Source organism: Nelumbo nucifera, chromosome 3, assembly GCF_055504915.1.
Source record: "Nelumbo nucifera cultivar China Antique chromosome 3, China Antique-T2T, whole genome shotgun sequence".
NCBI classification, from domain to species: Eukaryota; Viridiplantae; Streptophyta; class Magnoliopsida; order Proteales; family Nelumbonaceae; genus Nelumbo; species Nelumbo nucifera.
In genome coordinates, this window is record NC_142651.1 from 18,254,902 (window position 1) to 18,395,826 (window position 140,925).

Consider the following 140,925-nt stretch of genomic DNA (forward strand, 5'->3'; position numbering starts at 1 on the left):
ACCAGTGCTGAAAACGTTTATTGGAGCATTGGTACCAAACAGAAAACGTTGATGTTGCTCTAAGAAACGTCCTACCTGGCAGCAACGTTTCCAAACAAAAAAAAGGCACCATTTTTTGAGAAAATGGTGCTTCCAACCCACACATCAGCACCATTGCTGCATCTGTAGCATCGATGCCAAACATATACTATTCTACTAACACCCCACCAAACAGCTAAAAATGAAAAAAAAAAAAACAAACGTTTATTGTGCTTAGGTGGCAAATGCCTTTTATAGGGTGTTACTAGAAACACCCTAACAAATAGTCAAAACCAATAAACGGTTAGTGGAGTTTTTCAGATAAAGTATTTTTTTGAAAAACGATTATCCATAAATATCAATAAAACCAAACACATAATAAATCCATATTTTTGGTAAAAAGCATTGACTTTGGTTAAAGACCAACTGAACCGGGGGTTGAACCATTGATTTGTCTGACCCATGGGTCAACTCTCACCTAAATATTTAGGGTTAGGGTAGAGTCTTTGCGATCCAACCCGAAACTTGACTCGACATGAAATGAACCGAGTTATCTTGTCCTGACGCAAGCCCCGGACCGACCCGATTGCCCGATCCAGCTGCTATTGAGCTTTGAGCGCGCACTTTTGTTGCGTGCATCACGAAAGACTGAATGAAGAATTGAACAATTGCAATTGCAAGGGAAGGTTGAATTAAGGAAGAAAAATCAAAGGAGAACTCTCTGGTCTCTCTCTCTCTCTCTCTGGTATTTGAATGCAATTTTCGTTTTTCTTTCTAAATTCGTTCGCATAAAATCCCGAGAGACCCATTTGACTCCGAGGGTACACCAATTGCAGTTTTATTATGTTTTCCATGGGAAAAATGTGTTTCGAATCAGTTTGGCCTTAAAGCTGCGGTGGAGATAGCTTCTCTTTCTTTAATTCCTCTCCTACCAATTGATTTTCATGGATTCTTCTTCTCGGTATGGAGCTCAATCGTTCGGACGAACGGAGATTAACTGGGACAAGTACTTATTTTCTTTCGACTTGAGCTCCATGTTCTTTTTTATTCAATTTGATTTCTTTTCTTTAATTTATTTTTCTGAACTTGCCTTTTTCCTCATGCTATTTTTTACATCTCATAAACATTTGTTGCCTCAGACAGAAATTATTTGAAGTTGTTTGCAATGATTAGCTAAGCATTTAATATCTCGTAAATTGTTGTTATCATGGATTTGCATCTTTATGAAAGAGAAGTTGTTCGCTCAAATAAATGTTACCTGTGAGGGCTTCTCTTCTTTTCCTATGCTTTACCCATTTCCTCAAGGGGACAAAAATAACATTATATAGTTTATAGATCTGTTGGGTATATATGAACTTGGTGGGTCCTTTTTCTTTGTACTGGAAATGTGTTGTACTGGCAGAGGTAGATAGGGAGGCAACTGGGTAGTCATGTCTGGTCTTGGATCTCCATTTTCATGGTTGTTGGACGAGAATATTTCTCAACAGGAATTCAACTCCTTATATTGATGTATTTATTTTTATTTATTTCTTAAGTAAGTTTTGGTTTATCCAGGTTGAAAGAGCTGTTCAATAATATCATAAGGACAAAGAAGTATTAGAGAAATGGAGAAAAGCAATAAGGTCTAGTTGAGCAACTTATCATGGATCAGGGTAACAGGACACAGTCTGCAGAAAACTATAATAATATCATAATATCAAAATGATCCTTATATTTTTGGAACCCTAATATTATATACCTATAGAAAAGTTCTAGAATGTTGTCTTTGCTTAATGTTTTATAGGAAAAATGGCATTAATTGTGTACTTTAGCTGTCCATTTGTGTCAAATATGGTAGTAAAAAAGGGGGAAATTTTATGTCCAAGTGTCATTGAAGAATCTGTGGAATGTCTTGTTTCACTAGGATACTCTGGACAAGTTTCTTCTTGAAAATAAGGAAAAAAAATACATCAATAAAACTGTCACTTATAGAGCATGGAGATTGATCCCATCCTTCATAGCCATTTTAAAACCTCACATTCTTTGGCTGTTCTTCTGCACCCTAGGGCCTGTTCTTTTTTTGGATTTTGAGAGGGGGGAAAGTTGGTCAATGGGATTTTGGTTCCCATTGACCAAGATACCCATGTTCTTTTTTCATATTTATGTGAAGTCTAGGAAAATTTATTTTCCCTGGGTATCACTTACCTGATACCCATTTCCTAGGTGGGTAAATAACTTTCCCACCCAGGGGGAAAGTTGCCAACACTTGGATGGGACAAAATTGCCCCTTTTGATAATGATTTTTTATGACTAAGACGGTCATTTTCTTATTTTCATGGGAAATAAAAAGAACATGGATAAATACACTTACCTGGGTAAGTATTTCCCAGGAAACACTTACCCAGGTAAGTGCATTTACCCGAGTAAGTAACTTCCCGAAAAGCGAACAAGGCCTTAGTGTTTCCATCTGCTTCAGAGTTAAGTGTAGTCAGAGTTGTTAGTCTAATAGGTTAAACCCTGTTGACCTGATATTGTCAGAAAAATAAATGTATAGTTTTTTTGGGTTTTGTTTTTGTTCCTCTTCTTCATGATTGTATTAATATTTAACTGGATGTTTGCATGTAACAGCTACAATATGCTTCTCTCAAACGTTGAACTATTTAATATGCTTATTCTGCTTATTTACTGCACAATTATCGTGCAATGTTATATTTGATTAAGGACATGTTTGGATAAGCAAATAATAATCAAATAGGAGAAAACAAAATTAGCAAAGTGTATCCCCTTCCCCCTTCCCTTCCTGAAAGTTGGTTCCAGCTCGGGCCTTGGGGTGCAAGTCAGGGTTGCCCGAATTGAAGAACTTCAACTATATCAAGCTCAGGTTAGAGTTCCATCCCCATTTAAAATTTAATAAATTCTCAACTCAAACCGACCAGGTTTCACCCCTAGTAGTAACAATTGGGTTTATATTGGAGCATGGTACAAATTATAAAGTTCAACTGGATCAACAGTGACTGATGCTTTGGCAAGAGGAGTAACCAGTAATCAGTTGTATTGGGGGAGTTTCCTAAGCAAAAAATGTTGAAATCAGATGGGAGGTTGGAAGGGGCTAGCCCAAAAACAAAGGTGCAACTAAACTCTAGTCAATTTCATGGGTAACCAGAATATAATCAACTAAACCCTAGCCAATTTCATTGGTAACTCAAATTGAAAAAACCAACTCTGCTATATGGTAAATTAAATGGGTATCTTGTAGATCTATAAACATGTGTTTGCAAGCATTTAGTTGTGTGTGCATAAATCTGGGGCTTTCTAAATAGCAGTGTCTTCCAATTTTGATTTTAACTAGTTATGATGGAATCACTTGTTGATGAGCACATGTAAAAGATCTCATCAAGTTGCAAACAGCTGTTTATCCTTACCATTCTGGATAATGGAAAGTTATTATAACCTAACTCTTATTTATTTTATAAATTTATAACCTAACTTTTGTTCTCATGTCTTTCACCCAATCCTGCAGGCTTGATAAAACTAAGTTTTATGTCGTAGGAGCTGGCCTCTTTACTGGAGTTACTGTAGCCTTGTACCCAGTTTCTGTTGTAAAGACAAGAATGCAGGTTGCTTCGAAAGATACTATTGAGAAAAGTGCATATTCCATTGTCAAAGGCATATTGAGAGCAGATGGAATTCCTGGCTTGTATAGAGGGTTTGGCACAGTCATAACTGGTGCAATTCCTGCAAGGATCATTTTCCTTACTGCTTTGGAGACCACAAAAGTTGCATCTTTCAATATTGTTGAACCGTTTAAGCTCTCTGAACCAACACAGGCAGCCATAGCAAATGGAGTTGCCGGGATGACGGCATCACTTTTTTCACAGGCAGTTTTTGTTCCAATTGATGTGGTACGAGTCTTGCTTTCTTCTATGAATATTTTCATCCCCATTCACATTGTACTGTCCTGTCTATATCAACTTGAGGTTGAGGAATTAGCTCCATCCAGGCTAATAAGAGACAAAACCATCCCAAGCCTGGAGTGCAATTTTTGTGCCTTTACCCTTTTCAGGTTATTTATTCTATGTATTTCCAAATTTTGGTGTATGAGAAAACTTGAAAATCATTTAATTTTATTTGTTTAGGGTTTCTGGATTAATCTTTGGATGCTTATTTCTATCAAAATGTATCCTCTTAGGTCAGCCAAAAGTTGATGGTGCAAGGATACTCAGGCTATGCCAGATATAATGGGGGCCTAGATGTTGCTCGGAAGATTCTGAAGGCTGATGGTATTCGTGGGTTATACAGAGGATTTGGCCTATCAGTTATGACCTATTCCCCATCTAGTGCTGTATGGTGGGCAAGTTATGGTTCAAGCCAACGATTCATATGGAGGTGATAGATACTAACTTATCTTCTATAAATGCCAAATATGTTCAGAAAGACCTTGCATTTTCTATGATAGCAGGGTTTTATTTATTTAGTGTATCTACTTATCATCTATTTTTGACATTGTTTATGGGTTGCCTATTAAATAGAGGACTGCTAGTGGGACATCTTTTATCGCATACCAGTGCATCATACACCATATATCTGGAAAGTTGTCAGTATATCAGATTAGGGATCTATGGAACTTGCACAATGTATGAGATATGTATGATGTACTTGTATCCATCATACACCATATATTTGGAAAGTTGTCAGTATATCAGATTAGGGATCTATGGAACTTGAACAATGTATGAGATGTGTATGATGTACTTGTATCCATCACCCAAAAAATGGGAACTATTAGCATTCCTCTTTTGATATTATGGAGATTCTACTTATTACGAGCATCTAATTTAGATGGGTGGTTTATTCTTGAAGGCAGAAAGTTATTCTATATTAGAAGTTCAAGTTGGTTTTAAGAGGGTTTATTTTGTGTATGTATGAAAGATGGGGGCAAAACCATTCCAGGTACATCATACAAGGCTAGGAGCTCATTTAGTACACAGGTAGACCTGTTCTCCATCCATGCATAAGGCTCCAATAACTTCAATGGAGACATGTTCATGGTTTAAAAATTTTAACAGTAACATTTCAATTTAAAGCTGAAACAGGAAGGGGAGGGGGAATGGTTAAGATCAGGAAAGATGTTTGGCGTCTTTCTCTCATTGGTGTTCTTTTAAAGTTGGCAATGGTGATAAGATCTGTTTCTGGAAAGATGTTTGGTGTGAACCCTCACCCTTGGCTTCTGTCTTCCCACACATTTTTTCAGCTGGCTGATGACAAAGATGTTACAGTTCGGAGCTGTTATGAGATTTTGGGAGGTCAGGTAGTTTGGAGTCCAAGCCTTAGAAGGAAATTCAGGAATGTTAGGTAGTTTGAACTCACTGTTTCAGGAATGTCCAGGACTGGGAGTTTGACAGAAGATGGTGGCATTGACATAGTGATGGGGATCTTCACATAATCTTTCTCACTAGTCACTTCTTACTTTGGCTCATCAAGTTCCTGAAGCACCTTGGAAGTGGATTTGGGAGGCGGGTGTCCCATCCAAGGTGTGTTTTTTGCTCGGACTGCTATTTTGAATAAATTACAAACCATTGACAATTTTATGGTAAGAGGATGCTGATAAAAAGAAAAATGATGGTAAGAGGATTGCCCTTGGTTAATTTTTGTTGCTGATGCGAGGCTGGGTGGGAGTCAGTCAACCATCACTCCACTACCCCTTTTTCTCTTGCTGTGTGGTCCTATTTTCTGCAGATTTTTAGTAAGGCTTGGGCCATTCCCAATAATATTCAAACCTTGTTTCCGCTTGGCCGGAAATTGGTTTTAGGAGTTGAAGGGTACTCTGGTCCCCCTTAGCCATCTTCTGGATACTGTGGGGGAGAGGAACAATCAGATTTTCAGGGGGAATGCCTACAGGTGGAAGCAGTGATGGGCAAATCAAAAAGGATTTTGTTCAAGTGGTTGTCCATTAAGAAGGAATTCCAAGGCCTCTCTTATTCTCATTGATTTCGATTAGAAAAGAACAGTGAAGGAGAAGAGGAAGGGAGAAGAGAAGATTGGAGTCAGAAGAAAATCTGGGCTGGCGGTGCCAGACCTTCTATTTATATGTTACGGCGACCATACAATAACAAAGAAAGATGAAAAGACAAAAGTGCCCTTGTGACACATAACCAAGATTACATCACTCCCCCTCAAGTTGGGGCATAGATATCAATCATCCCCAACTTGTTACAAAGATTATAGTGTCACGAGGAGTTTAATCCTTTGGTAAGGATGTCTACAAGTTGTTCCTCAGAGTTGATGTAGGGAGTGCAAACTTCTCCTTTTTCCAACTTTTACATGATGAAGTGTTTGTCAACCTCTATGTGTTTAGTTCTATCATGGAGAACAAAATTGGCTGCAATCAACATTGCAGCTTTGTTGTCACAATAGAGTGACATAGGATCACTGAGAGGAAAGCCCAATTCACCTAAGAGATTCTTTATCCACAGTAGTTCTGCCACACCATGATATATGGCCTTGTATTCAGCTTTTACACTAGATCTGGCCACCACACATTGTTTCTTACACCTCCAAATAACAAGATTTCCCCCAACAAAGGCATAATATTCACTAGTGGATTTTCTGTCATCCACAGAACCAGCCCAATATGCATTAGTGTAAACCTCGACTCTCATATGCCCATGTTTTTCAAATAAGAGCCCTGTCCCAAGGAATTTCTTTAGGTATCTAAGAACTCTGTTTACTGCCTCTAAGTGTGTGGCCTTGGGAGCATGCAAAAACTGGCAAAGGACTCCCACTGCATGCGCAATGTCAGGTCTTGTCATAGATAGATAGAGAAGTCTACCCACCAATCTTTGATACTGCTTTGTGTCTGCCATGGGCTCATCATTGCAGTCCCCAAGCCTGTGGTTTACATCTATAGGAGTGTTAGTAGGTTTTGCTCCAAGCTTCCCCGTATCTTTCAAGAGATCCATGATATATTTCCTCTGGGAGATGAAGATACCCTGATTAGAATGGGCAACTTCAATTCGGAAATAACGTAAAAGCCCCAAATCCTTCACTTCAAACTGAGTGGCTAAGAATCTCTTCAATCTCTGTATCTTTGAGTCCCAATCACCGGTGATAATAATATCATCGACATAAACAATCAAGGCTGTCATTCTTCCTTGTTCTCTCTTCACAAAGAGTGTGTGATCAGACTGGCATTGCTTAAATCCCATATGTTGGATTGCCTTGTGGAACCTACTGAACTAGGCCCTTGGAGATTGTTTTAAGCTATATAGAGATTTCTTCAATCTGCAAACTCTCTGCTCATTTCCCTTAGTACAAAAACCTAGAGGTTGGGTCATGTACACTTCTTCTAAGTCACCATTCAGGAGGGCGTTTTTAATGTCTAGTTGATGAAGCTCCCAATCTAGATTTGCTGCTAAAGAGAGAAGTACCTGAATAAAAATCATTTTTGCTATAGGGGCAAAGGTTTCCACATAATCAACTCCATACACCTGTGAAAAACCTTTTGCAACTACCTGGGCCTTGAACCTCTCCACTATGCCATCTGCCTTATGTTTTACAGAGAATACCCATTTGCACCCCACATGTTCCTTTCCCTCAGGAAGATCTACCAACTCCCACGTGCTATTTTTGTGAAGGGCATTGATCTCCTCCTTCATTGCATCTGTCCACTCAGGAACAAGTAAAAATTCTACAACACTCTTAGGAAGGGGAACACTGTTAATAGTAGAGAGGAAAGCACGGAAAGTGAGTGAAACATTTTCATAGGACAAGGAAAAGTCTTGGCCCTTTACTTGGGCCCAATTGGGGTGGGAGATTCATTTAGGCTAGAAGTAATGGATTTGCTTCAAGGTTTGAAACTGACGAAACAATGGGGAATGCAACAATTAGAAGTGGAAGGAGACTCCAAGCTTGTAATAGGGTGGATGCAAGCCGGAAACCTGGGAGTGTGGTCTCTTAGACAGCCTCTAAGAGAGATTATTAGCTTAGCAAGGGAGATTCAGTGATTTAAAAGGCACACCTCAGGCACGCCTAGGCGCTCAGGCGAGGCGTATTTTATGGTAGGCGCTGCGCCCAGGTCCTAGGCGCAGCCCATTCAAAAGGCGCACGCCTGGTGTGCCTTACGCCTTAGCCCAAGCGTGCTCCTTTTGAAAATTTGCCGCTTTTTCCCTTTTTTGGAGTCTGGCCGCTTTCACTCGATCACCGAAGCTTCAAGAACCCCCTATTTGGTAATGTTGTCCATTCATTCATCTTAATAAAATATCTTCTTAAAAGCAATTTAAACTATAAAATTATTATTTTTTTGTGTGAAATCTAAGAATTTAAGACCCTAACATGGACTTGTTTGGGGTTGCCTTGAGGGGCGTGGCACAAAGGCAGCTCGTAGAATTAGGAATGTAATATATCACATTAGCTACTTGATGCAATTGAGAAAAAAAAGAGATTGTGGGTTTTATATGCTTGAAAATGTTTTATATGTTTGATTTTATTTTTAAATTCTCATTTGAATATGCTTTACATATTATATTTATGTATTTTAATTTTAGATAATAGGTTTTTTGAAACATTTATTTTAAAACTTAAGTTAATATTTTTATTAATATTATGTTTTATAATTTTTTATTTTTATTTTTTAAATTGTGTGCCTTGCCTCAAAAAGGTGCTTGCCTTGCGCCTTAGGTGCAAAATGGCCCTTGCGCCTTTTTTGCGCCTTGTGCTTTTAAAACACTGGGGAGATTGGAGTGCATTTTAAATGGGTAAGAAGGTCAGCAAATGGAATGGCTGACACTTTAGCTAAGCAAGGAGTTACTAGGGAGGCTTTGTTTTGGGCCCGTTTGTAAGTCTTTTGTTTTTTCTTTTCCATCCATTTTGTGGGTGGTAAGCTTGTAATCTTTTCAATTCTCTAATGAAAGTTACCATTTCCTATCAAAAAATAAAAAATAAAATAAAATAAAATAAAATAAAAATCTCATAGGATAAGGAATGAGCCATTGGGTGGTGGGTGGTACATGATCTGACACCCTTCCTCTTAGCAATAGGAAGATCCAGATCACAATTGGAAGTGTCAATATCAATGGGTTCAGGAATATCAACTGAATAATAGTACCTGAATGTGGTGATGGATTCAATCCCTGAGAATCCGATGGCATAGGTTGCACAACTTTAGGATTCTTTGTGTCTATTGAACTTTGTTGACCCTGGCCTTGGCTTTTGTACCGTTGTCTACGAAAGACCTGAAATGGAGGAGGGTCAGGAGAAGGCAACAAAACCTGTTTTTGTTTCTCCTCACTTGAAATCTCCCCCTGAGGAGAAGCAGAAAAGAAAGTAACATCTTCAAAGAAGGAAACATCCATGGATACAAAGTACTTTTTGGAAATGGGGTCAAAGCAACGATAACCCTTTTGGGAGAGAGGGTATCCAAGGAAAACACAATGGCTTTGGGGTCCAGCTCACCATGCGTAGGGGACAAATCATGGACAAAACACTTGCACCCAAAGACACGCATAGGGATAGGAAACAATGGAGCTGTAGGGAAGATGAGCTGATGAGGGGACATGTACTCCAAAAGACGAGATGGCATCCGGTTGATAACATAAGCCGTAGTCATAACAACATCCACCCATAACCTTTTGGGAACATTCATGTGTATCAGGAACCCCTGAGCAACCTCTAGAAGATGAAGATTTTTTTTCTCTGCAACCTTATTCTGTTGAGGGGTTCTAGCACAAGAGCTACAATGAAGAGAGCTGCAAGTTTAAAAAAATTATGTGAGGGCACCATGAAAATACTCTTTGGCATTGTTTGATTGGAAAATTTGAATCTCTGTCTGAAATTGTGTGTATACCATAAGTTGAAAAGCTTTCACAAGTTTAGGGACTTCTTCTCAAGAGTGCATAGGGTAAACCCATGTATATCGAGAGAAGTCATCAATGAAAGATATGAAATATTTGTAGCCATTCTCCGTTGGAATATTTACAGGTCCCCAAACATTGGAATACACAATGGAAAAAGGAACTTTTGATCTTTCATTATGTAAAGGAAATGAAGTTCTACAGTGCTTGCTTAGCTGACACACTTGACACTGAAAATCATTTATTGACACTGACTTAAACAATTTTGGAAACAAGTGCTTCCAAGACTCAAACATATGACCCAAACAATTGTGCCATAAAGTAACCTAACTCTTATTTGACTGACTCAGACTCTGAGGCCGCAAGACTAACTTTATTCTCCAGCACATAGAGACCATTTACCATGTTCCCTTTACCAATCGTCCTCCCGGAGGCCAAGTCCTGAAAGACACAAGATTGAGGAAAGAGGTTACTGAGCAATTGTGTAATGCTGGTAATAGGTAACAAATTAATAGGCAGCTTTGGAACATGTAAAACATTTGACAGAGGTGGGCCAAATGGCAAAGATATAGATCCTCGACTAGCAATGGAGGAGAAGGATTCATCAGTTAACCTCACTTTATCTCTGCTAGAAAGAAGGGTGTATGATTGAAAAAATGTTGACTTACCAGTCATGTGATTGGAAACACCAAAATCAATAGTCCATGGAGATTAAGAAGTATCAGTAGACACATGGAATACATAAGCTAAGTTACCTGAGGAGGAAGCAAAAGAGGTTGAAGGAGTGGGTCTAGAATCTGCTTGCGTGAGAGCCTTACCATATTGCTCCAAATGGTCACGGAAGGCATTGCTAATATTTTCCTTGAGATCAAAACTAGGGGGGAAATCTTGGGAGTTCACAATAGTACATCCACTCTGTGGCTCATGAGAGGCCAAGTTAGCCGAGGTGAACTTCTGATTTGGTTTCTTGTTTGTTCTTGTGCTGATTTCTTACTTGGGTCTTCTGCCCACTTCGGCTTTCCATGCAATTCCCAACATGTCTCTCGTGTGTGTCGGGATTTCTGACAATGAGTGCACCACAGTTTATCTTTATCATCAACCCTTTTCTGACCATCTCCCTTTCTTGCTGAATTGGTATTACCTCTTACGGGTAAAGCAATGGCCTCCCCCTCAGGGGGATTCATGGCAGATTTTCTACTCTCTTCAGATTGAACCAGTGCATACACCTCTTAAATAGTCGGAAGATCCTTGTAGCCCAAAATCTAAACCTGAGTGGGTTCATACATGGGATTAAGCCCCAACAAAAAAGTAAACACATGCTGCTCTGAAACTAACTGTTTCTTAGCTTTGGCATCCTTCTCACTCTCCCAATAAATGTTTTGATAGTAATTTGACTCTTTCTAGATAGATGTGAGGGAAGAATAGTAGGTGGATAAGCTTCTTTCCGCTTGTTTACATGTTGCAGACTCGGCTTGCAATTGATAGATTCTAGCATAGTGCCTCTGCTCGGAGTAAGTTGACTTTGCTTGTTCCCATATTTCCTTGGCTGTCTCAGCCCACATAAAATTCTTCTTAACCGATGGTAGCATAGTAGTAAAAAGCCATGACATAATCATGCAGTTCTCTTGGTCCCACTTATCATATTCAGCAGTACCAGCCCTAGACTCCTTCACTTTTCCATTGATATACCCTGCCTTACCTTGGGCTGTGATGTACAGCCACATCTCCTTAGACCATGTCAAATAATTTCTGCCATCTAAGGGAGTAATAGTTGTTGGGAAAGTCAGAGTAATGACTACTGTTCATTCATCCTTGATTGAAAGAGGTTCTAGAAGTTGCAGAGTCCTCACTCCTCAGAGGCCATAACAGAGTCTGCTATCAGAAGTTTCAGACCTACAACTCTTCTCCCACAGTCCACACACTCAAAAAACACACAGCCCTCACTGTAAGGTTTAAAAAAACTGTAAACACAGTAACACAGTGCCTGCTGTCACAGGTTCACAGGTAAGGTCTAACTGACCTCACAAGGGCTAGGTTAAGCCACATATAACATATACAGCACCTGCTGTCACAAATTCACAGGTCTAACCAACCTCACAAAGGCTAGTTTAAGCCACACATAACATCTACAGCTCTTCTGTTGTACCTTTCCATCTAAACCAGGTCACACATGACCTACATAGGTTCTTCAGCCACACAGATTTGGATCACCGACCCACAGGAAGCAACTCAACAGGCCTACACCATTCGGCTAAGGCAGATTTTAGTATGTTGTTGGTAACAGTACCAAGAACCAATAATAAGAACACTTCAGTCTATGTTTCTGATCAGTTCGACTGACTTCTGGAAATTACAGTCCAGAGAAGAAGAAAAACAACCACCGACCTCTAAGAAGACCTCAGTCAATCATCTGGTGTTCTCTGAAAGTGGTATTTCCAAGTTTCTGTTTAAAGATAATGGAACAGGGTCAACCGAACAGTTCTCAGGGCAAGGTCAAACTTGTCTTCCTCATTCACAGTCCAGATATGCGATTGGAATAGCTTCAATCAGACAAGAATACTTTTACAGAGCACTGTCCCACTCTGATACCATGATTTCAATCAGAAAAGAACAGTGAAGGAAGGAGAAGAGGAAGGGAGAAGAGAAGATTGGAGTCCGAAGAAAATCTGGGCTGGCGGTGCCAGTCCTTCTATTTATACGTTAGGGCGACCATACAATAATAAACAAAGATGAAAAGACAAAAGTGCCCTTGCGGTACATAACCAAGATTACACCACTCATATTTGCGACCACTGGAGGCAAATAGTTGGGCTCCCTCCTTTTTGAGAGCTTCTTGTATATGATCTGAAAAGCTCATACTGATCATCTTTTCATCGTATAACACATACTGCTCAGTCCCCTATTATCTTAAGGGGATTCTTTTGTGTCTATCAGAGTTCTTCCCTTTATCAATACAATTACATCTTTTACCTTTCAAAAAAATAAAAGAAAAAACTTAGGGAGGTTAGAAGTGTCAGGTCCCTCATGAAATGTTTTATTTAGTGAGTACCATTTCTTGTATGGGCAGTTTAGGAATCAAGATTATAAGTGTCAGGTCCATCATATTTGCCCTTTTATAACGTGGTTGGTTCTCATGTTCAAGTGTTAGGATAATGTAGTTTTCAATATAGTCTTTTATTACAAAATTTGTGTTTGGTTCTCATTAATATGTCATATTGCCATCTTAAGAGCATTCACCCTTATTCTTTTGGGCAGACTCCTAGGTTATGGTAATGAACAGAAGGAATCCATCCCTAGCCAGTGGTCAATTGTTTGTGTTCAGGCTACCGGAGGGATTGTAGCAGGTGCTATGGCCTCCTGCATCACTACCCCTTTGGACACCATAAAGACCCGGTTACAGGTATGCCCAGACTTTTTCTTTTCTTAGTGTTGCAATTGCTATTAGTTGGTCCGTCAAGATGAACTCTACCATCATAAACCCTTAATTTATACTAATATCTCGAACCCTTCATTTGGCATTGGCTTGTTTATTAAGCTGAATGTCAAAAAACCAGATCAGATCTGAAAATACATTGGATACATGTAGCACAAAAAATGCTATTTATCTAGATTACAAGTTTCAAAATGGTAAATGATATAGAATATGTACAGGAGAATGGATGAAGGAAAAGGAGGAAAGAAAAGAAAGAAAGAAAAGAGAGAGAAGAGGAAACATTCATGAGAGGAGGATTTGGGCCAAAAAAAGATTAGGGGATATTCCCCTTTTCATTTGTATTTATACTAGAGTGCATAAATTACATTTAGACCCCTTAATACAAGAAACATATAAAAGGACAATAATACCCTAAACCAAATAGACTACTCACATAACACTCCTCCTCAAGCTAGGCATAGATATCATACATGCCAAGCTTGACAAGATTTTCTTCTAGCTTGTTAGTCAAATAGTCTGCAAACTAATTACATGATTTTGCAAAAGGTAAGCATATCTGATGACTGATGTAGGGCCAGTTCAGTTCTAGTCCTTAGAGAATGTTGAATGGTCTTCTTGGATCAGAATTTTATAGTTGTTGATGGCTGTAATGGCTTCTTGAAGGAATTAAGAGAGAAATAGGGAGAGAAAGAAGAGAGGAAACACCTAGAATCACTCACAGGGTGCCTAGAATCACTCTAGGGTATGGGAATCACTCACCATAGCTAGCATAAGCTAAAGAAAACTCAGGGTGCGTTTGGTTTGTGGACAGGACCGGAATCGGAATCACCTAATCCCGGCACCTGTTTGGTTCAGTCAAGAATCGGAATCGGATTCCAATTGTTACTGTTTGGTTCAACTAGAAGCTTGAATCGGAATCAGCAAAAATTTCCAATTATGCCCTTGTTAAAAAAACCTCAAAAACAGCCACTCATATATTTTCAACATATGCATGCATTGGCAACCTGCTAACAAGTGCATATATGGAGAAAATATGAAAAAAATGAAAAGAAAAACACATAAACAAACAAAAATCACAAAAAAAATCATTCTCCACCATAAAAAAATGAAAAGAAAAATACATAAACAAAAAAAATCTCTGCAACTCTATAATAAACATCCCCAAGAACTGATCCAGCTTGAATCCATGCACTGTTATCTTCTATATCAACGTCAATAGATCGAAAATTTAGCAGGTCAACAATGACGAATGGAACATCAGATACATATGAAAGTCCCTTGTAGTCGTGGCCACCACTTTGGACTCTAAGTTGCAGGCTTACTTTTCTAGAACAAATAACTGTTGCTTGGATATGAGGAACATCAGGCCTGTAATGGTAAATGCACTTACATTCTGATGAATAAAAAAGAGGCTAGGTTTCAGTTGGCAAAGAAGGTACAAGTTCTTACCTGTGAATACAAGGAAATGTGAAACTTTTTGGCTTTCTCTAGCTGCAACATCTGATCTTTAATTGCAGTAGCATTTTTTATTAATTCAGTTGCACCAACAATATGAAGAAACCTGATAAGAAATATGACACAAACATTTATACAGAAATTGAATCAAAATTTAAGTATGTTTCGATTGACACCTGTCAATTTGTGAGGTTCTATCAATTAGAGGACCCATTGGTGGAAAGTAAAACCATACAGGTGGAAGTGGAGAAAATGTAAAAGACTGGAATTTGAACCAAGCACAGAGGAGCCTCTCAAGAGAGGAAGAGCCTAGCTTGGTTTTCTATTAGAAATGCTTTATTCTGAAAACTACAGACACTCATTTTGATCTAACGTTTCTTGAGTGTCTCTTATATCAACTATGTTGATTTACTGATAAAAAAATCTCAAACAATGTTGATTTATTGTCTTTAGACATGTGCATATATGAGAATTTTGGTAGAGGGAAGGAAGCAATCTAGATAATCCCTGCTAAGCCAAGTAAACTCAAGTTTCAGGTAAAATCACTATAACCACTACAAGCTGATTAGATTTGGTTTTGTTTTAGGTTGAAGCCTTGGAACCGGAGTTGGTTAGTTAGGCTTGGGTTGGTTTAGAGGATTGGTCAGAAAAATCCAAGGCTCAAGAGCAATTGATCCAAAAATTTGTGGTTCGTGCTGCCTAATCATGATTGTCATGACAACTTTAAAATTTGCATCCCTTCCTACCTGATACAAAATTTGAATTTCTACCTCTTGTCCTGCCCCTCTATTTTTGCCTTAAGTTGAGAGAACTCCCAATGCCAAGAAAGCAATATAAGCCTTGGCAGAAATGTCTGAAAACATGGAAACACTTTCATCCAAGTAATCCTCCCACCACACTGTAGTGGGTTGAAAGCACAGGCCCTCAAATGAAAATTTACAGCAAATAAGGTGATCCATCGCATCAAAGCACCACAATAATTGGAAATCATGGGGATGTCTAGATCTTTGATGGCACAAACGCTCTTCGCATGTTCAACATTCAACATCTTGAATCTATAAACACTAGTTCTAAGGAACCTACCATCCTCAAAATACTGGAGAGGCACAAAAGAAACTGATCACCTTTGTTGGTTGAAGGCTCAATTAACTTCTGTGATCTGAACTGAGCTGATTTGGGCTTTAATGCATGCAAAGAAACATTATCACTCAGATACTCACTATCTGTAATTTGACCCAACTCCCAAGCTGCTGGTTTGTGGTAAGAATCAACTATTCATCTATTGGTTGTATCAATTTCAACCTTGTTGATGGATGTAATAACTACTAACAAAATTTGAACGAATGTTATAATGCTGGGATTTGGAGTGGAGTTTGGGTTTTGCTTTCAAATGGTTCATATAATTGGTTGTTGGTGTGTGCTGAGATAAAGCGTGGAGGTGCAAGTGGGTGATAATGTTTTTTTTTTTTTTTCTTTTTTCTTGTTCTTATTTTGTATTTCTCTCAGATGACTGCTGGTCATCTTTCTTGTCATTCTCACTAGTACCTTCTAACAACTGTTTAGGATTGGCAACATAAGACTACTGACTTTGCTTGGATTTCAAACTCCAAATCAGCACATATGAAGGGATTTGGCAGAAGTTTTTCAACCAACACCCAATTTGACATGATCCCCTCCAATCTGTGCTTGCTTGCCATTGGCAATGCACAGCATGAGCATAGTCTAAAAGGTTCTAATTTCTTTTTCTTTTTTTTTTTCCTTTGATTTTTTCTCTGAAGAAAGCTCATTACTGGACTCTAGTACATGAGATTTGGTTTATAAAACTCTTGCTATTGTTTCTGATTTGTTGATTTCAAACTCTTGCTTTCTATTGTCACTATTCATGTTTAATCAGACTTCTATCTAATTTGAAATTAGATTAGAATGTTATTGTACTCTAATCAACTTGATAGAGATCTTTCAGACTTATCAGCTACAAACACCATAAGGATGCATTCCAAACTGAACTAACAACCAAATAACTCTAATCACATAAGGATGCATTCCAAACTGAAATTGGGAAAAAAATAAAAACACATTTAAATATTTGAAAGAAGAGATGCTAAATTTAACATGCATTTCGAGGTCAAGTAGAAACAACCAAATTTAACATGCATTTCAGACAGGAAAATCGACGAAAGCATACCTTATTGTGGTTTGGTCTGGTCTAGTCTGCAGCGGAAAAACTAGAGAGGAATGAAAAAAGTAAAGTGAGAGAGAGGAGAGGAGGAAGAAGATGAAGAATAGGAAAGAGGAGAGAAAAAGAATAACGGTGATTTACCTTGTCGACACCGTTGCCGGAGTTTCGGTTCAGATCAGTACTTCGAACTTCTGCTGGTGGAGGGAGTGACGAGAGAGAAGGGGGAGTGAGGGTTAGAAAGTTGGATTCAAGCAGAGAGAGATTTGAGGGTTTTTATTTTGTCATTTTGGTTTTTTCTTATATTAAATAGCGGGAATGGATTCTGGTTCTGGGTTGGGAATGGTCATTCCCTCAAATGGGGGATTGCCATTCTGCGCGGAATGGGAATCGGATTCCGATTCTGCCCAACCAAACACCTGGAATCGGAATGGACCATTCTGATTCCGATTCCAGACCCCTATTCCTGCAAACCAAACATACCCTCAATATAATTCATTGCCTTTGTGTAAAACGTTCGTACATATTTATAGACTCTAAACTCATAATAATCCTAGGAGTCAAACTGTTAGACTCATAATAGTCTTAGGAGTCAAACTGTTATACTCGTTAGACTCAATAATCCCAGTAGGACTCAAACTAAGTTGTCATCATATTTCAATTCAAAGAAGACTGAATAACTCTAATCCTACTTATGCAATGACTCTGAAATTTTAAACGTAAACAAACTATAACTAGACAAATTAAACCCTACCACTGGAGCCCACAGAAAATTGCAAAATGACAAAAGTACCCCTATTGTTCAAAAAATACAGAAATACATAAAATTTCATAAAATTCCAATTTTGCCTCTTCAGCTCCTGCATCACCCTATTTATTAGTTCATAGGGTATGCTTATTATTGTTTTTTGAGTGCAAGGTAAAGTAATTCATTAAGATCAAAAGCCAAATTACAAAGAAGTCTCTGTACAAATAGGAAGTCTGAATAAAAAAAAGGAAGACATATGCCTATTTTTGAATAGCTGATTAGCTGCCAACCAAGAGTGTATCATCCCCAAAATTCTGATAGAAACTTCTTCTTTTGGAGTTTGTCTTCCTTCAAATAACCTGTTATTTCTTTCAACCCATACTGCCCAAAAAACTGCTGCAGGAAGGATATTCCATGCTACCTTTCCAGCCCTGGATAAACCTCCAAGTGTCCAAGCTGCTATCAATCCTTTCACATCAGCCGAGAAGCACATCTTAACCTCAAATAGATTCAGCACTCTCATCCAATCCAATGGGTAAAGTTACAGTGAACCGGCAAATGATTAGAGGATTCCACAATTCCACTACATAAGATGTAGCCCAGGTCCTCCACCTCTAAACCTCTTCTAACTAAATTATCTTTTGTTAAAATCTTATCCAGCACTGCTGACCAAACAAAGAAAGCCAGCTTAGAGGGAACAGATCTGATCCAGACTTGGGAAGTCAGAAGGCTCCTCCCTAGACAAGCTATGGGAGAAGGATTTCACAGAGAAGGTGCCTGATTTCTCGAAGAGCCATTTCCTCTTGTCCTCTCCTACTCCCACCATCTTTGCTTCATCCAATACTTGAAATAGTCAGAAGGCTCATAGGGTATGCTTATTATGACAAAAGGAAATAGAATATCTTCTAAGATCTTCTAAACCCTTAAAATATTTTCCTAAGATCTAATACTCCTAACTAAACTCAAGATAGGAAATAACCTATAAGACAACTTAATAACAAACTTGGCAACTAAGATTATTATCAATTCATAGCTAAAGGCCGATTTTATTTTCTTTTAAGTTTCCAAAAGAAAAGAAAAGACTTGCAAATCTTGACAGCAAAAGGGGCTAGCTGGATTTAATACAGCTGCATCCACCAGAAACTTCATACATGATACAGTTCTTACATTAGGGCTCTTGACTGACACGGAGCTGACAGTAGGATCCTATTTTTTGCAACAGACTTTGATCCTCCATCAAATATGATGTTTATGAAACATGCTTAAGGTTTATTGAGTATGAAGCTTTGGATTATCCCTTCAACTTGTTTTATTAGATCCATTAATAGAACTACTTGTTTTATTTGAATACAGGTCACCAAATAGGTTTAGTAGGTTTTCTAAACTTTGCTACAAATAGTTGATTTCACATTGTTAATTTTCTGGCAGAGTGAAGTGTATGGTGTAAGTACAATACAGGAAACTTCTTTTGTAGCTCAGTTTCAACAATTAAATATATTATTAGGGCTTTGGTAAACAAGTGGTGCAGTAAAAAGGTTGGCAAAAAATGAATACACCTTTAAAGCTTTTCTTATGAAAGATACAGAATGAAAATTTGGCATGTTTTACATATAAATGTATGTGTAATCCATTAGATGCATGTATATTTATAAATATAACTTAAGTTTGTATCTTATTAAATGTATATTAGAAAATCAGCTAACCCATATTTTTGACCCTGTACTTTTTGATTACCTGTTTTATTTGCATACTGTATGTTCTCTTTGATAACTTCACATATTGTTCCTTATTTTTGGAAAGTATGCCTTTCAATATGTTTTTGGTCAAAAATAAAAAAAGGATGTGTATTATTGTCTCTTTTCCTTCATTATGCTATGGGCAGAAGTTGTTCCTTTCATGATGTATTGTTTCTTCATTACAGGTTATGGGACATGAAAGGAGGGAAACTGCAACAAAAGTTGTCAAAAGATTGATTGCAGATGATGGATGGAAAGGTTTATACAGGGGGCTGGGTCCAAGGTTTTTCAGTATGTCAGCATGGGGGACCTCAATGATATTAGCATATGAATATCTAAGTAGGGGACTATTCCTTTTCTTCACCATTTCCACTCATCATATCATTGTTATTGTTATTGTTCTTTTATTATATCATCGTTGTGCCCATAGGCTGATGCCTTCAGTGGCATATCCAGGATTTGATGAGGGAGGACCATGTCCTATCATTCCTTAAATATAAAAGGATTTATCAGAACTGTGAGGTCATGATCCCCCCCCTCCCCCCCAAGGCTCCACCCGTCTCCCTTGTCTAGTTGTTTGTGATCAAATACTTTCTAGATCCAGGACATCGATTTAAATTCAATAGGGTCTTTATTGGCAGTGTTTGATTTGAAAGAAAAAGTAGGAAAACCTATACAGGGTTTGTTAAGGATTCCCTGCCTTTCCCTTCCTTTCCCTACATTTTCTTTCAAACCAAACACAGCCTTAAGGATGATATTAGCAGAATTCGAATTTCTTCACTAGATTATTTTCCAATGTATTCTTCTAGCCATCGAGTAATGCTAGTTCTTAGATGGTCAGAAAGCTGTCTGGGGATACTTTTGATATTGGGAACCATCTAATAGCTCTGGTGATATTGCTTGTGGTCCAAAGTGCTCAACTGGTATTTGTAAGAATCCGGATTTCATCCTCACAAAATTGGTCCTCACACCTACCTTACAACACTTCAACCGTGCATGGGGAATTATCTTCCATGAAAACATACGAGTATGGAGATGTTCCCAATGCATGACTGCAAGTGTTGTGAGGACCAATTTTGTGAGCACCTGATCTCTATTTGTAACTGAATATTGGGTATCCTAGATTATTATGATTCCATTATAGTAAATTGTCAAGCTTGGTCTAAACCATGTGTTGCTAACCTTTGCTGTTTCCAGAGCGCTTGTGTTTAAAAGAAGAGTAGTTCTGATGCTACGGGTGGCAGCAGGACCATTGATTATTCCTGCATTAACTGCGAAGATTCAGGTCATTTGTCATTGGTTTGAAGTTTCATCATCACATTATTTGAGATAGAGCCTATGGGTTACACAAGATGCCTGTTGGGTTATTCTAGACCCAGCCAAGGTGGCACTGCACACTGCTTGCGTAGTCCTTGTTGATATTTCAAATGCAGAATCAGCATGGCCAATGGTAGTTAAGTTGGACATGTTAGACCCACCCATATTTTTTTAGTCAAATTCCTATTATTTCCATGCAATTTGGATAAAATGGTTCTAATTTGAGGCTGTAATAGTGTATCCGCAGGCAAGGGCTTTTGATTCATCTAATAATGTTTGCTTTCATTGTATCTTTTACATTAAAAAAAAAAATCTTGCTTTTTTATTTTTCAAGCTGTCGTTACATCGAGCCAGAACATGATTATGAAAGCGTTTCCATACGTATATGTAATAAGTTCGAAAAGCAGTATTGGTTATTCCCTGCGAGATATTTTTTAAAGCTTAGAAGTTCGAACTATATCTCAGAAGAGATTTAACTGTGAGGAATGCAGTTGTACCAGTAATGCTTTTTCTAATTGTAACTTTATACAAAGGCCTAAAGGGTGTGAAGAATTCGACAGCAAGGCTGGCTTTGCATTGGAACTAAACATGCAGGTAAAATGGCTTTCATTGAGTTTAATTCAGAGCTTACCCACCCCTCAGCTGGAATAATAATCTAATGATGCTCATCTTGTAATCAGAGGATGTTTGGGGCTTTGAGCTCAAACAATGCTATTACAACGGAGAAATGCTCTTTGAAAATCTTTTTAGAGGGTTTATGGAGAAGCATTTAACTTTTAACTAATGCCTTAACCAGCGTTAAATGTAGGGGAGATTTGCTCGAGATTAAAGGACTTTTAAAGTTGGAAAGGTACAAACTGTAGCTTTCTTAACCAATTAAGGTTCAGGGTTGAAGCCGTTTGCGTTTACTCTCAGTAAGAAAAGGAATTCAGGTTTGCTCCTCACGGAGGGTGTCTCACACCAACCTCATTTGACATCGCAGCTGTGCATTGGAAATATTTATATCTTTCCATGAATGATAACATCAAATATGGAAGATGTTTTTAATGCATGACTGTGATGCCGTGGGAGGTTGGTGTGAGTTGTGCTTTGTGATGATCAAATCCGATATCTAAGAAAAGAGGCAAAGGGAACTGATAAAATGTATGTTAATCACTCTTTGATAATAGGGTGCCAAGTGCCATGCGTCTCTTGGTCTTGATAATGCTGCAATTGGAATTGGGATTTATTTAATCCTCATAAAATTGGTCCTCACACTATACAGCACATTCAGCCATGCATTGGGAACATCTCTGTAATTGCATATTTTTATTCATGGGAAGATGTCCTAATGCACGACTGGAAAAGTTGTGAGGACAAATCCGGATACCTGGTTAAAGTGGGCCATTATAACTGCATTCCGTCTGATTTGTGAGAAATAGAGGATTAAAAGCGACTTTAAGATAGCCATCAGATCATATTCGTTCACCTTGATGGCTTAAGCATTCACCAACAGAGGTTGGCTTTGTTTCCTGTGGGATTGGCAGGTTGATTCAATTCTAGAAGGAAATTCGTTAGGGAAATGAAAAAGATTTGGATTCACCTAGTAAAATGAACAGATGAAGGAAGAAATTACGTTGAAATGCATCTCATCTCATCTTGGATAAGTTTCTCCAAAATGTGCTAGAGACCCTTTAGCATGGCATAGGTAGTTTATCAGAAATCCTTGCTAGATAGAAATCAACCCAGAATCATATATATGAAAGGAATTGTAACTGTTATTCATTTATTTACACGACATTTCATTGGTTTATTGAGTCAAGTTCAACCTCTCAATGGCTTCTCCAATACAGCAGAGAAAAAGAGTTCATCCTCCATCTTATCCATCTTGGGTACTACTCTCCACAGTAGCTTTTTGTAGCCTAGTTTAGAGAATGCATCCAAGTACACTTTCATGTCTTCCTTGCTGCAAAAGAAGCGATCCACCCAAAGTAGCCCTTTTGGGCGGAGGACTCGGTCCCAGTCCAACAGAACATATTGGAGGAGGTCGAGTCCTATCCACCCATCTAAGAAAAGGGTGGAGTGGATGATATCCAAGGTGTTGTCAAAGAAAGGCAGTCTTGAGCCAATTGAAATGTAGAGAGGGAGGAGGCCTCTCAATGCAATGACTTCATTGAAGGGGGCTCCAAGATTCAGCGTAGCTGATGCAATGGTTACATTCTTCTCCTTCATTATTGCTGCAAATGTCCCAGTTGTGGGGCTGAAATCCAGTCCTATACGGATCTCCCCAGGTTTCAACCTTAGAACTTCATCAACTGTGAATTCTGCTGAAGTGGTCTGGTTTGCAGGGACCTCCCAGCCTCGTTTGGAGAGGTCAAAGCAGTCGGCACATTTGAAGAAGCCTCTTTTGCCAACTGTGTTGTTGGAAACCAGGCAGGAGTAGTCTTTGCACTTGTAGTGAGTCCACAAGATGTTGGAATCACTAGGCAGAGTCCAAAGAGAGGAGTTCAGAGGGAATGGCTTACCATATCCTGGAGGCGATTTTGTGAAGCATCTCCTTCTTGGTAGAGGTTCGCACCCTGCCACCGTGAGCTTTTGAGCCACAACCCAGTCATCTGGGCACATACTGAAGGCCTTGTAGGTCATGAAGCGGTCTATATTTGATGCAACACCAGCACATGCCAGACCAACTGATGGATACACTGCTTCTACTCCAAGGAAGTTTTTCTTCCCACTCTGCCTGTTGGGCTTGGGAGAAGTATACCCTCGAAGCTCACTGGACTGGAACATCTTTAATCTCACTGATCTTTCTTCGGCTTCATCTTCATCTGCCTCACCTTCACTGAAACTTTCATCCACAGTGACAGTGCTCATCTCCTTCTCATCAGCCAGGGGTTCTCTATACTGTCCTGATAGACTACCCACAAGCTTGTCCAAGGATACAGCAATGCCAAGTACTTGATCGGCAAATTTGGTCACGGCCTTTGACTGTGGATTTTCAGTATGTAGTTGCTCTAACAAAGATCCCAGCTGGGTTTGCAGACGAGAGATCTGGCTGTGGATGGAGTAAGGTAAAACAATATGGTCTCGGGTGGTGGCATTAGCGTTGGTGGTGGAGAAGGTGAAGTAAGGGTAGGAGACTTTGGAACTAACAGTGATCACTGTGAGGAGGGTGAAGAAGAGAAGAGGATATAACAGTACGGGCAGGAAGCCTCGGAAGGATTTGGAGGACTTGGAGCTGGTCTGTTTCTGCATCTCTGATGAGATGGGTCTCTTCCTTTCTCTCTCTTTGCTTTGCATACCTTGAAAAATTGTAACTAAACCACCTTGGGTTATGTCACTTTCTTTTGGTTGTATGACTTCGAACCGAGTTTACTGTAAGCTTCTTTTTCTGTTATACTTCATTCAGATCCTTCCTGGTCAATACTTCCCTTCTCGTCTAAGCGATCAAGTCTTGGTATTGGAGGAGGATTACTATAATAAAGAACATTGAGATGTGCGTCGAGATTAAAAATTAAATTAGCCATCTATTTCTTATACCTTGAAAACAACTGCGGCATTAGTGATCTGCTGTGTGCTATACAAATTAACATGGGATTTGCTCGTCGAATTCACTTTGTCTCCTCTTGAGTCCTCCCTTTCAATTCACGGTGGACATTAAAACTGTCATCGGTGTAACCCAATAGCTAGTTTTTGAGTTTTCTACGACAACTTGCTTCGGTATTTTCCCTGGTTTCTAAAGTTACTGCTTCTTGTACCTTCATGTTTATATTACAAACCAAAACTGAAGGGGTAGACAGAGTTGAAGCAAGAATCATGATGCAGCAAGTGGCTGATGAATATGGGTTGGAGATGTCTCTAAAGCTCCCAGAAGCAGGGAATAAAGCATAGGAGCTGAAGCATGATATTTTCTGAGGAGTTGAATAGGAGACTGACAGATTTGAAAGCAGAAGACTAGACTCTCCGTCTTGGTTGGGAATTACTGAATCGGCTAAAAGACGATATGCAATATGCTCAATTTTGATATGAAATTTGATGTGTAAACTAATCATGATTATGTGGTTCATCGAAGTAATCTTTTTAAAGCAGCTTCCTTCTGTTATGAAATCAGATTCCCTAAACCCATATTCAAACATTAATCATTCATTGATTGATTTGGAATGATGATAAACGATCATATTTAGCAGAACTGTTGCATCATTTTGCTATGTTCTCAGGCCCAATTGGAGTGGATGACTCCCTTAGAGCTGAGATCTTTGCAGTTATGGAAGGGGCATAGAAAGCTAAGGAGTTGAACATCAGGAAACTCTTAATTGAAGGGGATTCAGAGGTGGTGATAGGGTGGCTGATTAAAGATCACAATGGCTTATGGAAGTACAATAATGAGAGGAGGAAATTCAAGTGGCTGGTGCGGGAGATGGAAGTTAAGATACTTTGGGTTAAAAGATCGGCTAATTCCCTAGTTGACGGTTTAGCTAAACAAGGGGTAGAAAGGAATTCACTTTTTTGGGCTAAGCTGTAGCTATAGTGTGTTTTCTTTCTTTTTTTTCTTTTCTTGAGATTCTTTGTTGCTCTTGGAAGATAAGCGTGTTTGTCTTCCTATTGTAAATCTTCTTTTGATGAGTTAATGAAAGTATTATTGATAAAAAAAAAAAAAATGTTCATCCATTGATGGATTGGAGTCCAAAATCCTCACAAATCCAATTATCCAAATTGCCAATGTTATGAACATTCCATTGTTGAGCAGCTAACTAGCTCTAGAGAGAGAGAGAGAGCATCAACTGGAGAATTCCATGAATTAGAGGGTTGTCATCATCGAATTGACTTAGCCTTCTGGGTCAGCATATGCCAATAGTGGAGTTTGTTGAAGGGTTGTTTCATTCCTTGTGCAAGAAAAAAAAAAAATAGCACATTGAGTCATTCCGCTCAAGGCATCCTTTTCAGGAGCATTAATAAAATAAGCACAAATTAGAAGAGAAGACTGAAGAGGGAACAAGAGGAAGAAAGAAACATCCTCTTCACGTTTTTTTTTTTTTTGTTTTTATTCAACCATCTGGTTGGCAAGCACACATATCTCTGGACGGACAAGTCCAGACAAATGGTCATCTAATTTGTTTATTCAGAGTTTCTTGTTTTCCTTGAGAAACACCTCTGAATGACATTCATTTCATACCAAATGCCTCCCCATTTATATATATATATATATATATATATATATATTTAAGGGCTAAAGCTGTGAATGATGCATGTCTAGAAGAAGCTTTTGGGTTGTAATAGGATTTTTGCACCTCATCAGCAGAAGCATGGCTAGCTTGTTCTTAACAAGTTAACAACCATATAAAATCTAGCCCAAGAACCCCCCCAGGGAAAATCCAACTGTCCAGTCCGTGTTGTAATTAGTGACTTGGAGCCAAAGCCGCGTCAGAAGCATGGAGAATGAGCTGGTTCACCTCTGTGTCTGTCACTGGCAACCACAACCAGTCCACATCCACCCATTACCATTAGTTAGCCTTCCATCTTTCAAAGGAAAGAAAAACAAATTCAGTAAATAAATCAACGTTTTCACAAATCTATGACGTTTGGCGATAGACAAATTTGACAATTTTCTTTTTTTTAGAAACCAACTCATCTGTGCCTGGCCCACTGGCCCACCTACTACTCTTTTATTAAAACATCGATTTGCTGGGTCTGGGCCCCCTCCATTCCATTTCATGATCTCAGCCATCAAACAGTGCTACTACTCTCTTGTCTTGTGGCTGCTTACAGAACTAGCGAAGGATCAGACGGTTACGATTGCCTCATCAATTGTGGTTATCTGTTGAGACTTGAGACCTAACTTCCTTTCTCTTCTCTTTCCTGTTTTCTTTGCATTCCAAAGACAAAAGGAATACCTAAAACTAAAATCAATGGACTTTTTCTAAACTAAACTACGAGAGGCGAGAGCTCTTTTCCTGCCTCCTGGGTTATTATAATTATTAGAGCGATGGGTCTCTTTCCACTTTCCAGTTCCACCACCGACACATGGGTGGAATAAGAATAAGGGCGGCCCACGGGATCCGGCCCACTTGTTGTGGGCAGGCCCAGGCCATTCGAAATCAAAGCTTCTCACTCTCACGCATCGTCATCGTCGTCATCATCATCTCATTTGCCATGATTTTCATTGCTAAAATACCGTTTTTACCCTTTTACCCATTCCTCTTCTCGAAACTTCTTCTGATAACAACTTCCTTTGATTTTGGGCAATCGTGTAGAAAGTAGAATGGGTTACATTTACACGGACAGGGGCTGGGCCGTGGGCCTTGGGCCTTTTCGAAGGGCAGCGGTTCGGGCCAATAACCGCTACCCTGGCTGAACCCACCCTTTCCCCCCCATGGCTTGGCTAATGGGTTACAGCCCCAATGTGAGCTGGATGTTGGACCCACATCATCAAACATACTTTCAAGTTCCAAGATTCACCACCGGAATGGACGGAGGGAGACCAAAAAAAAGTCGTCTGGAGGCCTGAAGGAGGGCATATGTGTAATTTTAACAACATATGGTGTTGTATTCCATAAATAAATCCCAAAGAATGGGCAATTAGGTAATTACATAAATGGAATTAGAATTTAGAGGGAAATTTTTGCAGTAATTCCAGTGGTCTTAAGTCTCCACTTCTGTCTGTCATGTGATGATGTGAAGGAAAGGCCAGTGATCACGGTTTTTCTTTCTTCTCTCTCTTTCTCTCTTCCTCGGTCTCCACTCTCTCTCCCCGTTGCAATTCCCCATTTTCAGTTTTACCCAGGAAAAGAAAGGAATTTACCATGGAAATGGAGTTTGTCTGCTCATCCATGAGGAGGTCCATCTCCAAACTAGTAAAATGTACTATTTTGGTTGTTCTGTGGTTTTCCTGCTTCAGTTTTACGTCAACAGGTTCGTACTCAAGATCACTTATATATTTTCCCCCTCTTTTCGTGTCAAATTTTGTTTTTATTGTCGGATTTGTTCTTTTTGTGTTCATGGGTTTTGGTTGGTTAAAACAGATTTGTGTCATCTTTTTCGTGGATATGGCATTTTGGGTTGAGATTTGGTTGTTGCGTTTCTGGAAATAGAAATTTTGATGAGATTGCTTCTTTTCTGTTTGTCTAAAAAATTCGATGTTTTTGGGCTTCTTTCTTTTTGTCTACGTTATTTGTTGTTTTTTTTGTCCAAATCCACAGATGAACTCCTAGTTCCATGGAAACGCTCTTCCTAAATGTATAATGAGAAGGTTTTGAAAGTTGTAGTTGCCCAGTCGCCCTTCTTCTTCAGTAGTTTAACATTTGATTTGTTTTGTTATTTAAGAAAACAAACACGACTAATTTAGCATCTGATTTTTCTTAATTGGCGGAATGCTATATCATTTTATATTTCCCGTTCCACTGAAAGCTTTAGTTCAATACCCAGTCACATCTTTTATAGCTTTTCGCCCTTTTTTCCTTCTTGGATTGTTTTCTTCGTTTTCTTAATATGTTTTTTCATGAAGACGATGGGGCCTTTCTTTATGAATTTAGCGAGTTCTAGTCTTATAGAAAGCCCGGGGGGGGGGGGGGGGGTGAGAGGAAATTTTTATTTCATCATTATTCATGTACGAGTTGCGACTATCAGGTTGCTGGAATTAAATTATAAATTTTATCCTCTGTTTTTCTTGTCTATGATACTGGACTGTTATCATGTTTGCTTGTTATGCTAATAAAATAACTCACTTATCTATTCATTTTTTCCGTTATAGCTTGGGTTTATTTATTTGTGTTTTGAGATTTCTATCTACCAATATCTCCAGACTCCCCGAGAGCCCGCCGTCTGGACTATGCATAAATGATAGAATCTTCTAATGGGTAAGATTCAGATAGATTATCAGGCTTGGGTACTGCGAAAATTGCCTTTCCATTCCCAAACCCGCCTAAGCATCCTTGATCCCAAACCCCTTTTAATTTTTTCTCCCAAGTTCCCAAACCCCGTCCCATCCCAAGCCCGTTAAATCTGTCCCATCCACCATCATCACATAAGTGAAATGTGATGTCCCTATTAAGCAAAAATGTGGTATGGTAAGCTAGTGGCCAAGACGCCTATAATGGGACACAACCGGAAGGATTTGATTCTCTCTTAATCCTTTTTACTATATACGTTATTTCTTATAAAACATATAAAATATATTTATTAGGGTTTGACTCTGATACCAGAAGAACTTATAACCAATCAACTAGTATCATAAAAGTGGTAATGAAGCACATACGCGGGGGGGGGGGGGGTTGATTGGTCAAAGCTCTTCAAGTATCATGTTTCCAGCATCATAGATTTCCCTATACTTAATAAATAATAATATATACATGGGTTTATAATCAAGTAATGATAGTGGGTATCTTAAGCACAAAGCCCAAACCCTATAGGGTTTTAATCTAAAATCCAAAACTTGTCCCAAACCCTATAGGGTTTTGATAATGGGTCCTATTAGGGTTGGGATGGGTCAGGTATCCAAAAATTCTGACAGAATTGCCATCCCTAATCAGGCTTCTTGACCTCTTGTTGTCTCTTATAAATTGGATATGGAAAAAGGGAAGAAAAATAGTAGTATGATATTTTCAAATTTTCTTCTTTAGAGAAACATGTCATTTGGTTTATGAGGGAAAGGATTCATAGGGGGCCGCAGCAGGTGTTGTTCAATGCTGGGACATCAGATTATCTCAGATGTCCCCTTACACAAATGCAGATTCCAGACGTGCACTACTTGTGGAATGCACTTTATTTCGTCTTCTGAATTATGTTTCATATTGTCATGAAAGGAAAAAAGAGAAGAAACTATACGTTGTCCAGAGGATACACAAATTAAATTATTACATAGTGATCTGATTTAGATGTTTTTGGTGCTCCCTATTTCTTCCAAAAGAAAATATGGGAACCCTATTATGGGGAGGGGAACTTGGGGCTTTCAGGAGCTACAATTCTTTTATAAGATACTAGAATTTTGGCTTTCTTGGCAATTAAGGATCTAAAATCAATTATACCGAAAATGTAATCATGGTTGGCAGTTCGTAAATATTACAAAGGAAGTAGTTATAGTTAATTTTTTGTATATGATTCTCTCTTTGTAAACAATCAGGGATATGTGCTGTTATAGAAACTGGGGGAGATTTTTTGTAATTTCCCCTTGTACAGACACTTATTGTACAAGGGTTTTCTTATTTTGAGTGAAATACTATACTTTGCCTCTTCTCAAAAAAGGGTCTAAAATCAAATATTGCTTTGTTTTTTCCAGAAGCCTATGATCCGCTTGATCCAAATGGGAATATCACAATCAAATGGGACATTATAAGCTGGACTCCAGATGGCTATGTTGTAAGTATATCAAGGATTTTTGTAAAGTACATATGGCCTTATGGTGGAGCTTAGAAAATCTCTTTGGGTGTGTGTAATTTACTGTGAATTCATACTGTACACTTAAATTCATATCACAAAGTATATCATGCCCTGCATGTGCAAAGAAGTCTATATTAGAGGGACACTGATATATGTATCAATGTCAGTGTTGCATGGACTTTTCCTAAATGGATGGAGTTTCTATGTGGACACACATAGGATTCCAACGCGTAATGAATTCTTAAAGGACACTTCTAGAAAAATTTCCCTTTTTCTCCTAGCTTATTTGACACAAGTACATGAATATACTTAAGCTACACATTTCAAAAGTGGGTATTTTCTATTGCCTAGGTTATCTCTGTTCATATCATTATTGGTAAAAGAATTCTTTTTCAGTTCCACTTTCCATCTATTACTTCACCGCTTCTGTCACATATTGTTAAATATTTTGGAAGCTTATCTGCCTCCATCTAAATTATCATTCATCTTCTGTTTGGAGTTGGGCAGGCTGTTGTTACAATCTTCAATTTCCAACAATATCGTCACATTCAGGCACCAGGGTGGACACTGGGATGGACATGGGCAAAGAAGGAAGTAATATGGAGCATGATGGGAGGCCAAACCACAGAGCAAGGGGATTGCTCAAGATTCAAAGGAAATATTCCACATTGCTGCAAGAAAGATCCAACAGTTGTGGATTTATTGCCAGGAACCCCCTACAACCAGCAGATTGCAAATTGCTGCAAAGGAGGAGTAATCAATTCATGGGTCCAGGATCCAGCCAATGCAGCAAGCTCATTCCAGCTTAGTGTGGGTGCAGCGGGGACCACTAACAAAACAGTTAGAGTTCCAAAGAACTTCACACTAAAAGCACCTGGACCTGGGTATACATGTGGGCCTGCGAAGATTGTTAAACCAACTAAATTTATATCAGCAGACAAAAGGAGGGTCACTCAAGCAATGAGTAAGATAATTTGAAGATCATTGTTTCTTTCAGGAAATCTGATCATAACATGGTTTCTTTATGAATTGATGCTTCCATGCATCATGATGAGATGGAATAAGCACCATAGTATGTTTTTGCTTTATCCAATAATAAAACTATCATTAATGAAATATTACCGTTTCTTAATAGTAATTCTAATAAGAAGCATAGAAGGCTTTATGTGAGAAAAACCACTTTATTTGTCATTAGCTTTCATACACAAATAGGTCAAAATAGTTTTCATGGTTCCGTTGCAACTGAGCTCATGCTATACTCATACAGGGCTCTCTTGATTGTTGGTATCATTTATCATTAGAAGAGAAAAAGTAAAGGAAAAAAATGTCTTGTAACTTATATGTCTCCCTTTTTTCAGTGACATGGAACGTTACCTGCACGTACTCTCAATTCCTGTCTCAGAAGACACCGACCTGCTGTGTCTCTCTCTCTTCCTTCTATAATGATACAATAGTCCCCTGCCCAACATGTACCTGTGGCTGCCAAAACAATATAACTCAGCCAGGAAGTTGTGTAGAGTAAGTTTTGTTGTTCATCTTTTTTCTTCAAAATATCATGCCTTCATTGTTTTTTCTCCATAAAATTATCTTCCAGTGTGGAGACAATGTATTATGTTTGATTTCATACTCTTTTTTTTTTTTTCTTTTGGCTTACAGGGGAGACTCGCCGTATTTAGCTTCAGCTCTTTCAAGCTCAAGCAAAAATAGCTATACACCTCTTGTCCAGTGTACTAACCATATGTGCCCAATCCGGGTCCACTGGCATGTTAAACTCAACTACAAAGAGTACTGGAGAGTCAAGATCACAATCACAAATTTCAATTACAGGATGAACTACACAGAGTGGAACTTGGTTGTTCAACACCCCAACTTTGACAATCTCACCCAGATTTTCAGCTTCAATTACAAGTCATTAACTCCTTATGCTGCCATAAGTAAGTTGTGTCTTTAGTTAACAAGTTCTCTTCCTGTTTTACTTTATGAATGGAAGAGGTGAATGATGATCTAATATCCTAACCTGATATTACAGGGCATTTAAGATATATTGCATATGTTGAGGTGGTCTGGACCATCAAATTGGTTGTCCCAAATTTAGGAGATATCTAGGGCTGTTAATGGGTCAGGAAGACCAACAGAACCTAACCAACCCATTATATAGGGTCTCAGTCTGCTTCATGTGCCCCGATTACAATTGGGTTGGGATCGGTTTTGGTTGTTCTGAACCTGTTAAGACTGAAACAAACTATATATATATAGCATATTACAAAGATACCCCCAATCTAATACCTATCATGATATACTTGTGGTATTGTCACGTTATCGTGTCCAAATGTATCAATTTAACAAATGAGTAGATGTACTGTTAAGTTACAGGTTGAAGTATAGCTGTCAAATATGATCGGGTATTATCAGGTCAGACCCTAGTCCTGATTGATAATTGATCTGGGACAGGTTCTGCACATTTATTTATTGGTTTGGGACCAGGTTATGTCTACCTTGATCTAGACCTGACCTGACCCCTTGATGGTACTAGACCAAACCAAATAAACCTAATTGATGAACGAACACTTTCCTGACCAAACTAAAGAAAAAAGAAAACCAAATGAACTTTTTCCTATGCTCTTATCCACTTGGTTGTGTAAAAATGTCATCAATCAAATGTTAGGTCTGGTTTTCGTTACTTTCTGTGGTTGTGGCTATTATACCTGGTACCTGTTCATGCCTAGCGTACTGGTATCATATCAAATATGGTACCAAATACTTCTAGATGTGTGTGTGTGTGGCTTTGAAACATTTAGTTGACTGAATCATTTTGGAATTGGAATTTGGTTTCGCAGATGATACTGCAATGTTATGGGGAGTTAAATTCTACAATGATTTACTCATGCAAGCTGGCCCTCTAGGGAATGTCCAGTCAGAGTTACTTTTCAGGAAGGATAAATCAACATTTACTTTTGAGAAGGGATGGGCTTTCCCTCGACGGATCTACTTCAATGGTGACAACTGTGTCATGCCACCACCTGATGCCTATCCATGGTTGCCAAATGCTAGCTCCCGATCTGTTGCCTCGTTAGTTGGTCCAATCATGACTTTCTTTGCATCTTTGGTGTTCTTGTTGGGTTAGGACCAAGTGAAGCATAGGGGAACATATTTCAATTTATGGGTCATTCCAATATTTACAACTGGATCATACTACTCAAAGCCTGTGGTGAACTAACCTCTGCTGGAGCCTTGGATTCCAGCAATATAAGTGGATTCAGGTGCATGGCAACCCACAATGACAAAAATCGCATCTTCTGTGTTGTGTAATGGCGAGTTGAATTCACTACCATTTTTGTTTACATTTTACCTGGTATATAAGTATATTTTCTGATTATACATATAAATTAACCATCTTGTTTGTAGGGATACCATGTAAAAGTGTTGCTCCTTCCATTGTAATGAAAACATTTTGAAGTGAAACCACAGATAATATATGGATTTGATCTTGGAGTTGTTAATCAAACTTTCATCTTCTCATGTAATTCTGTTTTGTTTAACCGAAACTAAATCACAGAAGTAACTTTAATTTAGTTGAGCATGTCTGCATGAAGATGAAAAAAAAAGGTTACTTGCACTAATAATCCCCTATGGTCTAACTTTAAATTTTACTTTTAATGGTTTTGACATCTTATTTGTTCTTCAATAAGATCTTAGTAAGGGCATCCTTAAAATCTACCATACATTACAAACTACAAAGTGGACTTCTTAAATTCCTAATCACGCATGACGCATGGTTATTATGTCAATCATTTAATTGAAGTGAGCTGCCAGCTACGTTATAGCATAAAACTAAAACGGCCATGAAATAATGAAGAGCCATGGAGATGGAGAGGGAAGAATAGCTACAATAGAATCTTTGCATGCATGTTCTATGTCTCTTAGATGCTTTATAATTTGTATCAGACAGAAACAAACCCAGTTACTGACCTTTATTCTTGATATCCGTCTTGAACAAATTGATATCTATCAATGAAAAAGGGACATGAAACAAAGTTTTCACTGTGGAACAGAAAAAAAAAAAAAGAAAAGAAAAAAGAACATATGGCCGAAATATTTCAGTTTGAAATCCGCTTTCACCCTTTTCTTTGTTGAAACGGAGCCTTAATGTCAAAGCATCCAGCAACCATTTGTTAAAGGATCATGTTTCTGCAGGGATGAGAAACTAAGTACTCCATAGCCGTGCAGTATGGTCAACCTTCAGAACATTCTTCGTTATATAGAAAATTTGGTCTAGTTTCTCAATTTAATAAGCTCATGTATCTTACAAAAGACGTCTTACAGAGCTGATTCACATCCAGCTTTCATTTTTCTGATTCAAACAAAACAATTTTGGCGTTTCATTTACATACCTGTATTTCAGTAACCAATATGTGAAAGATAGCCATATGTTCAAAAAAAATTGCTTTTTCTCCTTCCAAAACTTCTGAAAACTGCCTTTTGCTTCATTCCAACATCCAAGGGATTCACCAGACAGTCATCAAGAGGAGTAGAGAAGCAATTAAAATTGAGAATGAAGCTGAGTTTGTAAAGGCAGAATTTGGTAGGAATGGGTATGCGTCTGGTGGGGGTAGCATGCACTCATCACCGTTGAAGTAGACTCTCCGAGGAAATGCCCAACCTTGCTTGAGAGTGAAGGTCTCCTTGTTTTTCTGAAGCAGAATTTCCGACTGGACATTTCCAAGTGGGCCTGCCTCCATTAGTAGGTCATTATAGAATTTCATGCCGTAAAACATGCCAGTGTCATCTGTATGTGCAATTGCAGCAAATGAATTAGAATTTTTCAATGTCATAAATAGTCTCTGAAAACAGACAAACAAGAAAACAGAAAGCATAATTTTGAATTATTCTGCGCATTGCTATGAAACCCTCTCTCCACAACAGATGTAATGTTCGTTTGAACTCTGTTGAGACAAAATTTATAGACCATGAAATGAAAGAAGCAAAATGGTATTTTAGTCATCCAAAAAGTTCCAAGCCTGGTGACTCAATGCAGATTGGTTATTTCTGGATGCTCTTGTCCAGGTGCAGACCCTAGTATTGGCATGGGAATAGGAAGGGTTAAGGACTATTGAAAACTTTTGTTCGGAAGAAAGCGTGTTTTCTTTTACAGAGCTAGCAAAGAAGTAGCTTTCCAAAAATGGTGAATGTGCTTGATTGTGAGCATATAGAAATGGAAAGACAGTGTTTGAGAGGTTGTGTGCACTCACTTATGGATTGGTAAGGGACAAGAGGCTTGTAATCAAAGCTAAATACTTGGGTAACATTATTGAGATTTGGGTGCTGAGCAACGAGCGTCCACTGTGTATAGTTCATCCGATAGTTGAAATTTGTGATGGCGATCTTCACACGCCAATAGTCCTTGTAGTTGAGCTTCACATGCCAGTGCACTCGGATCGGGCACATATGGTGTGTGCATTGCAACAATGGTGCATTATCCTTCCTTGGTGTATTGATTCCCAGTACATTTAGCAGCTTTGAGTCACTTCTGCAATAACACTCACAATCCTGCAGGGTTAGGTACTCTTCTTTGACGTTCAAATAACAACAGACACATGCTTTTCAATTCATGATATATCGATCTGTATAGTTTGAGTTGGAGGATTACTTGATACAGTTATTCTTGCTTTGGCAACCACAAGCGCAGGAGGGACACGGAGTGATGGTATTATTATAGAATGAAGAGAAGGAGACACAACAGCTTGGGTTCTTTCGGGCCAGAAACTGTGAATAAGTGCATGTCACATTCCATGTCACTGCAAATTAAAGAACAGCAAGGTAAGGATTTGTTACAGGACTGAGCTATTCTTCTGTACTATATGAGCTAATGTGATCTGTTTTGAACTTGGTTTCATTGAAGAACTTAATACCAAACTATATCTTGAGTATGGATGGACTTACTCAGTGCCTGAGTTTTCCGCCTCCGGTCAGGTGTAAAGAAGGTTGTCGATGGCACGATTTTCGCCGGGCCACAAGTGTACCCAGGTCCTGGACCTAGCAAAGTGAAGTTCTTGGGAAGTTTCACTGTCTTGTTTGAAGTACCAGCCAGCCCAACACTGACCTGGAAGGCTGAGACTGATGCTGTAGGGTCCTGTCCCCAAGCAGCCACCACCCCACCTTTGCAGCAATTGGAAAATTGTTGATTGTAAGGGACACCAGGAAGTAAATCAACAACTGTTGGGGTCTTCTTGCAACAATGTGGAACGTTCCCCTTGAACTTGGAACAGTCTCCTTGCTCAGTAGTTTGGGCTCCCACCATGGACCATATCACTTCTTTTTTAGCCCATGTCCATCCCAAGGTCCAGCCTGGACTGATGATGTGCCGATACAATTGGAAATTGCTCATCGTCACCGCTGCCTGGAAGATGGATCAAGAAGACATTGATATCATTATCTCATGTTTGATTTATTGTGAACTTATAATCTCTGGTATTGAATTTATATTTTCTTTTATGAACAAAAAAAAATTATGTTTCAATAAAGTCTAAAGAACAGTAGAGTCACATCGTTTTTAGGGCTGCCTCATGGATCTGCAATTGGTTATTTGAAATTTAATCTATGTTGGGTTCCTGATGGAGCGTTCCACAACATGAACGTTTTTGTTTTCATTTGTTTTTGAAATTACCACATCAGCAAAGAAAACAAAAACATGTTCTTGAATGGTGTTTTTGTTTTCAAAAGGAAAAACAAGTTGGTTTTATTTCCAAAAAAACAATACATGTTTTTTTTTAACAAAAACAATTTGTGTAGTATAGAAATTATATATTTTATGGAACATGATATTAAATAACCACATGAAAACATATTCTCTAAACTAGAAATTCAACAACATTTTTTTGTTTAAGTTTTGAAGATAAAAAACACATATAACCAACAACATGTTTTCTATGTTTTTGTTCTAAGAACCAACTTGTTTTCAAACCAGCTGGTTTTGCTTTGTTTTTGGAACTTCCAACAAGAAAAACAATTCACAACGGTGAACACCCCCAAAAATTTTGAATTTAGAATTGAAACTAGGAAAAACTTGTCACAAAGAAACTGCAAAACAAAACTATCAAATTGGAGATGATACTCACGACATAGCCATCTGGGGTCCAGGACATCACATCCCATTTGATTGTTATGTTCCCATTGGGATCCAAGGGATCAAACGCAGCTGCATTCAAGGAGTAAAAGCAAGAAAAATAAATAAATAAACCAGAGGAAAGTTGGAATTGGATCGCCATGCAAGCTTAAATTTCCAACTTCACTACTAAAACCTTTACCTGAAGAGGAGAACATCATTACAAAGAAGAAAGACACTATAATGAACTTAAATTTCACAACAGTGTAGCTTCTACATTGTTGGTGATGATCTGCAGGCCTGTTGGATCCCATGCTGAAATTTTCCCAGGTTAGGTTTGCCTGAACTTCACTGGGATCCCAGAAGCGTTCTGGTGACAATTTAAGCAGACTGTATCAAGAGTGTCAATGGGTCTTTCTATATTTAAGGGAAGGAAGAATTGAACTCAAAAAAATTACCTGGAGATGGGAGATAGCTTACCTAATGGTAGGTACATGGTGTGATAAATTCATCTGTTATTGTTTGTTAATTTTCTATTTTCCTTCTTATTTTAGTTCCCATTTCTTTAAGCAACGATCGTGGTCAGCAAAGAAGACAATCACGCGGGAGATTTCAAGATATTCAAACCAAAGATCACACGGTCAACATCTTGTTTAGGAGAAGTTTATATAGATTTACTACCAACCCATCAGTAGAAAATGACTGAATGCCCCTTCTATTTTCTATTTCATTGAATAGGAAGATGAAGATCGTATCTTACCAGGAAAAGAAAAGAAAAGAAAAAGAAAACCAGAAAAATAATTGGAAGGTCATGATCTCATCGGTTATCAATCATCACTAGTCTGAGGCACAGACCGCGGAGAAGATTAATAAACCGTAACCCAGAAACAGACCAAACAAACGGATATAGTTGGATACAGTGCCCATTTGGTCAATCAGCCATAAGAGAAGCTTTCCATTGAAAGGAACCTTAGGATCATTATTGGCAATTCAGTTTTATGATTTGAAAGAGGGATTGCAGGCATTCATCAAAGGTCTCTTTATTCTGAGGTAGGGGGGTTAATCGGCAGTTGGAGCAGGTGGTCACTCCCCCTCTGATTAAGACTCGCCAACTGCATGCGGAGACCTGAATGCTTCAACAAAACAACTTCTCAAATGCCCTCTTCTTTTTGGGAGCTTTGGCCACTCTGTCTCTGCCACCCACTCAAATACTTTTCTGTATTTTTTTTGGTTACAAGCTCTTATACTGAGTGAACTTTCTATAAGAAAAACAGAATTCGAAGGCATGGTGTGCTTTAAAAAAAAAAAAATCATTCATGACTGAATCTGATGGAGTGTGGCCAATGATTCCCCCCAGCATTTTGCAATCCCACCAATTGGGGTGATGGGAAGGAGGTGGGAGAAGAAGAATATGAGGGCTGCCTTAGTTGATCAATATTACTTTCTGGTAACAAATCAAATTCATGGTTTTCACCGACAAATGTGAATGGGTCTGATAAACCAGTTGCGCTGTGACTTCAAACCTGCTTGGATTTATTTCTAGGTTTTAATTACGTGGACGGTGAAGGCTTTCATTGATGATGAGCAAAGAAAGTAGTCTACTATAAAATTAAGTAACTATGATTTAAGTCTACCAAGATGTCCACATTCATCAATTGATATACCAAATTACATTAAAAGGGAGGGCATGAGAGTGGAAAGGGAAAGATTGAGCAGTCCACTCTATCTAGTTCTTTCCTTTTTTTTCTTTTCTTGAAACCTTCACAAAAGAAGGGTACTCGCTTTATACGGTAATAGAAAATTCTTGGAATGATATGCGTAAAAACACAGGTTGGAATTTGAGAGCGACCACATTGTGCATGAACGGAAATGCCAAAGGTTCCCAAATCTGCTATAACAAAAGTCGAAGGAGAAGCTTGCGACAGACTAAAATTAGAAACTAAGCAATAGACGTCCTGTTTGTTTCAACACCATGTGACCGTGACTGGTTTGTAGTTGGTGTACTAATCTGTCCTATAATTGTTGGGCAGTCAATGTTGGACCTAGCAGTTGTGAGTCCCAGCTATAATTGTAGCAGTCATGTTTACAAGAAATAGTTATTACAACATCCGGCTTAAGAAAAAAAAATGGTTATTACTTTATTACAGCATCCAGAAATACGAATGCAGACGTGTAAAAAAAATGCCACAGGTTAGGATCATATCACATCCATTGTACCCCTCTGAAGTCTCAAGACCCCAGATAGCTGGGACCAATATTGGGTGATATCCTTTTTATAATGAAATGCAGTCCATTGACACTAATGAAATTCCCAGAATCAGGAAAATAATATACTAGAGTAGATAAGATTCTGACCATACACTTTCTTGAACCCATATTCAAACTTTGGGGTTCCTCTTTATGAGCATATCAAAGGGTAGGCAGGCATGATGAATTCCGAGGCAACTGTTCGGATCAAAACCAGCACTGATGCTGCAGACCGAACCAGGATTTCAGAAAAAAGAAAAAAAAAAAAAAGACAAAAGGAGGAAACTATCTTCTTAGTTCTTATGAGATCAATTATACTGAAATCATTTGCATTTCTGTTTTGTTTGAAGAAAAAAAGACATCAAACATAGAGTAGTTTCTCATGAATTCCATCCTCCATTAGAATAAAGTCATAGAAGTGGAAGTACAAAAATATGAACCCTTCAAAGCTTTAGACATCCTACATTTGGAATTTTCTTGAGTCAAAGTTTCAGACCATGCAATCGCAATGTCAGGTTTTTTAAGGTATAAAAGCTGTGAGATCTACCTTGTGCTCAGATCAATCAAAAATCTTGTGCTCTCTTCCTTGAGTTTTGCTTGAAGAAGAAATCATCACCAAGCAACAAGGACTTGCTTCCCTTGGAAGACAGCAAAAAATCTATTTCGGGATCTGCAACAATGCAGATATCTTCACCTTAGCAGACAATAGAAACCTTACTGCAAAATCCAATTATTAACTCCCCTGCCTGATTTTCCTCTTCCTGTAACCTTGTTGTTCAGTAGTCTAACTCGTAGGCTGGCTACCATATACACAATAAACTAAGTAGAGAAAGAAACAAACAGGACCTGGTAGGTCAATCTGCTTTGTTCTAGTACTAAGAAGGCTGGTAGAAAGCATGATAATGCTGGGAATGACAAGTGAGAAATCTAAATAACTTGGTGTTAATGATGGGAAAGGTTCTAAATCTGTTTGATGATTCTGATTTTCCAGTGGGTTCTTTCAAACACAGCTTTGTTTTCACAACTACTTGCAGCGACATTTAGGGACAACCGAATATGGTTAGCAACCCCTTTCTCTGCAAGTCTGCTAGGGGTATATCTGAGAGAGACTTCTCTGATCCTTTGGCAGATGATGGAAGAATTAAACAGTAGGGCAAACAAAGCATTTGGAGCCAGAGCAAATATTGGCTTGGGTTTTTCGTTGAGATAAAATGAACATTTGGAGATTTTGCAGGAAGTCTTCCATTTGCCTTTTTGAAGGAAAGAATCACCAGGTTTTTTTTTAAGTATCACAAGGTAATGCATGAGAAACATAATATCTGAAGACATAGACTTATGCAAATAAAAGGAACGTTACCTATTGCTGGACCCGGCTGTCCAAGGCCTTGGTAGGGGTGGATTAAGTGCAACTTTTGTCATTTTCTTGCACTAAGTGGCTGCTCTCAGACTTGAATCCATGTTCTCATGCATGTCAGCCAGAGATTTAACTATTGCACCAAGCAATGGGCTTTGAACTTAAAAATAGAAAAGCATAAGCTAAAAATGACAACTTCTTTAGCAGTTTGATAGGCAGCTAGATCTGACAGAATCAGGGAAGATAATGATGATTATCATGGAATAAAACAGTATATGAGCATCTAAAGGTGAAATTCAATAATTCACTCACAGTAATCTTGTCAGGACAGGATTTTTCGGAGCAATTAGTGGTGAATAGGTGGCATTACAAAGATCCTCTCCAAACCCATGGTCCAATTGAACTCCAAAAAGGCAAAAAGTCTGGTCTTATAACAAGGCTTGAAGGCTTCTTCTACTTGTCACGAGTCCCCTTGATGTAGTAAATGACTTTTCTATTGTGGCTTACAATACTAGATAACTGGAATTGCATTTCTTCTCAGTATGATTAAGCATGCTTACATGTGGTTAAAGGCCTAGCTTAAATATAGATACCACCACTTGTGCAACATATACACACTTATATTTTGGTCCCAACATATTTTAGGAAAGAATTTCCCTTGGTAATGGAGAGGCTCAAAAATGAAAGCCCCAGTACATGATACATATGATCATAATAGATAATGGTAAGGGTCCATTATCTAGAATACAAGCATAAATAACAAAACAAATTTGAAGTGTACTATCATGTCTCCATCACCAATTAGAAAATAAAAAAGGGGAAACCTGCAATATTTATGAATACAAGTTTTTGCAAAATGGTTCCAGTGGAAACTTGTGGAAGTAAAATTTGAGACACAGTCCTTAGGTGAATAGAGGTGTGAAACAGTAGCTTAACATGGTCACCTTAGAAGTCAATGTCAAGAGAAAAATGCTGAAGCTCTTGATGTGTGAATGGTATCACACATATGTTCTTGATTTCCAATTAACTTTCAATCTATTACATTTTAAACTTAGAAATTGGATTATAAGGGTTAGCTAATCCCAGTACATGGCCTTAGACAAACAACAGAACCACCATGCTGAAATAACCTATTCAATTTTGCAAAAAGTTTAAAACACATTTCATTATCTTCTTATGTTTCCCTTGCTTGAGTGGATGTTCTCCAGAAGCAAACCAAACTATTGATTGATCATGAATTCATGATAGTGTACAATTTCAACATGAAGCTAGTTTGAATTGTAGAGGAAGCAGATAGAAAAGAAAATCCCAACTCCGGTAGTAGCCCATACCCCTATAACTGATCTGTTCAGCTTCTAAGCACTGGTATTCTGTTTCAAAACTTCTGCTTCTGCCATCGCCATGGGATCGTCCTTGGCCTCGGTTTCTTCTTCCTTTTCACCCTCTCGCTCCTGAGCTAAATTCTTCCTATGCATCTCCTCTGCGGCTTGCATTGCAGCCCGGTTTTCTGCCTGTAAGCGCTGCATTTCTTCCTCTTGTTGTTGACGTTCAAACCATGTATCAGCATCCGCCCAAACTGCAGAGTACAAGTCCATCAAAGACAAATTAGAGCCTTAACTGCTGATGTACTAGGCTAGAAAGGCAGTGCTTCATCGGTTGATAAAAAAACATATCATGATCAGAGTTCTTTTGTTGTATTCCCAAGTATTGGACAAACCTATATTTATTGAAGGAAAATGGAAAAACTATCAACATCAAATGCCAAGCCTGAGTAAAGAGGTATTTGTTAACAGCATTAACAGCTGTTATTTTTTCCTATGTATAGTACCGCAGGGGTACTATTGTACTTTTACTCCTTTTTATTTTAGTTGCTGTCGCCCTAGTATATTAAAAAAGCTGCACCGCCAGTAGTATCTTTTTGCTCTCAGTTCTCTCTTCTCTCTTCTTCTCTCTCTCTCTTCTTTCTTCTTCCATTCTTCTCTCCTGCATAACATGGTATCAGAGCGGGACTATCAGATCTGAAAGGAGAAGTTGAGTGAACAGTTTTTTTTCTTCTTCGCACCAGATTTCCAGATCTGCCGCTCTCATCTGCTGTTCGGCTGATTGAAGATCTCACACACTGAAGTAACTTTTCTCTCTCTCTCTTACCTTTTTTTTCTGGTCGTGTGCTAGGGCAGAACCTGTACTAGGTCTGCCGATTGGATGTGAGGTGATCAGCACCTATTTCTTTCCTTTTTTGTGGGGTCGACTGATCCCTGTGAAACTGTAGGTCGTGAGGACCTTTTTTGTGTGCTGCAACAGCAGCTTTTATGGTGAACTGTGGGTCAGAAAGTGACTAGTACCTCTTGTGTGCTGCAACAGCAGCTTTTATGGTGAACTGAAGGTCAGAAAGTGACCAGTACTTGCTGTAACAGCAGTCCTATTGATGCATAGGTCAAGAGATGACCTGTATGCACTGTGGCGACACTTGTGTTGAACTTGTAAGTCAAAGGGATGACCTGTTAGTGCTGTAACAGCACTTGTGTTTTTTCGAAAGGAGGTGTGTTTCTAAAGAAATTTTTTTTTTTCGTTCCTCCTCAGTGTTGAATTTCTTTAAGGCTATGTACCCCATTTAAGAGTTCTTTTTGACTCTGAAATCATGAGTGGTGAAGATTCTGCTACATCCGGTGTTTCCTCAATGCTGAATGGAATGAGTGGGGGTGTGGACCTATCCTTTCCCATGGCTGTTATTCCTCTTGATGGTTTAAATTATTTAGAGTGGTCAAGAGGGATCAAGTTGTACACCACTGCAAGGGGAAAGATAGGTTATATTAATGGGATCAAAAAACCACATTCTGGGAGTGCTGAATATGACAGATGGAACCAGGAAAACAGCATGGTCATGTCTTGGCTTTTAGTTTCTATGCAACCTCAAATAAGAAGGAAATTTCATGTGAGCTGTAACGGCAAATGAGATATGGGAACAAGCAAAATCAACATATTTGGAACTGCGACACTATGCAAAAATCTACCAACTACAGACAGAATTGTCTACTTGTAAACAGGGGGAGAGGTGTCTATCTGTGTACTACTCAGACTTGACCTTTGTCTGGAAGGAGTTAGATATTATCAGAGTGTGGACTGGAAGTGTGATGAAGATGCAAAACTGTACAAAAAACTCATCTCCCAGCAGAGAGTGTTTGCTTTCTTACATGGTTTGAACCCTACATATGAATCTATCAGAGTCCAAATCCTACGTAGCAAGGATCTTCCATCAGTTCAGGAAGTTTATGCTCTTGTACAATCAGAAGAAAGCAGAAGGAATTTGATGAACAGTTATGGAGGAGATGCAGTTGTGCTGGCAGCGAAAGGGAGTGTTACGGGGAAATACTTCTAAGAAGGGGGATCTTCAGAAAAAGATGGATGACAATGACAAATTGTGGTGTATTCATTGGCAGAAACCTCAACACACCCGAGACACATGCTGGGATCTTCATGGGAAGCCGAAATGGGCTCAAGATCTGAATAAGAAGCAAGGTTCAAATATGAATAAAAAGTCAGGACAGCAAGGTATAAGAAAACACACTATGGCAAACATGGCTACTCAGGAGAATCAGCCCCCCATTCATACTGTGACTCAGACACATTCATCTGGATCTGACCCAAGGGAGGATATTATAAATTCCTTCCATGACCATTTAGAGCTCTATGGTAGAGCAATTCGTTAGATGGATGCTCCTCCTTCAACTTCATTTGTGTCTACATCAAGTAACTCTGCCACAGCTTTCCATGTTGCTTCTCATAACCTTAACACTCTCTGGATTATTGATTCTGGAGCGTCAAAACACATGACTGGTACGTCCTCTTACTTTCAAACCTATCACCTTCTTTCTGGAAGAGACAAGGTGAGACGAGCTGGTCAAGGAACCATTTCTCTCCCTCTCGGCCTTACCCTCTCTAATGTTTTACATGTTCTGAAATTTTCCATTAATTTGTTCTCTGTTAGTAGTATTACTAATTCCTTAAACTGCTCAGTGACCTTTTTCCCTTCTTACTGTGTGATCTAGGATCTGGCCTCGGGGAGGACGATTGGTAGAGGATGTATGGTTGATGGACTTTACATGTTGGAGAATAAGGTTGGTCTTCAAGTCACAGAGTCTAAGAGTCAGTCCTGTAAGAGTCAAGTTTATTTATGGCATTGTCATCTTGGTCATTTATCTTTTGAGTCTTTGAAAGTGATGTTTCCAGAATTGTTTAAGTCAGTGTCCGTTTCAGATTTCTTTTGTCAAACTTGTCAATTGAGTAAGCAGTGTAGAACTCATTTTCTTTAAAAAAAATAATAAATCTGAATTTCCTTTTCACATTATTCATTCTGATGTGTGGGGCCCTGTTACTTTACCATTTGAGAGTGGCTACAAGTATTTTATTAGCATTATCAATGATTATTCTAGATATACATGGGTATATCCCATGCGAACCAGGGATGAAGTACCAAAAATTATCCAAGATTTTCAGCAGATGGTCTTCACCCAATTTCAAACTGAAATCCAAATTTTTCAGTCAGATAATGCCAAAGAGTATTTTCATAGTGATCTCATGGAATTTTTTGCGTCACGTGGTTCACTTCACCGTAGCTCTTGTGCCCGAACACCACAACAAAATGGTGTTACTGAAAGAAAGAACCGACACCTCCTTGAAGTGGTCCGAGGTTTACTACTCCATATGAATGTCCCAAAACGCTTTTGGCTTGAAGCTATCCTTTGTGCTACCTACCTCATCAACTGTATGCTCTCTCGTTGGTTAGAGTGCAAAACCCCACATCAGCTTCTCTTTCCTAAGGCCCCCCTTCTTCCCATTCCTCCTCGTGTGTTTGGTTGTCGTTGCTTTGTCCAAAATTTGTCACCCACTCGTGGAAAATTGGATCATCGTGCTATTCCTTGCATATTCCTGGGGTACTCCTTCACTCAGAAGGGATACCATTGTTTTGATCCTGTTTCTCGGAAATTCTATGTTTCCATGGATGTCTCTTTCTTTGAGAGTAAGCCTTTTTTCCCTGTTTCTCCTCAGGGGGAGAGTAGGAATGAGGAGAAACTGGTTCAACTCCCTCCTCTTCCTGATCCTCCTCCTTTTCGTGTCTTCTTCCGTCGTCACAAAGGCCAACCAAATTCAAGAGCTGTGGAGAATCCAAAAGTTGTACCTTCAATGCCATTAAGCTCTTCGGGGGCGGATCATACCCACTCAAGTATCTTGGTTCCCATTGATGTCCCTGACCCCATTGCAATTGATACCTTTGTTGCTAATGACTTTGACCTTCCTATTGCTCACAGGAAAGGTGTTAGATCGTGCACCACTAAACACCCCATTTCCCACTTTGTTTCCTATGAAAACATTTCACCCACTTTTCGAGCCTTTCTCACGTCCATTGACAGTGTCCCTATCCCTAAGAATGTGGCAAAAGCTCTTTCAGTACCTAAATGGAAAGATGCTATGAAGGAAGAAATTAATACCCTTCATAAAAATGGCACATGGGAACTTGTAGATCTTCCTAAGGGAAATGATCCAATTTGATGTAAATGGGTGTTCACAGTCAAACATAGGGTTGATGGCACTGGGATCTACATCAGCTTGATATCAAGAATGCATTCTTGAATGGTGACCTTGAAGAGGAAGTTTACATGATACAACCCTCTGGTTTTCAGGCTCAAAGACATGAACAAAAGGTGTGCAGGTTGAAGAAGTCTTTATACGGGCTGAAACAATCACTGAGAGCTTGGTTCAGCAGATTCCATGCAACGGTTCAACAGAAAGAATACAAGCAATGTCAATCTGATCACACATTGTTTGTGAAAAGAGGAGAAGGTAAAATTGCTGCTTTGATAGTATATGTTGATGATATAATTATCACTGGCGAATGGAAGGATGAAATCCAAAAGTTGAAGAGTTTTCTTGCCACACAGTTTGAAGTAAAGGATCTAGGCCCTCTAAGATACTTCCTAGGAATTGAAGTTGCCCACTCAAAAAGGGTATCTTCATTTCCTAAAGGAAGTATGTCCTAGATTTACTCCAGGATACAGGAAAAATGGGGAGATTGTTATATCTTTCTATGACCCACCCAGACATTGCTTATGCAGTTGGTGTCCTTAGCCAGTTCATGCATGCCCCTATGACCACTCATCTTGAAGTGGCAGAAAGAATCCTCCAATACCTTAAAAGGTTTCCAAGTGTTGGCTTGTTGTTTCAAAGGCACGGACATTTGAAAGTTGAAGTGTATACTGATGCAGATTGGGCAAGATCCCTAAATGACAGAAAGTCAACTAGTGGCTACTGTACCTTCATAGGAGGAAATCTAGTTACCTGGAGAAGCAAAAAGCAAAGTGTGGTAGCTAGATCTAGTGCTGAAACTGAATATCGAGCAATGGCTCATGGAGTGGCAGAAAATATGTGGATAAAGAATCTGTTGAGTGAGTTGGGTTTTCCAGTGGACAGACCTGTGACCCTATTCTGTGATAACAAAGCAGCCATAAACATTGCTGCTAACCCTGTGCTACATGATAGAACTAAACACATCGAAGTCGACAAGCATTTTATCAGAGAGAAAATTATCACAGGGGAAGTGTGTACTCCCTATGTCAGCTCTGAGGATCAACTTGCAAAATCTTTACAAAAGGACTACACCACTCACGACATCATGACTTATGTGACAAATTGGGCATGATTGACATCTCTGTCCCAACTTGAGGGGAAGTGTTAACAGCTGTTATTTTCTCCTATGTATAATACCGCAGGGGTACTATTGTAATTTTACTCATTTTTATTTTAGTTGTTGTCGCCCTAGTATATATATTAAAAAAGCTGCGCCGCCAGTAGTATCTTTTTGCTCTCAGTTCTCTCTTCTCTCTTCTTCTCTCTCTCTTTTCTCTCTTCTTCCATTCTTCTCTCCTGCATAACAGGATTAATAAGTCTTATAGTTAAACGAGAGAAGGACCATGGTTCTAATTAGTGGGGAGCTGGTCTGCACTTGAAAATTTGTCAAATAAAAAGGACTTGAGAAATCAACCTCCAAGTTTACTTCCATTGCTAAAACCCTAATTCCAAGTATGCTAAAATGAAGAAAAATATTGTAACCTCTGAAAACGCAGGTAAAAATTCTAGGACAAAACTGTACTAGATGGAAAGATAAACAGCAATTTAGCTAAAATAAAGAAAAATAATCCAACAACCATTAAGACTTTTCCATATAAAGAGAAATATGGACGCTCACATTACAGAATCTAAAACCATAAACACAGAAGAAACAAGAAAAGTCACGAAAGGAACCCAAATGACAATAAACCACAAAACTTAACCAAATTCCACAGCGACCACAAAAGGGCAACACTTACAACAAGAACCCCTTCTTCCGCCATTTCAGTCATACCCCATCAAAAACGAATTAAGAATCAAAGTAGTTCAGTAACAACATATCGAAGGATTAACAGAAAATAAAGTAGGACATTCGAGAGAGGAACATTTTTGAATATCTAAGGGATAAGAAGTACTTACTGGGCTGAGCAGCCCAACCCTGTTCCCCACCCTTGATTCTCTCGGGCAAGGCATAATTGACGGTGAGGACTCTTCCATAGAGCTCTGCGTTGTCCATGTTGTCCATGGCTGCCGCGGCATCCTCCTTTTCGAGGAAGGTAACGAACCCGAACGAGCGATGCTTCTGCGTCGCCTGATCGAGGGGCGTCTTCACATCTTTTATTTCCCCAAAGGGAATGAACGCCGCATGAAGAATCGCCTCGTTCACCTCCTCCGCCAGACCCCCTGATCATCTCATCATTAATTATTCATCATCAGAAATGCAGGCATGAGCATCGTTGCTTACCTACGTAGAGAGTGTTCTTCTGGACCGGATAATTCATTCAGGCAAACTTCCACTTCCCTCTCCTTCGCTGCTCTCGACTCCACTTCTCTCGTTGATGCCTGCAATTTTGATTTTTGAGACTTGGGTACTTTACAGCTTTAGTTTATTTGAAGATATAAATGGGCTGGGCCGATGGGGGATAGTGGACCATTTCAACGACCTAGGACGCTTTCGACCTGGGCTTTCCTTAGCCACTCACCGATTTCTGCAATCTAAGTCAAGAATGAGCCCTTCAACCCTTGTTTTTTTTTTCTTCTGGACCTGGGCTATCATTATGCCAAGTCTAGCATTTGAAATGGACTGTTGGACCGTACAACCCATGATTTAGTGGCCAAAACGGTCCGGTCCATCCGTCCAGGTATTACAGCACTAATTACAATATTCAGGACCGCGAAAGGTTTGCTGGGCTGGAGAAGCATTTGGGAGAATTGGGAGAAATGGAGGATGGCTTTTAGTTCTGGAAACAGAGCCTGGGCCAGATGTCAGATGACCATTTGAGCTTGGTAGGAGATTAGATCGGTTTCGGTGCGCACAAGACCATGCTCACACCGTTCACACAGCCGTGCATTGAGAATACTTTCATACTTGTTGGGACTGCGGTGTGATGAGCACAGTCTTACGATTACTGAACCCAATTATGCTTTATTGTGTGTACTGTAATTAGACCTATTCATAAGCCAGGCTTTGAGCTCAGGTTTATACTGTTTTGAGCTTGGGCTTTGGATTGAGCAATTTAGGGGTGGCAAATGGGTGGATTGGGTAAGGATTGAATATCAACCCACTCATATTTATCCACCAATTCATCATGGCCCATCATCAATTCTTAATAAAGGATCATTATTCACCCTTAACCACCCTTAGCCATATTGATTCACCTACCCTTATTTATAAATACAAAAATGAGTCTAGACAAGCTATATGTCCAAAATAATAATTTTTAAAATGAATATCTCTTAAAGTTGCCACATGAAAGAACTGGGTCGGTGCTCACAAACCTGCACATAATTTTGGCCCAAGCCTGGCACAAAACAAACCTTATGCCTGGTTGATCCACCATGGCCCAGAAAATATTGTATTATAATATATATATATATATAGTATTATATCTTATATGTACGCACATTCTTTTGGTAACATTGTAATATATTACATACAGAATATAGTATTTTACATAAAATCTGAAAATATAAGAATAGTTTATTCTATCTATCTTAAATTTTATATGTTTTATTTTACATATAAATTATATGTAAAAATGAAAACATATTTATTATTTGAAAATAAAAGAGTTATTATTTATATAAAAGTATTAAATAGACAATTTAAGATTTAGTTTTTCCCACAAATTAAAAAAAAACTGAATTAAAATAATTTATTTTATATATGTTTTATTTTACACGAAGAGAGAGAAGGGGAGAGATTCTTGTTTGATATGGCTTGCTTGCTAGGACTGTCTGTACTTTCACCACTCACGGAGGTCTTGCTAGCTCACGCATGTGTCTGTCCGGCCGGATTTAGGCTAGCTGTAGCTACTAGCTAGCTACCCTTTTTCTTCCATTTCTAAATACGCTTTCTCTTGTTCTTCCTATTGAGTATTGAGCAAGGCAAATTAACACGAAGAAAGGTAGAACTGGGAAGCCATGGCGAGAATATATGGTCCCAGCACCAGCAGCTCTCCATTATGAAACCCATCGCCCTTTCACAGCCATTCGTCTTTCACCGCTCAAGTCTAACCTTTAATAGTATATATATATATATATATATTTTATTTTGAAAGGGGGAAAGTTGGTCAATAGGATTTTGATTCCTATTGATCAAAAAATACATGTTCTTGTTTTGAGATTTATGTGGGTAATAGAGAGTGTTTATTTTCCTGTCGGTGGATAAATAACTTTTTCACTTAGAGAAAAATTACCAATACTTGAATGGAACAAAAATATCTCTTTTAATAATAGATTTTTATGACTAAAATGATAATTACCTTATCTAATATATATATATATATAATGAAGGCTTTCAGGCTACAACCCCCACCATTCAGACACATGGCTTTTTCATTTTTGTGAAAAGTTAGATACGTAGCATTTTTTTGAGAAGTTGTTATTAAAACCCACAACAACTACCACCATTTTCAATCAATTCCTAAAAAAATACATAAAATACAAAATTGATTTTCCACAACCACTTATGTCTACATTCTTTCAATTTCAACTAATCATTAACCCTCTAGGTATCATAATAAAAGAAAACTATTCATATTCTAATAATTATTAAAAAGCTATTTTTTGAAATAAATATTTTTTAAAATTTTAATAATTATTTAAAATATTAATAAATATAAATTTAACAGTATTGATTCCATAGTATAAATTTAACATTATTAATTCCCCGTACTTAGTATGGGATCATTCACTAGTTTATATAAAAAATAAAAAAAAAAACACGAGTAAATGCCCTTATCTAATTCAATCTTTCCTAAAAAATCCTTACCCTAATAAATACATTTATTCAAATAAATAACTTACCAAAAACTGAACGAGCCTTAGTTTTACCTGTTCATTACCTTGGACAAATCCCAAATCAATCGAGTGGTTTTCACTTTACAGAAACCACACGTTTCTTATATTCTTCTTAGCCCATTGGTTTCTATGTACCACAAACCCCAGTTGAATAATGATACAGTCAATAAAAAAGCAGCAGGTGGGGAATAAGTATATATCACGAGCTTACGGTTTATCCATTCATATTACTTACCCATTTCATGATCAGAAAAGGGAGGTCCCACTGTTCATTTGTTCTTTTTATAGTTTTTTTTTCTTATCAACTGTTTTTGATTGAGGTAAGATTGTAATGGACGCTTTAGACGAGGCCGGGCGCGGGCCGTCTATTTGGTTAAGTTCAAGGCTTCGTGCAAGTAACACGATTGTTTCAAAGAAGATAAGAAAAAGGAAGTAGACAGCAGTCCCAAACGAATATGCTACGGCGAGTGTCCAAAGAGGTGTATATAGCTAGTGTTTGTGGCAATCGGCATCCATCCGCACACTAGTCCATTTAATTTCACGGGTGGGTGAACCGTTTCATCAACATCAGAACATAAGGATTGATCAACAGGTGGCAAATGTATGAATTAGCTTATGGGTTTTCCGACAAAGAAAAAGTACTCCCTTAAAGGAGGAACATTCTCAGCCTATATAAAGCTAAATGCTACTGATGAACCTCTGGACCTTTTTGGTCGGTCCCACCCCCACCATGTCGGATGTCTCCCTTAAAAAGAAGGAAGTAAGGAAGGCAAGATTTGGTTTTTGCTTGAGGGTTCAACATCCAGCTGTGCAGACTGGATGAATCTGAGATAAGAAAAAAGGTCCCACTTCTCCATGCCAACAGGTTGGTTGAAGAGTTGAGTTGTGGCGTTTTGAATTTGATTGAAGATAGAACTTTAACTTTTGAAGGTGATCCTAATCTAATCTGGAAAGGGTTGGTCGTCGGTCAAGAAATCAGTCAATTCAATTCGTTTTATCTACTGACGCAGTGACGTGGATAAGACGTACCGATATTAACGACTTCCGTGAGGCAAGTGGGTTTGGTTTCTGTTCTGCTGAGTGCTGAGTGACTGAGTGGTGAGTGGTGAGTGGTGAGTGGTGAGTGGGTGACTCACTCCAATCTCAGTTCCACCTCGAATACAATGCATTCGTGGCATAAACTGTATCTGACAGCATGCATGACGCAAGCCGCTTCGAATTGCAAATTTATAAAAGAGGTTTATATGGATTTAGTAGATTATTAATTATTATAATAAATTATATAGTAGATCATTAATAATAAATTAAACATAATAATAAGTCTTTGTTGGTGTGTAATATAATTTTAAACATATCTTATTTCGTTTCTCTCAAACCTGAATGAGGAGGAGGGTTACATCACCATTAAAATATGGATTCTAGTTTCTTTAGCCGACTCCACAAGGCTATATGATCAGGACAAGAGTTAGATGAATTAGCTATTAGAGTAATGATATAATATTAATAATTACTAGAACTTAAAAAAAGAAAAGTCAAAGTCAAACACAGAGTGGTAGTAATTAGTAAGAGAGGTGTATAAGAGAAGAATAGATTAGAGAAGAGGTGCGTGCTGGGTTTAAGTTTAAACTCAAAAAGTAAAAAAAGAGAAAAAACAGGAGGCTATGCACCTGGTTTTGGATAAGTAGTTAGTCAACAGAGCCCACTGAATCAATGGAGGCGCCCTTCCCGGTACGTGTTCCAGCATGGAAGGACTGACGTACATGTCAATCCCGCCATGCTAGGACTTAGGCTTTCTATTTACACATCAGGCAACATTCAACCACAACACGTTTCCGTGTCAGCCTCAGCCTTTGGCTTTATAAATTGCCAGCTTTCTCTACCAAACTTGGTGCATCATCACCAATTCACCATCACTCACAGCTCCAGCTTGTTCTTGTTACAAACATTCTGTCAGTTGAGGTCCTTGAGGAGAGGAACTAGCTAGATCCATCATCATCATCCTTCAATGGCGCGTTGGGTCAAACCAGAGGTGCGTGTAGTATTCTCATCCCTTAATTTGTCACTTCAGCCCTCTCTCTCTCTCCATCTAAGTTGGTAATGAATGAAATAACAGGTGTATCCACTAATGGCGGCCATGACATTCGTCGCCAGTATGTGTGTCTTTCAGCTCACAAGGAACGTATTCATGAACCCCGACGTCAGGTACTTTCTATATATTCCTCTTTTTCTGTCATTAAATTGCCAGGTGGCAGTGGTCTATTGGCCTGAACTTGCCACGTAATAGCTAAACCATGGAAACGTTAGAGACCCAGCACCCAAAAAAAGTAAGTAAATGAATTTACTGCAAATAAAACACAGATAGTATAGTATATATAGTCGCCTCGATCGATCGTTTTAATTAAATTTGAAATATGCATGCATGTACAGGGTGAATAAGGAGCATCGACAAAAGGCAGTTTTGGAGAACGCTGAGGAAGGAGAGAAATATGCGGAGCACGGACTCCGCAAGTTCCTCCGTACGCGTCCCCCTGAGGTCATGCCCGCCATAAATAGTTTCTTCTCTTCTACAGATTCTAAATAGACTAAAACACAATCACAGTTTGAGAGTTCATATCAATCAATTTGTATTTTTACTTTTTAGTGACTAAAGTAATGGCCCTGTATTATTATTATTGTTTTTCTAACTCTCAAAGATAATGGAGTAATTTGGTTCCATATTTCAGTTTTTAAACGTATGCCATGATCCTTGTTCATCTCTCTGCAAATAACTCTTCCCTAAAGAAAGAAATAAGAAATTGCACCGGCGTCACTTGGCAAAACTGACACGGTGATGATCCAAGAACCCATACAGCTCTGAATTCGCTGTTTGAGATCCAGAAGCTCTTCGGAGTTCAGAGCCACACTGCCGCAACCAAAGACCGGTCTTGTAGATAAGAGAGCATTGGTGTCTTGGTGAAGGCAAAACTCATTTGACAAAGATTTAAATCTGTTTCCAGCAAGTCGTAGTAAAAGCTCTTCATCCATCCTAAAATCGGTTGCTCTATATTCAGAATTTAGTATCTACCCTGTTTGCTGTTTCAAGGGACAATTCGGCTATTTTATGTTTACCTACCATTCCAAGAATTTAGAAAAGGGCTTATATATTTGTGTCTCTTAGTACGTGCCCCCAACTCGTGTAAGGACTAAGGACTAAGGAGAAGACTCTTAAGCATCATGGAATTCCAGCTAAGTCTAATAATTTTTATGATAATTACTCAAATGATTTTCTTTTTATTTTTAAAAAAAAAAAAAAAAAAAACAGCAACATTTCTATGATCAAAGTAAACCAAACTACAATTCCAGATTGAAATAAATGATCAGCTCTGATGAAGCTTTAGTTAAGGAAGACGCTAAAACTGCAGCTATGGCTTCAATGTCCAAACCATATCATTCTTTCTTAGCCACTCTCTCAATTCCTCTGTACACTACAGAGAATTTTGAATGTTTATACAGCACCTAGGGAAGCAATTTCCTAGGGATCAAACAGTTTATACAGCTACATCAGAATCATTGTTTGGTGAGAATTGGCCTCTCTGTTCCCGATACAAGTTTCAGATTTGAAAGCCATACCATACCCAGTGAAGACAATGTTTTTGTTATAACTTTGCCATGTGATCTCTAACAAGAGACCCATCTTCTAGTTTGTCAATTCAGGCATTTGATACACTCTTTCCTGTCTGTTTTTGGTTCTTTGCTCATAAAATCTCCGTTGCACAGCAAACTAGTCGAGTTAACACTAGCAGTGCAAGTTTAATTTATGCTATCATACTGAATGGAAGGGCAAAAATAATGTAACAACACAATCTCTACCATGTTGGAACATGTGATCTATTGCCAAAAAACAAAAAGAACACGTGATCTGCTCATCTTATCTGTATATATCTAAAATATATAATGTGGGAGGCATCAAATCAATGCAACTGTCAAATATCTTTTGCAAGATCAAAGATGTATAACGCCAATCAATTATTATTTATTTTATTTGCTTGTGCACTGCAAATGCCTGTGCTTCTTCACCAGTATGTATAAAATAACAAAGGGCTATCCATGTTCAAAAAAAATGCAATAGGCTGTTTCAGCTCTCAATATTGACTCAAAATTTGTTTGTAGTTAGCAATAGCATATGATGAGAAAATTATAGCTTCACTTCCTCCGCAAATACAACATGCCAGCTGCCACAGATACGCCAACAATGGCTGCTAGCACAACCCAATCCTGTGCAGTTGGGGCAGTGCAGACATGCAAGATCTTCTGGACAAGACCTGTTTGTTCCTTTTCAGTATGAGAAAACGGATCCAGCTCCCCAATGCAGTAGTCTTTCATGAGTTCCCTTGCACTATTACTGTGACCCGCATCTTCGAAATCCTCAGTGGCATCCCTTCCTTGAGTAAGTTTTGATCAAACGTCAGGTCAAGATTTGTGTTATAATGTGATGCAGGAGATGTTTATAAAGAAATATAGAGATACCAGTTGCTGTGAGGAGGACATCATCTCCACCTGGATGCTCATCCAAATAATTTGTCAAGTTGTATACCTGTTGGAACACAAAAAGGTATGCATGTTATATCTAACATAAGAAAGGGGGGAGAAATAGAAGAGAAAATGAAAAGTAGTAGAAACTACTACTAGCCTAAAACAAACAAAATAAAAATGGATGTTCAAGAAAAAGTACTCTGCAGGGATAGAGAGGAATCCTCTCATCTGCAGGAATAGGAGTACAAGGCCTGTGAAACCTAAAGTCTGGCACATACATGTGCAGCATTATTAAGAATACCACAGGGTAAGCATTGACAACATTGATTACTGCTACAAGGGATTGAATATTTGGTTAGGCATTTGCACATGGCAATCGCTTGTTACTTTCTGGGGCTACTACTAACTCAATAGGCAATGCCTACACAATGGAAAAACAAAGAACTAAATAAAGTTGGACAATAACCTAGAATATCATATTTTGTGTAAAAGCAAACACATAAATGGAGACATATACTAGTTAGAGCGAGCCTCCTATTGCATTTCTCCCTCAAACATGTATATAAAATAATACAATAAAATTAACTTTTTGTAGTTATTTTGTAATAAAAATATGAAGGCATAAAACAATCTATAGCATGATTGCATATAACATTGTTGCCAGGTATATGTTGAGTGCATAAGTAGTCAATAACATACCTAGCTAAGTAATAAGCTGCCAAGGGCATAAATGTACAATAATAACTAGGGAATTCGAGCAAGCAAATAAGGGTTTCTCAATAATCCACCATAACTACTAATTTTAATTCAATAATAAAACTTTTAATAATCCATTAAAAAAACAAAACTCATAATACTAGTGGTTGACAATTTTTAGACTTGGAAATCTTAAAAGATTGGAAAGGCCTTAGATCTTTAAAACTAGTAAAATTATACAAGTCACAAAATTTATCATGGATAGTCCAACACAAGGCTTCATTTTAACCATGGTCAAGGGCATCGACCCTATTCTTTGGGGGTTTTCCAAATTCAATATTCCATAGTTGGATCAGATTTTTACACTGATTCCAATATTTCTTTTGATAAATCAAATGCACTATTTCTTCTATAAAATATGTAATGGTGTATTATTATAATTGCAAGGGTATTGTTGTACTGATGAAATAATTATATTCCAACAGTGGCACGCCTTACCCAGATGCATCTATAGATGCTATATATTAGAGTATGGCATGAAACAATACTTTGACCATGCCTACAATAGTTTTTTGCTTCAAGGATGCTCCTCCAGATGGAATAATAATTTGTTGCTTCAAGGAAACTGAAGCATATGCTTAGTCATTTTAGCTAAATATCACATGAATTTCTAGGCATACAAAATTCCAGATGAGTGAACTCTGCTTTCAACCAAGACATTACTGATTTGAGTTTTTGTTCTGTAAATACTGAGATGAATTTCTAGGCACTTTTGATGCAAAATATATAGAACAGGGACAAGTTTCAGACGTGTTTCATGTTCGACTTTTTGATTGAACAATATGACTATGGGAAGCAGATAATCAACAAAGGTTGAGCAACAAAAGCACAACTCAACAAGTCTTAGTGCTTCACTGATATGATAACTTCCATGGTATCCTGTTGATCATATTAATACACCTTGACACAAAAGAATGCTGACTACAATAACTCTCTTTTTGCTGAAGGAATGAGAAAAATTGATGCCCCAATGAGAGGAACGGCCAACATTGAGGAAACGGACAAAGGGTTAAATTTTGGACTGAGGCCTTGTGGGGAGACCCATGGTTCAAAGTATCAATACACCCAATACACACGAACATGAGTATCAGGTGTTTTGGGTGAGTTATACACTATCTTTTTTTTTTTTTTGGTTTCATATTTTCAGAGGTGTTGTAATACTATTATTTAACATCTAAAAAAAATCAAACTTCTCAAATATCTTAAAAGAGATATTTTGGTTACTTGTAGGAATGATATGATACACCTGATACGGGGTGTATCATATCAATAATTTGAACCTCTGGAAATCCTCATCTTTTGTTTTTCTGCATCTCTAGATCTAAAATCAGCCACAATGTCAGAAACACTGTCAGTGGGTCCTGTGTGATGACTTGGAATCTTGGAGTTCACCATATCCAAGAGGTGAGTTCCACCCCAAGTCTTTCTTTTGATGTGTGGCATCCGTCAACCTGGTTTTCTATTGCCCCAACCCTCTTCAAGACTAAACAGTGAAATTCTTCATACGGGAAGCAGTCTGCAGGAAAATAGGCATTTGTGGTGTTTTATGAAGATGCAGACTTTGCTGCAAATACTTCTGCCTCCTTGCTTTCCTCACCTGCCCAAGGAGAAGGGAACTTATCAATTATTTTTCAAATGCTCTTTCATCCAAGAGTGTGGGCTCCACTCTTAAGTGTATTGGAATTGCCACAGAAAAGGAAACTGGATCTACTAGAAACAAGATTGTAACATGGGATAATAACACTCAATCAGGCAATCAGAAGTAACATGTCAGTTGATACAAATCTGGTAACAGTATGGATTGTTGACGCTTTTATTTCTGATTAGGTGTTACTTTCCCATGTTACACATCTTGTTTCTAGCAGATCCAGAATTAGAGACTTCAGGGATTGGGCTTGAGGAACAAAATTTTTCGGAGAGGTTGGCTCATGCAAGGTTGTGGAGAATTTGGGAGGGAAATAATAGAACCTTTAAAAATAGGTCCTCTACACAGCAGACACTACAAGAAAGAATTGTATTTCAGGAAGCACGGTAGGCATCAGTCCAAAGAGTTTTCCATGCGTCAAGTACAGAGGAGATTTGCAGGAATTTGCTTTCAATTCTGCAATTTTCTCCAATTGTGGCTATTTATACGGTGGTGGTTCCTAACAATAATATGTGAGAAGATTTTTAGTTAAGATTTGATGGCACATGGCAATTGATTGAGCAATCTGGATCATTTAAGAGTTGGATGGATAATGGAATACAGAGAAGGAATCACTATGTAGGTGTACGATAGACTAATTGGTGAGGCACTCAGTGAAGTGAAGGTGATGGTGCTCCTTTTAGCCATTAGAAGAGCCTCACTAGAAGCCCACCATCCCTTTTAATGGATGTTATTTTTCAAATTCCATCAGATGGCCAAAGGATTTGGAATAAACCCATGGAGATTGTCCTTCATGCTAAATGAGTCACCTATTTAAGCTCCTAGTGCAATCAATGCAGCTCAGAGAAAAACAATTTGTGAGACATTTGAATCCATAAAACCTGAGAGATATGAAAATTTTGTTCCTGAGAATGTTGATATATTTTCATTGAGATTAGTTCATTAACGCATGACATAAAATCCTAACCAGGAAATTTGAAAGGGAATTTCGAAACTTTAGAAATAGTAAAAATTGATGGTTAAATTTCATATCAGGTTATCAATATTCTACAAAAATATACGAAAGTGAAAGTATAGTTGCCAGATGCATCATAATAAATTCAGTCATTTTTTTCCTAATAAATTACAGGATATTCACAAATTCGGCAGCATGTACAATTCAATATAAAACTAAAAGTAACAAAATGGAACCATCATGTCTAGATATAAAACAAATTAAAGATGGTATAGAATTCTGTTGTGTGCCAGAAATAGTTGATGAAAGCATTGCTTAGAATAGAACCCACAGACGGAGATTAAGGGGGGTTTAGTCCTTCAAACAGGATACATACTCTCAGGTAAAGAACTGACCCAAATGGTCATTCAGAGGTCCCAAGAGATTGCAGAAACATCAGCACGATGCATACATTGAATGGAAAGCACCCATATCAGAAAAATCCCAGATATTACTCGAGAAGAGAAAGAACGAATAACAAATGCCTATAGTAGCGGATAATGTCAACGTCGATAATACCATGAGAAAACATAACGATGACCAGTATGCGGGATAAAGAAAAAAAAGCAAACAGACCCATTTTCAGGAAACGTAGACAAAGAGGGGGAGGGGAAGAGAGAACACTGACGAAACATAGTAATCCATGAATCTCGATCTTTCAATATACAATATATTTTTTTTTTTTTGGCTGCAAAGATATTCTAATCTATAATTAATGAAGGAAGAGTCTTCTTGGTTAATTGAGCATACCTTTCCATGTATGACAACCCAGCAATCGTCTCTTGTGTTGTGTTCTGATGCTTGTTGCAGGGTGTAGATCTTAGTGGTGGTTGGCATTTTCTCTCTATACAGGATAATTTTCAGAGAGAGAGAGAGGGACTCCCCGACTCGTTCGCCCACTTGTACCCCACTTGTCCACTCTCAGTCTGAACAAGGACCCGGACCCGGAGGGGGAGGAGTGGTAATTTGTTTTGACTTCTGAGTTTCTACACTTTATTGGAGATGAACGAGTAATGCAACCATACAAACAAATATGAACATAGATGCACCGATCCAACGGGTTTTATTACTAAAATGTGGCCATGAGAAGCTCTACATGTACGGGATGAATGATCAATGACAATTGACAACTTGTCAAAATCAGAATATCTTTACCCAATTCCTTTCACGGCCCAATCCAAATAAAAGGGCCACTTAGTTTGAGCCAAGAAAAATTCAGGCACTTTGTGGTAGAAGCCCATAACAGAAATGGGTCCGCCCAGACTCGCCATTTAGTAAAGATGTGTAAATTTAGGCTTACGTTACAGGTCCGTATAAAACGAGTCCGGATCACCCGAAAGCAAATATTGTCAGATGACAACGGAATGCAGTGCAAATAAACATCGGATTCAGTTCACTGCTCACACCTCTTCAGTGTTCACAGCCACTTGCAGCTCTATTTTGGAAATATCTCTCCATTAATTTAAATAAATAAATATAGAAATATTTTCAATACACAGTTGTAAGTAGCCGTAAGGATGGTATGAGCATGGTTTTATGAGGATGGAATCCGAATTCTGTAAATATATATATTAAATTCATGGAAAGATGTTTTCGATGTACAATTTTTTTTTTTTTGTGAAAATTTTCAACTGACGTTGTGTTTTTATAGTATTTGCACAGTTTTGTCTTTACAAAAATTAGATCTGGTATGCAACAACCATCCAAATAGGAGAAAAGATATCTTGAAACCAAAAGACTAGGATTAGCCCAAATCAAATATGAGAAAAAGGAAATTGGATTTGATTCTCACATTCTATTGCAGTAATATCTCTTCATTAAAAAAAAGTATACCAGCATGGAGATGTTCCCAATGCATGGCTGCAAATGGCTGTGAGGACAGTTCTATGAAGACCAAATCTGATCTTAAAAAAAACAATAGAATTGGGTTGAAGTTGAAATTTGGGTTAGGGTTACAATTCATTACTTGGAAACTTGGGCTCCACCTTGTCAATAAGCCCAGTTATCAGGCGTATAAATGGGTGTGGCAAATTCTTGGCCCTGGCCCCTGGCTGGGTTGAGCGAAGCATGTTAGGAGTTTGGACTGGAGGATGCTACTTGCTAGGCCCTTTTCATTCAAAAATGTAGTTTCATTTTGTTACAACAATGATTTGTATTTACAAGTTTCTAGTATATAAGAAAAAAAAGTAAATATAAGTTTAGAAACGAAATCTATTCAACTAAGGTTGTCAATGGAGAGGTTTTGGATTGGACCCCATCCAGTCCAAAATTAATTTGGACAGATCAACAACATATGTTGGATTGGACCAATCCGGTCCAAAATATTTATTAGATTGGATTGGACCTAGCCTATCTGTAACAAATTTATATTGGAGTGGGTTGGATTAAGCCAATATCTGGTCCATTGATATAAGATAAGAATATATGTGCCAATGAATCATGTTTGGGTTGAAACCAATCTAAATCAAAATGGATTTGAACAAATTGGACGGTCTAAGCATTGAATTGGGCTGGTCCAAATTGATCCAAAACATTCATTAAATTGGATTGGATCTGGTCCATTTATAATGAACTCACATTGGACTGAATCGGATTAGACCAAATCCAGTCCAATTGACACCCCTGTATCCAACACAAAATATAAGTTTTACAAATTAAAGTTATCAAAGATGTGCCAGTGATTGCCTCCTACCACCTGATATGAGACGGCAATTCCATACTTGTTTGTATACATCCCAGCCCAAAGATGCTGGACCACAAAGCCCAGACCATTAGGCCCCCAACCAGGATAGAAAGGAAACTTCGCTTTATTACTAGTCATTCCATTCTGTTCTATTTAGTGTGCCATATCCATCCTTAAATTATGGGCACTTAATTCTTTTTTTTTTTTTTTTTCAAATTCCATCCAAGTTATTTCTAGTCTGCCCAATCTCAATCAAAGAGGAAAAGTTATCCTTTTAATTGGATGGCCTGTGAAAGTATATCAGGGGGCCTATAATGGCTGAAGTGGTGAACTGAATGGCTTTAATGCTTTCTCTTTAAGGCTCTTTTCCAAATTTTGCCACGATTTAGTTTTGCATCCATTATGATTTGCGCTCTTACTTGATACAAAATTTGTACCATTTGTCTCATCATTTCCATTTACTGGCAGTGCAAAATTTTTTCATCTCAAAAACGGACGCAAATTTTCCACCACCTTGCTCCTACCTCAATTCTCTCTCATACAAATTAGGGGCCATATCATTTTGCATCCTACTTCATCACTCCCAAACGAATAATCCTACTTCTACCTCCATTCTCTTTCACATAAGGTGGGATCACATAATTTTATTTCTCATAAATAAATAAGACAAGATCAAATCTGAAAAAAAAAATAATAATCCAAATTTTATTTCTCATAAATAAATAAGACGATCAAAATAATGAATGCTTCTTAATCCATGATTTTGATTTATAAAGCTGCACCTCGCATAAGGCCAGCCCACCATAATGTGACCTGCAGCACAAGATTTTCATTGAATATGTGAGTTGGTAGAGAAGGAACATAAGACCCCAAGAAATCCAAATTACTTACTTGCTGCTTTATGCCAATTTTGTCATTTGGAGACTTGTTGATCAAGTTGGTTAGAAAAGATAGGGGGAAAACAAAAGCAGCACTTCCAACCAGAATGAATCTCAAGCTCATCAATACTGAACTAACTGCAATTGAACTTCCGGGACTGCACAACAGTAGAAACAAGATCAATGAATAAGAAAAAGCAGGCAGTTGTACCATGCAACCTAAGAAATAATATACAACAAATAAATAACAGTAATTAAGCAGCCAATGTATCATGTATCATCGACAGACATACACAACCTTTTTCTTTTTTTGATTCAATTCAGGAAAAGAATTTTGTTTGCCATTACCAGACATGATACATGAATGCTAACCATCCATGGTTGATGCTTCAAAGATATACAGACCATACCTATCACTTACAAATCTCCACTTGTCAATATCCAAAGCATCCATAGGAAGATGAATATTTCAGCAATAAATGGCAATGTCGCAAAAGCATGCCTACAAAAAAAATTTAGTAAAGGAAAAGCGTTTGCCTATATTCAAGAAAAATGATAATACACAATAAAAGCTTCAATCTTTTGAAATAATTCCTCTGGAAATTTGACATACCTAGTATACCACTTAAATAGAATAGCTGCAATCCACATGGAAGTAGTTAGACATACTGTATTTGGAATCTAAATAGAGAGTCTGAACATGGGGCCTACAGAAAGGTACGCCAGAAGGAGAGACTCCTACTTCAGCCAGCATGTAAGAAAGGTAAGCCATGAGTATCATAAGTGCGACTTCACCATCAGTGGAGTGCCTGGAATTTGTAATAGTTAGCTATTACAATGTTTTTTGGAAAAAAAAATGAAACAGGCTCTGTCAAAATTTTCCCCATTTCATCATTTTTGAACAATAAACATATCGATCTTCTACATGATTAATAACATTAATTTTCATGCGAAAATTAATAACATTAATTTTCATAGGGTGAGCATTATTCAGTTAAAACCGAAAATTTCAGTTTCAGTTTCCAAAATAACTGAATTAACCAAATTTCTTTATATAATATGTAATATATATATTATATAAAATGTAACATATATAATTATATATAAATGTATAATATAATATATTATATGTTATAATATATATTACTGAAATTTGGTTTTAAGCAAAATAATCAAACCAAAAATTTCGATTTATTACAGTTTTCAGTTCAATTTTTAATCGAATCAACCAAATGCTCACCACTAACTACAGAAATAAGTAAAGGCAAGTATTATGTCCTCCCACTTACAAACCTGCCAAAATATAACTTTTTGATAATGTATGCACTGAGCAGACCAGTCTGCAAAAGAGAAAAAGCAAAGCATCAAAATAACCCCATGACATGACATGCACACCCACACACAACAGAGAGAGAGACTTACGAGCACTCCTAACATGGTACTTGATACAAATAAATAAAAGAAGTTGCCAATAAATTGCAAGGCTATGGAAAAAAAAAAACAGACTATAAAGCAAGGGCGTTTCATCTTGATTAAAAACCTACACCATCAGGTGAAATAACTTTAACCACACATTGCTATATATTCAAAAACAATATTACAATTTCAAACACTCCCCATACCTGCAAGGTGCAAACAGAATCCGTTTCAGAAAAAGATTGCTCCAATTGCTCTAGATAGAAAGGTGGTACATTGATAAGAATACAAGATCTATGGGAATTGCAAACAAAAGGCAGTATGAGATAGTGGTGTGTTCGGAAGCGTGTTCTTAACCACTTCGGAACATTAGTTTAAACATTTATAAATTTTTCCGATTCTCAAGTAATTACTAACACAGTAAAATGATGAGAACGGGTCGTATCCACAGGGAAGCGAGGAAAAATTCATACGTACTCAAATCTGGACAAGAGAATACAAGAGGGAAGTGCAAAAATATAAAAATTAATTAATTAAACTAAAAAAGATAGAATTCGAACATTGCAGAAATTAAATGTGCAGAAAAATAAATAAATGAAGGAAACGACATAAGAAAAATCTATAATCCAATCAGAGGTAGCAATCTCCAGATCTCTCCTTCGACCCTCGAACTTCTCGAGCTAGGCCTTCTGTCTTACCTGGTCGAATTCTAGACCTGCAAAAAAGAAAATGAATGTCAAACATAATGAAAATAAATTGCAGAAAGGAAATAACGAAACTGGAATTGAAAGAACAGAAATTAAAACTAAAGCTAATGGTTGAGATCCGAATCTAGAGGTGGCAGTAGTGGTTTTGGCGAACTACAAGTAAGAACCCCTCCTCTTGCCTAGGCGTCCTCCTCTTCCTCTACCTTTGAACTTCTCAAGATTAGCCTTCCGTCTTACCTGGGGGCAGAATCTAACCCTTTCTCAGGAGCTCTTGGGTTCTTTTTATAGAGAAAGGTGGATACAATTAGGATTAGAGAGAAAGAGGGGGGCGGTAACTGGGTTTTAGCAAAGATATGAGTGCCCTAGGGTTTCTAATGGAGGGTTAGGATGGTTCTGGGGTGATCGTAGGGCTGAAAGGAAAAGGAAAGGGCACCCAATATTATGTAGGGCTGAGATCTAGTGGTTAGGGGCTAAATGGTGAGGATTAGTAGTTAGGTGGCGCCTTAGGATTTAAAAACTACAAAAAGAGTGTCCTAGAATGAATGATGGAGATTAAAAGAGGTGGATGGTGGAGATTAAACAGCTAGGGTTTGTTAAGGATGAAAATAATGGGTTAAAAGGCGTCCTACGATTTGCTAAGGAGAGGGAAGCATGCTAATACAGTTGGAGGGGAGTCATTCTAGGTTTAGCAGATAGGAGGCGCCCTCCTATTCTCAGTGTTTCACAAAAACACCCCCTCTGTCAACTGGACTTCACACCAGCTTCCCAAACACTACAATTCAGCCATGTAACCTCCCCAGTTTTTGCATAGAGACCCTCAGAGGTCACAACATTGAATTTAACTGAGAAAATGACACACTTTGACGATCTTAAGGCCAAAAATACTCCTGAATTGATGCCCTTAAAACATCAAAATGCAGAATTATCATATAGGAAATAGAAAGTGGGGATGCTAAAGAAATTACCAAGATAATCTCCAATGTCAAGCGGAACCATATTCAATCGTTTAAAAAACTATGTAGCACCTGAGTTTAAGAACCAATGAGTTCAACCATGAATAGATAATAAAAGCATAATTATCAGTAGTAAACATTAAAAAAGAACACGCAAATAACTCAATACTGATATTAACTGCCGCTTAGAATCTTGAAGATTCACCGGCATTTAGCAACTTGGAAATTCTAAGCTAATCAACTAATAAACATTCTCAGAAAGAAATTTCACCCAAAAAAATGCGTGTGGAAGAAACAATATAAAGTATATTGGCAGCTTCATTGTGTGTATTATAATTTTCATCCTTCTTTATAAAATGAAAGAAAGACAGACATAAGCATGGTTATCAAGGCAATGCTTAGGCAGGCACCTAAGCAACACGTACATGAAAAGGCATTTTGTAAGTAGCACCTTTTTAGGCAAGGAAAAGAACAAGGTAAGCACCTTATCACATGTTGTATACCATATTGTATTTTATTTTTGCTCTATGACATACAAAATCATTGTCTCTGTAGTATACCATTCATTATTTATTGGTATGGATCCTTACTGCAATAGCAATAGGATGCTCTGGGCAATCAAAAATAACATGTTCAAAAAAATTAGTATAGCTAAAGATGGACAGTCAGCTGAGATGATTTAGTGAGTGAATTGGTGGAAGTCTCTTAAAGAGCAAGGGAAAGGCCAAAGAAAACATGGTCTCAAGTGGGAAAAATTAATTAAAGGCTTATGATTTGACAGAAAAGAAAAGAGAAGAGAATGTTTGGATGGTCAGACAGGAATACTTGTATTTTTTAAAATAAAACATGCAGAGAAGCAATTAGGCAATTATAAAGAAAAAGGCAGTGGATACTCTTTTACTCCTTGGCTGTCAGTTCTCAAAGCTTTTACACAAATACCATACAAAACAACACATATAGAACATGTTTATAAATTGTAATTCCTGACATATATCATACAATTGTATATCCCATTGTATAATGCTTTAATGTACATGGGTGGGTGCTTACCCTTTGAAATCAATTTTGCTACATAATTGATGAGCTCCATATTTTACCTTCTTAAAAGAAGGTAAAGTGTATCAAATATGGAAGGTAAGAAGCCAAAGAAGCAACATCATATCGTATATAGATAAAATGGAAATAATTATCTATCAAACTTTCATGCTTTTCACTGTAATGAGTCTGCATGGCCAACGACTTCAATTTTTTCCCTGTATTTTTATTGATATTAAATGTGGAAATTATATGATGTGAAATAATTAAATACATATAACTGAAAAATGTTACCTGTTGCAATGATGCCAAAAGGTATTAATGTACCAACAGCACCAAACAACATGATTGTTGTGAAGTTGCAGAAAAATTGTTTCCTTTTCACCTGGAATCTGGTTTCAATGGACACAGGATCAACTCATCAAGCCCTTTTAAAAGACTGTTATGATCATAAAAAAACATTAAAAAAAAGGCAGTAAATAAAACAAATAAAAATGAAAATGAAATCCTAAGTAAAATAATATATGCATGAAATTTATCTTGTACTTTATCTAAAATAAAATATTATATATAATGTGTATTATGTATGTATGTATATATGATATGAAGTATAGAATAAAATGACACATAAATATATAAGTATATTAAACTTATATAAATAATTGCCAGCCGGGCCTGAACAGAAAACTTAGGCCCACACCTGGAATTTCAGGCCAGGCCGAGTAGGGCTGAAAATGATCACCCCCTAGTGGTAAGAGACAGCACATGCAATATCTGCCTCAATTTCTCAGATCCAATTGGGCAGGATATTGCCCTAATAGCTGAAATCCTAGCACCGGTTCAAGGACTAGAGTTAATCTTTATGCAAGGGTGGAAACATATAGATGTGGATCAAACAGTTATTGCCTGGATGCAATCTGCTGAGGGCATTCCTTGGGTTTACAGGCAACTAGTAAAACAAGCTCAATCTTTGGGCAATCAATTGAATAGCTAGTTCAAGTGGGTGCCTCAGTTTGCTAATGTTTTGGCTGACACTATTGGATCCCAGGTGGATAACCCGCCATCAGCAGCAGCAGCAGAAGCACATGCAAGGCGTTACAAACCTCTCCTGCCATTTGTTTATAACCGCAGGCCACGTCATAACCATCCACATGCAGAGCTTGTAGCCATGATGAGCTGATAAGTGCGAAAGCCTATAAAACGCCTTCGGGTAGAACAGAATGGGCAGAAAAAGCATAACTACCTTATTTCCTTCTTTCTTCCTCTTCTTTTTCTCTCTCTCTTAATTCTGTTTCTGGAGGAAGGAGCTCCCTCGAAGAAGTTCCATCGACTTAGTGTTCATCAATTGGTATCAGAGCCCCTGATCTGCCATGCCCACCACTCGCAATAAATCACAAGGAAGGATCGATCGGATGGAGAGAGAACTGAGGGGTATTAAAGACACCCTCTCTGATGTAGTGTCTCAGCTCAAACGGATGTCAACTCAGCCGAGCAAAGAGGCAAACCAGGAGGGATCGAGCAGCGGCGGCCTTCAACCTTCGCAGCCCCAAACTGGTGTTCCCCACGTACTCAGGTGACGATCCTTCCCCCTAGATCTACCGCCCAGAGCGGTATTTTGATTTCCATGAGATTCCAACCAGCTAGAAAGTACAGATTGCCTCCATCCATCTTGATGGAGAGGCTAGTCTCTGGTACCAATGGTACCATCGTTCACACCCACAACTGTCTTGGCTAGACTTTGTTGAGGCCCTGCAAATACAATTTGGTCCTTCCAGCTTCGAAATTTTTGACGAAGCTTTATCTAGAGTGGAACAGACTGGTTCCGTTCAAGAATATCAAGTTGAATTCGAGCAGTTAGCCATAATAGTGCATGGATGGCCAGAACATGCACTCACCGGCTGTTTTATTGGTGGCTTGAGGGAAGACATTAGGTTGGAAGTGAAAGCCCCGCAACCCCCTACTGTTTTGGCCGCTGTGAGCCTAGCCCGACTGCATGAAGACAAGTTGAACCGGGCTAGGAGGAATCCACGGCCAGGAATTCTCGAACCAGCTCCCAAGCCCTTGACATCCAAAACCGAGTTAACCCCAGTTCGACCACACCTCCCGCCGGTCCCCACTGTGAGAAAACTCACCTGGGCTGAGATGCAGGCCCGTTGGGAAAAATGATTGTGCTATAACTATGAGGAGAAATTTTCTCCGGGCCATAAGTGCAAAGCCCAGCAGATGTTCCCTCCTTCAAATTGTTGACAACCCGGATGAGAGTGACGATGTGGACACCGGACCCATGGTCTCCGACCAAGCTTAAGACTCCATCGAAGAAAACCCAGAGATTTCACTCCACGCCCTGGATGGGCTCCATTCCACTGAGAGCATGAGAGTGTATGGTGTACTCAAGGGTAGGGAAGTGAGTGGGAGTTCCCTTAACTTCATCACTCTGGATCTAGCTCGACAAATGGGCCTAGAGGTTCAGGTGGTGACTCCCTTTGTTGTTAAGGCAGCTAATGGACAGCAAATTCCTTCTGATGGGCTATGCAGGGCCATGGACCTTAGAATTCAAGGTCATGTGTTCAGTGTGGACTTGTACCTTTGGATTTTAGTGGGGCTGACTTAGTCCTGGGGATTCAATGACTTAAACTACTTGGGCTAACCATGTGTGATTAGACCCTCTTGACTATGGATTTCTGGATGAATGGGAAGCAATGCCATTTGAAGGGAATTGGGCCAACTGAACCAGCAGCAGATTCGGACCGACATGTTATCAATTACAACTTTCACTCCAGTGCAGCGACCCTGGTTTATTTGGGATCATTGGGTGTGGAACCCACTATCTATTGTGACAACGGAACCCATACTGTTACGGAGGACCCCACTTTACAAAAGCTCTTAGCAACGTATCAAGATGTCTTTGGAGAACCAAGCAGCCTACCCCCTGTACATACTCATGATCACCACATCCCTATTCAGCCTGGAGCCCAGCCCACCAATGTCAGGCCTTATAGATACCCACATGTTCAGCGGGCTGAAATCAACAAAATAGTAGTTGACTTGTTGTCCAAGCAGTTAATACAACCGAGCCACAGTCCCTATTCTTCTCCAGTCCTGCTCGATGGAACCAGGCATTTTTGTGTTGATTACCAGGCCCTCAACAGCATCACTATGAAGGATAGATTCCCAATTCCATTAATAGATGAGTTATTTGATGAATTGAAGCATGCCGTTTATTTTTCCAAACAGGACTTACGATTCGGCTACCATCAGATCCAGGTCCACCCCAAAACGGCTTTTAGGACCCATGATGGCCAGTATGGTCATGCCTTTTGGGTTGATTAATGCGCCCTCCACTTTTCAGAGCCTTTCGGCCCCACCTCAGGCGCTTTATCTTGGTGTTTTTTATGATATATTGGTCTATAGTAGTGATTGGGCTTCTCATTTAGAATATTTGGAGCTAACCCTTGGGATTCTCCGGTGAAATCAGTTATTTGCCAAGCCCTCTAAATGCACATTTGGCCAGACACAGATTCAGTATTTGGGACACATAATTTCGCGGGTTACTGTAATGACCGATCTCGAGAAAATTGTGGCGATGACTCGGTGGGCTTAGCCCAAGACCATTAAGTGTTTGCAGGGTTTCCTAGGCCTCACCGGTTACTACAGAGGTTCATAAAAGGCTATGCATCCCTGCCGCCCCTCTTACAGCCCCGTTGAAGAAAGAAGTGGAGCTTTTACTTTGTCAGAACAAACAGAAGTGGCATTTGAATCCCTAAAGAAGGCAATTACGACACCGCCTACCTTGGCATTACCCGATTTAACCAAGCCGTTTGTGGTGGAGTGTGACGCATTGGGCAGAGGGATTGGTACAGTTCTGATGCAAGGACATCCTATTGATTATTTTAGTAAGTTCCTGTCAGCCCAAGCCCAATTAAAGTCTACTTACGACCATGGTTTCAAATGTCGCTAATGTATGTCGGTGTCGAGGTTCACCGATATGAAAATAGATGGTAATATAAAAATTACATTATTCTGGTCGATATTTCCTATATTTCAACTAAAAATTACGTTATTCCTGTCGAATAACAAAAAAAGACAAATTTTCCTATTATGTCAACAGGATGTCGACTAATGTACATTAATAACATAATATATCAGTATATTATATTATTATAATACAGTATATTAATATAAACTATTCCATTAATAATTTCTATTTAATATTTCAAATAAAAAATTTATAAAAAAGAATTAACAAAATATAAAAACAAAAGAATAGATTAATTATTTTATAATATAAAACATAAAATATTTTTCAAATAATAAAATATTAACTAGTTAGTATTTTTAAAATATTTATTAAAATCACAAAAATGTTTATTAAATTTTATAATAAATCATATTCTACATTTAATATAAAAAATCAGAATAAATTTATTAAATTTTATACTAAATCATAATTTATTATAAGTTTAGTATTAAAAATCATAATAAATTCATTAAGTTTTATAATAAATCAGAATTTATCATAATCATAGTACTACAAAAAGGAGAATCAGTTTATTAAATTTATAATAAAACATAATGTATTATAACTTTCATATTTAAAAAATCAGAATAAATGTATTTTTATTTACTAGTGTGAAATAAATATATTAAAATTTATAATAAATCAGAATTAAAAATAAGAAAAGAAAATATCAGATAATCTTGCAAAAACATCAAAATGCATAATAAATCAATAGATCATCATTTACTAATTTGGTAATAAAATAATAGTTTAGAAATATGTATTAATGCTTCTTTTATCATTTTACAAAATATCATTGCATATTTCCACATATTTTATAATATTTCCACAATGTCTCTAATTTTTACAATATTTCCCCTTGACATTTCCAACATATGTCCTATATTTTGGTAAGCGACATTTCCATCAACATTGACATTTTAAACCTTGCTTACGACAAGGAGCTAATGGCCTTGGTGCTCTCGGTGCACAAATGGAGAGTTTACTTGTTGGGGCGAAAATTCACAGTGAGGACTGATCAGAGGAGTCTCAAACATCTGATGGAACAAAAGCTTCTTAACCTTGAACAACAGAAGTGGGCCAGCAAGTTAATGGGCTTTGATTTCACCATTGAATACAAACCTGGCCCCTCCAACAGAGTTGTTGATGCTTTATCCAGAAGAGAAGATGACAGCTTACAGACCTCTCCATCCCTTGCTTGATCGTATCAAGGAAGAAGCTCAACAAGATGATGAATTAAAACTGATTCGGGAGCAGTTGGTATCAGGGACAAACCCAGTGGCGGGGTACTCCCTGGTGGGCTCAGACTTGTTGTACAAAGGGTGACTGGTGATAGCACCCAAATCTGTTTTCCACACAAACCTCTTGAAGTTATTCCATGAGCCACTAGAGGGAGGTCATTCGGGGATGATCAGAACTTATAGGCGCATAGCAGCCCACTTCTATTGGCAGGTTATCCACCTGGGATCCATCAGACACTTTAGCTAAAGTAGGGGCAACTAAGAGAAGTCTTCAGTGGGGAAAACCTAGGCCAGGAGTGGATATGTAACATTATTTTCTGCTTCTAAAATTCTGGTTGCTGACAAGGTTTGCCTTGTTTTGCCTTCAACTGCTTTGTATTACCCTCTCTCTTTACCTAGCTATTTGGGTAGTAGAGAGCTTTTTTTTATTGAATACAGGTTTCTGTTATTGATCCAAAAAAAATCTTCAATTGCATTTAGATTTTTAATCTCATCGGATTGATATCTGGAAGAATTTTATCCCCTTGATCAGCTATTTTGAAGGTTCCAAGCACTACACAATGAGCTACCTGATTACCTTGGCTATGGCTGACATTTGTGGTAGGATCACTTGCTGGAAATGGAAATGCTGACAGGATTAATTGCTTATTTCAAGTCTTCCAGAAAATTATAAATGACCCAAGATTACTGACACATTTCTTGGAAAGAAGGATAGAAGTTAAAGCTAAATATTTAAGTGTACTGTACTGTTTCAAGAAAATGCACCATCAGACTGATGATTGCTTGTAACAGCATTAATTTTTGTACAATACTTGAACTGAAGAAACAAACAATGGTAGTAGTATATATCTCTATGAAAAGTTTAAGGCCACTATCATGTCCCTCAGTTCAAACGATAGGCCTTGTTTCCTTATCTAGATGAATTAAATGCAGAGGTAATACCAGACTATCTCAGTGTGAGTACAAGAGAGACTGTCATTCATCTACAATTTTTTTATGACTATATTCTTTTGTAATATAAGGTGGCTCATGTACAACTGAAGTACCTAAAATGGACCCTTGTCTGTTCTGAAGCAATTTCATTGGACTCAAGACCAATCTTAGCAAGATTATGGCCTATGGCATTGAGGCATACAACCTTGAGGAATTGGCAAAGGCACTGGGGTGTGATGTGGGTAAATTTTTGACATCTCATCTAGAGTTTCCCTTAGGGGCAGTCAATAGGGTTATCTGAAGATGGTTCAGACGATAAAGCAAAATATAACCTTGCAAACTGTTTCCATGTTTGATTTTCAACAGAAATCGGAGCTTGTCGAAAGACCACTTGGATGAATGAAATACCGGTTGTGCTGTCATGGACCTACGGGAAGGAAAGGGCAAAAGGAAAATATCATGGTTATCAGTAACCCTAGGGAAAAGTGAAGCAGAACTGAAGTGTGGGACAGTTGTGAAGACATAATGGTTTTGAGGAACGAATAGGTAGGAATGAAGCATATAGTGAGGAGATCCATTGAATAAGACAACTGGCACTTTAATATCTAGGAGTTATGTACACAATGAACTCTTTGGACTGACAAATAGCTCCATTTTGGCTTATGAAAATATGCATAAAGATGCATAAAGCCATAAACAGGATTAAAAGTGAAACATGCTTCAAGAGAAACACATTATGATTTATGATATACAAATATACTCCAAATAAAACAGGCCTTGTGTCAAAAAATTAGAAAAAGAATTCAAATACTGTTGCAATGAGTTCAAAACCTAAGCAGGACACTGCAAATGCTTGTTCCTAATTATCTATTATGTGTATTAATCTGTTGTGAAGAGTTTGAGCTAAGGGCCATTACCCAATGTTGGTCCTCACTATCCAGGGTCTTGAGACAGGTAGAATGGATACACCCAACCTTTGACATTTTTTGTACAAAGCCACTGCTCTCAGACTTCAACGGCATTCTTATGCTTGTTAGCCCAAGATTTTACCATCTGCCAAGAAAAGGACCCTTACTACTAGGAGCTTGAGTTAATCTCTTATTTTTGATGGAGCCAAAAGGAAGGCTACGAATTGTACTGTTGAACTCACTTAGGTAGGATTTCAGAAGATATACAAACAATGACAGTAGTGTGTCCAAAGCCCTCATGTAATATGAACAAGAAATTAATCTAAGAAAAACATCAAAGAATAGAAAATTGTTAATCATAACCATGTCTCTGTAGAATTATAATAAGGAAGCTTTTTCTGCGCCCTCTATTCCTCTGTTAGTCTTCATAGACTTGGTAGTGCTTTTATCTGATAACTTAAGAGCATGAAATCCATGGAATAAGACTAAATTTTCTCTATTTTCAGGTTCTCCCACAAGAAGTGCATGGTCCATGCTTTAAAGTCCAAAGCCATGTAAAGCAGGCATTTCTGTCACATCATATGAATAAACATGTAGACGAACTTGGGCACAATAGCCAAGGCCCAAGGAAAACCATACTTACTGAAATGTTCATAGAAGCATATAATAACCAAAATAGGGATATCATTTTTTTTGGAAAAAAAGGTATTGTATTAAAACAAGACTATATCAGGTCATGAAGCCATAAAACTCTGACAAAATGCTATGGTGGCATACACACATAATATTGATAGATATAAGCATCTATGTAATCAATACCATTGTAACCTCCTATTAAACCTACCCATGGATTCCAAGCTTCCATAAATGCATGCAATGAGCTCAACAAACATAATATAAACCAATCATATAGAACCATATGAGGAAGTCAAAGCCAACAATAAAAAGGCTCACATAAATTAAAAGAGGAAAGGGAATTACCAGACTATTTCAACAGAAAAGTCATCTAAAGCACTAAACCAACCAAATCATCTCTTGAGTTGACTTGAGGGAAGAAGTATTTCAAAAACCAGTTGTGTATTGATCAGTGATCTGTTAACTAATGGAAATTGGAGTAACATAGGAAATGACACCCTTACTGAACAGCTTAATAAAACCCCTAATCAAATCCAAATAGGTTACACGTTTTTTTTCTGTAACAAATACTCTCAAATTATTCATTTTTGCTCATATATACTCTAGTCAACGTATCTGCCGCTTAAGCTGGATGCATCTCCTTGTTCCAGCATTACACAGTTAAGAAAAAAAAAAAAAAAAACAAAAATGGTTGCATCACTATAGAACAATTCCAGATAGCTTCATCCAGCTTCTTTGCTTGAATTGAACTTCGAGAACCTGTCTTTTAAATCGGCAACCAAATATCCCTTACCTAACTTATAAAGACTTTTCATCACTTTCATATAAACAGGAAAATTGGGTCTGAGACCCTTCTCAATCATTTCAACAAGGATCTCTCGTGCATCAACAACCTTCCCTTCCTTCAGGTGAAGGCTAGCAAGCAAGCTGTAATTCATATTGCTGGAACATCCATATTTGGCATGCATGTCAACAACATATTTATATGCTTCCTGGAATCTTCCAGTTTGAAAGTAGCCCTTGATGAATGCAGCATGTGTTGTCAGCCGAGGTTCAAGACCTATTGATCTCATCTGATTAAGAAATTCAATTGCAAAATCCAATCTCCCCACTCTACATGCACGGTGCACAATTATTTCGAAGGTAATGGCATCAGGATAAAAACCCCATTCTTTCATTAGTTGGAGCAGATTGCAAGCTTCGGGAATCCGTCCATTCTTGCAGAGACTACCAAGCAAGTAATTAAAAGAATTAGCATCTGGATTACAGCCATATCTCACCATCTCATCAAATAAATCTCTGGCTTCCTGAAAACTGCCACTCCTACACTTTGCCCAAATGAGAAGATTGTAATAAGACGTCTTTCTAGCTCTTTCTTCCATCACGAAGATGGCCAAGTCAAAGTAATTTGAACTACAAAGCATCTTGATCAGAGCATAGATGCCAGAATTACGACACGACCCTCCAGCTTTTTCTAACATCTCTACGACTAGTTTCACTGAGCTTCTAGCTGAATCTCCATAACTGCAAAGAGGTAGAAGAAAAGCAAACGCCTTCTCGGTTAAACAAATTCCTTTCTGAGAAAGACTCTTCAGCACAAGGACCATCGACTCGTAGTCTTCTAACCGACCCAGATTATCAACAAGCAGACTCCAAATCTCTGCTGTACGGCCAATATCTGGTTGGGTGTTTCTTACCCGATCAAAGAACCGCGAAGCTGGAAGCCCATCATGGTTAAGGGCCTGAAGAATGTCGCTAATCAAAGCAATAGAAAGCTTTACACCCAACTGATCTAGCCTTACTTCAATGTTATCTTCACCTCCTTTAATCAGCTCAATAATTTCTGCAACTATCAGCTGATTAACATTTGGCTTGTTAAAAGGAATTCTTCGCTTGACACTTCCTCCGCGTGAGTGAGACTTCATACCGCCACTTCTATTGGATTTCTCGAGATTAGATTCTTCCTTAGAAACGTGGGTTCCCAGAGAACTAGAGGTGGAAAATGGCCTGTATACACTATTAACGGAACTCAGAGAATCAAAATCTGTGGCCACACATTTACTAGTGATTCGGAAGTCATTGTTGCTAACGAACACTCCAATCAGTGGCGAAGGAGACGAAAAAGATGTTACAGAAGAGGTCGAAATCGATCGAAATAAACAGCCAAGAGCATGTGAAAGATATAATGCAGGGTTTCGTCGAGTAGAAGAGGGAGGAGAGCTAAGGTTTATGATGGATATTAGGGTTTTATGCGACGGAACGAAGAGACTGGATTGGAGGTAACAGAGAGTATAAAGGTTTAGAGCTTGAGAGTTACCTGAAACCCTGGCGAATACACGAGATTTCCATCCCATAATCATCCGAGCACTGGCTTGTAGCATGGAGGGCTCCGAGTTCTTTTTGGAGTGATCGATCGCAAAACATCTCTGTTTTTAGAAGTTAAAACTCGAAAACCAAAGGAATGACAAATTTCTTAAATTACCCCTAATGTTTTACGAAATTCTACCCTTTACTGTATAAGCATTCTTAATTTTTGTGAGAATTGACTAAGGATCTGTTTGATTCGCAGTTGGAAACGAAATTGGGATGGACCGATGGGAAACAAAATCCTTCGGAATTTGCAAGTGGCCGTAAGGATGGTGTGAGCATGGTTTTATGAGGATGGAATACGACGTTGTGTTTTTAGAGTATTTGCACAGTTTTTGTTTTTAGAAAATCAGATCTGTTATGCAACAACCATCCAAATATGAGATAAGATATCTTGAAACCAAAAGATTAGGATTTGCCCAACAATTGGATTTGGTTCTCACAGTCTATTGCAGTAATATCTCTTCATTAGGGTTGTTCACGGATCGGGTTGGATCGTTTTATTGAGATTTTTCCAATTGATTCGACCTAGTCAGGTTACTTGAAATTGGAACCGAAATCGATCATGTGTTAAGCAAAATCGACCTGATCGGTTTGAGTCAGTTTTGGCTCTAAGTTCAACCATGGTAATAAATTTGTAGATTAGGCGTTGGAAAAGTAGCTAGCAACATCATCCAGCAAGGAAAGGACATAAATTAAGAGAAAGCAGGTCAATAACTTTGTGAAGCAAGAACACCCCCCAATCAAGTTATCAATAAAATATAAAGTCAAACTATATTGGAGAAAGAAGACTGAAATTTGTATATTTCAAGAAACCTTCTAATCTAAATAAAAAATGATACCTAATTCTAATTGTAATTGGTTGCCTATTTGGTGTAAAAGACCATAAAAACTATGATTCTTTGATTATTTTTTTAAACTTTTCCAAAAAAAATTCTTGTCTAGTTGTCTTACAATACTTGCCATTAATATCATTCCTAACTAGAAGACTATAAATTAAGTTAGGTTGTAACTAGGATAAAGACAACTTAGTTAAATAGGAAGTAAGTAGGTTGTAACTACTAACTAGGAACTAACTACTAAGTCAGTTTGATTTGGGTCGGTTTATAATTTTGTACAACCCGAAACCGACCGGTGCTGAAGAAAACCCGGCCAACTCGGGTTGGTCGGTTTGATCAGGTTGGGTCTTCTTATGAACAGCCCTACTCTTCATGAAAATATATATATATAAACCAGTACGGAGATATTCCCAATGCTTGGCTGCAAATGATTGTGAGGACGATTTTATGAAGACCAAATCCAATCTTAAACAAAAAAAAAAGTAAAATTGGGTTGAAGTTGAAATTTGGGTCGGGATTGGGTTAGGGTTACAATTCATTAGTTGGAAACTTGGGCTCCAGCTTGTCAACAAGCCCAGTTATCAGGCGTATAAATGGGTGTGGCAAATTTTTGGCCCTGACTGGGTTGAGAGAAGCATGTTAGGAGTTTGGACTGGACGATGCTAGGCCATTTTCGTTCAAAAATGTAGTTTCATTTTGTTACAAATTTCTAGTATATAAGAAAAAAAAAAGTAAATATAAGTTTAGAAATGAAATCTATCCAACACAAAATATAAGTTTTACAAATTAAACTTATAAAAGATGTGCCAGTGATTGCCTCCTACCACCTGATATGAGACGGCAATTCCATACTTGTTTTGTATAAGCCCAGCCCAAAGATCCTGGACCACATCTAAGCCCAGACCATTAGACCCCCAACCAGGATAGAAGAGAAACTTCCCTTTATTACTAGTCATTCCATTCTGTTCTATTTAGTGTGCCATATCCATCCTTAAATTATGGGCACTTAAATCCTTTTTTTTTTTTTTTCAAATTCCACCCAAGTTATTTCTAGTCTGCCCAATCTCAATCAAAGAGGAAAAGTTATCCTTTTAATTGGATGGCCTGTGGAAGTATATTAGGGGGCCTATAATGGCTGAAGTGGTGAACTGAATGGCTTTAATGCTTTCTCTTTTAAGGCTCTTTTCCAAATTTTGCCACTATTTAGTTTTGCATCCATTGGTTTGTATTTATGATTTGCACTCTTACTCAATACAAAATATGTACCATTTGTCTCATTTCCATTTATTGGCAGTGCAAAATCTTTTCATCTCAAAAACAGATGCAAATTTTCCACCACCTTTCTCCTACCTCAATTCTCTCTCATACAAATTAGGGGCCATATCATTTTGCTTCCTACTTCATCACTCCCAAACAAATAATCCTACTTCTACCTCCATTCTCTTTCACATAAGGTGGGATCACATAATTATACTTCTCATAAACAAATAAGACAAGATCAAATCTAAAACCCCAAAAAAAAAATCCAAATTTTACATTCAGCCTATTTGCACTCTTATGAATTTTCACCAATTTAGGCTATGCTTGGTACTATTGTTGTTGTTGTGACTAACTAAAACGTGTTGGATTTCATCAATAGAAATTGATATAAAAATAAAGCAAACGGCTATAGACTTGAATTATTGATATATACATGGACAAAAATAAAGCAACATGCTTGGCCCACGACCTGAGTTGTGGATTTACCCCATGGCCCACGAATTGACTAACATGGACCGAAACAAACGTGGACCAAGTTAGTGCATTGATAAAAATATTTACTTTTTTAGTTAGTGGGCTGACCTAATTATTTAAACAAAATTGGGCCTACATTTTCTTCTCTCCATACATTTTCTGTCCAAAGCCCAATTGTACCACTACGCATTTTTCCTGTCATGGGACAACGACGACATTATGGCTCCAAATGTTATCCGTTTTGTCTAAATTCATGTAATTTTAATGCAATCGTTTTATAACTAGACTAGATAGAATATGGATCCATCCCAATCCAATATACATCATTATCACCTTATTCACCATCTTCTAAGTTTTGTCCCAGTTACATGCGTTTGCCTATTTGGTTGCAACGAAAATGAATTTACATTGATACAAAATTTTATAGTGCAAATGATTTGATTGCAATACAAATAGAGTAAATTAAGATATGAAGCAAAATAAAAAAAAAAATCCAAAATAAAATTAAACGAGAATTTATAGTTTTTTTCATTTGCCTCCTATATATTTGTACTAGTGCAATAGAATTGCACTACAACCAAATACAGCAACATCATAACGGAGCGCTATTGTGATGCATGGCTTCCAGGCCACTTGACAGTTGACACATGGCACTAGAATTGGGTTATGGTGTAACCGTGTAAAGCGTTGCTTTTAGGAAAACATCTGAACATACCAACGAACCATGTTATATTGGATTGGTATGTTAACTGGTTTATTCCAACATTCACATGGAATCAATTCTCACAACCGCCGATTTAGGAGGAAGATGGGGGAGATTATTAGTGTTCTATAGTGATGGTGCGTAATCCGATCAGTCCTATTTGTCAACGTTTTTGCCTCTGACCGGAGAAAAAGGTGTCTGAAATGGGGATGAAAGCGAGTAGTTTCCGGGGAGGAGCTCGGTGAGAGTGCTCCGAATTTCAAGTTAGTATCTTCTCAAAGGCAAGATAAAAGACCAGATAGCGCAAAGTTATCACGTACCTCCATTCTTGGGGGGAAGAGGGCCTCTTATAACCACTTCGCGCACTCACTCCCAGGCTCCTGTCAGGTCAGGTATCATTACCTCTGCACTTCTGCCAGTTCGGGTATCATCACCTCTGCTGGGGCAGACAACCGCCACTGCTCTCTTTGTCAGAGCCGTCTCTATAACGGGAGGTGGCGGTGGCAGGTGGCCGTTGAAGTGCGGCTATCAAGTGTCAGATCCTAAGTTTGTCAGGCACGCCGCCTCATGATACGGACTCCTTTGGTGTCAGGTATGGTTGTTCAGTTCGGCGGCCTGGAAACGAAGTGCCGGAGTGGCGTGCGAGGTGAAGTCTTGAGTTCGGATGGAAGTGTGGTTTGAACTGCCTTGGGGTGGGTCAGTTCGGGTTGTTGCCCTTTGCGCTCTTCGCAAGGCTCGAGCACAAAGGGAGAGTTCGGGATCCTTTTGGGGAGCTTGGGTCACGGGTTCCCCTTGGGGGAGCTCGCGCCTTGAGCACTGCCGTGCCGAGCTGTCGTTCCTGCCAGGTCACCCTCGGTTGCTTCGACGTGTCAGGTGGTCAAGAGGTCGGGCCAAATCTACCTCCATCAATTGCCCCCCACTCCTCGCGCTAAGGGTCTTTGCTTTAGCGCGGGGAGTTCGGGAGGTGATGGGTGGATTTGACCCGTACTTCAAACTGGTTGACTGATGGCGTGAAGTGTGCGTACGTCAGGAGATTTTCGGGTTCCTCGAGCGCCAAAAAGTCAAAAAACGCATTAATTCGTCTTTAAATGTTGGGTGACGTGGCGGTGGGCGTTATTTCAAATTTCAAAAAATGTGCCACTACTGCCGTCAATGCTGGGAGACATGCATCGGCGCCGCTTCAGTTTCCAAAGACGTGCGGCCAGTCACATCTCGGTATTAGGAGGGGTGCGGTCAATTTGGTCGCGAGCCGTTGGATTCGCCTCGATCAGAGCCTTCGATTTTCGGTCACTGTGGGTATAAATAGTGGGGGACCCCTAGTCGCTTTCTATTGTCAATCTCCTGATTTTAGCTCGCGTCCAGATTTTAGCTCGCGTCAACCTTCCGTGGTCCGTTAGCTTTTTCCGGGTGAGTCAGTACTTTCTTCCTGGTCTTCCTTTCCTCCCTATGTCTAGCTCGGACAGCTCAAACAACTTCTCGAGGGGGTTAGATGCAGGTTCCACGAACCAAGTTGCGGCCCCCGGCAGCCTTAATGAGCCCAAGGCGGAGCCCGAAGTAGAGCTTGAGGGAGAGCTCGAGGAAGTGTTCAAACCCGCAGGCCGAGTCGCCTCGGGTAGTCTAGCGTCCTCCTCCTGTCGAGGTAGGACGTTAGACAAGTTTGGGCCTTCAACCATGACGCCCGAGGGGCTATACTCCCTTATCACCCAGTTCAACCTGCCCGGGGAGTATACTTACTCTGTACCCTCGGGTGACTTGCCTTGGGAACACGGTCCGGACGAGATCGTGATATTCCGGGAACAGCTCATCGTCGGGCTGCGCCTTCCTTTCCACCCTCTTATCGTCGAGGTTATGAACCGCTTCGGTGTCACCGTTGGTCAGCTTCACCCGAACTCTATCTGCAACTTAGTTGAGACAATCTCCCTCTTTTGTGAACACATTCTTCCTTTAGACCTAGAGATCTTCTCTTCGATCCTCATGCTTAAGAAGCAAGCAGGTCCCCTTCCCAGGCATAGGCGGGCGTACTACATGTCTCCTTGCCCGGGGTTCAAACTTTTACACGATCTTCCCAACAAGGTCCCGACGTGGAAATGAGACTACTTCGTGGTACGAAGTGCAACGGGGTGACCGTTCCAAACCGGGTGGGGGTTGGCTGCCCTTGACCCCGGTGTTACGCTTGATAGGGAGACGGCGAAGGGCCTCCGGGACTGGGCCCGGCTCGGGCTAAAATGCCACCTTTATCTGACGGAGGCCAAGCTCATCCAAGCCGGCCTGAGTTCGAGTAGGTTCCTTTGCTTAGAGGCTTGACTTTGTTTTTTGCTTTCCATTCTATTGTTTTTTTGATGTCGAGTTCTTTTTGCAGGTGTGATGGACGCATAAAAGACTCGCGGTGGGAACCTGTTTCACGCCACGAAGAGGAGGAAGTGAGTTGCCAAACGGGTTCGTGCCGAACCGCCCTGAGATGCGGAGCCCGAGGTACCGAGCTCTCCGCCTAGGGAGCCCTAGATGGCCCCTCCAGTACAAGAAGCGGCAGCGGCCCCTTACGCTGAGGTTGCTTATACGGGGGCTCCTTACGTTGAGGTTGCTTATACGCGGGCTAGGCCTTCAGGCTCAGGAGGCCAAGGCGAGTTCAGGAGCGTGCTGTCACCGAACCACGCTCTTCAAAAAAGTAGGGAGGCCGTTTACCCTGAGGAGGTCACAGCATGGGCCGAGCTTCCTTTGAACCACGTAGCCGGGCATGCTGCCTCTTATGCCATGGTGGTAAGTCAACGACTTCTTGTTGGGCTCCTTGTCATTACCTTTCTTGCTATTACTCTTTTAACATTGTCGTTGTTTTTCCTTTTGGTAGGTGAACTCCTCCATCCATGATTTAGCGGCCCAAGCGGAAAGGAGATCGAGGCGGGCATGAGCTGCCAAAGAGGCTTCCCGCGCTGCCGAAGCGGCTTCTCGCGCTGCACAGGCCAGGCTGGCGAGGTCTTAGAGAGACACCGAGGCCATGGGAGTGGTGGTGAAGCACATGGCGGACCTGAGGCTGGACTTGTAGCATCAGGTCGAATACCTTCAGGAGGATATTAGGGAGAGGACTGAGATCTTTTCTCAAGGCATCGAGGATGCCAAGAAGAAGGTCGTTGATGACTATATCACCTCACCGCGCTTTGACGACCTGATGGTGAACTCGTATAGGAGGGGTTTTAAACTGAGCCGGTGGATGATCAGGAACACGTACCCCGAGCTCGACATCAGTGCCATAACCACTTCGCGCATTACTCAGGAGATGGACAACGCGGCTGACAGTGAACCGGATTCTGAGGACGAGGCAGGACCCTCGGGTATCGTTGAAGTGCCTTCCGAGGGTGAGGAAGATGTACCTCCGGGCCTGTGAGCTCGCTTCTGTTGTGGTTTTTTTTTTGGGGGAATGTACACAGAGTATTCTGCAATGAAATGTCATCCTTTTGGTTAAGTGTTGTTCTGTCACCCTCTCTTTTTTCTGAACTGACTATATGCCTCTGATGATGAGATGTCGAGGTCCTTATCAGCTCGCTGTTAGCACTTTGCCTATCAGCTTGGTGTTAGCATTTTGCCTTTGCTTGCCCATGCCGAAGAGGTGGCTAAGTCTTATGGTGCCGAGGTCCCTGTTAGCTCGGCATTCTAGCCCTTGGGCTCTGGTAGCAACTCTTAGTCCACTTCGCTTGGTGATTTATAGGTAGTATCGTCTCAAGTTAACGATGTTCCACGCTCGGGGTACTTGTTTGCCCTCTAAGGTTTCGAGCTTGTATGCTCCCCCAAGTGTTCTCTTTACTCGGTAGGGTCCTTCTCAGTTCGGTCCAAGTTTGCCAATGCCGGGCTCGGGTGCCATGATCTTACGGAGGACCAGGTTGTCGACGCGGAAGTTCCGCTTTTTTACTCTAGCATTGTAGTACCGAGCTACTCTTTGCTGGTAAGCCGCGGTCCGGATGTACACGAGGTCTCTTACCTCATCGAGTAGATCGAGGTTGGTACGTAGCTCGTCTCCGTTTGTCTGATCGTCGTATGCTTCCAGTTGTAGTGTGGGTACTTCGATCTCCGCCGGTATTACTGCTTCGGTGCCGTAGGTGAGGTTAAAGGGGGTCTCTCCCGTGGCAGTTTTCTCCGTAGTTCGGTGGGCCCATAGAACACTGGGTAGCTCGTCCGCCCACAACCCTTTAGCTTGGTCTAGTCGCGCTTTCAGCCAGTGGAGGATAGCTCTGTTCATGACTTCTACTTGCCCGTTTGCTTGCGGGTGCGCGACCGATGTGTAGTTCTGCCGAATCCCCATACCTTGGCACCATTCCTAAAATTTGATGTCCTCGAACTGCTTACCGTTGTCGGAAATCAGTACCTGAGGTAACCCGAAGCGACATACTATGTTCTGCCAAAAGAAGTTCTGGACGTTTTGAGCTGTGATTGTCGCGAGAGGTTCGGCTTCTACCCACTTTGTGAAGTAATCCACCGCCACTACTAGGAACTTCCTCCTACCTGTTGCTGGTAGGAATGGTCCTAGTAGGTCGATGCCCCATTGTGCAAAGGGCCATGGACTAGTGGGATACTCGATGGCCTCTGCCTTCATCGTTGGCCAGTAGTACCCTTGTCGAAGTGCCTTCTGGGCGAGGGCCCTGCCCCTCAAGTGTCCGCCGCACAGACCTTCAAGACTGTCGCAGAGTACGAGCTTGGCTTCGGCAGGTCACAAGCAACGCAGTTAGGGGAGCGTGTAGGATCGTCGGTACAGCCGTTTGCCTATTATGACATATTTGGCTGCCTGACGCTGCACCCTTCTGGCTGCATTGCGATTTGCAAGGAGGGTCCTGTCTAGCAAGAAGCTCGCGAGTGGGTCGATCCAGCTCGGCTCTGCTTCAAGGACGGGAGTGACCTCCTCTGCCCCCCGAGAATGCTAGGTTGAGGTAAGTCCTCTATGTACGCGGTCCTCATGGTGTTGTCACTGGTGCTGGCTAGCCGGGACAGGGCATCGGCCTTAGTGTTCTCGGACCTCAGGATTTTCCTGATGAAGTGTGACTGGAAGTTGAGCAAAGCCTCTCTTACCTTTGTCAGGTAGGCGATCATAGCCGACTCGCGGGATTCGTATTCCCCTGTAACTTGGTTGACCACGAGCTGGGAATCGCTGTAGATAACTATGTGTTTTGCCTTTACTTCTTGCTCCAGGGCTAGTCCGGCTATCAACGCCTCGTATTCTACCTCATTGTTGGATGCTGCGAACTCAAAGCGTAATGCGTACTCCAGTTTTGTGCCACTCGGACCACGGAGAACTACACCGGCTCCGCTGCCTTGCTGTTTTGAGGAGCCATCTTTGTGAAGGATCCAAGGCTCTTCATCCCAGTTTGCGCTTGACCTAACCAGGAGAGATACCGAACTGGGTGCGACCGCACGGGGCTCGGACTCAGTTGGCCCGGGAGCACCGAGCTCACCTGAACTGGGAGCCTCGCGCTCAACCGGGTTGAGGACCTCGGAGCTGAACGTGCATTCTGCAACAAAATCTGCCAAGGCTTGAGCTTTGATGGTGGTTCGGGGCTTGTACTGGAGATCGTATTCACTGAGTTTGATGGCCCACTTCGTCAATCGTCCAGAGACCTCGGGTCTGAGTAGTACTTGCCTCAAGGGTTTTTCAGTGAGGACGATGATGGTATGAGCTTGGAAATACGGGCGGAGTTTACGGGCCGCAGTGACCAGCGCATAGGCTAGCTTACTAACATAGTAGATGGGTCGTTGAACCCGATCTGCTTCCTTTATCAATACCGAACTGACCACTTCGTCACTTGCCGAGAGGTACACTTCTAAAACGTCGTCCTCTTCGGGCCGTGTCAACACTGGGATGCTGGCGAGGTATCTCTTGAGCTCTTCAAATGCGAGTTGGCCGTTCGGGTTCCATTCGAACCCTTTGCCTTTTATTGCATTGAAGAAGGGCAGGAAGCGGTTTGCTGATTTAGACATGAAACGACTCAAAGCGGCTATCCTGCCGTTTAGCCTCTGGACCTCTTTTACTTTTCGTGGTGGTCTCATATCTAGGATGGCCTTTATTTTGTCCGGGTTGGCCTCAATACCGCGCCGGTTGACGATGTACCCTAGGAACTTACCCGATGTGACACCGAAGACACACTTGTTTGGGTTTAGTTTCATGCTAAATTGACGTAGAATTTGGAATACAGAATGCAAGTCTTGTATTAATTCATGTGAAAACTGTGTCTTGATGACCATATCATCTACATAACGTTCTATCTTCGTGCCAATTAAGGGTCGAAACAGTTTATTTACGAGTCTTTGGAAGGTCGCCCCAGCATTTTTTAGTCCAAAGGGCATGACCTTGTAGCAGTATAGGCCGAACTCGGTTATAAAGGTGGTTTTTTCCTCGTCGGTCGGATCCATCCTGATTTGGTTGTAGCCCGAGTAGGCATCTAGGAAGCTTCGCAACTCGTGTCCCGAGGTCGCGTCCACTAGGTGGTCAATCCTGGGGAGGGGAAAGCAATCTTTTGGGCCAGTTCGGTTTAGGTCGGTGTAGTCAACGCACATGCGCCACTTGCCGTTTGCCTTTTTTACCAGAACTGGGTTGGCTACCCAGCTCGGGTAATGAACTTCCCTGATAAAGTCTACTTCGAGGAGCTTCTCGACCTCCTCATCGACCGCCCTCCAGCGTTCTGGGGCTAGGTTGCGTTTCTTCTGTCTAATGGGTATGACTACAGGGTCATTATTGAGTTTGTGAGTTATGAGCACAGGGTCTATGCCGGGCATTTCTGTCGCGGACCAAGCAAAAATATCTAAATTTTGAAGTAAGAAACTTACCAGTTCGAATTGTAGAGGTTCTTAGATGGAAGCACCAATCTGTAGCGTCCGAGCTGGGTCTGTCGCCGAAGTCGGGACCGTGACCATTTTTGGGGGCGCAGCTCGCTCTTCACCTTGCTCCGTAGGGCGCTCCAGTTCGAGTTCGCCGGCCTCCTTGGTTTTTCCCTTCAGGGCGGCCACATAGCATTTGCGGGACTCGAGTTGGTCGCCCCGTGCTACTCCCACGCCGAAGTCCGTGGGGAACTTCATCGCCAAATAGTTGGTGGAGACCACCGCCCGTAAGACATGGGTGATTGGCCGCCCTATTATGGCGTTGTACGGGGAGGGGGTCGCGACCACTAGGAAGTCGTGGTTGAGTCTGACCGCATAGGGCCACATGCCGACCTCGACGGGTACTGTCACTTTCCCAAGGGGCCGGACTTCTTCCCCAGTGAAGCCCACCAAGGGAGTGTTCGCGGGCTTCAAGTCACTTCCCCGCAGCTGAAGCTGGTCAAACGCTGATTTGAAGAGAATGTCTGCCGAGCTGCCTGAGTTGACAAGTACGCGCCTGACTTCGAAGTCGTTGATCCTCAGCTTTATCACAAGTGTGTCGTCGTGAGGGTAGTGGACCCCTCGCGCATCGTCTTCTGTGAAAAGAATTGGTTCTTCCATCTTTGATCTCTTTGGAGGATTCTGGTCTTCTCGAGCAGCTTCGCGAACTGACGTCCGAGCCGCTGCCGAAGTGCACCCTGCTACAACCGAACCTCCCACTATCACATGGATGGTCCCCCGAACTGGCCTCTCTTCCGGAGGCTGTCTCTGTGGATGTTCGGCCGACCTGCTGCTAGACTCGAGAGCATCCTTGCCGTGCTCCCCTTGCTGACCTGTCCTATTATTATTATTATTATAATTGTTATTATTATGCTGTACAAAATTTCTTAAGTACCCGTGGCGGATGAGTTCCTCTATCTCGTCGCGGAGATTATTACAATGTTCGGTACTATGACCGTGATCTCTATGGAAACTGTAGTACAAGTTTTTGTTCCTCTCGTTTGGGTTCCCTTTTAGGCGAGGTGGCCACTTTACATACGGGGCGTCTTTGATCGTCATCAAGATCTCAGCCCGCTTCGTGTTCAACGGCGTGTAATCTGCCCGACCTGCCACAGGAGCTCGGAACGGCTGGCTTGGTTTCAGCGCTCGAGCTGGATCCTTCCAGCTGTCCCCTTGGTTGGGGAGTTCTTCTCTCTTTCTTTTTTCAAACCCGCCCCCAGTCCTTTGGTTGATCTCCTCCTCCGTTCGCATGAACTTGTCTGCGAGCTCAAGGTATTTGGCGATGGTCGTGGGCTGGTTGGTCACTATGTGCCACTTGAACTCCTTGTGTGTCACTCCCATCTTGGCCGCCGCGAGCTGAACTACGGGGTCCAGGCGTGGGACCTGTAGGCACGCGTCGTTAAACCGCTTGATGTAGCTGCGGATGGGCTCCCCTTCCTTCTGGACCATGCCGAGGAGGCTCTCCTCGGTTCGGGGGCACCGCTTGCTAGTGACGAAGTGCGCGGTGAAGATCTGCACGAACTGGGCTCAGCTCCTTATTGACCCGGGGGCTAGGTTCCTGTACCATGTGCGAGCCACTCCTCTGAAGGTGGTTGTGAAGGCCACGCACATACAGGACTCGCTGGCCCTAGCCAGGTGCATTTGGGACTAGAAGGTATCAACATGGTCACTGGGGTCAAAGGACCCATCATACTTGTCAAGTGGGGGGAGTTTGAAGTCACTGGGCATAGGAACTGCAAGGAGTTCTAATGACAAGGGGGAAGGCACTGAGAGAATAGGGGCAGCTTTTACCTCATCCGAACTCACTTCTTTACCTCGGAACTTGGGCAGGACGCGGGTTGCAGTTCGACGACTTCGCCGGCGGCGCCTCTATTGCTTGGAAGGCCCGGCATTGGCACTGCTTGCCTCGTTGTTCCCGAGCTCAATGGGCCTGGACTGTTGGAGGTAGTCCGCGGCTAAGGCGCTGAACCGGTTTTCGGTGTGCAGGAGCTCGTCCTGAGAGCGCCGAGGTGATGCTGACTTGACAGATCGGGTTTCTGATTCGCCGGTGCGTGGCGGGGCGGGGGCAGTCGCTCTCTCTCTCTCTCCTACCGGGGGATGAGGCCTAGCTCCTAGGGGGGTTCCGAGCCTGGGAAGCCCGAGCTTGGAAAGCCCGAGCCTGGGGATCCTTCTGGTGGGGGCGCCCGCCTTGAGGGGAGGGCTTGGCTTGCTTAACGGCGGAGTGTCGAGGTGGGAGCTGCTGCTGACTTTGAGGCAATTGGGGGAACTATTGCTGGTAGTGGTATTGGGAGACATGGTGTAGCATCTGCTGTTGATAGATCTGATGTTGTTGAAGCTCCTACACTTGGGCTTGGATGGCTCGCATGCCATGCATCAGGTCATCAAACTGGTTCCGGCTAGCTGCTGGGGGAACAATGGTTGGTTCAACAAAGGTGGTTCCAACAGATGGAAGGGGGACATTCACGGCGGGAAGATTCACGGGCACCACTGTTCGTGGCGCATTTAGGCTGGGGATCCCATCCACCGAAAGGGGGATGGTGAACTGTCCGATGCACACCACGGGAACTTGAAGTTGTTCCCCAGTGGCGTTCATCTCCGTGCTATGTCCGGCATTGCTGGAAGAAGCCATGGGTGCTGGGGTTTCTTGGAAAAAAGGTGTTATGAAAGTTTTAGAGGGAGGCTTTTAGAAGCGATTCCCACAGACAGCGCCAATTGATGGTGCGCAATCCGATCAGTCCTAGCTGTCAATGTTCTTGCCTCTGACTGGAGCAAAAGGTGCCTGAAACGGGGAAGAAAGCGAGTAGTCTCCGAGGAGGAACCCGGTGAGAGTGCTCTGAAGTTCAAGTTAGTATCTTCTCAAAGGCAAGATAAAAGACCAGATAGCGCAAGGTTATCACGTACTTCCATTCTTGGGGGGAAGAGGGCCTCTTATAACCACTTCGCACACTCACTCCCAGGCTCCTGTCAGGTCGGGTATCATTACCTCTGCACTTCTGCCAGTTCGGGTGTCATCACCTCTGTTGGGGCAGACAACCGCCACTACTCTCTTTGTCGGAGCCGTCTCTATAACGGGAGGTGGTGGTGGCAGGTGGCCATTGAAGTGCGGCTGTCAAGCGTCAGATCCTAAGTCTATCAGACACGCCGCCTCCTGATACAGACTCCTTTGGTGTCAGGTACGGTTGTTCAGTTCGGCGGCCTAGAAATGAAGTGTCGGAGTGGCGTGCGAGGTGAAGTCTTGAGTTCGGATGGAAGTATGGCTCGAACTGCCCTGGGGTGGGTCAGTTCGGGTTGTTGCCCTTTGCGCTCATCGCAAGGCTTGGGGTCAAAGGGAGAGTTCGAGCTCCTTTTGAGGAGCTTGGGTCACGGGTTCCTCTTGGGGGAGCTCGGGGCTCCTCTTCTCGGAGCTCACGCCTTGAGCACTGCTGTGCCGAGCTGTCGTTCATGCCAAGTCACCCTTGGTTTCTTCCACGTATTGGGTTGCCAAGAGGTCGGGCCAAATCTACCTCCATCATATAGTATAAATAAAATTCGCTTTTTTTATATGCAATACAAGGGAAGAGCTAAGAAACTGAGGGTAACTCTACCCCACAAATCTTCCCACAACCGCCGATTCGCTTTCCTCCCGCAGTCTCCACTTGTAAGAGTGCAAATGAATCCTTTCTCCACTAATAATCTCCCACCCTCTCTTCTATCTTAAAATATAAAAATTATCCACTCTTTTCTCCAATAAACTAAGAAAAACCAAATAAACCCTTAAATTTATATCTCTAGAAAGAAATTTCTACCATTTTATCTAAATATTGAAACCAGCCAAAAATCTAAGAATATATCCTATTAAAGCAACAGAGAGGATTTGAATATTCTATTTAGAAAATTAATCGAATCATAAATCATGTAAATAAATAAAAAAATGGTAGTTTACAATGGGACTCTAACGGAGGGGGGCACTTATCACAAAGCGAAAGCTCAGGGGATCATTGTTGCAAATGAAAGCCATAGTATCGGGGGTCTTTATAATTTAACCAAAAAGAAAACGAAACTGCAGCATTCATCCTGAATCCACAAAAGTTATTAATCCCTTTAGGATTTGAGTCATAAATGGGGCCAAAGCTCTCTGATGGTCTTGACTCTCGAGGTTTGAACAAATAGGTACAAGGGAGTAGAGAGTACTAGAGTAGAGGTTACAGAGAATATATCCACTAACCAAAGGCTTCAGGCTTTCAGCTATAATGACATCGAGCCCATTCTAACGTTTTGCGTGTAACAACTAAGAAGTAATGTTGTTTGATACTCTGCTGCAGCCTGCAGCTGCAGTGCCAGAGTTATCTCTGGCAACCCTACAATTAATACAGCCATGCACCCGTGCATTGGATTCCATCCCCCGAAATCGAGGAATTCTGGATTACGTGGCAGGATTTGGGCCGACTACAATATCCAAGACAAACCAAGTACAATTCAAAAAGGTTTGTTCGGTCAAAGTTTGACTCTCATAGGATTTAAATAGAAAATTAATACTCAAAAATGCTTATGGTTACCTCTTTGGATGTGGGGTGAAAAATGTGAGTAGAGAGTAGGTAGGTTAGGAGGCATCTAAACACATGCTAAGGACATGGTAGCTAGCTTTCCAAATATTTAATTATAGCAAACCCTAATAATTAACATTAGGTTTAGAAATTATATCAATGGACATCACTAACCTCAAATTGTCTTTTAGTAAGGGTTCATATATGCTTCCTTTACAGTGAATAATGGACTACAAATGAATGGTGATTGCATGTGAGAGGGCGACAAGAAGAGGAAAATATTTATGAAAGACAAAAGAAAAGAAATCCTTGTATCATTGCTTCTCAATGTATTAAAAGCTTGTGGGTTTAATTTATTAATGTTACTGTTTTTGTTTCTTGGGTTGCTGATGGGTGGAATAGAATCTAGTATTCCTAGTTTTCAATCAGATGATCTCTTGGAATGTTTTAAGCACAGACACGGTCTACATTTCTGTTTAAGGGCCTGTTAAGCTATTCCATTTTAGACTCTTAATTTCAAATGGAGGAGGAGAATAGATATGCACATCAAAGGTGAAGTTAGTGAATTATAAATATCATCACCTAAGCCTTTATACCAACTATATGGGACCGATTAGCTAGGTATGCAGTTTGGGCCGGATTAACTCGAACCAGGCCAGAAAAAAATTTGATTGGATTGGGTTGAGTCTTTGACGAACCTGAACTCAATTTAACTTCATATTTGTACATATAAATATTATAAAAACATGTATTTATGTAAGTATATATGCATATATATATATATATATGTATGTATTTATGTATTTTTTCACTGCAAATATTTGTTTATATATGTATTATAACTTTTATCCATCTATATGTATGTATAATTGTAAGTCAAAAGTTCTAAATTTAAAGGTTAATTTTTTCTAAAACATGATAATCATGTTCCTTTACACATAATAATGCTAAAATTCATTTAACCTGAACCCTCAAGTCTAGGAAATAAAAACGTTTGGCAAAAGGATGTAGAGAAGTTGGACCAACTTGATCTCAATCCAGCTTAAAGTTTTGGGGATGGATTAGGGTTGAAATTAATGAAAGGTGACTAATAATGGGCATCTAAGTATCGGTGATGAGATAAAACAGTAGTTTTTGAATTTTCTTACTATTTCAACCCATGTTCAAAAGACGAAATTAGTGAATAGTGACGAATAATGGGCATCTAAGTATAACATTAGTTTTTAAAGTTTCTTATTGTTTCAACCCATGTTGAAAAAATGAAATTAGTGAATGGTGACCAATAATGGGCATCTAAGTATGGGTGATGGGATAAAACAGTAATTTTAGTTTCAAACTTGTATTCAAATAGGGGAGACTCAAGCAAGAAGAAAATGTATTATAAGCAGTACCCACCGACAATTGATCAACAAACATGACCCATTAGGAGTACAGTCCTTGACTCCTTGTGCTAATTGCAAGCTTAGCTTCACCTTCACTTCAGTGTGAGGACAATTTGAATACCTTTTTTTCAGTAGGATAACGTGCAATGATTTTGTTTTCTTGGTTGCTTCTAAGAAATAACACTAGACCCACAAAAGCTAAGTTTCATCCAACATCCAAATGGTTAAACAAAAACCTGATCACATTGTTTAACATGAGATTACCCGGTGATTTTGGGCTTGAACAAAATGAAAAAAAAAAGAAATGAGAATGAAAGAATCAATAACAGCAAAGACAAGTTCTTTGACATCAACCAAATGTAATGGGGACCTTTACACATGGGTGGGGTGCTTGAGTTCATTGAGTAGAGCTAAGCATATTAAATCATTTGTAACATGTTGGTTGGGAGCATACATCTTGGGCTAAGACATGTATTTGGTAGATGAGCTAAAGTTTGGCAAATATTTCTGTTTCTTCTCCTAACTTCTAGTTAAAAAAAAAAATCTTTGTTGAAAAAGAGAGAGAGAAGGGAATCATCACAAAATGTAATTTATTTTGTGAAAAAATTAGTGGGGTAGGGCGTTGTTGAACTCTAAAATCAATGGGCTTTGTTTTTTTAATGGATTTTAACCAATGGGCTTATGAGTGGAAATTGACTTGTATATAAAATATAAAATATTTGAAATAATGAGCTAACTATATCACCTTAACATCCATGAGAATCACCCTCTTGTCATTTTCTTCCAATTAATTATTCTCTTTCAGTTACTTGTCCAAAAGAATTCACTTCAAATGTGTATATCTAGTCTGTGTGCAGCTCTTCTCTTTTCTTCTTTACTAATGACTACTATAAAATAAGCAGCTTCTGTGGAATCAATCCACCAATATAATTCCTCCTCCACTCCACTATCAACCATTCATACGTTCAAGGAGAGAGAGAGAGAATCCAAGCTTCTAGCAAAGTGATTTGATGTTTGTTATTATCAATTTTTTTTGCTCTTAGCATTGGAAAGGCCTATAGACTCTACTCAAATTCTCCACAACATTCTTAATTTGTCGAGGGAGTCCAAAAGCCTAACCACCCAGTAGGGATGGATATAGGGGATGTATTCTTTGTCGATAGGCAGAGGCAGGGACAGCAAGGGAATTTGATCAGTACGTGAGATTCTTATTAATATCTGTGAGATTCTTATCAGTTGGATTAATTCAGTCATGCCCCACATACTACTGAACCTTCATTGCTTCAGCAGCATTCACTTTATTGTAGTGGTAATGGTTGAAAGGATGATTCAGACTCTATGACCATATTAGCCTACGGCCTCCCATCTTTGCCTCTTGTTTAGGCATTTGTTTTTTGTATTCTTTTTCTTTTTGAGGTGCAATGTATAGATTGGGGCGAGCGTTTGTTCAACTTTGAATGAACCCAATTCAACTTTCTGCGCCTCTCCTATTTCTCTATCAAATTAAATCAAACATAGGTTGGGTATATTTGGATGTACTAAGAGCAATTATTAAACTAACCAAATATATATGAGTCAAGCCTCACCGAGATTCCTGGAAGGTTGCTTCCCTGATGAGAATCTAATTACCACAATCCACAATATAAAGCTTTAATCAACTGGATTTGGATTTCATATTCCTTTCCAGCAAGAAAAATACAAAGGTTGGATAGTGTTTTAATGTCCAAACTATAATAAGCAATTCAAAAGTATGAAGAAAATAAAAACCACCATGAATTGTAAAAATTAAAAGAAAATTATATAGAGCAAATTTGCACCATCACTCAATTCAACCATTCGACTTGATTATTTAGACTCCATTCAAGAGGGGTCTGGATCTGCTACCCATATTAGGGATGTCAGTGGGTCAGCCTTAATCGGCTCTTGGGTTGGAAAATGCTTTCCGTTGAGCCCGAGCAAATCTAAATCAAACCCGACCCATAAGACATTACAACCACACATTGGATACATCTCCCTATGAATAACAATATACAATATACAAGTAGAGAGATGTTTATTAATGTACAAATGTAGTGTCTTGTGGATAGCAGGTCCAAGCTTCATTAATTCAAGGTCTGTCCCCGAAAGAGACCAAGAATTACAGAGAGACAGTCTGACAATAAAAATGACTGAATATGTACTGAGAAATGCACTTTGAGCTGTAAATGTTGCATTATGAGTAACTTAATGTTGCACCAGACCATACATCGATCATTGATTCTGTAATATATATATGGTCCAACTGAGATTCATGCATTGGCACCCTAATCTGGGAAGAGGTCATATTAGAACGTACTGCCTAATGGGCATTTCCCAACCTTATCATGGGTAGGGTCTTGATCCAACTTTTTAAAACTTGATAATAGAGTTCATGCCATTGAATCTAGTCTGGCCACATTAGCAGGGCTTGGGTCCTACTTTTTCTGGCTCGGTCCATAATCAAATCCAACTTGCCTTGATGCTTTATAGCCCGGTCCAGCATGAACCCAATACCAATTCACCCAGTATAAAGATAACAAATTGGTAGGGTCTGGGTCCAGCTCCAGATCCAGCCAGTGTAGACCCAGCTTGATCTGATGCATTATTAGGCAGATTTAACCACAAACAGTTGGGAATTTAGAACTGCCAGTGGGTCGGGTCTACCTGACCAAACAGATTGTATTGGTTCGAGTTCTGTGGTGTGTGTTCTGTAACCGATTAAGACCCAACCCAATTATATAGATAATAATATATAAAAGTCTTGTGGTAATTTTTGTTATATGTTATGTCTAAAAGTGTAAATTTCGTAACTTGATTTATCAAACAATAAGGTTATAATATCAACAATGAAGTTGTAATTATTATTGCATAAAGTACTATAGATGTCAAATACAATATATATAATTGGTCAAACCGATTATCTCGTTTAATAATGGGTTCGGTTCTGACTCTTTTCTTTAAATCCCACTACTTACTGGAACTGGTTCACCTTGTCATAAAACAGACCCGACCCATTGGCAGCTATATGGGAATTGCTATTAAGTCTAACAACAATCAACAGGTATTATCTTTTGCTTTATCATTTTAGATGGTGGAGTGTCAAGTACTGACTGATTATTGTGCGGGTCGAGCACCCAACAGCTACTGTCAGATTCGGGCCCATGCCGACAGAAACTGAACCCGACAAATATAATAGAATCCGGGTAAATGATAGTTGGACAGGACCCACATCACTAGTACTAATTATGCAGAAGTTACCCAGAACTTTTCCTACGGGGAACCCTTTTCTTTTTTTTTTTTTATTGAGAAGAGGAGACAGGGAAATGTAAAACAGAAAAACAAGATAAGAGAAGTGAGATTTGTTGGTTAATGGCGGATAATCAAACACTCTTTGATTGCTTCTGTCGTTTTGTGCTTTACCGGCCCGTAATGCTTGCTGTCTGTATGGGTGGCATTTCCTGTTTGCCGTTATGATGACCGTTGGAAAGAAACTGGTTTCTCACTGTTTCCTACAGTTGTTCTCTGGAATTCCTTTTTTTTTATTCATTTATAGTGAGAGAAAGTAGAGAGAGAGAGAGAGAGATATAGGGGGAGAAGCAACGTCGTAGAAGAAGGGGCAGAAGGAGACGAACAATCAATTCAGGGAATAAAACGGGTGCACGTGGGCACGACGTACCGCACGTGGATGGAGGTACTGATCAAATCATCAAAGCTCTGACCCACTTTTTCCTCTGTTCCCAATGGGTTTGTTTGTTTGACAAGTCAAAACACAACCCCATTTGGCTCTTTATTTTATCTTGACTTGTTCCTCTAGCTCTGGCAACCGTGAAGATGGTGGTGGATGGACGGATGGCTGGAATTGGATTGATTCAGATTTCAGAAATACACTCTCTGGTCTCTTTCTCTCTCTCTCTCTCTCTCAATCAAGTTCTTAGTGCATCGAATTTTACTATAAAAACCAAACTTGACCAGGAACCCATGACTTGGATTGGCTAGCAGGGTAGCCCCGAGGCCCATGGCATTTGCAGGTGGTAAAGGCCTTTCAGTTGGTCGGTTTGGTAGTTCTGTGTTTCTGTTTCTTGGAATTAGGTCTCGAGTCTTGAGTCTTGACCCATCAAAATTCAGGTTTGGGTTTGTTGATCTCTAACTTATAAAATTAGGTCTTTAGTCTCAGTTGGTTCCCAAACAGTCCAAATCAGTATGCGACCGTTTGGGGTGGACGATCCATTTCCAGTCTGAATTGAAAATTTGAAATTGACCCAACCAAACCCATTTGGCTTGAAGGTGTTAGCTTTCTTCCGTCTCACAGATAAGCATCCATTGAAGCTTTAATCACATCAAAATCACCCCAACGTACTCTTGGTTAAATTGAGTTTGGATTTAAATGGTGCTTCAATCGAGTTTTAAAGATAAGGCCCTCTCTCTCTAAACAATATCCCTCTCGTATGTGAAAGGGATGGAGACAGTCTGCTTTCAAGTGGGTTATAGTACAACCCACGAATCTTACACATGGCAGCACAGTTGGGGGGCCCAAATTGGCTCAACGTGTTCCCCTCCTAACCCTCTATTCACGGGGCATGTTTTAGCTGAGCTTAGAGGAGGACTTAGCCACGTGGCCAAACTCTGACCCTTTCTTACCGTTTCCAAAACTAAGTTTTCAATTATTATCACTTTGGAAAATCTCTGATAAATGGTAAGGGTTCGTTTGGAAGGATTGAGCTAAAGATTCAGTTAAACTGGTTTAGCTGCTTTAATGCGCTTGGACAAACTATTTAAAGAGGCTGAGGCTGAAGCTGACCGCCCTTGGACTTGGAATAATTAATGTACAGCCACGGGCCCTAACATAGCTTAAAACTGTTGACATGGGGCCCACTTTAATAAGCCAGAAGCCCACTGCACTTCACCCTCCCAAACAGGCCCAATGAATGGTCTGGATTTACCTTATCATCTCTTCATCATTTCATGCAAAAGGAGAGGAGAATGGAATGGATAGATAGATAGATTACATCAAAGCAACCCATTAATTTTTTTCAGGGCAGCTTAGCTGCTTAGGTGGGTGGGTGGATCTCAAAGGGCTCTACTTGTTCCCCGCTCTAATCCTCTACTAATTACTTAACAAGTTTGGTATTTTGGCGTTTAAAAAAATCTCTAATTATTTTAATTCATTTTTAACATTTAGCATCACTTAGAACAAGAAAATAAAAGAAAAAAGAGTGGGAAAATTTTTGGCTGTTTTGCTAAATGTCAGTGTCTGAGAGAATCTAGAACCGCACATGATGACATGGGTGACGTGGCCATATTCTCCACCGGTAGATGGTGAGTCCTATCACCTATGCCATTAGCATTCTTATGCAACAAAAGGAGCAATAGGTGGAATTAATTTTGTGGAGTGGGGAAGTGAATACATGGCAACAAAAGTTATCTACATCATCATCTCCATGTGATTGAAACCGGACAACAACACAACTCTCCACAGAGCACGCCTCACACCAACCACGTACAGCACTTGGGAGTCATACATCAGGAACATCTTCTTTGTTCTAAGTTATCATTCATGGGTTGTAATGTGAGGTTGGTGTGAATGGATCAACTCGAAATTCCAAGAGGAATAAGAGAATCTGTTGAGTTCACATCTGCACCCCATAGGGGACGCCCCACAAAACATATTTCGATGATGTACCAAGAATGATGATATCATCATTAGAAAATGTTTCCAATACACGGCAGAAATATACTGTGGGACGTTATGGGGTGCTCCTTTGTGAAGCGCAGATCTGAACTCAAATCTGCTACCACCATGATGTTTGCCCTACCTCATAAATTTTTATACGTTCTCAAAAACCCTCCATATGATACAATATCACCCCCTTTTGTAATCAGATTTTTCCGTGGGAGAATCTGAAAACTCCCCTTCAATTTATTCCAAAAGCTGATGTGTTCACATTACATAAGATGTCACATGCAAAAGGATGCAACCAAGGTCACAGAAGAATTTTTTTTTGTTTTCTTTTCTCTACCCATATACATCACCATATGCGTGCATCAACAATCAATAATTAAGAGGAAACAATGCAGTGAAAAGGAGAGGTACCGAAAAACCCATCTGGCCATCTGGCAAAAGATAAAAAAGCACAAGAGAACAAAATAGAGGCCCTCGTGCATACCAGGTCTTTCCATGTACATCACCAATCCAAATGTATCAGTAGGTAGACATTGCTGCCCTTCCCTTTCTACATATCCAATCCCATTTAGGCATTTATTGTGCCCTTTTCGAGCTTTCCTTATATACATATTTAAGTACCCTTTTATTTTTCCTACACTTCCGTGCACCTCTTGTCCTTGCTTACAAACATCCCTTTCTCAGTCTTAGTCTTCCGAGTTCACATCAGCCCCCACCCACAATGTTCTACAGCACATCTCGACCGTGTATTGGGAACATCTCCTCAAATTCTGTTCTTTCCATCCTCTTTGGCAGCAAAGAAACACAAGAGAAATCTCATTCCTGAACCCCACCTCTTTTTTTCTTCCTTTTTTTCATTTCTCTCTCTTATCTTGCTTCTCTATATTTATTTCTATTCTCGCTTGGATGTAATCAAGATCCAATCAAGCCATCAATGTCGGCAATACTTTCTCCTTTCCTAATGATTCCCAAGGAAATTTTTAGAAGATTAACATAGAAAAAACACACCCTTCTAATGCCTTTTGTCAGCATTTCGAAACAAGCAAATTTGTGACAACACCAGAGATACTCGTGTGTAGAGGGGCTCATCAACACCAACTTGTCTGGTTGTGATTCTGAATAATGAATGCTTCTTAATCCATGATTTTGATGTATGAAATGATAATAAAATGGTATTACATGTAGAGCTCCCCCTGAAGCTAAAGAATAGGACTAAAATTTTTCTGTGTCAAATCTCCATCTAGATCTTCTCGAATCCATGGCCTTCTTCTAGTCGCTATCTAGTCCACTTTTTACCCCACTTGAGGACAAAATATGGGCTTCGAATCTCCAGCCAAAGTCAAATAATGAGTCCAAGATCTCGTGGATTGCAGGATTACATGAGGCCCATAAACCCAAAAAAAAAAAAAAACCTTCTACCAGAGACCTTTAATCCATTTTAATTATTTTATTTTCTATTTTCTTTCTCACATTCACATTCAGTACTGTTGGACAGTCTAGTTATCTGTTTCTGCTCTTTGAACAGTACATCCTGGGTAGGTCTACCGAGTACTGAGTTCATGACATTGTTGCATACAGGACATGCTTTCTGTCTAATGAGTCTTGGGCTTTGATTCAGAGGGTTATGAGAAGTTCGTACAATAGTTGTAATTTTTGCTACTTTGTTCAACTTTGATTTATTATGGGTTAAAAGTATTTATTATTTTATCTAAAGGTATACTTAACTACTATTAGCAACAGCAGCAAGCAATAAATTTAACCATTAATACAAGGGACCAGTTTTTTTTATTGTCATAATGGCATAGTTAATGGTTACAGTGGCACTCTATTTTTATTTCTCCCTCTTTTTTCTTTCGTGTTTAGGGTTGGCACTCTTCTCTTCCATGGCAAAAAAAAAAACATTAAACCATTTTTTCTAAGGACTTAGGCCACTATATAACTTATTATCATGTCCCATATTTCAAGTATTCAAGCCCATCAGCAAATGGGTACCCTTCCATTATTTAAACCATTAATGGTAAAAATGAAGTTCATCTAAAGTGGAAAAGTAATTTTAGAAATAATGTCTACAGGAGACAGTTAAAAGTCATCTGATTGAAGTAATTTGGGTATTGTGCTGTTTGTATCTTATGTTTTGGGTCGTATTTGGATTTTTTTTTGGTATAGGGATATTATTTATGAAATAGGAAATTGTTAGAAATATTTCTCTCTTGGTTAGAATGTTGATTTTGGGAGAATGTATTTTTGAAAGAGAGTTTCTGTTTCTATGTAACATTCTGATTGGATTTATTTCTTCCTTGGTACTTTTCTTCTTATTTTATCTATAGTATTTTTTAGAAGAAACTTAGCAATTTAAATGGCACTAAAGCTTGTAATTGTGTGTGATAAACTCACTAGGAGGTGGCTGTATTTTCAGGTTTCTGAAGTGGAGTACAGTCTACTTATCCCTAACTCTTTCAATGGTCAATCTTGACAAGATAAAAATGATAAGATGCTCTTGATTAGACTAAATCATTACACTTTTGTGGAGTTTAATTTGTGACAAACATCGACACTTTTGATACTGGACAATCAAAACCATCCATCGTTCATCCAATGTTTAGGCATGTCAAAATATCAAATCATACAATTTGCTTAAGACATTTTATTAGTTAGTCAGGAGGTACTGTTTTACACTTTTACTGTTACAGTCTCATCCTTTCCCGAGGCATGTGGAGAAAGGATCCTCTCACTCTACGAGCTTCCATCTTTCTTCCTACTATTAATCTGCCCATTAGCCAATGATCTTCATTAAGAATTGGGTTCATTGTTGAAGAACATGGATAGCTCTGAAAATTCATTTCTGTGAGCCATTTGCCCATATTACAGACAAATTCAACCCCACAGTTTCAGAAACCAATTTCTATGGACAAAAGTTCAAACCTCCAGTTAAAAGAGGAACTCAACCCTCTATCTCTCCCTTTCTCACTCACCCCAAGCAAAAAATTCACATGGCATCCTAAGAGCTTGTCTACTACTGATTTGTCTAATGGAATTAGCAGATCTTGTTGACAGACACGTGAAGGACTGGGCCTTGGAGTACTTTTTATTCTAACTCCAATTGTGTGGTGACCATGTGCCAATTCACACCTCTGATACATAAGTGGGGCGGGAAGGAAAGGAGTGGGTGGGTGGGTGGGTGGGGGAAGATTGTTATTTCAATTCATAAACTATCCAAAATCATTAAGAAGCCTTAACTGTAAATAGCTCATACTATTTTCAATTAATGACTGTCAATATCCATTCATGCAACCTCTCTGTCTCTTTGCCCTGCAACCTCTCTCCCCCCAAAAAATTTGATTTATCACTGAGTAGCAGTTTGGATCAGCGTATTTCAATTTTCCTTTTTTTTTAAATTGTTTTGAAGGTGACTGATTTGGGCACATCCCATTTTTTTTTATAAACGGTTGGTATAAAGACAAAGAAACCATTTTTTATAGAAATATAATAGTGCTTAAAATTTGAGGGTGGGAGGAGGGATTCGCCTTTTTAACAAAAAAAAAAAGTGCATTTTGTCTTTTGTTTGCAATCAAGGATGTGCCCAATCTTAAAAGTTAGGAAGTGCCCAAAATAACTCCCCACCTCACCTCAGCCAGAGCCTATAGAGGCCGCTTGGAGTTCGGTAAAATAAAGCATTTATGACTAAATCTTGCTTTTATTACTTAGCTCTATAATATAGGATCCTTGGGTTTGGGTGGGCGTGCATGGTATTTGGCTTATGTGGGTGGGTTGTGGTTTCTCAGAAGGCAGTCCACAGGCCTATATATACCCTTAACTGGCTTGAACGTGAGCATACCTATTTCATTTACAGCTTCCCTGAAACGAGTTGGAAGTTGGAACTTCTTGGGAGCATCAATGGCTGTTTTGGTTCTGGTTTTTGGGGTGGTGGTTTTAGGGCTTTGCATCTGCACTGCCCTGCTAAGGTGGAATGAAGTGAGATACCGGAAGAAAGGGTTGCCTCCAGGGACAATGGGGTGGCCAGTGTTTGGAGAGACTACAGAGTTTCTGAAGCAAGGACCAAACTTCATGAAAAACAAGAGAGCAAGGTTATTCTTCAGTGGTCTTTATATTATTGTTTCTGTTTCTTCTTCTTCTTGTTTAGGTTTGTCTATTAGATTTGATGAATGCAGTCATGATATACTCGTTCTTTCTTTATCATGTCTTTCTTCTCTTTTTGTTCTTTCCTCTCTATGACCTGTTGTTTGTGTTTAAGGTCTGGAGCTCTTCCTGTTTTAAGAACGGTTGCTTCTTTATCTCTTTTTTGGCTGTAGTGGTTGTTCATGCCTCCATCGGTGCTTACTACTACAAAATGGTCTTCCCTGCTTTATCTCTTTTTAGCTCTATTTTCCAAGTCGATTGACTTACAAAAAAGGCAATTTGAGTTTACTGGTATAAGTTGGTCTCTTTGCTCTCTAGTCTAAAGCTGGTCTCCTACTCCTAGGATTTAGAATAAGTCAGCTTCAAATCCTTGATGAGAAACAAGCTATTTCTTCAAGCAAAGTGGTTTCTTTATTGATTAGGAATAGTTGTAAAAGATTGTAAGCTTGAAGATTGCAATATTTGTCTACAAGTTTGAAACAGTCTATGTCTTGGGTTTTCTTGCTTTTAGCTATCTTTTTTATTAGTATGCTTTGGCTGTTATTTATAATGAAACAGTTTTTGTCTTGGGTCTTCTTGTTGATTTAATTTCAATTGACATTCTTACATTTGCCTCCATGAATAATTTTCATTAACATGAGAAAGTTCTCTTTTTCTTTTCTGATGAAACAGGTATGGAAGTCTTTTCAAATCCCACATATTGGGCTCCCCTACTATAATTTCCATGGATCCAGAGGTCAACAGATATATTCTCTTGAATGAAGCGAAAGGCTATGTTCCCGGTTACCCTCAGTCCATGTTAGATATCCTGGGAAAATGCAACATATCTGCTGTGCATGGTCCAACACACAAGACTATTAGAGGGGCCATGCTGAGCCTCATCAGCCCCATCATGATCAGAGACCGACTTCAGCCAAAGATTGATGCGTTTATGAGATCCCACCTCAGTAGCTGGGATGGAAAAACTATTGATATACAAAAGAAAACGAAAGAGGTTAGTTGAATTCTCAAATCCCAAAACATTGTAACTAAAGAAGAATCTCATTATCAACTTTTAGTTGGGTTCCTTTTTCTAATTGAATCTTGCATCTTTTGAATGTCTATGACAAAAAGAACAGAAATTTGTTTTTTTTTTAAGAGTAGTAAACAGAAGTAGTCCAATCTTTGTTTTTCAATATTCTTGACTGTGTATGCATCGGATAGGACTTGCAGTTAACTGAAAGAAGAAAAGCCAAAGGAATTTTATTAGCCCTTTCTGTAAATTTACTTTTTGAGTTCTGAATCACTAGAATATGGTAAAATTTATGCACTTCTAGGAAAAATAGAAAAAAAGTTCAGAAAAGAAGAAACTCTTTTAACTATTCTTTTCCTGCTCTAGCTTACAATATTCTGTTTCTGTTGTCCAGATGGCTCTGCTGGTATCACTCATGCAGATTGTTGGACACGAATCTAATTTGATAGTTGAAGCTTTCAAGTCAGAATTCTACAAACTGGTTCTAGGGACCCTTTCTCTACCCATCAGCCTCCCGGGAACAAATTACAGTAATGGGTTACTGGTGCATATTCAAACTTTTCTCCCTCCCTTAACAATTTGTTTTTCTTGCTTTAAAGAAGCTTTCCACTTACTGGAGTTCTACAGGCAAGGAAGAACATTGTAAACATCCTGAAAACAATCATGGAAGGAAGACGGGCTTGTCCAAGTAACCAACAGGACATGCTTGATTGCATGTTGAGGGAAGAAGACCCAAGATACAAACTCAATGATGAAGAGATGATTGATCAACTAATTACAATCGTGTTTTCGGGTTACGAGACTGTTTCAACTACCTCAATGATGGCTGTTAAGTATCTTTATGATCATCCAAAAGCACTTGACAAACTCAGGGTGGGTTAGAACTTACTTGCCTTCAGGTTTTGGTGGTAATTTTCTATTTTCCAATCCTTATTTTAATCTGATTTAAATGTTTTTTCAGGAAGAACATTTTACAATTAGAAAAAACAAGGGACCAGAGGAACCAATCAACTGGAATGATTACAAATCTATGAGTTTCACTCGTGCTGTAAGCCCCATTTAATCATCCGCCTGGTTTTGTTACTCAAAAGGAAAACCAAGAAATGAAATTTAGTCTGCTTTCTTAATGCAGGTGATCTTCGAGACTGCAAGGCTAGCTACCATTGTTAATGGGGTGCTGAGGAAAACTACTCAAGAAATGGAACTGAATGGTGGGTTTAGGAAACTATACTACTTAAATATAGCAATATAAAATGAAGGTCTGGTATTTGCTATTTAGTGGAATGAAATCAAGAGTTGGTATTTGATTTTAATTTTCTCCATGTTCCCCCTTTTAGCTTTAATAAACTTTATGGCTAGGTGGGAATTTTGACTTTCAAACTTTTAAGTTAAAGATTTGCAAGCATTCAATGGTTCATTATAAAGCAACTTGCCTGTTTCTTCTTTTTCCTTTTTGCTAGTAAAACCTTTTTACAGTTGGGTATTTATGTATGGTGTAATGCCGTCCTTATCATATCCATAGCCTTTATTATCATGCATCTTTGCACATAGGATCTTGCTGGGGTGTTTAATAAGCATATTCATATCCAAAGTTTAGACCCACTGGGCATTGAAACCCATTATATTGAGTAGTGGCTTTGTACATTCCACCCATCCATTTCTACTCCTGTGTCAGAAGGTTAAGCTCCTCTGGTACTTGCAGCTTTCCTGTGATCTTTTTAAGAAGTTATGGACCAATTAAATGTTCTCATTGATGAGTTATGGGTCATTTAGAGGTTAAGGACCACTAGGAGGGTCAATTTTCATGTTCATCCATCACATCATATCTCAATCAGCATTGATAGAAATTGATTGGCAATAGTTAATTTTAACATTTGTTTTGTGGTTTACAGGATTTGTTATTCCAAAAGGTTGGAGAATATATGTTTACACAAGGGAGATCAACTATGATCCACTTCTATACCCAGACCCATTTACCTTCAATCCATGGAGATGGATGGTAAGTGCCCAAGAGCTTTAATTCTTTTGTAAGATTTTGCAGTCACAAGAGCAGTATTAGTGTCAGAAGAATCTCTCCAATGGTCCTTGAGTCATTTGACAACAGCCTTTATTTGATTTTTTTTCTTCTGTTTCCAAAAAGAATAAGATTTTCTGTTGGACAGCTCAAATTCATTGTTCTCACTGGTTTACTGTAAATGAGCATGGCTTCAGTTTGTCATAATGGATCCCCTATATTACTGTTTTACTGTATTGCAGCCTTAAGACAGCCTGTTCAAAGTTAGATTTGATATTTTATCATATTTATGATCAAGTGACCATAATTAGCCTTTCTCGTCCATGCAGGATAAGAGTTTGGAATCTCACAATTACTTTTTCCTGTTTGGAGGAGGAGGCAGGCTATGCCCAGGGAAGGAATTGGGTATTGTAAAAATCTCCATGTTTCTTCATTATTTCGTGACTAGATACAGGTAGTCTACATGGCTTCCCCCTATTGATTTTTCTATAATATCTTAAACAACTAATAGCTCACAACTAACTGCTTTACACTTGAAATATCACTGTTGCAGATGGGAACAAGATGGAGGAGAGATCCGGAAATTCCCAAGAGTTGAAGCACCAAATGGGCTCCACATAAGGGTCTCAAATCTTTGATTTTCTTAAAAATGAATGTACAGAAGAAACATTACATATGGGAGAAATGTGGATGTACAACAATGTTCAATAAGTGAATAAAATGAAATTACCAACTGAGGGTGGCTCAGTTGGTAGGGTCTCTGGCTTGTTGTATCACAGACTTGGGATCAAATCCCCCCTGCCACCAGAAATCGGGGGTTATGGACTTAGGGTATGGGGGATGGGCCACCCTTCCTTGTTTGGCCCCCATGAACAAAAAAGAATGTGAATAAAATGAGTACAACAATTTCTCTTTCTGGAAAAAATATTGACTTGCATACATCTGATTCTGAATGACAGTATGATACCCAATTTTGGAATGGATCGTTTAAAACTGTTAGAAAATTCATGAACAACTTTCCCTCAACTTTTTGTTTCTCTTATTCTCTCTTGTTTTCTAACATAGCCTTAATGGAAATTATACAGTGCTACACAGCCTTGTTTCTGTAAAAAATGTCTGAACACAAGGAAGCTAAGAAAGATAACAGAAGAATAGAACAAATCATCAAGAGTTGCTCAACTATACTATAGAGTTGTTAACTGGTTCTTTATATTCATACCATACCATGAATCCTGTTAAACCATGCCAATAACCTTGTCTAATTAAGTGCCTGTTTGGGAGGTCTGAAGTGCAGTGGCTTCTGGCTTTCTGAGGTGGGTCCCACATGGATTGCCTATAAGCCATGTTTGGTGAAAACTCCGGAGATTCAAATATCTGCCTGTCATTTGAAGGGCTTTCTGCTTCACCAACCTCACAGGCACATTCCAGTCATGCATTGAGAACATCTCCCCATAAATGATAATGTATTCACGGCTGCAATGTCAAATTTAGCTGAATCTTCACCTCAACCCTCTTAGACAAGCCCACAAGCCCTAAGCAGTTCTCTCTGCTGTTGTTGGGTTTCAGAGAAAATATGGTCCAAGGCTGAAAGGGGGAAAAAAGTTCTTAGTCAATGAAATTGTCTTCTAACCTTGTTGATGCTTTAATAACTCCTAACAACTTGGTTACTGTTTTTTATGGCAACTGGCTTAGGCGCTTGGTCATAAGTCATAACATCCTATTGCAGACCACAGTCTGCATCTGTTCCTCACACCCGCACAATACATCCCTGCCGCACATCAGGAACATCTCTCGTATTTGTATGTTAATATTCATCGGAGATACGATGGGATCTGGAATGTGCTGTGAGGTTGGTGTGAGGAGAAAATCCAGATTCTACAAACCAAGCCCAGGTTGGCTTCTAGCTGACAACCACCATCGCATTGTTAACAATTACGGGTGAGCATTATTTGGTTAAAACTGAAAAATTGAACTGAAAATTTTGTTTTTTTTTTTATTATTTCAGTTTTCGGTTATTTCGGTTTTGTAAAATTTTGGTTTTGGTTTTTAGGTTTAAAATTTTGGTTAATTGAAAAAACCAAATTTATTATATTCATTGTATAATATATATATTTTTAATATATAATACATATATAATATCTCTAATATATATTAAAATATATAGTGTTGAAATTCAGTTTTAACCGAAAACCGAACCAAAAATTTCAGTTTTGGTTATTTTGGTTTTTCAATATTTCGGTTTCAGTTTGGTTTTTCATTTAAAATTTTGGTTTATTCGATTTTGTTTTTAACCTAATAAACCGTTTTCTCACATCCATATGATCAAACAAGGTTTTAAAAGCTAATTCGAAAATGGAACCGCTTTGGCCACTGGTTTTCAGGTCAATAGTTTGAATGGATTGACCTGTAATGTTTTGAAAAATAATTAAAATAATGGAATGAAATGAAAATTGTTCATTAGGTTGAACGGTTTAGTGGTTCAACCATCTGAACCAATGGTTTATTGACCAAATCAATAGTTTTTTTTTTTTTTTTTTTTTTTTTTTTTTTTTTTTATTATTCTGAGTCAAGCATAAAACATAACTGCTCAAATGGTTCAACCATTGGAATCAACCGTGGGATAAAACATTGCTAACATCTCAACATAGGGGAGCAAATAACTTTCATTCCTACTAAGAAACTGTCCTATTCACAATGGATGATAAGGCCACACTCCCTTGTTTCTCACAATTAAGAATTTTGGTACTTTTTCCAGTGAGGTGGTTTAGACCCTATTTGATTTTACTTCTAAAAAGTACTTATTTTAAGAGATAGGACCACACATTAAGTGGTTATTAAGTGCTTATATGTATTTGGTAAAAAAGTGAGGAAGAAGTATTTTTTTATTTAAAAGTACTTTAAAAAAAAAGAAACACTTCTTAAAAAAGTGACCTTAAAGTTGTTTTTTTTCAGCACTTCTCGGAGAAGTGATTCTTCCGATCGAATGGGACGAACCCGTCCCTATTAATTTTTTAATACCCAAAATACCCCCATGAGAGGGTTTTCTTCCCTCTCCTCCCATTCGAACACAACAAACCAGGGAATAGCGCCTTCATTTGCAAGTCCACTAGCAATGATTGACGATGAGGAAAAATGGCCGACAGACCTGTCATTTTGCCCTTTTCTATGTTTTGTGAAGTTTTTCTTCGATTTGAAGCTATTTTCTTGGTTGTCCTTGTGTGATAGACATACCCTGATGCGGCACAGTTTAGACACAAGCGTCTTCCCATGAAACAAATTTGGTCATCATATTTGGTGGCATAGTTGCTCACGGTTATGATAGTTGGGCACCAAATGAGAGTGCACTACCAGAGGTGGTAGTGTTAACCCAACCGACTCTGGATGATCACCAGATGGATAAGGAATTATACCATGAGCTAGAGACACCCATTGATGCATCTGAAACAATGCAGGAGGCTAGAACGGTCCTGAGTAGCTCTCATTCACATAGGGTTATCCCCAAAGACATAGGGGGAGAGTAACAACTCTACTAGGAGAAAGAAGAAAATGGGTGTTATATGGATTAACAAGAATTTGGAAAGAATTGCTTCTGCATTTGAGCAAACAACTGCTCATAGAATTGGCAAGGACACAAGGTTAAGCTCTATGGAACGTTGCATGAACCTCTTGAAGGAGATCCCTGAGATTGAAAAGGGGATTCCTATATTCATGTTTGCTAGTCTCCAATTCATGAAGGGTGAATTTCATGACTTATTTATTGCGATTGGGTCTCATGCCTTGCGATTGAAGATGATTAAAGAGTTATACAAGTGTCCCAATAGAGTGTGAAACCTGTTTGCACCAATCAATGTTTTGTTTTTTGCCGTATAGACTTCAAAACTTATGTACTCTTTATTTTGAGTGCACTGTGTTAGGATTATTATTGGTGGATTTGATTTACATTTTAATATTAATTAAGTGTGTGGTTTTTATTTTTATTTTTTTTTGCATTTATGTCTTCCATTTTATGAATATAAGTTTTGTTTGTGTTTATTAAATTGCATGATAGTGCAAGATATGGCTATTGATAAGGAAACCAAAACGGAGACTGAGGTAGTATTAGATATCGAGTCAAGTTCCATAGTAACTTGCCTTTCAATAGGGTGATGGACACCAATGAGGAGATGAAGTGCATTATGGAGGTTGCCTCTGTGGTGAGTGAGTTTTACTATGATATGTGGGTTCACAAAGAACCCAAACACACTATGGACTGCATTGGAGTTGTGTACACACAATCTCTCCTCGAGGGGCACAATGACCGACTGTATGAACTTTGCCATATGGACAAATACATGTTTATATGGCTGTGCAATACATTGAAAGAGTGTGGCCTCATTGCAAACAATTGGGATGTTTCGGTGAAGGAATAACTAGCTATTTTCCTTCATGTTGTTAGACATAATGAGAGGAACCAGATGATGCAATAACAGTTCCAACATTCCGGTGAGACAATTAGTCGTTTTTTCAATGACATGTTGATGACGGTAGTAAAACTATCATTGTCAATAATATGTCCCCTCAAATTGAACATTGCTCATCCACACATCCTTTATAATCCAAAATACTTACCATATTTCAAAGTAACAATTGCACACTATGAGCCCATTTTAAAGCTACACCAGAAATAGACACTGAAAGCTGCTAGTTTTTTTTTTTTTTTTTTTTTTTTTTTTTGGGGGGGGGGGGGTATAATTGCATAGGGGCTGTTGGTAGGACACACATATCTGCATGGCTCTCTATGGACAAGTAGACACCATACCGACATAGAAAATGGCCTTGCACACAAAATGTAATGGTCGTGTGTGATTTCAACATGCGGTTTACGTTTGTCCTTACTAGATGGGAGGGGACTGCACATGACTACCGCATATTTGTAAAAGTCGTACGTAATCCAAATATAATTTCTCACATCCACCATAGGGTATGCATGCATACATTGCAATTTTTTCATGTATTATCTAAATTTGTGTAAAAAATAATACGGAAAAGTATGGACAGGCCTAATGCATAATTCTAAATTCGGTTGCAACTCTATAAACATTCAAAACTTCAAAAACCCACACCCTATGCATCCATATCCGCCCGTGAATTGTCATCAATTCCGAACTGGCACTTACCCCAACTGTACTTTAGGCCTATGAATTTTGACCTTAGGCTGAACGATCATTCTCCCAAAATAATATTCTTGTTGCATACACATTATTAGGTTAGTATTATGTAGTTGATTCTACATACCCCAACATGACTGGCTATATGGAACCGTTCCATAATACACGATACCATTTGCTTGATTTTCAGAGGGGAGGACGACTTACAACAAAAGAATAGTACTTTAACAATGCCCATGCCTCATTGAGATACACAACTTTATTAGGAAAAGTTAGGACACAGACATCCTGTTTCATGAGTTTGAGAATAATGAAAAGTTTAAAATTCAACATTTGTCTAAGACAAATGAAGAAGATATTGATGAGATTGATGTTGGTAGTGTGGATCAATAACAAGAGATGTTGTTGCTTAGGAAACAACTTGTAGATGCAATATATGTTGACCACAACGGTCACCATTGAGGAGGTGTAGGTCAACATAATCTATATTGATGGTCATGGTCTTTGTTTTTCTCTACCTTTGATAAATAGTTTGCATTGAATGTTGACGTACTTGACTTTCTTGTGCATAGGTACTTTGTGTTTTGGATACTTTATACATAAGTACTTTGTGTTTTGGATATTTTATTGTATGTAGGTACTTTGTGTTTTGAATACTTTATGTTAATCTAGTACTTTATAGTATACATTCTCTCATTACAGATCATTAATGAATGGTAGGAAATATTATATAGTGTTCATTGGTCATCACTTAGGTATATACTATACCTGGGTTGAATGCAGCTTCCAGATTTATCGGTATCATGGTGTAGTGTTTTGCTCATATAAAACATACAAATAAGTAGATTATCAATTCCATTGTTTCATATCTTCACATGATTCTTCAACTAGCGGGCCATCTAGTAGGAATGATGCATCTAGATTAATCTATACGTATTGGGCATCCACATATGTTATACTAGTTGGTGTAATTACACTAGGCATGATGTACATGTCCATGTGGGATGCACTTGTACAAACATTCATACTTTTTGTGAAAATTGCTCTTTAAAAGTACTTTTTAGAAGTATTTTGTGAAAATTATGCCTTAAAAACACTTTCTGGAGTATTTTGTGAAAATTGTCTTAAAAGTACTTTTTGGAAGTAGTTTGTGAAAGCTACTCCTTAAAAACACTTTATGGAAGTATTTTTTGAAAATTGTGTATTAAAAGTGTTTTCTGTAAGTAATTTGCGAAACCCGCTCCTTAAAAGCACTTTTTGGAAGTATTTTATGAAAACTATGCCTTAAAAACAATTTTTGGAAGTATTTTGTGAAAATTGCACCTTGAAAGTACTTTCTGGAAGTAGTTTGTAAAAACTGCTCCTTAGAAATACTTTTTGGAAGTATTTCTGAAAAATGATCATTGAAAATGCTTTCCAAAAGTATTTATTATTTCTTATTATTGTTAATATTATTATTATTATTATTATTATTATTATTATTATTATTATTATTATTATTATTATTATTTATATTATTATCCATGTGTGGATCCATGTGGACTCTCATGTATCATGATGTGGTAATGTGACGATTTTTCATTAAAATATATATTATATGTATGAGTGAAGTGAGGGCTAAAAGTTTTATTTATGCCAATATAAGCACTTGTGGGAAAAGTAATTCACCTAACATCCCCACCCAATAAGTGATTAAAAAACACAATACGTGATTTGATAAGTGGGTCACCAAACAACCTTAAGTGGTTATTAAAAAAAACACTTCTAAAAAATACTTGTACAAGTACTTTTAACAACCTCTCTTATTCACCAAACATAACCTTAGTTTTCTTTGCTTTTTCAAAAAATTGGCTTTGACCTCTTTTATAAGAGAGGAAACGGTTCTAATTTAGAGTGAATGATAACCATTAACCACGCTACCTTATTTCTGAAATTTCTGGTACCATCGTTTCCCTTTTTTAGGGTAAGAGACTTAAACATCCCTTAAATTTTCTACTAAATACTGAAACCTTCCGTTGCTTTTCCAAGTAGATTAAAACCTCCCTTGTCAGACTTTTGGCTGATGGAATCATTAAAATGTCATATTTACCCTTATTAATTTTTCAAATTTTCAATCTAATGGAATTCAACAATGATAGTGATTGTTGACAAAACAATCATTTAAATAAAAACTCACGAGGGTTATTAACTAAAGGTTCTATCTAGCTTTTGTCGACTTTCATTTTTAGAACTTTAGATTTAAAGGAAGATATTATTAGAGTTTCCATCCATGGGATGCTCATGAGATTTTGATCCATAGCATACCAGAGATTCTGTATGTATCACTTCATTTGGGTCTACTGTATTATTATTATTATTATTTTTTTTTGCTTTTTTCATCCAAAAGCTTTTGCATCACTCTGGTCCCTTTCAGGGGTGTTTCTTTGTTATCTTAGTGCATGTCTGTCATTCTCTCAAATGGGCCTTGATTGCTTCAACTTTGAAGCCATAAAGCTTCCATTCTCCACTATGATTAACAATGGGAGAATTACTGTTACATTGCTCATTTTCTCCATCCTTATTTTCTTTTCACTAGATCGCTTTCTTCCATTGGCACAAGGGAGAAAGAAAAGTAATTGATGACATGGCTCAGTTGAGGTTAATGTTTTTCTGTTTTTTTTTTTTTTTTTTAATCCGTGTGTTTTATTTCTAAGATTTGGGTTATTTTTTGTGAGTCATGGTCTAAAGATCATTCACATATAGAAGGGGCAAATTTGGGTTTGTCTTCAAAAAATTAACAACTTATGATGTCACTTGCAAATTGATGTGAACTAATTGAAAACGGAGGGGAGGTCTTTGTCTGATGACATCACTCAATAGGGAAGTCTTTTAGTCCAATTTAAAAAAAGGGGAGGTTAGAAATCTAAAGGGAAGTTTAACTCTTTTACCCCTTTTTTTTATACAAGTGGAAAATCTTATTCACAGTGGATGATAAAAATTTGGGGACGGCGGTGGCGGGTGGTGGCGAGCGGCGGCGCTGGTGAACAAATGGCAAGAAGAAGATAATGAATAGTGTTTTGCCCTTTATTGATATTTTTTTAAAAATTTAACCTATTTTTAATGATAATGAACAGTATTTTGCCCTTATATACTCGGAGAAGTAAGGACAGGCCTAATTTTGATTATTTTTTTTCCAATGAGAAATGCTTTCTGTTTTCTTTTGAAAATGGTTGACTTTGGCTCCATTCAGAAAAGAGGGAACGGTGATGATAAGGCCACGCTAGCCGAGTTGACTTTGGCTCAGGAAACAGTCCTATTCACGGTGGATGATAAGGCCCCGCTACTTTGTTTATGAAAATTATGATACTTTCTGATGAGGTGGATTAGGCATCCACGGCAAATAGAGCCATGAGATGGCATGGCTCGGCCCACCTGAACTCCGTTTCCAGGATTAGCTTCAAATCTTCTTGATAGTGCATCTCAGCTACCCGATTTTCAGCTCCCTTCTTGTATTCTATTCTATTGTGAAGTCAAACCTCGTTAATTTGTACAACCACCTCTGTTGAGCCACTGTGGTGATTTTCTGCTCCCATAAATATTTAATACTCTGTTGGTGAGACCACAAAATGAACTTTCGTCCCAGCAAATAGTGTCGCCACTTTTGTACTGCCAACACCAATGCAAGGACTTCCTTTTCGTAGGTGGTTCTTCCCTTGTAACGCTTGGCTGATGAAGGCGATTGGACGTTGTCTTTTGCATTAACACCGCACCAACACCACTTCCCGAAGCGTCACACTCTACCACGAATGTTTGAGAAAAATCAGGTAGTGCTAGGACTAGGGCTTTGGTCATCAATAGTCTTGAGTTGCTGAAATGCAGCTTCCGACTTCCGACTTAGGGGTCCATGTAAAGGCATTCTTCTTTCTTAAGCATGTGTGTTAAAGGGGCTGCAATCTTCCCAAAAAACCACGCATGGATTTAAGTGAGTTGGGCCTAGCCCATTCCATCATAGCAGCAGCTTTGTCTGGACCTACTGCCACCCCTTTCTGGCGAATGTTGTGGCCAAGGTATTTTTGACTTCAGTTTGTCCAAACTGGCACTTCTCTTCCTTCACATGTAATTGGTGGATCCGTAAGGTATTGACAACAGTGGTGTAGTTCCCAAGATGTGCGCTGTACACTAATATATCATCCAAAAATACTAACACAAACTTCCTTAATTTTTAAACACATCATTCATCAAAGATTGCAAGGTTGATGGGGCATTTGTAAGCCCAAATGGCATTACGAGAAATTTGTAATGCCCATGGTGGGTCCTAAAAGTTGTCTTGGCCACGTCAAAGGCACGCACCCGGATTTGGTGGTAACCAGACCTCAAATCCAACTAAGTAACTAGCACCATGAAGTTCATCAAGTAACCCATCAATCACGGGAATAGGAAACTTATCTTGTATTGTGATTTGGTTGAGTGCACGATAAATAATCCACACACATGCGCCACGTTCCATCTTGCTTCTTGACCAAGATCACTGGTGAGGAGTGCAACCAAGTTGGATCATGCCAGATACTAATAATTCTAAGACAATGCGCTCAATTTCTGCCTTTTGATAGTGGGGATATCGGTATCGGCGCACACAAACAGGCCTAGATCCTGATGTGAGAGTGATCTTGTGATCATGGGCCCGAATAAGAGGAAGCCCATGAAGCTCACTGAACACATCTTGGAATTTATGTAATACCTACTTAAGTGATGGTGAAATATCCGACTTCAAGCTAGGTGGGCTGGGTGGTGAGGAATGTAGCTGTAATAACACTCCTGACTCCATTCTTCAAATAGCTGCCTCATCTTGATTCCTGTGGGCCATAATCAAGGGCTGGACCCCGCGTAATGTGATTTCCCTTCCATCCACACCAAACTTCATCTGTAGCCTTTTAAAATCCCACCATATAGGACTAAGTGTGGCTAGCCATTGAGTGCCTAAAACCACTTCATACCCATCCAATGGAAGCAAATAAAAATCCATTAACAGAGGCTCACCTTGCAGAACTAAGGTCACACCTGTAGATTTCCCAAGAGATACCAATTTCTGTCCATTTGCAACTGAAACTTCAACCCGCCTTCTTCCACTAGGGGATAGCCCCACCCGTTCAGAGAGGTGAGGACTAAGAAAATTGTGTGTGCTGCCCGAATCAATGAGAGCCACGTTCTTTTCTTCACCCAAGGTTCCATCCACTTTCATAATTCTAGGTAAAAAGGTTGTAGAAATGGCATGAAGAGAAGGTGCTTCATTGAGGTCGTCTTCTATCTCCATCTTCAAGGGCGAACTTGATGCCTCCACTGTTTCCTTCCCTTTTGACCCTTCCAAACGATCAAATTTAGCTGAAAAGTTCTCTATCATCTGGTTCATCTTTTCCATTAACTGCTCATGACTAGCCACTAAAGACCTGACTTCTCCTTCGATTTGTGAGAAATGCCTCTCATAGTTGGCTCTGATACCAGTTTGTCACGAGCCAGGGTCCGTGATCTCGTAAATAAAAGGCAAGCCGGTTTTCACCGTAGAGGAAGGGGAAAACTTCTTCTTCCCTATGTTGCCATCTACCAAAGGATAAATGGGTTAGTTCGAGGAAACCCGACCTCCAATATAAGGTTTTTGGAAAGTTCAAGATGATCCATTTCATTAGAGAGTCCTCTCCTTATTCTCTGTAAATAAATTACTTACGTATAGGTTACGTTAACTATTCTAACAAATATTCAAATTGAAACAAAGGTCCTTCTACTTTCAATACTGGTCCTCCGAAGTTCAATACGGCCGTTGAGCCAAGATCACCTGCTCGCTTCACATGATCCAGACGGTGGTTTTGATTCTGATCATGGATGCTGCTGCATCATCTTCACCACCCAGGACCACACCACTGCTGCCATCACTCGCGACAACGCTTTCGTATTCACTTGGAAGGGGGAGACCCTTGAGGAGTACGTACTGGTGTTGTACCAAGAGGGCACTCAACTGGGGTCCTGGTGCCTGGTGGTGCTCCCGAATCCCTAACGATGGTGACGCTACATTGCCCATTCATGAGGGTGTGAAGGCATAAGAAGAGTACACCAAGACCAGAAAGTTGCTACATCCGTCTTTAACGGACAATACCGAGTTCTAAATCGTGCTCACGGTAATTAGTGTGGGTTGAAGATAGATCCGATGAAGAAGTATCACAAGATGAAGGACAGATTGGTCGGTGTTTCTAAAGAGACAACCACCAGTGTCAAGAGGCTTTACCTGTAGAGAGTTTCAGAGCAGAGTGGGAAACCTTTCACTTTTATACCGGAACAACCAGACAAAACGAGAGAAAATTTCCAAAAAACCCCAGTTCCATTTTCCATTGATCAGTGATCAGTAAACTTGGGTCACATTTTCCATCGTGGTGTAAACTTAAATTTACACCTAAAACAAACACAGCCAAATAGACTTATGTATATTTAAGTCTGTTTGACAAATATTAATTTGTTGTCCAAATCCTACCAGATGTGCATGCTCCGGAAGATCGCCTCCCACGACATGGTAAACTTGCTACCCATTCTCTCCCTACAACACTCACTGAGATTATGACTAGAAGCATCAACATAAAGGAACTCTGCATCATTCACCATTGGAGAAGAGTAGAGAATTTGAAGCTATGCCTTATTTTAAAAGGCATAAAAGGACAAAATAGGATTTTAAAACTTTTAAATGAGTTAACATGTGATATTTCACTAATGGAGGGTATATTTAAGTCAACTTATGAGAATTCAAGATATACTGAAGTCTTTTACCCTAAATTTTGGGTCAAGATTTGTCTAAGTACTCATTTGGGAGGGCTTTCATCCAATGACTTTTGGTATTATATGAGCTGAGAAACTCAAAACACTCTGAAGTCTGAAGTCATGTTTAGCACAAAAATTAGAAAGCCGCAAATGGGCTCACATGAACCAATAAAAAAAAAAAAAAATCAACTTTCTGATCAAACTTAGGTAGCTTCTCTGAATTGGCTCAGGCAAATTAAAGCAGAAGCCCTCCCTAATGGAGCCTAATGTATAGGGCAACGAGCTGGATCTAGAAAGCACTTTTCTCTTGATTTTCATGCTGCAACAGTTTTTCAAAGAGCTACAATACAAATATCATTCTACCCTGAATCCACCGATCCCAAGTAAGCAGAGCCAAACCCACCAAGCCTAACCGAGCCTACCATTTCCAGGTGCAAAAATCTAACCCATTCTCGAATTCAACCAAGCTCTTAAGTCTGATCTATGATAAGTTGGGCCTTAATCTATCTAATCTAATAAGTTGGGCTTCTCAACATCAGATTTCCAGGTGCAAATCTAGCCCATTGACGAATTCAACCAAGCGTTCAAGTCTGATCTATGATAAGTTGGTCCTTAATCGACAAGCCCAAGGAGAGCCGGGGTATTTTGAAGTTTTTAACGAGTCCATGACTCCATGGCCGATTGTTAATATTGATATGCGAGGTCGGATGGTCCAACCGGTGAACAGTAAGCTTTCCGGTTTTAGATCAATCCGGTTCATATAAATGTTGACGTAATCACATAATAAAGCAATCTTTTTCTTTTTAAATATTTTTAACAAGGATCTAATAATGATTTAATTCTCATGTTTCTTTTACACCTATTAGTTTAACATATGGTTCAAAGTTCCAACTCATATGATATCGCGAAATTCAAATATGCTTTAAATATGGCCAAGGTATTAAACACTGAATATGACTATTTATCCTAAATTCCAGTAATTAGGGTCCGTTTGGTTCTAGTCGGAATCACAATCAAAATCCTCCAGAATTAGAATAGGGATGGTCCATTCCCATAGTTTGTTCGGTTCAAACAGGAATGGGAATGGAAATTAAAATCAGTAGGAATGGGATCTCATTCCCAAGGGAGAGGCAGGGAATGTCCATTCCATCAAATGGGAGAATGTCATTGAAATAGGATTTCGATTCCGTCGAACCAAACAGTTGGAATCGGAATAGCCCATTCCGATTCCAATTGTAGACCCCTATTCCCGCGAACCAAATGGGGCCTTAGTGTTTTTAGAGACCCTAAAAACCAAAATGTATTGTATGATATGCATCTATACATTGTGATATTTCAAACCTTGATTTTAGCACTTGTGAAGTCAATGAAGATTCTACTTTGCTCTATATCCATGTGGAGAGATCAAGGTGGTGTTCCGTATAATGGATGTTTCTACTTGAAATGCTACCACATCAGCACCACCTAGGCATTTTGAGTTTAAGCATCAATGTATTGGTTGGTTAAGACTGTTTTGAATTAAAATAGTCATAAATGGTTCTATTAGAAACATAAACCAGGGAGCATTTGCGATGAGATACCCATTTGAAGAAACAATCCAATGACCTATTTCTTAATTGGCATCATATACGGCAATGTAGAGATATATTCTGGTGCTAACATATGCTAGTAAAGATGGATATACACCATTGAATACCCATAAACCCTACATCCAAAACAAAGGTTTTCTATTTTTTTTTTAAATAACCATTGAATGATAAATAATATATTTGAGTTGCATCACATTCAATACAACCATTTCATTTAAAAGTTTTAGGTAACCATACCATGCCAATTCCAAACAGAACACTGCACAAAACACTTGCTCACCAACCCCCTCAGCATAAGTACCCATCAAATAAATTTTAGGGTCATTTATTAAAACACCCCTTATAGTTTCATGAATTTATTAAAACCTATCCTATAGTTTGTGTTTTACTAAAGCATCATCTCTTATAATTTGCAATCAATTTAGTTAATCGACCTTTTATTAGATGAAAGTGGAAAATGATAGTTTTAACACTAGCTAACATCCACTAAAATAAATTTAATCAAAAGAAACTAAAAACAAAAATATCATTTTTGCCTCTAATAAAATACGGACTACTTTATTTTTCTCTATTTGGTCAAATTTGTTTTCTATATAAAAAATGTGTTAAGAATACTTTTGGAATAAACAACCATTGATCCGTGCCTTTAAACATTTTCTGCTTAGTTTATAGGTGATCGTATTACTATTTTCATATGACAAAACAAATAATTTTTAACGAAAAATTGATTAAATAAATAGGTTACAAATTATAAGGGGTGTTTTAGTAAAATAAAAACTATAAAATAAATTTAAATAAATCTATAAAATAATAATAGGAGGTATTATTCTAGTAAATGACCCTAAATTTTATATCAAAATGCGTGTATTGTGGTTTTTGACCTAAAATGGCCCAAGCGATTTCTATATCCACTCTTTATTAAATATCTTGATCAAGTATAAAATAGTCAAATTCAATCTACACTTAATTTCTTAACTCTCTCTCTTTCTTACAGAGTCACAATTATTTTCTCTCACAAGTCACAATAATTACTACAAAGTCAAACTTAGTTCAGTCAGCAAGCTTCCAACTGCCGAAGGGCAATGATGATTGATGACATATGACCATGTCCATTGAGTGTGACTCATTCGTTGAAAAATATAGCAATGCCAACGTGGCATGTTTTGAGACAAACTTTTAGGTCGCCGCATTTATTAAAGTTGATCGATTTCCCATTTTTTTTTTTTCTTTTTCTTCCTTAGGGTGTTCACTCTTTTCTGGTAAATGGACACTAAATGTTAGCTAGAAAGCCACAAAGAGAATAACTGCAAATTAAGGCATGCAACTATATAATGCAATATTCAAAATTCTAGCTTCCAATTTCCAAATCCATGGACAAGAATGGAAATGGAAGAAGATAAAAGTTTCTGCATTATTACTAAAATGAATTTGACAGCATCAAAATCATGTGATGAGTGATGACCGTGATGGTTCAGACTTGAGACTTTGAGAGGTTGTTGTTGGTAGCAGATTTCCCTGGCCCGTTAAATAATACATGCATGTATGGGGGGTAGGAGGTGAGTACCGAGTACCATTTGGCTGGCAGAATTATATTGAAGCTTGTTTTGGGTTAATTTGTCTCTGCTAACACCCGCCAAGAATTAATTAATGTCGGCACTATATCCCAATCCTCTTCTTCCAAATAAATCACTGTTTATCGTTTAAATGGTCCCGATCATCTACTTAGGGCTTCTGTTCTGATTGCTCAAATAAATTACACCATACAGCCCGACAAGCAAGGATCGATCATCTTGCAATTCTCTCTCTCTGATATCCATCTAGCTTCCATCTGATAAAACCATGAAGAAGATGATAACCGAAATCGCAGAATTCTGAGAAGGAGGAGAATTCCAATGGGAGAAAAGTTATTCTCATAAACTTGTATATCAAAGGGACGTCGGCTACAATATATATAAGTTATAAAGCAAAAAAATAGTAAGTCTAGTAGCGGTCACCTCTATAATTTAGGACTTCTAATTATAAAGGATATTATACACTTCTAATTATAGAGGATATTATACACCTTTCTATTAGCATACATTCTTATTACTCCCCCTCAAGTTGGAGCATGAGGATCCGAAATGCCCAACTTGCAAAGAAGAAATTGAAATTGATGCTTGCCAAGACCTTTAGTGAAGAAATCTGCTAACTGTAAATGTGATGGAAGATAACGCAGTAAGATTTTGCCAGAAAACAGCTTCTCACGTACGAAATGGCAATCCACTTTAATATGTTTAGTCCTCTCATGGAAAACATGATTGCTTGCAATGTGTAAAGCTGCATTGTTGTCGTAGAAAAGATTAGTGGCTCCTAATTGCGGTATTAATAATTCACTTAATAATCTCCGCAACCAGATCACTTTACTGGTAGCCATGGCCATGGCTCTATATTCCACTTCTGTCGAGGATCTATACATAGTGGATTGTTTCTTGCTCCTCCAAAGTATAGGGGAAAAACCAAGCTGGAAGTACAAACCGGTCACCGATCTTCTGGTCAAAGGAAAACTTGCCCAATCTGTAGCGCAATATCCTCGCAATACCATATCATTCTCACCATTTAGCAATATACCTTGCTCTGGACATCCTTTGAGGTATCTAAGAACGCGTACTAGGTCATTTCAATGCTCAACACGGGGTTGTTGGACGAATTGGCTAAGCACATGCACAACATAAGTGATGTCGGGCCTCGTGATTGTTAAGTATAACAGTCGTCCTACCAATCTTCGATACTGATTTGGATCAGAATGAAAACTCCCATTGGCGTACCCCAAATGATGATTTTGTTCAATTGGGGTGTCTACGGGTTTGCATCCAGTTTCTTTCAAAATGTCCAAAACAAACTTGCGTTGATTCAAAAACAAACCAGTAGTAGACCGAGCTACTTCTACTCCAAAGAAGTATTTCAAATTTCCTAAATCCTTTATCTTGAAACAACTATTGAGATACACCTTGAATTCTGCACATGTTTCTGAACTATTCCCGGCTAGTATAATATCATCAACGTACACCAAGAGACCAAGAAAGATGTTTCCCTTTCTGTATATGAAAAGAATATTTTCCGCAGTGGATTGCTTGAAACTATACTCACGCAACGATGCTACCAACTTTGCGAACCAGTTTTTAGAGGCCTGTTTTAGGCCGTACAAAGACTTTTGTAACCTGCACACTACATTTGGTTTTTCAGAACTGAAGCCTGGTGGGAGTTTCATGTAAATTTCTTCTTTGAGGTCACCATGCAAAAACGCATTATTTACGTCCATTTGATGAAGTTCCCATCATTTTGTTACTGCCACTGCTAAAAAGACACGAACAGATACATGCTTTGTTACTGGAGCAAAAGACTCTGTATAATCCTCTCCCCATTTCTGAGTGAAGCCTTGCACAACTAATCTGGCCTTGAAACGTTCAATGCTCCCATCCAATTTGTACTTAATTCTGTAGACCCATTTGCATCTGACCACTTTCTTCCTTGGGGGCAAACTCACAATTTTCCATGTTTTGTTTTCTTCCAAGGCCTTAATCTCTTTGTCCATTGCCTTAATCCATCGTTCATCTTTGACTGCCTATGCATAACCGGTTGGCTCATCATGAGAATCGATGGCCGCTAAGAAAGTTTTATGAGTTGGACTAAACTTACGATAGCAAATGTAGTGTGTTAGGGAATGGGCCTTACATGTGGCCGCTTTTCGAACTTAGTTCACGTTGGATGGTGGTAACAATGCGTCACACACATAGTCTCCCAAATACTGAGGTAGTTTTCTTTCCCGTTAAGGTCGCTCCTGTCGCAAAACATATTGTTCATTTTCATTTCTTTGTGGTGTGTTCACTGCAACTTGGTCAGACACACATGTTCCTTGTTGTTTTTCCGAATTTGTTTCCTCATTAGCTGTGTGGACGCGTTCTTCATTTGTGCCCATATGCTGGTTGCCATTAGCTCCAACAAGACTCCTCTCATTCCTAAACGACTCGATTTCATCTTCCACAATCACATGCTCCCCCTCAATTGGGAGTCATTCTCCTCCAAGCGCCTCATTATTGCTAAAAGGAAAGACTTCCTCATAAAAGTGTACATTTCGGGATGTAAAGATATATCCTTTCTCCAAATTATACATTTTCCATCATTTCTTCCCATACGGGAATCCAACGAAAATACACTTCTCGGCACGCTCTCCAAACTTATCCTTTCTAATGCCTTGCCATTTGGCATACGCAAGGCACCCAAAAACTTTAATGTGAGAATAATTGGGTGTTTTCCCAAACAACACTTCAAATGGTGCGCAGCCTCCTAGGCTTGGAGTGTAGTTAATCAGATGAGTTGCTGCCATAATACACTCTCCCCAAAATTTTAAGGGTAGATTGGCCTGGAAACGTAATGCTCTTGCCACATTGAGGAAATGTTGGTGCTTCCTTTCTACCCTCCCATTTTGTTGCGGTGGCCCAACACAAGAGGTTTGATGAATAATTCCCTGAATGAGAAAAAATTCATTGAGAGTCCCTATGACTTCCTTCCCACTGTCACTACGAACCATCTTGATGTCAACCCCAAATTGTCTCCTAACCATAATACAAAAGGACATGAAAACCTTTTGAGTTTCTGATTTATCATGCAAAAGATACACCCACGTAGTACGTGTAAAATCATCCACGATGGTTAGGAAATAATGGGCTCCTGAGAGAGATGGAGTCTGATACTGACCCCATAGGTCGCAATGTACTAATTCGAAAGCATGCGAAGGTTTATTGTCGCTTAAAGGAAATGAAATTCGTGTCTACTTTGCACGATGACATATATCACAACACTTAACACAAATATTATTATGGTTGGTTTATAAATAGGATAATTTTTTGTCAGAAAGATGTCCTAGACGTTTGTGCCACAACTTCTCCGTATTCTTCTTAGCGGCCATTGCATGAGCACTATGTGTGTTTCGCAAATAGTATAGGGCATCCTTGAGATCACCCAATCCAATCAGCGTTCGTCGGGTGGGGTCCTGTATTACACAAACATTCAAATAGTAAGTAATAGCACAATCCATATCTTCACTTAACTTTCTTGATGATATCAGATTACATTTAAAATCCGGAACATAAAGAACATCTTTCAATTTGATATGTTTGTCAAGCATGATATCCCCTATTTTATTTACTTTCAAAGAATCTCCATTCGGGATGACAACTCTTTCATCCCTTCCAGCCTCTCGAACATTCTCAAAGGCTTTAAGATTACTAGAAACATGGTGTGATGCACCACTATCAATAATCCAATTCGATAAGCGGATCAAGGAAAATTTCTTACCAAACAGTGCATCATGGATCATGTTTTCTAAATCACCTGTACCTAATAGAGACATTAAACGATCAAATTGAGCTTGTGTGAGAGATGACATCTGTACAGTGTTGTTCAACGCTCCCATTTCTTCAGTGACAACACCTGCTCGACCCTAGATGGCATTGGTCATTGCTCCTTTTCCTCCGTGATTTCCATTGCCTCGTCCTCGACCATGGCCTGCTTTACCTCCATTTTCGGTTTTTCCAGTGTTCCGAGTACCCAATGATTTCAAAACAGCAAGATTTGTCATGTCCAGGTCTCTTGCGGTGAGCACATACTACGGGTAGATCAGTAGAGTCTCACCCTTCTCCTATCTGACTCCTTTGATCTAATTTTTCTCGACTTGCGAAGGCAACATCTTGTATCCTTGGATCTTCGCGCTGCCCCGCTTTCAATTACAATTCTTCTCTTGATATCATTGCAAAATAGTGAGTGAGTGAAGGCAATGGGTTCATGCTTATAATATTTGATATGACAGTACCATATCGATCATCAAGGCCCATAAAAAATTTATAGACCTTTTCATTCTCCCTTTCTTCTAGTATATTGATCAACGTTTTACACATCGATCCGCACACACAAGTGTCGATTTTAGTATACTGGTCTAGTTGATCCCATATTCCTTTTAGTTTAGCATAGTAATCCGTGACACTTAGTGACCCTTGCTTGAATTCATTTAATTCCCCTTTCAATTGATATATTTGGGGACCATGCCCTTGATGATATCTCTGTTGGAGTTCAGTCTACAACTCTCTAGCATCATCAAAGGAAATTATAGTATTTTGTATGCTTTTGTCAACACAATTAAAAATACATGTAACAACCATATCATTGCATTTATTCCAAGTATTCTTATCAATGTCATCAGCCTTAGTTTTCTCTAGAATCCCATCAATGAAACTCAATTTGTTTTTAGATTTTAGAGCTCTTTGAAAGGCCTTTTCCCAAACATGATAATTTTCTCCATTAAGAATGATTTGGCTCAGAAGCATACTTGGATTGTCAGAGGAGCTCAGATAATACACATACGTGGGATCACTGATCGATGGGATCTTGAAGGAGGTGGATGGGTTGCTGTGAGTCATTGCTTTAGACAAGAAATCGCTCAAAAAAATCGTTGGGTTGAAAAGAGTGGTTTGGCACACACCGAATCTCACTGCTATGAGTCACACAACTCGTCTTCTTTGATGGGCACACGCCCTCTGAACGAATCAGTGGTGAAAATCACCATGGTTCTGATACCATGATAAAACTATGAAGAAGATGATAACCGAAATCATAGAATTCAAAGAAAGAGAAGAATTCCAATGGGAGAAAAGTTTTTCTCATAAACTTGTATATCAAAGGGACGTCGGTTACAGTATATATATACAAGTTACAAATCAAAAAAATAGTAAGTCTAGTAATGGTCACCTCTATAATTTAGGACTTGTAATTATAGCATACTTTCTTATTACCATCCCATCAAGTGGAGTCGAGCGGTGACCCGAGAGGCAAGAGTGTGTCCTTTCCATGTTTTTTCTCCAGAAAAAGACAATTCCAATTGCCAAGATTATTTCATGAAATCTGGTTCATGGCAGTTTTTTTTTTTTCAGAGTTAAACTGCTACTGGATCACGGGTTGAACAGTTCAACCATTTGGTTTGTTTAAATAAAAATAAAATATATATCAAAGAAAATAATAAATATTTTTAGATTGCTTTTAAAAGTTATTTTACACTAATATACATGGTAAAAAAAAAGAAATATAAATTATACGTCTAAACAATAATTTGAACTCTACACCAATCACACGGCATGCACACTCCCGTATTTGTATGTGATTAGTGTGGAAATTGCTCTATGACTATGGGGAGGGAACCAATCCCGATTCCAACTATACTCCGCTAGTGTAAATTTGTCTTACAGTGTTGGTCGGGTCGGGTACTCGGGTTCCAAGCATAAATCCATCAAAGACAAGGGTTGCATACTTGCATTTGCGTCTGATTGGAATCAAAGGCATGCATGGGAATTGAATGATACAACAACACTTGATTATTTGTTTGTTTGTATTAATTCATGATTCAAGGGCCATGTTTTTGGTGTGTTCTACTACACTTATTGATTTTTACTAGTATATAGCCAATTTCTATTTTCTAGTGTGGATATGCTCCTCACCATGTATTAGAGGATATTATTTATATTCATAGGAGAGATATTCCTAATATAATATACAGTAGGATGTGCCTCACACTGTGAGCACAGTGTCAGTATAAGGTACATTCAGTGAGGAGCATATCCCAATTGCGATTGGGATAAGAAGACTTTGGGATGGAGCAAGTAAGTGGTCCAACCCAACCGGTTGGTCTACAATTACAACCCTGGTTTGATTGGACAATGGACAGCCTTGGCACCAAGAATTCTGAGTTATATATATATATATATCACACTCCATTCACACAGTCATTGCGTTCAGCTAATTCTGGTTTAGACTTTAGACGCGTTTTCCTTCCATGGGTTTGGACTTTGGCGGCTTGGAGCTGGATTTGGATTTGAAAATTGTAATCGTTTCCCACAATTTTTCTTTGTCGTTTCCGGTTTCCATCAATCTTCTTCTTTCCCTCTCTCCTCCCATTGTCTAATTCTGGTTTTCACTTCCTCTGTTTGGTTTGATTTTATTTTCTTTATTTCCCCAAACAGAAAACCATCTCTCGAGTCTCCAGTTTCCCGAAATGTGCACGAATCGATCATTTACACGTGGTTGATCTGACACGTGTACGACCGAAAGGCCTAAATCAGCTTCACCTAATCTTTGGATTCGGAGTTTGGAGTTCGGACCCTACAAAATAGGAATAAGAGGGAGCCTGGTTCCAGTGCTCCAATCCACACAAGGGTCCAAAAACACCGGCGGCCTTGAACCAGTCACCCACCGCTAAGGTTCCGCCACGTCGCAGTCGCAATTCTCTCTCTCTCTGCTCGTGCCAGCCAGCCACCTTCGCACGTGCTTCCTCTCCTCCGAGATCTTTTATAATCTACAACGCACACTATTCCTCCAATCTTCCTTCTCTTGACCTCTCCTTCAAATTTCGAAAGTCTCTTCCTTCTCTTCGTCGTCTACTCCGGTCCGACTTCCTTGATATCTCTTCCGTCTCTGCAATGGCGGAAGCACCCTCTCCTACTCCCCTGTTGAAGGATGAACTCGATATCGTGATACCCACCATCCGGAACCTCGATTTTCTTGAGATGTGGAGGCCTTTCTTCCAGCCTTACCATCTCATCATCGTTCAGGATGGTGATCCCTCCAAGACCATCAAAGTTCCTCCGGGGTTCGATTTCGATCTCTACAACCGCAACGACATTAACAGGATTCTTGGTCCCAAGGCCTCTTGCATTTCCTTCAAGGACTCTGCCTGCCGTTGCTTCGGCTACATGGTGTCCAAGAAGAAGTATATCTTTACCATTGATGATGACTGCTTTGTAAGTGTTTCTGTTTATGCCTCTGTAAGGTGGGTCTTTGGTTATGCGGCGTCGCTTTTGGGTTTGGGGAGAAAGTTTGGATCTTAATGGGTTGTGGGTGCTTTTTTGTTGGTTTTGTTATTTTTGTTCTTTTCTTTTTTTTTTTTAATTTGTGGCCAAGATTGGGTCTTGATGGGGTTTGTGAAAAACCAGATTTGATGTGATTTAAAGCCCTTTTCTTTCTTGTTTGAAGTTACATGACTCTGATGTTTTCATATACTTTTTTCTCTTTTTTATTTTTTGTGAAAGATGCTTTCAGAAGATTGAAAGATGTTTTTCAATTTTCTTTTTTTTTGAGTTCTTTAGGGGCATGATGGCATTGTTGACACTGGATCTGATTTTGTTGTTTGTATCTCATATCTGCTTAATTTTGAATTTATAATACTGTCTGGTGCTTCCATCTTCCATCCAGTTGACTAATTGATTAAAAATGTCATTTTTCTGAAATTGCCAGACGTTTAGAACTTTTTTCTTGCCACGTGGCAAAGCAGAAGTAGCCCATCAATTTGATTATTTGCCCTATGCGTCATAGGGTGCCAGTGGAGATTAGGGAAATTGTTGCTGGTTCTTGGCACCATTGTTATTTCCTCGTTAATGGTTTTTTCAATTAATCTTCTGGTTATACCGTTATCTCCAAATGGGTGGGACGCTCCAACATGATTCATGATTGTGTGTGTCTTTCTGGTTGGTTAATAACTGCTTAATTCTCTTCTGGTCACACCATTATCTGATCTCCAAATGGGTGGGTATCTCCGAGATGATTCATGATTGTGTGTGTTTGTCTTTCTGGTTGGTTAATAATTCCTTAGTTTCTCTTCTGATAATTACCATTATCTGATGTCCAAGTGGGTGGTAGTGTGGTAGTCTCCAAGATGATTCATGATTGTGTGTGTTTGTCTTTCTGGTTGGTTATTAATTCCTTAATTCTCTTCTGCCTTCTGGTAATATCATTGTCTGATCTCCAAATGGGTGGGTTATCTCCAAGATGATTCATGATTATTTCTGGCTGGCTAATAATTCCTTAATTTCTCTTTTGGCAATACCATTATCTGATCTCCAAATGGGTGGATCTTTCCAAGATGATTGTGTGTCTGTTTTTCTTCTTGACTCCGCTTTTCTCAATTATGGTTTATTATTCAATTGATTTTGATGTTTGATGTGTACAGGTTGCGAAGGATCCATCTGGCAAACAGATCAATGCACTTGAGCAGCACATCAAGAATATTCTCTCCCCATCCACTCCTTTTTTCTTCAATACCCTATATGATCCTTACCGAGATGGTGCAGACTTTGTCCGTGGGTACCCTTTCAGTCTCCGTGAGGGTGTTCCCACAGTTGTTTCCCATGGCCTTTGGCTCAACATTCCAGATTATGATGCCCCCACCCAGCTTGTCAAGCCTCTTGAAAGAAACACCAGGTATTGGAGATCCTTCATATATCAGATCTTGAGATCTGCTTTTCTGCCATGTTTCTTAATCTTTAGCTTATCTCTATCAGGTATGTAGATGCAGTTATGACCATACCTAAGGGCACTTTGTTCCCCATGTGTGGTATGAATCTAGCATTCAATCGGGAACTCATTGGTCCAGCAATGTACTTTGGACTCATGGGTGATGGCCAACCAATTGGACGCTATGATGATATGTGGGCTGGTTGGTGCACCAAGGTACTCTCTCTCTCTCTCTCTCTCTCCCCTTTTGAGTTTTATTGTGATGTGAACTCGGCTTCACTCAGTGCAAGGCTGTCAAACTAGATTATTTATTTCTTTTTGTTGCTTAGATCTTGTTTGGTATCATTGCCATTTTCTCAGGCCACAGAACCCGAGGTGAGACTGTTGCTCTGTTACTCGCAACAGTTGGAAAACTCTTGCAAAAAACACTTAACCTAACAAAGGATATGAGAAAATGCTTACATACAACGCCTTGGAGAAATGGCATTGACACCAAACACCATCTTATTAATTGACATTGTAGGGCAATGTGTTTAAGTTTAAAGCCTTTTGCTAATTAGTGATTTGCGTGGGTTTATTGCTTCAAGCCAATTTACTGTTGTCTTCAATCTGGTTTGAGATTTTTAGGTCATATGCGATCATTTGGGATGGGGAATCAAAACCGGTCTGCCCTACATCTGGCACAGCAAAGCAAGTAACCCATTTGTGAACCTGAAGAAAGAATACAATGGTATCTATTGGCAAGAAGAGATAATCCCTTTCTTTCAGTCTCTGACTATTCCAATGGAATGCACCACAGTTCAGAAGTGTTACATTGAACTCTCCAAGCAGGTTAAGGAAAAGCTTGGGAAAGTAGATCCCTACTTTGTCAAGCTAGCAGATGCCATGGTCACATGGATTGAAGCTTGGGATGAGCTCAACCCATCTGGGAATGCTGCTTGAAGTGTACCCAACGGAACTGCATTAGAAGACCTTGGCTAACATTCGTCACCACTGTCTTTACCAGTCTGGACTTAGTAATCGCTTAGCTTTTGGATGCAAGTTTTTTTTTTTTTTTTGCAGGTGAATACATGCAATTTTTATTTTTATTTTTTTTTTTCATTTGAGTTTAGAACAATAAGACATCGGTTCCTAATTCCTATATTGAAATTTTGTGCATCACATGTTTGATTGAGCAATGATAAGGTGGTAGTGGATTGTAAGAAACAAATTTAGTTGGTGGGGATCATTGGCTTTTGCGGTGGGATTGAGTTCAAATTTTCAACTCAGAAAAGGCCAAATTGAGTCCCACAAAGCGCCATGAAAGGCCAATTTTGAACTCATTTTTGTACCTATCACAATTAAATCATTTGACAAGAGCACAAAATTAAACCATAAACCAACTTGGGAGGACTCAATTTGGCTTTTTTTTTTGAGTTCAAAATTCGAATTAATCCACTCCAAAAGCAAATGATGATTCGTGTTTGAATGTAAACATCCTATCAACCGAATTTCAAACATTCTGAATGTTAATTTTAGTGCGTAGAACCAAGGAGCATGACGATTCGTGGGATCTAAACTTCACATTTGAAAACGATCAATTGGGATCTAGAGGGGCTGATGTCCAACCTTGATAAAGTGGAGGATTTCGGCAACTTGATCTTAATTTCTTTCAAAAAGATGACATAAAAAAGACCGATTGAACTGCGTAGTTCTGAAAATTGAACCAATGGCTTCTGTGGATTTGGATGTAATATAAATAAAAATCATTTAACATCTATGACAACTCTCAATCGGTTGATCCTTGCTGAATGATTCAGTTGAACCGCAACCAGAACTGCAGGTTCAATTAGGGGTGATCATCAAAAACGAAAAAATTGAACTGAACTGATGAAATTGAATTAAAAAAATCCAGTTAATTGAACCAATCAGTTGGGTGTTTCGAAAAACTGAAGGTAATAGTTTGGTTTTAGTCAACCAATATGAAAAACAGGCAGTTAACAAAATTGACCAGGAAAATCCATGATGCGGAAAAGATATGGTATGGAGAGAGTTTTAACCAATTAAAACCACCCATGAATTTTGATCAATAACACATTATTAGTTACCACGTTTATGATTCCAGTTTGTTGATCAGCTGTTTTTCGGATATCAATATATCATATCTTTTCCATATCATAATCGAACCCACCTGTCCAACCTGCAGAGGTAAATTGGTTCTTACACTCCCCAATTATGCGGTTCAATTTGTTCTATATGCAGTTCCGGTTGGTTGAGACTTCATACGGATGGTTTAAATTGATGTTGTCATAAATGTAATAGACATCAAGCATGAGCTTGATGTTGTCAAAGTCAAACCATGACTTTTTTTTGGGATTTTTGGACTGCGAAAACTAAAACCTTACCTTTTTTTTTTAACCAAATTGGTGTCACCGGATTTTGGAAAAATCAAAAATTAAAACCAATCGGTTTGATTTTCTTGGTTATTTTGACTTTCTAGGGTTCGACCAAAATTCATGAGTGAGTTTTGATTGGTCAAAACTCTTTCCATACCATATCTTTTCCGCATCAATGCATCATAGATTTTCCTGGACAGATGAAACTCAAGCTGATGCTTAATGCATTTATGAAAACAATCAATTTAACCAACGTAGCTCTGCAGTTAAATCCTATTAATGCATTGGGTCATCATCGAGATCCACAAAAGAAAGCAAAACATCAGAAAATTCCCCATTTCGAGATCGAGATTGAGAGGAAAATCATTGCCCCATATGTCTGTACAACAAAAAGAGTAATATAGTATAAAATCATTGTGCCCCATATAATGCTATTCCAATGACTCAATGAGTGGAAAAATGCCTGCAATGTCTTTTATGGACCTTTTTTGATTATCTCAAGTCAGAAACAATAAATTATGGTCAAAAACGCTGCAAAAGAATGATTATTTATTAGCCACTATTTACATGCATCCATTTAATCTTGACAACCTGAGAATGAGATCCAAAAATTTTGTTGTAGGTTTAATTTAGATGCTTTTTTATTGGTAGTTAAATTTACATGCTTTTGCCAAGCACTGAGTGGTTTACCATAAAACGTGCCAAGCCCATGGATCACTGTGACGGCACTCTGGGCCTCATCATAAATTGCAGATTCCACCCAGCTTAGTAACCAGTGTAAAGTAATGTGGGATCTCGCCAAATAGAAAATGAGCTTTGTCAATTTAGGTGCCTCTGACTCTGAAATTCTTAAAAAACCCTTGGAGAGTGTACATACACCACCAACTGACATTCATCACCAGCTACTGCAAATACACCTGACTTTGAATCAGCAGCAATACATGAAACCCTACCACCTGATACAAAACAAAGATGAGAAAGGAGAAAATAAACATTTCAAAGCTGCATAATCGGATCTGTTGCTAGTGATTTGAATTAAACCACCAAAAGTGGCCATTATGGTCACTGAGGTATTCAAATATCACCTATATTTACGAGTAAATCAATTCCAAAATAAATAAAAAAAATCAGATCCATTACTAGGTTAAAATATATCTCAATTCGAGCTCCCAAAGGCAAATTTCAAGGTGACAATGTACCAGAGGCAATCTTATGCTTACCTTTGAAATGATGCAAATCAGCAAGTTTGGTTCCTGTAGACAACTCCCACATGTAGACCAGCCCCTCATGAGTACCAATAATCCCATGTCCAACTGATACATTAGCAGTGGAAGCCCTGCATGGCAGGTTAAAAGATTTAAAACTCTAAACAGGCAATAGCAAATGTCTGATCTATCAATTAGTCTTCCATTAACAGGAGTTAATTGATGGCACTATTGACAACTTGATACTCTAAAACCGGTTAGCCTCTAACATATCATGTTGTCATTGACCAAGAATCATAATGCGTTATTTTTCTTTCTGTTCATTTTTTCCCAATCTAATATGGAAGCCATCTGCTTCTTCAGGGTCTAAACTGTCTATGGTTACATCTAGGCACTACCAGGCATCTTTCCTTGCCTTGACAACTTTGGTGAATTTTTAAATTAAGAAACATACGATCCACAAGCACCTTGGATCCAGTACACTTCCTAAGATTGCTATATTTTTCACCAACAAAGCCAGCCTCCACAACGGAATTGGACTAGTCTTGCAATCATTTGGTTGATTCTGAAGATGGTCAGAAGCAGCAGTGGTGACAAGAAGCCAGATGGCTATATCTTCAGCATCCAATGTATGAAATATATTATTTTCATCAGCCCCCGAAAACCACATCTCTTTTGACCCCATAGTCACTTTTTTTATGTGTTCTGCATTAGTACTGGAAGAAAGAGTATCTTTTCTTTGCCAACTAAACAAGCCAACTGGAAGGAACCCAAAGATTGAATTGCTTGGAACAGAAAACCTTGACAAGAAAATTCGTTTAGAGATATCCCTGAAATAAATTAGAAACCATTATGCATCAAAGACTGAAAGCAGATAGTGGAAACCATAAGAGGAAAAAGATAAAGAATGGGAGAAATTTTGACTAAAGAATAACAAAGCAAATGAAGAGATGAAAAGGAAAATTACAAGAAACAACACAACAAAGCCAATGAGATAGGAGAGAGCATATTCAGTTACATGAAAATGAACTATACAGAACAAACAAGGAAATAGATGCATTTATGGGAGTCATGAGCAGATTCCAGATCCAGAGCATCTCATATGAAACTTACGTCTAGAGAATCTTATTATAGCATAAATAAATTGCAGGAAACATAAACAAAATACTGAAAGCTGTATAAATTGTAAACACAAAAGCTGGTGTAGAGACCTGGGCTCAAATTCCAGTAGCCATAGTTGATTGTTAATAAAATGTGTCATGGCTTGATGGTAACATGCTATTTTGTCCATCAAATAACACACACACAAGCCATGTCAAATGCATTCCCCTTAGTGAACAATAAAAAAGAAAAAAATATGTTCGTCAATGGATTCTAAGACAAAGACATAGGAATAAGGAAGGTGATCAATAACTTCACTTATCTGCATAAAGTAAGAGAATATGCTTGCAAAGCCATGATTCTGATAATATTAATGCAAACCCTATGGATTGCAACTCCTTCAGTATAATTTGGATATTGTGCAACTGCACTAAAGGGCAATGTTTAGAGAGCTGGGATCTGCAGTACTTTTTGTGCTCTCCTTGTGCACTTCCATTCAGTCTGTGACAGGTATCCCCTTATATTGGTGTTAATCAGGCCACACATGTAATATGACACCTGCCACAGACTAAATGGAAGTGCACAAGTGCAGCACAAAAATGTTCAGCATATCCCGAGCGTCCATTTTTTATTGATATCCAGAGCACCCATTTTTTTATACTAAAATAAAATTCATTGAAAACAAAAAAGGAGAAATTACAGGGGGAAGGTGATAAATCACCCCAAGAGAACTTAAAGAAAACCCAACTACAAAGATAAAACACTCACAACCTACACTAAAATAAAATTCATTGAAAACAAAAAAGGAGAAATTACAGGGGGAAGGTGATAAATCACCCCAAGAGAACTTAAAGAAAACCCAACTACAAAGATAAAAACACACAACCTACGCAAACCCGACCAGGAAAAAGAAACTCAAAGAAACAACACTCCAACTCATCATCAGCAACCCTGACCAGAAATACATCTCCAACATACTCTTCATAGAGGCAAAATTACTCCTCCCCATCAAGATCCTCTTCCAGACATCCTTCATCCCACACCCCCTCCTTCCTTTAGAGAGGTCTTCTTCTGCCTCTCCTCATTTCTTCTTTTAACAATTTCAGAGGCTTTTCTATCAAAAGCTTCACCCACCCAGGAAAAATGATTCCAAAGCCTTGCCAATCTCAACATCCCTCTTCGCAAGTCACTCCACATCCAGACCATCATCCATCTCTTGTATCTTCAGTTAACTTGCTATCTTTCCTTAAGATTCCACTATTCTCATCCTTATCTTTCTCTTTTTCCTTGAATGCTTCCAACCTCCCAACTCTCGATCTCTCCTTGCACACTCACCGCAGAAACAACCTGCCTGTCAACACCATCCCCACCAGACACCTTCTGAATTAGGACTTTCCTGCAAGCCCCTCTTTCATATACCCTCTTATAGTTACTGCAAGGACCAGCACCAACCAACCCATCTTTTAAACAATAAAATACCTTTGCAACATGCACCAACTGAGATTGTTTGAACTTCTAAATTTCTTCACATCAACCACTCCATCAGAGACTGGAAAGACCTTCTTTCTACCCAAATCCACTCCAACCCTTTCAACAACCACCTCTTTAACTAAAAAATTTTCTAAGCTCCTTTGAGAAAACGTGCTATCCTCCACCAATGATGAAAAAACAAAAGAACAAATACCACAGGTAGCCTAAAAGTAACACAGTTGGTTTACTTCAAGAGCTAATAAAACCAATAACTTGACCTATACAACCTAAATAATTGCAAGACTTCCGGTTGGCTTGGTAGATGGAAAGTTATGAGTCTAGCTAATGAGCTGAAAGTTGATGTAATGATGTTCAATAAAGTTCTAGAGGGAGAAAGTTACACATAAAAGAACAATGTTCCCCAAATTAGTCACCAAAACTTTGGTTGTACAAGCACAAAGTGCACAAAAAAAGTGATTAGCGTGTAGTTGCATTTGAGACAAACAACATTGCAAATTATTCTTAGATAAAATTATGTCACAAGACAGACAGAGAAAATTATGTCCAATGATGTTTACTAATTAAGCAATTCCTATAGAAAATGCAGATGGTATATCTTGTTTTGTTTGGGAAGGCCAGTATCTTCAACGAACTTTTGTTTTAGAAAGAAGTAAAAAACTCTAAGTTTGCAATGCCTATAATTCAACATACCACAAACCAAAGTCTCCAAAACCATTGTGACCAATAATCAGAGTAGAACAGTTTGGAATTCTTTTCAACTCCATCAAGCAAGGAAATATGCAATCAAAGCTTTGTAAAACAAACTCTTCTACCTGTGCACTGCAAATGTGAATTGATAAAAACAAGTTAGATAATATCAAATACATTAATGTTTCTCAATTGAAACTCAAAAGTACACAGCTGAAAACAGTATGTCACTATTTATAAACACAGAGCATGTGTTGGCTAAATAGAAATAAGCATCAGAGCACACCTTATTTGAATTATCATGTTGCAATGAATGTTTTAAAAGGCATGGGAGGCATAAACCTAGAGGCATGCCTCCAGGTGAGGTGCCCTCAAAATGCCCTGAGGTACATTCTGGAGGCATTGATGCCTCTGAGGCATACACCTCAAATACCTTTTGCATGATGCATGCCAGAGGCGTACACCTCATGCATGCCTCATACAGAAAGGAAGGAAAGCAAAAGGAATGAAAACATCCTACACATCTTGTTACTTTTGCCTTTTTACCTTTATTCTACCTAATTGCTGGTTATTAGTATAAATAGATTGAGAGAAGATCATGTAGGGTATACACTACTCTCATTCTTCTGCTCTTCAACATGAAGACCTCGTACATACAATAACATGATATCAAAAACATCCTAATCCTGACTGTCTGATTTCTCCTCCATTCTCCAATCATATTATTATTTCTTTCCTTCATTAATAAAAATTCCAATATTATTTGCTATCATGTTGCTCCAGGAACTTGCTCTTGTGTGCAGAAACCAATATGGCCATCTGTAGTTGGCACCATATGAACCCCTGTTTGAAGGATACATCTTTCATCTTAATTAATGAGGAATTATGTTGTAGACATAATTAACATCATCTACTAATGTCCATGTGCCTAAAAAATCTACAACATTCTAGCATATAGAATCAATTACCAAAGGTCTTGTCCAAAGATCAATTAGCAAATTTGAGTGTTTGACAATAGAAATATATGGCCACAAGAAGCTAGAAGTGTGATCTGTATGGCCTGATAGGCCTAGCTCCCGATAATACTGAAGCGCATAAAAAACAAGCAAACTATGAACTTTATATGTTTGACACCAAATCACCTCCATGTTGAATTCATGACCCAAACATCCAATCTTCCACTCTCTTCAACAGCAACAAGATGATTTGGTTCACAAACCAGTAAACTTCGGACCCTCTCAATTGTTTTCAACTTGGTCACGACTGAAAAATAACCAATTTGTACACGTACAACTTTAACAGCATTCTCCTCAAAGGAATTTGATGTACAAGCAGAACACAAACAATGAATGCTCTGATCCCTGCAAAAAAAATGCATGTTCCATTAGTACTGGTTTCATTTCTTTGGGTTCATGTAGTTAAGAACTAATATATACAAAAACAAGGAACAAGGTGAGCAACCTGCAAGAAGGTGCCTTGATACTGTTAAGACAAACAAGGCAGTCCCCATCAGGAGTGAACTGAAATCCTTGTCTTTCAAACGAAATCTAGAAAAAGAAACACAAATGTCACATAAATATTACAAGCGCCTAAGCATACTAGCAGGAAATAGAGAGAAAAAATCTCATGAATGCATGTAAGGAATTTTTGAAAACATACTTCTCTACCAAATCTGTCTTTAATAACTGGAAACATGATTGAAGAGTAAGCCACTAAAGAAGGACAACCTCCACCTTGCTCCTTGGTTGAAATCTTGTAGATAAAAAGTGTTCTATCCTCATCCAACAGAATGCCACATAAAACACAAATATGAATAGCATATCCTTTTGTGCTCAAAGCTACAGACAGAACTGGGGCAGGGTGTACATAGCGTCCTACAAGCTCAACAAAGCCCCTTGATTCATTATCAGGTTCTGTCTCCAATTCAAAGCAATTGTCCTTGAACAGATATTTCTGTTGTAACTCACAATTAGAAAGCACATTATTGCAGTCTTGATAATTGCTAGGCTTCGTGAGAGGATCTGGAATATCCTTAAAAATGCATCTGATGTTACCAATGGAGCTTTCCTCTTCCTGTAACCGTAACACGGAATTACTGCACTCTATAAGGTTGCATGGTCCAACCATCTGATTAACAATTTCACATTTTTCTGCGTGTGCAACAGGAGGATCAAGAAAGCTTGAGGTATCATCACCCTTAGCAGCATGAGCAGCAACTGCTTGATTTTGGGATACAGTGGGTGTAACATTGAACAATATGCTTTTGGGTTCACCAACAGCATTTTTGCTGTGTAATTGACTATCTTGTCTGTCAAGTATAATTTCACTGACTACCGACACTTTTTTATTTGGGCCTTCTTCTGGAGCACCAACTTGGCCAGTTTCTGTAGCACACAAATTCATTGTGGCAGGACTTGTCAAAGGAACCAAACCATCTCTGACAGTCCTACAAATTATACTTTCTGAGAGAGGACCATTGTATCCTCGAATTGAAGGTACTACACCAGGTATCTGAATGGAGGCACAACTTGTTGCAGTAGACCCCATTATGTCATCAACTTCCCTCTTGAAAACATGCACAGAGCTTAACTTGCCATCTAAGTTAGCATTTCTTATACTTGTCATATTGGATAACTCACAGCTGTCAGGATTATATTCATTTTCATGGGCATTATAAACGGCCTTATCTAAATGAATGTTATTATTTTGAAATTTTGAAGCTTTAGAGCAGTGTCTGCGATGATATTGGATAATTTTAGTTTCAGAATGTTGACCATTCACAGTTTCCAAATTCTTGGTAGAACCAGAAGATGAAAAAACTTGTTCAAGGAGTGTTGCTTCTGAAGACAAAGCAATCAATTTAGGATCAAGTGCAGTTTCATTATTCCGGAAGCTAAGAACATTTGATGGTTCATTGGTTGGATTTGAATTTGCTACATCAGTTTTTGATGTATTTTCAGCATGGGGAGACTGACCATCATTATACTTGGAAAAGGCCAGCTTTAAGACAGGAGGCCCTTCAATACGTATAGATGCAATTTCAAGATCCTCTATACAACCATCCATCTTGCAATGAATTTCAGTATGTAAAGAACTATTCAAATTCATTGAAGCAACCTTAGATTCTTCAACAAAGATTGGCTTGTTGGGAGATATGTACCCTAAAGGGGGACCAAATGGGAGAACCTCACCCTTCTCCAATCTTTCATGGGTCATGGATACTTTATCATGACAGAATGTTTCCTTGTTGCTACAGTCTCCAAAATGACATATTAAAGAAATTTTCCCATCAAGACTTTGAAACAATTCCAAAGTATGAGGATCACATTTGTCCTTAGACAAAGGTGCTTGATCAGCTTCAACAAAATCAGAACACATTGATCTATTCTCGTTCACCGAAAAATCACACTGATCATCCTCAAAACTGTCTTGTATGATAGACTTAATGTCTTCAGAATTTTTGATATCTGGACATAGAGGTTCACTAATGTGCACATTTTCCTCAGTATCCAAATTGGAACTTTCAACAGGAATTTCAGCTTCAAGCTTACCTGCAAAACATTATTATCAAAAGAGTCAGAGAAACAATAATTACAGGGATGAGGCAGCTCCTCTTTACAAAAAAGTATGGCTATGAATTAAACAATTAAGTATAAAGTTTGACTATATTTTGGTCATATTTTATGGACATGAATTAAACAATAGATGTTATGCTCGTATTTTGAACTGAATTTGATCTAAGCAATTAAGCATAAACAACTGTACCTGGTAATATGTTGGAAAGGTGGTAAACACCACTGTTTTCCTCATGAGATTTCAACGCAATTAAATTTGCAGTAAGATCAGTTTCAGTGGAACCCATACCACAAAGAGTGGTTCGTTCCCTCCTTGAGGTCTTCTTGAGTAAAGGAAGAGCTTGTGGTAGCAGGACTGTCATCATTGATTTGGCTACATCTTGTCCAACTGAATCAAAATCACCCTTATCAGAGCTTGCAGTAGAAGATATACCCATTTCTTCTTCTGGGTGTGATTCTATTACTATCCCTTCAGAAACAACTGTTTCTGCCACAATTAGCTCATCTTTGGAATGGCAAGGACTTTGCTCATACATCTCTGGAACAGAATCAACAATATTATCTGCATATGCTACTCCAGTTAACTCATAAACAAAGGATGCAAAAGAATGTGCTTAACCAATGAACAAAGACAGAGGTGGAGCCAAGATCCATCATTTAGGGGGCATCCTATTAGGATGAGGGTCACATCTTATCACTTCCCATATATATGGGTTTTCTCAAATTTTTGGGGGCAAACCTCAGGCTTCACCCCCGATTATAGCTGCTTATGTTATTACCTTGAAGATCCAAAGTGTCAGGGGCACAAAGATCCAAATCCTTAATAATTTCCGACTCCTCCACAAAGATCTCTTCATCATTAGCTGCTGAAGCACCACATTCTTGTATATCAGCATCTGGTAACCTACCAAGCTGTAGGAAATTAAGAATGCTTCTTCATT

General features: G+C 39.0%; 12 protein-coding genes and 1 long non-coding RNA gene across 29 annotated transcripts in view; 6 read left to right on the top strand and 7 right to left on the bottom strand.

Moving 5' to 3' along the window:
• The first annotated feature begins 631 nt into the window (after positions 1-631).
• LOC104599601 (Mitochondrial substrate carrier family protein) lies at positions 632-21,043 on the top strand. Of its 3 annotated transcripts, none has more exons than XM_010262227.2 (7): positions 632-742; positions 855-1,024; positions 3,518-3,899; positions 4,187-4,383; positions 13,101-13,245; positions 19,579-19,732; positions 20,591-21,043. In XM_010262227.2, the coding sequence occupies exons 2-7, from the start codon at positions 963-965 to the stop codon at positions 20,614-20,616; spliced, it is 966 nt and encodes a 321-aa protein (XP_010260529.1). In that variant the 5' UTR covers positions 632-742; positions 855-962; the 3' UTR covers positions 20,617-21,043. The 3 variants fall into 3 exon arrangements, with proteins under 3 accessions (XP_010260529.1, XP_088757885.1, XP_010260523.1); XM_010262221.2 differs by having other exon boundaries at positions 678-763; XM_088901759.1 differs by lacking the exon at positions 20,591-21,043 and adding an exon at positions 16,297-16,462 and having other exon boundaries at positions 655-1,024; positions 19,579-19,726.
• Positions 21,044-22,419: 1,376 nt separating this feature from the next.
• LOC104599618 (putative methyltransferase At1g29790) lies at positions 22,420-25,288 on the bottom strand. The gene has a single exon (XM_010262230.3). The coding sequence runs from the start codon at positions 23,987-23,989 to the stop codon at positions 22,514-22,516; it is 1,476 nt and encodes a 491-aa protein (XP_010260532.3). The 5' UTR covers positions 23,990-25,288; the 3' UTR covers positions 22,420-22,513.
• Positions 25,289-27,321: 2,033 nt separating this feature from the next.
• LOC104599627 (COBRA-like protein 1) lies at positions 27,322-33,566 on the top strand. Of its 3 annotated transcripts, none has more exons than XM_010262235.3 (6): positions 27,322-27,598; positions 29,961-30,040; positions 30,569-31,025; positions 31,420-31,579; positions 31,718-31,995; positions 32,899-33,566. In XM_010262235.3, exons 1-6 carry the CDS (start codon positions 27,490-27,492, stop codon positions 33,183-33,185), a joined length of 1,371 nt encoding a protein of 456 aa, XP_010260537.1. In that variant the 5' UTR covers positions 27,322-27,489; the 3' UTR covers positions 33,186-33,566. The 3 variants fall into 3 exon arrangements, with proteins under 3 accessions (XP_010260537.1, XP_010260542.1, XP_088755699.1); XM_010262240.2 differs by having other exon boundaries at positions 27,356-27,598; positions 30,561-31,025; XM_088899573.1 differs by lacking the exon at positions 27,322-27,598 and adding an exon at positions 28,276-28,312.
• A 430-nt stretch (positions 33,567-33,996) lies between these two features.
• On the bottom strand, positions 33,997-37,553 carry LOC104599642 (COBRA-like protein 4). Its single transcript, XM_019198350.2, has 6 exons — positions 37,366-37,553; positions 37,177-37,256; positions 36,002-36,458; positions 35,709-35,856; positions 35,311-35,588; positions 33,997-34,847 (listed from the first exon to the last, which is right to left on the bottom strand). The coding sequence occupies exons 1-6, from the start codon at positions 37,475-37,477 to the stop codon at positions 34,567-34,569; spliced, it is 1,356 nt and encodes a 451-aa protein (XP_019053895.1). The 5' UTR covers positions 37,478-37,553; the 3' UTR covers positions 33,997-34,566.
• Positions 37,554-41,722: 4,169 nt separating this feature from the next.
• On the bottom strand, positions 41,723-48,769 carry ATE1 (ATPase E1). Its single transcript, XM_010262260.3, has 3 exons — positions 48,611-48,769; positions 48,286-48,549; positions 41,723-42,340 (listed from the first exon to the last, which is right to left on the bottom strand). The coding sequence occupies exons 1-3, from the start codon at positions 48,645-48,647 to the stop codon at positions 42,120-42,122; spliced, it is 522 nt and encodes a 173-aa protein (XP_010260562.1). The 5' UTR covers positions 48,648-48,769; the 3' UTR covers positions 41,723-42,119.
• Positions 48,770-53,002: 4,233 nt separating this feature from the next.
• Positions 53,003-54,392, top strand: LOC104599651 (uncharacterized). 2 transcript variants are annotated; one of them, XM_088899697.1, is made up of 4 exons: positions 53,003-53,197; positions 53,282-53,370; positions 53,596-53,701; positions 53,892-54,392. In XM_088899697.1, exons 1-4 carry the CDS (start codon positions 53,174-53,176, stop codon positions 53,934-53,936), a joined length of 264 nt encoding a protein of 87 aa, XP_088755823.1. In that variant the 5' UTR covers positions 53,003-53,173; the 3' UTR covers positions 53,937-54,392. The 2 variants fall into 2 exon arrangements, with proteins under 2 accessions (XP_088755823.1, XP_010260574.1); XM_010262272.3 differs by lacking the exon at positions 53,892-54,392 and having other exon boundaries at positions 53,033-53,197; positions 53,596-53,883.
• Positions 54,393-55,158: 766 nt separating this feature from the next.
• On the bottom strand, positions 55,159-60,495 carry LOC104599660 (cytochrome b5). Its single transcript, XM_010262284.3, has 3 exons — positions 59,826-60,495; positions 55,675-55,741; positions 55,159-55,589 (listed from the first exon to the last, which is right to left on the bottom strand). Exons 1-3 carry the CDS (start codon positions 59,910-59,912, stop codon positions 55,351-55,353), a joined length of 393 nt encoding a protein of 130 aa, XP_010260586.1. The 5' UTR covers positions 59,913-60,495; the 3' UTR covers positions 55,159-55,350.
• A 1,852-nt stretch (positions 60,496-62,347) lies between these two features.
• LOC104599675 (sodium/hydrogen exchanger 2-like) lies at positions 62,348-68,131 on the bottom strand. Of its 3 annotated transcripts, none has more exons than XM_088902101.1 (10): positions 67,991-68,131; positions 67,042-67,139; positions 65,725-65,784; positions 64,470-64,767; positions 63,930-63,976; positions 63,348-63,445; positions 63,250-63,274; positions 63,058-63,138; positions 62,650-62,794; positions 62,348-62,571 (listed from the first exon to the last, which is right to left on the bottom strand). In XM_088902101.1, exons 4-10 carry the CDS (start codon positions 64,521-64,523, stop codon positions 62,527-62,529), a joined length of 495 nt encoding a protein of 164 aa, XP_088758227.1. In that variant the 5' UTR covers positions 64,524-64,767; positions 65,725-65,784; positions 67,042-67,139; positions 67,991-68,131; the 3' UTR covers positions 62,348-62,526. The 3 variants fall into 3 exon arrangements, with proteins under 3 accessions (XP_088758227.1, XP_088758228.1, XP_088758229.1); XM_088902102.1 differs by lacking the exon at positions 67,991-68,131 and adding an exon at positions 67,851-67,990; XM_088902103.1 differs by lacking the exon at positions 67,991-68,131 and adding an exon at positions 67,448-67,844.
• On the top strand, positions 67,875-72,953 carry LOC148800991 (uncharacterized). Its single transcript, XR_016084572.1, has 2 exons — positions 67,875-70,640; positions 71,707-72,953. It is a non-coding gene; the product is annotated as an uncharacterized LOC148800991 (long non-coding RNA).
• A 1,954-nt stretch (positions 72,954-74,907) lies between these two features.
• On the bottom strand, positions 74,908-77,025 carry LOC104599683 (uncharacterized). Its single transcript, XM_010262314.3, has 2 exons — positions 76,801-77,025; positions 74,908-76,499 (listed from the first exon to the last, which is right to left on the bottom strand). Exons 1-2 carry the CDS (start codon positions 76,905-76,907, stop codon positions 75,206-75,208), a joined length of 1,401 nt encoding a protein of 466 aa, XP_010260616.2. The 5' UTR covers positions 76,908-77,025; the 3' UTR covers positions 74,908-75,205.
• A 25,306-nt stretch (positions 77,026-102,331) lies between these two features.
• Positions 102,332-106,684, top strand: LOC104599689 (cytochrome P450 85A-like). Of its 2 annotated transcripts, none has more exons than XM_010262327.3 (9): positions 102,332-102,648; positions 103,373-103,694; positions 104,107-104,256; positions 104,340-104,585; positions 104,674-104,760; positions 104,845-104,923; positions 105,605-105,711; positions 106,056-106,180; positions 106,280-106,684. In XM_010262327.3, exons 1-9 carry the CDS (start codon positions 102,458-102,460, stop codon positions 106,362-106,364), a joined length of 1,392 nt encoding a protein of 463 aa, XP_010260629.1. In that variant the 5' UTR covers positions 102,332-102,457; the 3' UTR covers positions 106,365-106,684. The 2 variants fall into 2 exon arrangements, with proteins under 2 accessions (XP_010260629.1, XP_088758427.1); XM_088902301.1 differs by lacking the exon at positions 102,332-102,648 and adding an exon at positions 103,117-103,140.
• Positions 106,685-127,632: 20,948 nt separating this feature from the next.
• LOC104599697 (putative UDP-arabinopyranose mutase 1) lies at positions 127,633-130,711 on the top strand. The gene is made up of 4 exons (XM_010262337.2): positions 127,633-128,061; positions 129,267-129,517; positions 129,598-129,766; positions 130,178-130,711. Exons 1-4 carry the CDS (start codon positions 127,741-127,743, stop codon positions 130,490-130,492), a joined length of 1,056 nt encoding a protein of 351 aa, XP_010260639.1. The 5' UTR covers positions 127,633-127,740; the 3' UTR covers positions 130,493-130,711.
• A 1,730-nt stretch (positions 130,712-132,441) lies between these two features.
• The window catches only part of LOC104599706 (DNA binding protein), a 13,411-nt gene continuing 4,927 nt past the window's right edge, over positions 132,442-140,925 (bottom strand). For 2 of the 9 annotated variants that reach the window (XM_010262349.3, XM_088902336.1), the window contains 9 exons: positions 140,764-140,896; positions 140,175-140,546; positions 138,069-139,960; positions 137,871-137,956; positions 137,552-137,770; positions 136,413-136,541; positions 133,598-133,960; positions 133,146-133,261; positions 132,442-132,881 (listed from right to left, as the gene is read on the bottom strand). In XM_010262349.3, the coding sequence (XP_010260651.2) occupies positions 132,775-132,881; positions 133,146-133,261; positions 133,598-133,960; positions 136,413-136,541; positions 137,552-137,770; positions 137,871-137,956; positions 138,069-139,960; positions 140,175-140,546; positions 140,764-140,896 (3,417 nt within the window). In that variant the 3' untranslated portion in view covers positions 132,442-132,774. The remainder of the gene's footprint in view (positions 132,882-133,145; positions 133,262-133,597; positions 133,961-136,412; positions 136,542-137,551; positions 137,771-137,870; positions 137,957-138,068; positions 139,961-140,174; positions 140,547-140,763; positions 140,897-140,925) is intronic. The other 7 variants (XM_088902335.1, XM_010262360.2, XM_010262370.2 and 4 more) reach the window with 6 other exon arrangements.

Excerpts from the sequence above, each read along its gene's own strand:
- LOC104599601 (XM_010262227.2), top strand. The coding sequence starts at position 963 with ATGGATTCTTCTTCTCGGTATGGAGCTCAATCGTTCGGACGAACGGAG. Across the intron at positions 1,025-3,517 it reads ACGGAGATTAACTGGGACAA|GCTTGATAAAACTAAGTTTT; the intron begins GTACTTATTTTC and ends CCAATCCTGCAG. Across the intron at positions 3,900-4,186 it reads TTTTTGTTCCAATTGATGTG|GTCAGCCAAAAGTTGATGGT; the intron begins GTACGAGTCTTG and ends GTATCCTCTTAG.
- LOC104599618 (XM_010262230.3), bottom strand. The coding sequence starts at position 23,989 with ATGCAAAGCAAAGAGAGAGAAAGGAAGAGACCCATCTCATCAGAGATG.
- LOC104599627 (XM_010262235.3), top strand. The coding sequence starts at position 27,490 with ATGGAAATGGAGTTTGTCTGCTCATCCATGAGGAGGTCCATCTCCAAA. Across the intron at positions 27,599-29,960 it reads CTTCAGTTTTACGTCAACAG|AAGCCTATGATCCGCTTGAT; the intron begins GTTCGTACTCAA and ends TGTTTTTTCCAG. Across the intron at positions 30,041-30,568 it reads GGACTCCAGATGGCTATGTT|GCTGTTGTTACAATCTTCAA; the intron begins GTAAGTATATCA and ends GGAGTTGGGCAG.
- LOC104599642 (XM_019198350.2), bottom strand. The coding sequence starts at position 37,477 with ATGGGATCCAACAGGCCTGCAGATCATCACCAACAATGTAGAAGCTAC. Across the intron at positions 36,459-37,176 it reads GGACCCCAGATGGCTATGTC|GCAGCGGTGACGATGAGCAA; the intron begins GTGAGTATCATC and ends TCCATCTTCCAG. Across the intron at positions 35,857-36,001 it reads GCGGAAAACTCAGGCACTGA|TGACATGGAATGTGACATGC; the intron begins GTAAGTCCATCC and ends TTTAATTTGCAG.
- ATE1 (XM_010262260.3), bottom strand. The coding sequence starts at position 48,647 with ATGAATTATCCGGTCCAGAAGAACACTCTCTACGTAG. Across the intron at positions 48,550-48,610 it reads GAAGAACACTCTCTACGTAG|GGGGTCTGGCGGAGGAGGTG; the intron begins GTAAGCAACGAT and ends TGAGATGATCAG. Across the intron at positions 42,341-48,285 it reads GGGTTGGGCTGCTCAGCCCA|TTTGGGCGGATGCTGATACA; the intron begins GTAAGTACTTCT and ends TGTACTCTGCAG.
- LOC104599651 (XM_010262272.3), top strand. The coding sequence starts at position 53,174 with ATGGCGCGTTGGGTCAAACCAGAG. Across the intron at positions 53,198-53,281 it reads CGCGTTGGGTCAAACCAGAG|GTGTATCCACTAATGGCGGC; the intron begins GTGCGTGTAGTA and ends ATGAAATAACAG. Across the intron at positions 53,371-53,595 it reads TTCATGAACCCCGACGTCAG|GGTGAATAAGGAGCATCGAC; the intron begins GTACTTTCTATA and ends ATGCATGTACAG.
- LOC104599660 (XM_010262284.3), bottom strand. The coding sequence starts at position 59,912 with ATGCCAACCACCACTAAGATCTACACCCTGCAACAAGCATCAGAACAC. Across the intron at positions 55,742-59,825 it reads GGGTTGTCATACATGGAAAG|GTATACAACTTGACAAATTA; the intron begins GTATGCTCAATT and ends GTGTTCCAACAG. Across the intron at positions 55,590-55,674 it reads TGTCCTCCTCACAGCAACTG|GAAGGGATGCCACTGAGGAT; the intron begins GTATCTCTATAT and ends AACTTACTCAAG.
- LOC104599675 (XM_088902101.1), bottom strand. The coding sequence starts at position 64,523 with ATGAATTTTTCCTCGCTTCCCTGTGGATACGACCCGTTCTCATCATTT. Across the intron at positions 63,977-64,469 it reads CGTTCTCATCATTTTACTGT|ACTGGTCTGCTCAGTGCATA; the intron begins GTTAGTAATTAC and ends TCTCTTTTGCAG. Across the intron at positions 62,572-62,649 it reads AAATTGGCATAAAGCAGCAA|GTCACATTATGGTGGGCTGG; the intron begins GTAAGTAATTTG and ends CTTGTGCTGCAG.
- LOC104599683 (XM_010262314.3), bottom strand. The coding sequence starts at position 76,907 with ATGTTTTGCGATCGATCACTCCAAAAAGAACTCGGAGCCCTCCATGCT. Across the intron at positions 76,500-76,800 it reads TGTATTCGCCAGGGTTTCAG|TGTATACAGGCCATTTTCCA; the intron begins GTAACTCTCAAG and ends TTCCGTTAATAG.
- LOC104599689 (XM_010262327.3), top strand. The coding sequence starts at position 102,458 with ATGGCTGTTTTGGTTCTGGTTTTTGGGGTGGTGGTTTTAGGGCTTTGC. Across the intron at positions 103,695-104,106 it reads TACAAAAGAAAACGAAAGAG|ATGGCTCTGCTGGTATCACT; the intron begins GTTAGTTGAATT and ends TCTGTTGTCCAG. Across the intron at positions 104,924-105,604 it reads TCAAGAAATGGAACTGAATG|GATTTGTTATTCCAAAAGGT; the intron begins GTGGGTTTAGGA and ends TGTGGTTTACAG.
- LOC104599697 (XM_010262337.2), top strand. The coding sequence starts at position 127,741 with ATGGCGGAAGCACCCTCTCCTACTCCCCTGTTGAAGGATGAACTCGAT. Across the intron at positions 128,062-129,266 it reads CCATTGATGATGACTGCTTT|GTTGCGAAGGATCCATCTGG; the intron begins GTAAGTGTTTCT and ends TGATGTGTACAG. Across the intron at positions 129,767-130,177 it reads GGGCTGGTTGGTGCACCAAG|GTCATATGCGATCATTTGGG; the intron begins GTACTCTCTCTC and ends TGAGATTTTTAG.